The sequence below is a fragment of the Homo sapiens genome, chromosome 7 (genome assembly GCF_000001405.40).
Source record: "Homo sapiens chromosome 7, GRCh38.p14 Primary Assembly".
NCBI classification, from domain to species: domain Eukaryota; kingdom Metazoa; phylum Chordata; class Mammalia; order Primates; family Hominidae; genus Homo; species Homo sapiens.
The window spans coordinates 56,031-192,789 of NC_000007.14; the positions used below are offsets into that span (position 1 = coordinate 56,031).

General features: G+C 53.0%; 2 protein-coding genes and 8 long non-coding RNA genes across 17 annotated transcripts in view, besides 16 other annotated features; 5 read left to right on the forward strand and 5 right to left on the reverse strand.

Annotated features, from left to right (window-relative positions):
* Positions 1-14,386: 14,386 nt before the first annotated feature.
* Positions 14,387-39,582, reverse strand: LOC105375113 (uncharacterized). 3 transcript variants are annotated; one of them, NR_187845.1, is made up of 4 exons: positions 39,534-39,582; positions 19,502-19,666; positions 15,647-15,803; positions 14,387-15,541 (listed from the first exon to the last, which is right to left on the reverse strand). It is a non-coding gene; the product is annotated as an uncharacterized LOC105375113 (long non-coding RNA). The 3 variants fall into 3 exon arrangements; NR_187846.1 differs by lacking the exon at positions 19,502-19,666; NR_187847.1 differs by lacking the exon at positions 15,647-15,803.
* Positions 20,936-27,319, forward strand: LOC101929756 (uncharacterized). Its single transcript, NR_187733.1, has 3 exons — positions 20,936-21,323; positions 24,100-25,264; positions 26,885-27,319. It is a non-coding gene; the product is annotated as an uncharacterized LOC101929756 (long non-coding RNA).
* Positions 25,500-26,272: an enhancer, noted in NCBI's record as "H3K27ac-H3K4me1 hESC enhancer chr7:81530-82302 (GRCh37/hg19 assembly coordinates)". NCBI's record gives its function as "activates a minimal SCP1, AML or CMV promoter by ChIP-STARR-seq in naive and primed H9 embryonic stem cells {active_cell/tissue: H9 hESC(naive and primed)}" and the evidence as "EXISTENCE:reporter gene assay evidence [ECO:0000049][PMID:30033119]".
* Positions 26,273-27,043: an enhancer, noted in NCBI's record as "H3K27ac-H3K4me1 hESC enhancer chr7:82303-83073 (GRCh37/hg19 assembly coordinates)". NCBI's record gives its function as "activates a minimal SCP1, AML or CMV promoter by ChIP-STARR-seq in primed H9 embryonic stem cells {active_cell/tissue: H9 hESC(primed)}" and the evidence as "EXISTENCE:reporter gene assay evidence [ECO:0000049][PMID:30033119]".
* Positions 28,337-29,060: an enhancer, noted in NCBI's record as "H3K4me1 hESC enhancer chr7:84367-85090 (GRCh37/hg19 assembly coordinates)". NCBI's record gives its function as "activates a minimal SCP1, AML or CMV promoter by ChIP-STARR-seq in primed H9 embryonic stem cells {active_cell/tissue: H9 hESC(primed)}" and the evidence as "EXISTENCE:reporter gene assay evidence [ECO:0000049][PMID:30033119]".
* Positions 29,061-29,784: an enhancer, noted in NCBI's record as "H3K4me1 hESC enhancer chr7:85091-85814 (GRCh37/hg19 assembly coordinates)". NCBI's record gives its function as "activates a minimal SCP1, AML or CMV promoter by ChIP-STARR-seq in primed H9 embryonic stem cells {active_cell/tissue: H9 hESC(primed)}" and the evidence as "EXISTENCE:reporter gene assay evidence [ECO:0000049][PMID:30033119]".
* Positions 30,509-31,232: an enhancer, noted in NCBI's record as "H3K27ac-H3K4me1 hESC enhancer chr7:86539-87262 (GRCh37/hg19 assembly coordinates)". NCBI's record gives its function as "activates a minimal SCP1, AML or CMV promoter by ChIP-STARR-seq in naive H9 embryonic stem cells {active_cell/tissue: H9 hESC(naive)}" and the evidence as "EXISTENCE:reporter gene assay evidence [ECO:0000049][PMID:30033119]".
* Positions 33,513-34,161: an enhancer, noted in NCBI's record as "H3K27ac-H3K4me1 hESC enhancer chr7:89543-90191 (GRCh37/hg19 assembly coordinates)". NCBI's record gives its function as "activates a minimal SCP1, AML or CMV promoter by ChIP-STARR-seq in naive H9 embryonic stem cells {active_cell/tissue: H9 hESC(naive)}" and the evidence as "EXISTENCE:reporter gene assay evidence [ECO:0000049][PMID:30033119]".
* Positions 40,253-41,022: an enhancer, noted in NCBI's record as "OCT4-NANOG-H3K27ac hESC enhancer chr7:96283-97052 (GRCh37/hg19 assembly coordinates)". NCBI's record gives its function as "activates a minimal SCP1, AML or CMV promoter by ChIP-STARR-seq in naive and primed H9 embryonic stem cells {active_cell/tissue: H9 hESC(naive and primed)}" and the evidence as "EXISTENCE:reporter gene assay evidence [ECO:0000049][PMID:30033119]".
* Positions 41,023-41,793: an enhancer, noted in NCBI's record as "OCT4-NANOG-H3K27ac-H3K4me1 hESC enhancer chr7:97053-97823 (GRCh37/hg19 assembly coordinates)". NCBI's record gives its function as "activates a minimal SCP1, AML or CMV promoter by ChIP-STARR-seq in naive and primed H9 embryonic stem cells {active_cell/tissue: H9 hESC(naive and primed)}" and the evidence as "EXISTENCE:reporter gene assay evidence [ECO:0000049][PMID:30033119]".
* Positions 52,644-53,360: an enhancer, noted in NCBI's record as "H3K27ac-H3K4me1 hESC enhancer chr7:108674-109390 (GRCh37/hg19 assembly coordinates)". NCBI's record gives its function as "activates a minimal SCP1, AML or CMV promoter by ChIP-STARR-seq in naive and primed H9 embryonic stem cells {active_cell/tissue: H9 hESC(naive and primed)}" and the evidence as "EXISTENCE:reporter gene assay evidence [ECO:0000049][PMID:30033119]".
* Positions 56,626-63,401, reverse strand: LOC105375114 (uncharacterized). The gene is made up of 3 exons (XR_926959.3): positions 62,767-63,401; positions 61,878-62,031; positions 56,626-59,867 (listed from the first exon to the last, which is right to left on the reverse strand). It is a non-coding gene; the product is annotated as an uncharacterized LOC105375114 (long non-coding RNA).
* Positions 63,805-64,023: a silencer, noted in NCBI's record as "fragment chr7:119835-120053 (GRCh37/hg19 assembly coordinates)". NCBI's record gives its function as "represses an EF-1alpha promoter that drives an FKBP-Casp9 reporter gene in an ReSE screen in phorbol 12-myristate 13-acetate-treated (for megakaryocytic differentiation) K562 erythroleukemia cells {active_cell/tissue: K562(+PMA)}" and the evidence as "EXISTENCE:reporter gene assay evidence [ECO:0000049][PMID:32094911]".
* Positions 77,784-78,286: an enhancer, noted in NCBI's record as "H3K4me1 hESC enhancer chr7:133814-134316 (GRCh37/hg19 assembly coordinates)". NCBI's record gives its function as "activates a minimal SCP1, AML or CMV promoter by ChIP-STARR-seq in naive H9 embryonic stem cells {active_cell/tissue: H9 hESC(naive)}" and the evidence as "EXISTENCE:reporter gene assay evidence [ECO:0000049][PMID:30033119]".
* Positions 78,287-78,789: an enhancer, noted in NCBI's record as "H3K4me1 hESC enhancer chr7:134317-134819 (GRCh37/hg19 assembly coordinates)". NCBI's record gives its function as "activates a minimal SCP1, AML or CMV promoter by ChIP-STARR-seq in naive H9 embryonic stem cells {active_cell/tissue: H9 hESC(naive)}" and the evidence as "EXISTENCE:reporter gene assay evidence [ECO:0000049][PMID:30033119]".
* Positions 83,059-83,827: an enhancer, noted in NCBI's record as "H3K27ac-H3K4me1 hESC enhancer chr7:139089-139857 (GRCh37/hg19 assembly coordinates)". NCBI's record gives its function as "activates a minimal SCP1, AML or CMV promoter by ChIP-STARR-seq in naive H9 embryonic stem cells {active_cell/tissue: H9 hESC(naive)}" and the evidence as "EXISTENCE:reporter gene assay evidence [ECO:0000049][PMID:30033119]".
* Positions 88,414-93,408, reverse strand: LINC03015 (long intergenic non-protein coding RNA 3015). The gene is made up of 3 exons (NR_134325.1): positions 93,299-93,408; positions 92,502-92,588; positions 88,414-88,781 (listed from the first exon to the last, which is right to left on the reverse strand). It is a non-coding gene; the product is annotated as a long intergenic non-protein coding RNA 3015 (long non-coding RNA).
* Positions 93,139-93,433: an enhancer, noted in NCBI's record as "tiled region #13780; HepG2 Activating non-DNase unmatched - State 4:PromP, and K562 Activating DNase unmatched - State 1:Tss". NCBI's record gives its function as "activates a minimal TATA promoter and a strong SV40 promoter by Sharpr-MPRA in HepG2 and K562 cells {active_cell/tissue: HepG2 | K562}" and the evidence as "EXISTENCE:reporter gene assay evidence [ECO:0000049][PMID:27701403]".
* On the forward strand, positions 93,688-99,435 carry LINC03014 (long intergenic non-protein coding RNA 3014). Of its 2 annotated transcripts, NR_108064.1 has the most exons (3): positions 93,688-94,102; positions 96,411-96,517; positions 97,379-99,435. It is a non-coding gene; the product is annotated as a long intergenic non-protein coding RNA 3014 (long non-coding RNA). The 2 variants fall into 2 exon arrangements; NR_108065.1 differs by lacking the exon at positions 96,411-96,517.
* Positions 103,361-104,144: an enhancer, noted in NCBI's record as "H3K27ac-H3K4me1 hESC enhancer chr7:159391-160174 (GRCh37/hg19 assembly coordinates)". NCBI's record gives its function as "activates a minimal SCP1, AML or CMV promoter by ChIP-STARR-seq in primed H9 embryonic stem cells {active_cell/tissue: H9 hESC(primed)}" and the evidence as "EXISTENCE:reporter gene assay evidence [ECO:0000049][PMID:30033119]".
* Positions 117,141-124,696, forward strand: LOC105375116 (TRIO and F-actin-binding protein-like). Its single transcript, XM_017012903.3, has 4 exons — positions 117,141-119,742; positions 119,890-120,818; positions 121,390-122,282; positions 122,982-124,696. Exons 3-4 carry the CDS (start codon positions 121,542-121,544, stop codon positions 123,183-123,185), a joined length of 945 nt encoding a protein of 314 aa, XP_016868392.1. The 5' UTR covers positions 117,141-119,742; positions 119,890-120,818; positions 121,390-121,541; the 3' UTR covers positions 123,186-124,696.
* LOC105375115 (uncharacterized) lies at positions 118,890-119,983 on the forward strand. Its single transcript, NR_134324.1, has 3 exons — positions 118,890-119,254; positions 119,634-119,742; positions 119,890-119,983. It is a non-coding gene; the product is annotated as an uncharacterized LOC105375115 (long non-coding RNA).
* A 34-nt stretch (positions 124,697-124,730) lies between the features above and the next one.
* On the reverse strand, positions 124,731-126,303 carry LOC124901806 (uncharacterized). The gene is made up of 2 exons (XR_007060631.1): positions 126,096-126,303; positions 124,731-125,925 (listed from the first exon to the last, which is right to left on the reverse strand). It is a non-coding gene; the product is annotated as an uncharacterized LOC124901806 (long non-coding RNA).
* Positions 126,304-130,227: 3,924 nt separating this feature from the next.
* On the reverse strand, positions 130,228-134,088 carry LOC124901808 (uncharacterized). The gene is made up of 2 exons (XR_007060632.1): positions 130,868-134,088; positions 130,228-130,556 (listed from the first exon to the last, which is right to left on the reverse strand). It is a non-coding gene; the product is annotated as an uncharacterized LOC124901808 (long non-coding RNA).
* Positions 132,225-132,893: an enhancer, noted in NCBI's record as "H3K27ac-H3K4me1 hESC enhancer chr7:188255-188923 (GRCh37/hg19 assembly coordinates)". NCBI's record gives its function as "activates a minimal SCP1, AML or CMV promoter by ChIP-STARR-seq in naive H9 embryonic stem cells {active_cell/tissue: H9 hESC(naive)}" and the evidence as "EXISTENCE:reporter gene assay evidence [ECO:0000049][PMID:30033119]".
* The window catches only part of FAM20C (FAM20C golgi associated secretory pathway kinase), a 68,202-nt gene continuing 67,983 nt past the window's right edge, over positions 136,541-136,759 (forward strand). For all 5 annotated transcript variants that reach the window (XR_007060117.1, XR_007060116.1, XR_001744837.2 and 2 more), the window contains exon 1: positions 136,541-136,759. This exon is cut by the window's right edge and continues 1,015 nt beyond it. The gene's annotated coding sequence lies outside the window, so the exon portion shown is untranslated.

Genomic DNA, 136,759 nt, shown 5'->3' on the forward strand with positions numbered 1-136,759 from the left:
CTCTCCATCCAAGACTCAAACAGTGTCCCCCTGCCTTATGCCCGGTCACCCTGTTCTCTTCTGCGTCCAGCCTCAGTTGTTCCTCCTGACCCAGCCCCTGCTTCAGCCCAGGACCACCTGAAGCCTCCCCTCTGGGTTCCAGCACTTCCCTCCGTCATGATCTGCACTCCTGCTTTTTCTCGCATGATTTCCCCTCCTGCCACTCCTCACCATCTAAAACAGTGTTCACTTCTGTTTTGCTGTATTGTCTGGCTGTCCTGTATGTGTCTGAGCTCATGAGGGATATTGCATCCCTGTACCCAGGAGAGTGTCTGGCAGAGAGCAGGTGCTGCGCAAACAAGCAATACATGAGTAAGCAAGTGAGCCAGAGAGTACAGGCAGTACCCATATGCCACAGCTTCCCATGCGGCTCTACTAGGAATCACTCTGCTCCACGGCCAAGGCCTCCCCTCCCTGTGTCGGTGTCCCCGGCTCCATGGCCAAGGTGTTGCCTCCTACTGAACGATTCTGAGATGCCTGAACACCATGTGGTTAATCCCAGAGGAAAGTTTCACCGTTGGAATCCAGGCCCTGGCAGGAACTCAGAAGGGGGCCTTTGTCAGCTGCCCTCATCTCCCTTTGGTGAGAGAGCACATTAAAGGCCGAGAGTCCATCCATGAGAGCAGCGCCGGGCGACACACGTAACTGCTAAATGAATGAGTGAACAATGAACAAACTCTGGAGGCAGAGTCCTTAGGGGTTGGCCCGGTCTCCGAATTTCCCTGTGCCGTGAGTGCTGGCCCCCAAGAGGGTTCCGCTGGGCCTTCTCAGACCTCCTCAGGCTCAGCAGCGCCGGATCATGACATCACCACTCATTCCCAGCTCTCCCTGGGATAGTCTCTCAAATGATTAGTGCCAACAATCCTTGACTCCAGCTCTGTTTCTTGTGTAATTCAAAATAAGCACAAACCTTAAAGTATATCTGATTATTGTCCCCATTTTAACAGGAGGAAACAAGCACAGACAGGTTTAGTTACCTGTCCAGGAGCACACAGTGAGCATTGGCAGAGCCAACGTATTTTTCCCCAGTCTGACTCCAGAGCTGGGCCTCTACCCAGGGTGCCACACGCGGTGCAACGCGGTGGGGACAAGGGTCTCTTGTACAATGTGAGGATGGCTGGGGTGAGCCAGGCCCAACACACAGGCCACGTGGAGAGGCCCAATGCGAGGCCACAAGCTGGGGCATCTCCAAGGAAGATCAGCCCCAGACTCCATCCCTGTGCCTCCTGGTCTTCCCGGCCCTCCCCAGACACTCAAGGCATGGGAAGGCTGTGACTGACCATGGCAGGCTGGGTGCTGGGGGCCCAGGGCAGAGGTGGGGGCTGTACCTCCACACAGCCCCCATAGGCAGCAGCCTTGGAGATCTCTCCCTTAGCAGAGGCAGGGCTGTGTCCCTCCCTACACACCCACACTTCTCTCTGGGCACACAGTGACTGGGCAGGCAGAGGGTCTCTTCCTCTTGCTGGCCATTCCTGGTATTTCCCCAGTGCCACTCTCCAAGCCTCTCTGCCTGGGTTTCAGAAGGGAGGATGGTGTTACCGCAGTCTGGAGGCCCCTGTGCCAAGGTCTTTCAGGACCCATAGGATCATCTTGGAGAAGAATCGTCTGTGCACACACAGCCACATGGAGGCCAGATGACCCTGGGTTCAAGAGATGCCTCTAGGGATGCATCAATCTCCAACGATTTCCCAGTCGTTTCAGAGCCAGGATGAGAATCCAAATGCTTGTTTACTGCAGTGAGCTTTCAGTTTAGTTTCTTATTAAATATAACTATGCATAATAGGCAACCCCATTCCCACACCAAAGCTGCAAGCATATTGCAAGTACCAGTTTATCTGTTGGGTAGGCAGAGGCGTTTAGCAGCATCATTTCAGAAGCGGAAGGAGAGTTTCCCCACACTATCCTGCAGGAAGCTTGGCAGAAGCCCAGATGCACATCCTGGATGCTGCCCAGCATCATGGCAGGAAAACGGGTTCAGAGCCACAGGCTGAGGCCTGGGGGACTTCACAGACAACTAGGACAGTTCTGACATTTGCTTCCCTCTTGACCACCTGCTTTGCCTGCTTTGCAAGGATGGACAGAGAACAGCACTAACATGCATGAAAATGAACCACACCCTGTGGTGGTGTCCCACTTAGCTGGTGGGGTCTACGGTGAGAGAATCGGCATGTATGTGTCCTGGGCCAGCAGCTGTCCTCAGGATGGACACTGAGGTCAGGTCCAGAGCAACTAATTGATGTCAGATCTGTGAGTTGCCTCTGATCAGCCAATCTGAGTAGCATGTTTATTAGAACATTTTTGCATTTGGGGGAACCAGAAGTGAGCTGATCTGCATATAGGCCAGCCTTTCTGCATAGGGCACAGCGTATGTGCAGGCAGGCTAGCTTATGTACAAACAGCCCACTATGTGTGACGTGGAACAGTCACTCTGCAAATAGAGCAGCTGTCCCCACATGGGCTACTACTTAGACCAAGCTTCTCCAACCTGCAGTCTGCGGGCTGCGTGAAGCCAGACACAGCTTCGAATGGGACCCAACACAAAATCGTCACATTTCTTAAAACTATGAGAATTTCTTCACGATTTTTTTAGCTCATCATCAGCTATCATTAGTGTTAATGTATTTTATGTGTGGCTAAAGACACTTCTTCTTCCAATGTGGCTCAGGGAAGCCACAAGATTGGACACCCCTGATCTAGATGCAAGATGCTATTTTGGAAGATGGTGTTAGTGATAATTATTTCAATCCCTGGCAGGGGGGCCCTGAACAAGCTACTCCTCTCAGAGTTCCTGCAGTCTTCCTGGGGGTGGCACCTTCAGCTTGTTCTGTGCCCATCAGCGTTATCAGCCCAGTGCTTGGGCACCTGGAAGGCATCTCCTGTTCATTCCCGGCTGCCAGGGTGACAGAGGCTTGTGTTTTGCGATGTACCGATGGTTTATTTTAATTAGGTATGATAAGATGACAAACATGGAGACAGCTGTCTTGAAAGGAGAGTTTATTACTTAAGGTTCCCAAGAGGAGGGGGCATGGCATACCAGGCAAGGCCATGTGGGAAAGCACCAGCTCAGCCGGGAGGCAGCAGGAGTGAGGGGTGAGCAGGCCCAGAGCCCTTATCGTGGGAAGGAGCTGGGGAGGTGTGGTGACCAGCTGAGCAGGCCTAGGGCTGGCGTTTCAGCAATTTTGGAGGGCTCTGGGCTCTAGTTGTCTGGTTCCTGGCCCTGGGTGATTCAGGGTAGGGAAATACTGGCCTGGGAGTGCAGGAGCCCATGTAGGAGGTGGCTGGAGCCAAGGGCTTGGATTGGGCGGTTTGCACATGAAAGGCACACTCACCAGGGAGTCCCCAGGAATTAGCTACCCCTGGGAGAGGCAGTTCCTTCTCTGGTCAGTGAGGCCCCAGGATGTCAGAGCATCATAAAATACAGAAATTAAAAAAATAGGATTAATACAACTTGGAGGAAGCATATGGGGTTTTGGGGATGCCGTTCAGACCTCACACTGGTCCAAGCCTTCTGCCTTCCTGGGACTTCTCCACCTCTCCACGCGGTGACAATGGGCAACAGAGACTGGGCCAGGCGGCACGCTTCTTCCCCCGCCCCGCTGACCCCACCAGAAAACACCATTTGCCGTATGATCTCTGGGCAGTGGAGGTCGTACTGTGGGAGGGGCAGCTCTGTTCTTGAGCTCCTTCCACTGGGAGCCCTCAGGCTCAGAGCCCACGTCCCTCCCACCTCCCATCTCCATACCTTCTGTCATTATTTAAATGAGAGTATTATGCAAATGTAATGCAAAAATCGAGTTCAACAAATCTGTTCTTACCCACACAGGGGCAGCTAATTTATGGAGCTCAGACTCAGTCTAGGTCCCTTCTTCGGGGTAATGCTGTTTTTGGAACCCCAGACAAAGTAACAGCAACTCCAAGATTTTCACAGAAGCTTCCTTTGATGACTCCAAGCTCCCCCAGACCCGGTGGAAACGCAGACTCCTTGGCTAACACTGCCATGGGAGTAGAACCCACCACAAGCCCCCTACACTCCACATGGGGAGAGCTGGGACCCATGCCCTACTGGCTAGAAAGTGGTCCATCCTGAGGGACCTGAGTCAACAAGGATGCCGGGGCTGAGCCGGGCCCTGACGGGCACCCGGGACCTCATGGGGGAGCATCTGAGCAGGGCTGGGATGAATGAGGAGACACCAGCAAAGAGGATGTTGAGAACAATTCCTGGGGAGAAAATTGTGGTCTCATTACCTCATTCGAAGTGGCCTGATCTCAAGGAAGCAGGGAGCAGAGAAACATAATCGGAACATCTCTGTGCATCAGGTTTTCGTACTGACCGTGAAGCACCAAGTGGAAGCAAGCCTCGCGCTGGGAGGACAAGGCTCTCGGCGTTTCCTTGTGGATTTATTTGCTCAGCATGAGTGCCCTGTCAAGCCACCCAAGGGACAGAGCTTCTGGCTCAGGGACCACGGTTGGCTCAGCACAGGCAGCCTCTGGAGATGAGAGGGAACCAGTGGATACCCTTCTATCCCTGCTGGCCACGAGGGGTGGCAGTGTCCCAGGTAGAGGTACTTAATAAAGAGGTTGCTGGTTTTATTTTTCTCTAAATTATTTTTCGAGGAGCTTTTCCATAAGCCCAGGCCCTGGGTTCACACCATCACTGGGGCAGAAGCCTCTTCCCTGCCTTGTCTGATGGGGTCTTTACACCTTCCTCGGTCACTGATGCCAGGTGCTATTGTTCCTGCTCAGCCAATGTCTGGACTGAGTCCCGAGCCTCATTCCATGGGCAGTGGCTCTGTCTCCAGGTGGGGCACATGGAGGCCAAGTCCCAGGGCAGGGCCCACGGTGGGCCTGGTCTTACGGGTGGTGAGTCAGCTGGGCCGGCTGAGAGAGAAGAAAATGAGCGGAACCAGGAGCAAGACAGGTGGAGGATGGGCAGAAGACAGGGTGGCCTCCTCAGGTGGAGAGATCTTGAGGGCCATTTTTCATGCCACCTCCCTCCACAAATCTGCCCACGGCTCCCGATAGCCACGCTCTCCAGCACCTGCCCTTTCAAACTCCAGGGCAAGCTCCAGATATCACCACACTGACCATCTAAAGGGAGCTTGGTTAGCAGTGAATACGTGCCCGTGACCCTGTGGGCTCGGGAGACCCCCATGGGGCTTTCCTGCTCCCTTGGGTAGGGGAGGCTCACGCCTGTGGGTCGGCACCAGTCTGCTTCTCATGTCCCTCCTCACCTCCCAGGCCCCTGGCCCCGGACAGGATAGGTAGAGGCATTTCCTCTTTTCTGCCTTGACTCACTTCACAGAGAGGGGCCTCCCCCACGTGCCTGGCCCCACTGCCAACCCACCACGTGCCGGCCTTGGAGTATGGGGGAATGTGCTTTGCTGCCATTTCTGAACCTGAGGGAGCTTATCTTTCTTCTGAGAGCCCTGTTCTAGGTAGGCAAGCTCCTGTATACTTTACTGCCATTTGTTCAAGTTCCAATTATGGAAGGGACCCTTAGTGAAAAGAGCTTGGTGCTGAGGTGTAATTCTCTGAGCACACTGGGCCTGAGAGCAGCCTTGCAATGACAGGGTTTTCCGGCTCGAAGGAGCCGTCCCCGAGTCCTTTCCACTGGTCTTGGAAGGGAAGAGTCTGTGTCTCGGCGACAGAGGGTGTCTTTGTGGATAAATGAGGCCTCTTTGTGCATGGCCTGCCCAACAGAGGCCACAGGCCGGACACATGCTGACCTTGGACACCTTCCATCTCTGGGGTCAGGGCTGGGACCAGAGGAGATGCCGAGGCCAAGACTAAAGCCCCCCAAAGGTCTTCTGGGCAACTCCCCGTTCAGGGCTAAAAGTCTCCCTGTGATCCCTCCCAGAGGGTTCTGCTTGCACCCCCAGGGCCAGGCACAGCCCCCACACTCTCCTCCTCCCCACACCAGTTCCTCTGCCACCCTCATGGGGCCTGACCACTCCCTGCAGCTTGGGGAGTCCAAAGCACCCCCTTCCCTGAGGGACAGGAGGGGCCCCTGAGCCAGGGCCCTCTAACAGCCATCCCGGGGCCTGGGGTCTGTGGAGGGGTCACGTCCTTGCTCCTTCCTTTCTGTGTTCCCACTTCTACGAGGAGAGGGGTGGAGACTCTTTCCAGCTCTCCAGGTCTACCTCCACACAGCCTTGGAGGGGCGTCCTGGGGGTAGATTACGAACAGGATGGGGCGCTGCTGTCTTTGTGGAAGCCCAGGCCTCCTCCTCGAAGGCCCTATGATCCCGTGTCTGACTTGTAGGTGTCCGTGTCCCCTTCCCCACCAGGCTGTTCACTCCTCCAGGGTACAGGTCCCCCCTCCAGCTCCTTTCTGGGACCCAGAGCTCACTTCAGGGCTCAGCACAAAGTAGATGGCCTGAGATAAGCAGACAAGTAGATGGCACCGCTGCCAGGCCCACGGGGATCACAGGGCTGCCCACGTGCTCCACGAAACACACAGGCACTGACGTGATGGCAGAGCACCACCAGGGTCTTTCAGGAGGGGACTCAGAGTGCTGAACGACCCCACGCACGCAGTCGTGAGGAAAGAGCTGGGCCTGCTCAGCTCGTCCTACATGTGCAGAGAACACAGTGATCAGAGCTCCTGGCAGTGCCCACCTGTGGTCAGCCTGGGAGAAGGAGGCCTTGTCCTCGATGACAGTGGTTCATGTGCACTGCTGTTTCTGGAGTCAGCAGAAACAAATCCATTCTTTAAGTAACGAACAGAGGCGCCTCTGCTACTTGACACAGAGCAATGCTAGGTGTCGGGTAGTCAGGGGCCAGGGCCTGGGTCTGGGGACTGCGGTGCCCGGTCTAAGACAGAGGCCAGGCTGGCCATATCAGCGAGCAGCAGAAGGCCCCCCAGAAAGCTGTCTCTGGTCCAGCGGCGAGGAGCCCCCACAGGTAGGAGCCACCAAGCGCAGTGACCGCGTGCTCTGCTCTCCAGCCCGTGACAGATCCGAGGGGCACTTTGCAAACTCTCCGAGGCCAGGAGACCATGCATCCTCTTTACCTCCTGCCCTGGCCATGACTTCCATCATGCCCGATCTGACCCTCACCACTATCAGGCACCCTGAAAGGGAGCGTATTCGTGGATGGTAAATGCTAGCCCCATGGGCAGGGGCTTCCTGGCCTGTGCCATGTGACCCTCCCTGACACAGCTGCCTGGACCTCAGCCAGGACTTTGGACTCGGGGAGCAGGTCATCAGTCACACCCTTGGCAGGACCTGTCCTGGGAGCCCTCTGTGTGTGGGGAGCTGCCTCATTCCCCTGTGAACACAGTAGGGCATCATGGGGTACGACGGTGAGCACTGGAGCTACCCTGGGGGCTGGGCTCAGTCCTGAGGTCAGGCCCAACCTAAGCTGGGCAGCCTGGTGTCAGCTGCAAGAACCCTCTTCACCTTCCTCATTCCTACATGACTTTCCAGTGTAGGCCATCGGGTGGGATGGGGTAAAAAAACACAGGCCCCATTCTACCCCTCTGCTGATCCACACATGGACATGTGTACACCCAGGCCTCCCTGCTCACAACCATGGCCAGGAAGGCAGGCTCCGGCCAGGGCTCTGAAATGCCAGGAGGGTATAGAGAAGACAGGTGGCCCTCTGCCCCTGCAGTCAGGCAGCACCTGCCCACTCCGAATGCTGCAGCCAGCTGGTTACAGTGTCTGTTACTCAGCTAGTGCGTTTGCCAGTGCTCTTCAGTGTCACCATCGTGGCAGCCTCTGTCATTGAGAACAGTTTAACACAGGAGAAAGAAGTTGCAGGGCCCTGCCCCGGTAGAGGTCTGTCTTCCCTGCCAGCTTTACCCAGCGCGGCCGTGGGAACTGCAGGAACCAGGCTCCCAGGAGGATGCAGACTGACTGACCGCTGCTCCCCGGGGAAGAGCCGCTTTCTAGCACTTCCTTCCTCTTCCTGCAGCCCTCTCTTACCTTCCTGGGGTAGGGAAGGGATGCTGATGTGCTGAGATGGGGTTTTCTGCCTGTTAGAATTGCTGGGGAAAACAACTTACTGTTTTAGCAAGGAAACAACATGCTTCATGGCAGCAAATTGTGTTTTCAGGGGCTCCAGAAAGATATCAGTCTGTTATAAAATAATCAGGCCAATGCTCAGGACCCATCACTAAGGAATAAACCAGCAGCTCTCCACGAGGGGGCACAGCTAGCTTTCCTCTTCACCTCCAGAGGCTGAGGCATCTTGCTGGCTTGAGGCAGCCAGGCACCAGGTGGGAGCTGCAGTGCAGGGGCAGGCCTGGGGGCCTGATTATCGCAGGAGGAGAAATGCATAGTATGTTCATCCCCCCAGAGTGACGCTGGAGAAAAGAAGCCCCAGGTCTCTCCCTTGCCCCTCTATTCCCCACCAACCCAGCTGCCCCAGCAGAGGGACAAAGGCCTGGTGATGCCTCTGTCCTGGGGACAGTGAGTGATGGGAAGGGGGCCCAGCGGGTTTGTCACCACTGGGATCTGACACATGCAGACTCCCAGGTATCCAATAATAAGTCTCATGACCAGCAGGGGCTAAGGGGTGTTGGGTGTGCGTTTCTGTGCTTGTGTGTGTGAATTCCAAGAATCTTTCTTAAATTCTGGACATCTAGGGGCCAGGGCTGTCACTTTCCACCATTTCTGAGAGCACAGACATGTGCACTGCCCCCTCCTCTCAGCCCCCCTCCCTTCTTCTTGCTCAGTGCTCCATACTCCCAGTCCCTTCAGTTCAGGCCTGGAGGAGTCGCCCCTCCTGGAACTGCTGAAGGGTGGGGAGGCAGCTTTCTGGACAGAGGAGCAGGCAGGGAGGGTGCTCCCCCTTGCAGGCTGTTCTGAAGGGTGGATTCTTCTTGCTGCTTCTTGGGAGACTGCATGCCCAAGGGAGCACAGCCATGCCAGCCTCACGTGACTCATCTGAAGTCACAGCCAGCTCTGTAACCTGCTCCGTTGTCGTGAGGCTTTGTCCTTGCTTTGTCCCCACCACTCTGAGCCTGTATGTCCTGCATGTTGCACACAGCTCAGCCTCACTTGGGCCCCACTTCCCAGAGAAGCCAGGAGCAGACGTTCCTCTCAGAGCTCTCAGCGCCCGGTGGGGCAGGGCCCTTTAATCACGCCATGAAAGACAGCAAGGACATGAGTCTCTGCTTAGTTACTATCTAGGTCTCTGTGGTCCAGCCGGGGAAGGGGTGGAGGCAGCATGTTCCCTGCTGTGGCCAAACTAGGCCGCTGGGCCCCGGGTGCTGGCCTGCCAGGTGCTGTGGGGTCTGCCCCGTGCATCTTGTGCAGAGGCCCTCCCCAGGCCCCACTGGACCACGGCTAAGGCTGAGCTTTAACTCGTTTGTATAAAAGCAGATTTCAGGTGTACTAACTGAACAAGACGATGCTTTTAAAAATCAAGAGTGGCAACAAAAGAGCAAGGGGCCACGCCCCAAGGTCCCACCCGAACACCTCCCAGTAAGTGACGGCAACACAGGAGACTTAAGGGATTCAACGGACACGTCCTTTAGCCAAGATGTGGCATTTCTGTCTGTAATGTGAACACTTCCTTATATGATGGGGGTTAGTAAACATCCCCCATTCCTCAGGTGGGGACAGTCACATGCTTGCAGGAGGATTTTCCTATTACGGGGCTGAGACCAGTGAGGCAATGATCTTGGAAGCTGCCATTAGTCACCATCTGGGCAAGCAGCTGTTACAGTGTGCAGTGTTACCCTTCAGCTCTGGGGTTCTTTGAGCCCTGCCGGCGTGTCCTTGCTGACCGTCTCTGATTGGGGCCAGGCTGTGGGTGTTCCCGGCCATCAGAGCTGCCGGGGGACCCTGGAGAGCAGCTTTCCCAACTGTGTCATCATAGAGAAAAGGAAGCCGAGGCCACGGTCCACAGCTGGGGGCACAATCAGGTGAGAATTCTAATTCCTTGAGCCTTTCCCCACACTCTGGCCTGAACCAACCCTGCTGACTCGCTGGTGAAGTCCCCCCACCCTGACCGCCTCAGTTTCTCTCCCTGCTGTGCTGGTGCCCTGAGACGGGTCGCTGCTGCATTGAGTATAAGTGCTTCTGAGCACAGAGAGGACTTCCAAGCACTGTGCAGAATCACCAGCAACTTTCAGAAAACAGACAAATTGCTGGGGAAGCAGCATCATTCATGCCCTCTGGTTGAGGGAGGCTAGGGGCCATCCAGGGGTCTGGGGAGACTCGGGGATCCAGGCCCAGACAGAGCCTGTTCCCAGACAAAAACCATGGGTGGCACCCTTCACTCTCTCTTCCCATGGAAACTGCATCCAAAGCAAGAAACTTCCATTTGAGACCACACTGAACAAGAAAGGGCCATTACATTTTATTCTGAAATGGCCCCTGGAGAAAGAATGGAAGCAAATTGCACAAGTGGGCGTCCATCTCCTTCCACCCGGCCACGGTCACCGTGGTGCTCGGCCAGGCTCCTGGTGACGTGAGGCAAATCTCTCCGCTGGCAAACCAGCCCACACACTCCCTCCATTGCAGACGGTCACCCAGAGCTGGGAGAAGCACCAGGGCCCTGAGCCCGGCCTCTACAGGCACAATGAGTATCATTTTACATCTCTGACCACGTCTTATCTTCTCTCCAAGATGCGCTCTAACACTTGGTCAAATTAACAGTAAACAGCGTCTTCCAAGCTGAAAACAAATGCATCTCACTTGACATTCCGCATCAGCACCATCCCTCACCTCAGCTGTGTGGGGACTGGACTCTTCAGACAGCAGTGCTGCTCAGAAGAGAGCGAAGGCAGTGGCCAGCCCCTCTCCTGCCTGTGCACTCGGGGAATCTGCCGGTTGTGAACTGGCCTGGCCACAGAAGGCGCCTTCCTCTGCTCTGACCACGGTGGAGCGCGGGATCTCCTGGGATGGGCATTTCTCTTTTCCTGGGAGGTCATGGGGCATGAGCTGCACTGAGCAGCGGAGGGCCGGTGGGCTGAAGCCCTGCTCTTGATTTCACACACCTCTTCCAAGACTTTCAAAGTGCTCCTTTGAAACATCCTCCGAGCCCCACGCTGGCCTCAACCGGGGAAAGTGCTCTGCTACCCTCTCCAAGGACAATTGGTTCTTGGGAAGGTCTGCCCCACACTGGGCCAACCACGAACCTTCCTTGGGAATTTCTGAATTAGAACCAACAGCCAAGGCTCATCCACCCCTGGGGTGACCAATACACATTACAGACCAGGAGCCAGAGGACTGGTTGCTTTAAAACAGGAACAAAACTGAATCTGGACCAGCAGCTGCAACTAGAGTGACCCCGGTTAAGTTTATGATAATCCTCAGTCCTTCTCCAAGAGCTGTCTCCCTTCCGTGCGGGCCGAGTAGGTGAGCTGTACGGAGATGTGGTAGGAATCCCACCCCTGCCTCCTCAAGTCTGTGATGGTGGCCCTCATCTCTGCAATCCTCCAGGGATATGGTATTGCATTTAGTTTGCTATTTTCACAGGAAGACGCAGTTCCAGCGGCCTCTGTTTGGCCTTTCTGACCATAACAGCTCTCGCTCTGTGGCCCGGAGAGCCAATGTGAGGATTTTGCCCATTGTTGAATAGTCAGTTCAAGTCATGAATTTGGGAACTGGGGAAATAACCACAGGGTGGACGCAGTGGGCCCCACTATGCATCAAACCTGAGCCAAAACTCTGCTGACCCAAAAGTCCCCACCCTGACTGTGAACCACAGTGACATTTGGGGTTTCCAGGAGTTGGTGTCATTTCGGAGCCAGTGTCCAGTAACGCTTGCAGAGTCTGATCAGTTCCCTTCCACAGTAGAGACAGCGGCCACAGCGTCTTCAGGGAAGGCTGGGAGGAAGGTGAAGCCTCTATGGTTTCACCAGGTGGCAGTGTGGTGGGCCCTTCCTCCAGGGGCTCTGGGTCTGTAAACTGGTTTAAGTCTGAGAATTGAGATGCTGTGACTCTCTATTGTGGTGACATGTGTCAGACTTCTGTTCATCAGGCCTACAGCGTGGATCTGTGGCCAATACATTGGCCACAATGTTCCTGTTGAAACAGGTCGGGGAATGCCAGCTTTCTGCTCCAAACATCCAGGAACTTCTCCACGCCTCCAAGTGGCCTGCAAGGCCCCGCCGGCCCTGCCCCATTCCCTCTCAACTCCATCTTCCACAGCTCATGGTTCTCACTGGCCTCCCTGCTCCTGGAATGATCTGGGTGTGCTCCCACTTCTCCCAGGCCCAGCTCGCCTGGCCCTCGCCTGTCTCAGTCTCTGTGCAGGTGACAACCTCTTGGGAAGACCTTCCCTGGCCATACCTTTGAACTTGCTTCCTGCTTTCACATTGTCTACCCCTTTTCTGCTTTACTTTTCTTCAAAGCCCTTATCATTGCCTTGCACACTGCATGTTTTAATTATTTAGTTGTTTATTGCGTGTCTCCTCCCTCTAAAATTTTAATCTCCATTGGGTAGGACATTTCCTGGCACACACTCAGAATTTTTGTGTTATGATTGAAGGAATAACATCAGCAATGCTGTTCTTTCCCTCAATTACTATGTTTCGAGCTTGTGGCAATCTGTAGAAGTTAGTCAATGGGCCTTACAATCCTGATTTGGAGAAAAGGGGGCCATGAAAAGGAGGGACAAGGTGTCATATATCAATGCGGCCAAGCGCCGACGCTGCCTCCTCCTTCCCCAGATCACCAGGAAGAAGTCAGAGGAGGCTGCTGTTCGTCGACCCACATGCTCCCTTGGGAGCTTGAGAAGCTGCTCCCCCTGGTGCTGCCCCTGGGTGCTGCTTACCGGGAAACTCATGGCATCCGAGATGCTCCACTGCGCTGGGTCTGTCCCGGATCCTCCCCGCAGGTCAGATTCATGTCAGGAATGCTGGAGGGTATTGCGGTCTGGCAGGAGCTCACTGTAGGGAAGGAGAGGCTGGGCTGGATCCCGAGGCTGAGCCGTCCGGCTCTGCAGCCCTCCCGGTGCTCAGTTATCAGGCTCACTACCTCTCAGAGGCGTCTCTTCTCTCTGTGGACATTTGTCTGTCACAGCTGCAAGATTCTCACAATAAACTTGCTCTCCAAATTCCTAAAAGAATTGCTTGCTCCAGTTTAGCCAGCTAAGACTTTCTTGGATAATGGCATAATCTGGAAGGATATTTAACAAATTCGTTTAAACTGGAAATTATTGACTCTATGGTGAGTCAGGAAAAACCACATTCACAATATTCAACAGCAGCGCTGGGCCTTGATGCTCCAGGGCAGTGCAGGGATTAGAGATCTGAGAGGTTTCATGACGCTTCTCAGGGGAATACACGGGTTCTGGGTTCTTCTAAGGAAGCTCCCTCCATGCCAGCCACCACCTTGTCTCTGCTGGGGAAACAGTGGTCCAGGGGCCCTCAACTGCAGGGAAATTATTGAACCTCCCAATGTCACTGCATCTCCTCTGGGTCTTCTTTTATTCCTTCTTTCCCCTAGAAAACACCTTCTGACACACTCCCGCTCTGCCTGTCTGTCCCCGGCTGCGGCCAGACAGCGAGCAGGGAAGAAATCCAGTGTCTGGACTGTTTGCTGGTCTGCAGAACCTGTTCTCTCGCAGTATCTGTTTTCCAATGCAGATTTTCACAGTTCCCTAAACAAACTTAAATTTCCATTCCCAGAATGACTTCATTTCCTGATACCCAGCCCAAATTCACGTGTGTTTGCAGCCGATGTGGCAACATAGCCACTTGGGTGGGGGTGAACATCACAGCCCACAGTTCTGCAGTTCAGATTTGGGTTTATCTTAGCACTTAGTGCAACTTTGCATTTGGCAGAGGTCTTTCTCTTTTGTAGTCCTTGCCACCAACCTCATTACTTGTGAGAGTCTGCCTCATGCCTGTCTGCTCAGCAGATGAGAGACCTTGAGGCCTGGGAAGATCCCGCCCTCCTTGGCTCTGTATTCCTAGGTAGTGCATTGCCTAGTGGTTGGTTAATTTTAGGTGTCAACTTGACTAGGCTGAGGGAAACCCAGATAGCTGATAAAACATGCTTTCTAAGTGCGCCTGAGAGGGCGTTTCCAGAAGAGATCAGCATTTGAATCAGGGGAGTGAGTGGGAAAATCCACGCTCCCCGAAGCCTGAGGGCCCAGATAGAACAAAAAGGCAGAGGAAGGGTGAATTCTTTCCTTATTCTGGATCTGAGACATCCATCTTCTCCTGCCCCCAAACATCAGAACTCGGGGTTCTCAGGCCTTTGGACTCTGGGACGTACACCAGCAACTTCCCTGGTTCTCCAGCTTGTAGATGGCAGCAGGACTTCTCATCCTCCATAATCACATGAGCCAAGTCACATGAAAAATCCCTGCTCATCCCTCTCTCTGTGTACATCCTATTGGTTCTGTTTCTATGGAGAACTCTAATACAACTGGCACAGACTAGCTGCTCAACAAGTGTTTTATTTCTGAATGACTGAGATGTTTGAGCAGCTTCCAAGCTTACATACCTGTGTTTCCATTAAAGCCATTGTTTAGGAGGCCGATGGCAACAAAAGGTTGAAACATGGCAAAATCAGGGGCAGTTGATTTGAGTTATACCGTGATGTGTTTACATTTGTACTATGATAGGGATTTATTGCAAGGAGTTAGGAATGCTGGCCTCTAAAAGCTGGAAAAGTGTATTTTGTTGGGGAGGCCTGGGAGCCCCCATCTCACACACAGGAGGGAAGACACAAGGGGAAGCACTCGTGACGATGAACGAGATGTTGTTCCTGCCAGACGCAGGTCCTTGCCATGTGTGTGCATAACCTCATTTCATTCGATAGCAACTCAGGAGGAGGAAATCATTATTAACTGTATTCTTTTATGTACAGAAGCTGAGGCTTGAAAGTGAAAATGACACAGCTGTTCATGGTCTTGCTGGCATTGGAGCCAGGAGAGAAAAATCCCTTGGTAAAATCTCCCAGCTGAATGGGGAAATGGGAATATATCCCGCATGGCCCAAAGAGACCATGGCTGGAAGTGGTCACAGTCCTCGAGGGGGAGCTGTGTGGTGGCCAGGCTGTGGTCATGAAGACACAGCGGCGTGGGAGGCTGAGGGTCGCTGGGGATGCTGGCTGGAATGTTTCTGTTAATAGCTGGAGCTCCAGAGCCTGTCCTGGAAGAGGGATGGGGGCCTGGTCCTGGGAGGGTTTGTAAACCGGCATGAGCACATGTCAGGGTGGAGCTCTGACGTCAGGCCCCTGGCATGACTACAATAGACATCACACAAATGGGGCAAGAGGACCAAGCCTCCCCACGGTATAGCTGCTCAACTGTGTGGGGGGAGCTGTGGTGAAACACAGGACTCACTTAGAAAGATCCAGAGAGATAATCCACCCACAGAAAACCTGGAGAGCATTTTGAAACTTCCTACAGGAAATCCAGGAGAAAAGGAGTCCTATTCAGTGATGGGAGGGGGGGCAGGTCAGGGGCCGCATCGGAAGGCAGTCGTCTGAAGGGATGCACGGATTCACGACGGAGGTGCTGAGACAGCCACAGGAGATTGGGTGGGGAATCTAGAGCTGGGACACTCTGGTTTTGATGGAAGGAGCATCGCCCTAGGAAGCAAAGACACAGATTCGAGTCCAGGCCTGGAGCAAACTTCAATCACCCTTAAGCCCTCTGAGTTTCTGCGTCTGTGAAATAAGCATAATGATTCCCACCTCACAGGGGCAGGGGCAGGGGCAGGACACTGTGAGATTGTAAGGGTTGGTGTCCCTCTTCGCATGGAGTCAGCAGCCGGCTGGGCTGAGGGAGGTGTTTCTGTCCTTAGGTGTCGCAGGCTGGCTCTCGTGCGTCCTTCCTTCCACTTCTCCCCACCTGCATCCACACAGAGAATACACTACCTCCATAAAACGCTTGCAAGGGGCCACTGTTCTCAGCATTTCACCTGTCAACCTCACTTAAGCCTTAAACAGCCTATGATGAGGTTCTGATACTGTCTCCCTTGGCCTGCTGGAAGGCCCAGTGCTGAAGGACAACTGGGCACCCCGGCTCTTGGTATGGTCAAAGGCTCTCACCTGGACAGGGAGGACCCCCTCCTCTCCCTGGGCCTTCTGCTGCCCTGAGCCCCTACTGCTCTCTGCCACGGACTCGGGAGGGAGCATGAGCTGCATCCAACAGGCCGCAGCAGGTCCCGGCCTCTCAGCACCCAAGACCAGACAGAGGCAGTGCCTCGGCTGCAGTAAAGGCCTAGCGACCTGGGTGGGCATGGGGCACACGTTCTTACTCTGGCATTAGAGGTCATGCCACTGCTTGTCTTTACCATTCTACCCAGTGTCCTGCGAGGACTTGGTCCTCAGGTGGGTCACAAGTCTCAAGTCCATTAATTAACTGGTCGGAAGTGAGTCCTGGTCCATCCCTGTGAGGAGCAGGGGGACTGGCACCTCATTTCCTCGTGGACTCATGGCCCTACACAACGACACGCCTGGCCTTCCTGGACCCATGCACTCACTCCAGAAGGACATTTGCTTTGAGCTCGCCTGGTGGATGGGGTGCCCCTGAACATCTAACCATCAGTTGACATTTCCACCATCAGAAAGTTCCTCTAGGCAGCGCCCAGCTAGTGCTCCAAAGAGGTGCAGAATCTCTGAGAAATTATGTGGTCCACAGTCAACAGCTAACAACATTCATAGGACCTTATTAGCCGCCAGCTTGGAGAAGGCCAGTGTCCAGAATAAATCAAATCCTTCATAATTGTCAGACGGTGGTGACTCGGTCAAATCTCGGTCAAAAGATGCTCTGGCCAAAGTCAACAGAGAGCAGAAGCAACTTGCTTTTGCTGGTGCCTCAGCAAGACCACACAGGGAGATTTGCAGGCAATAAACAATGTTGCCTAAAACTTTCCCGTGAGGTGGGAATTGTTTTCATCCAGATAAGAAGGTGCCGGCCCAGGGGAGGTGTGGGTGGCCAAGCCAGGGATGGAGCCCTCACGTGGCCTCAAGAGATCAGCAGCCAGGAGTTAGCTCTCTCCACAGCACGCTGAAACGGCTCCACGCCTCTGCTGGTGTTTTTATAGGAACCCCTTTTGTGTGTTTGCTTCCTAGCTTGGACTTGAGTCAAATGGTCTATTAATTAGGGTAGATTTAGTCACTCCTGACATCAGCTTGTGTGGTTCGAGCAGCCCAAGGGGAAGAGACAGGGCCTCCTTTATGCAGACCCCGCAGTCTTCAGAGGACTGGACACAGCCCTGGCCCTGCTGCTGTCTGCCGTGCCTTTTGCTCCCTGGGTTTCATTCCTTGGTCTGTACCTTGAATATAAGGAGATCCGTTTGTACATTTTGCTCTCGTGCATTATACCAAAGGAAAAGAGAAGATAGTAGTTTAAAGCTCCCAACACTTTTCATGTTCTGAGCCTTTAGGTCTCCCATATGGTAGAGAATCCACAAATATCAGAGGACCCCAAACCTCGCCCGAGATGAAACAGCTTTGAGGCTTCCAGGGATCCCTCAGAAGGCTGCACCCAGGCCGGCCACACGTTAAAACGTGATGGCTCTTTTCTTCTCTGTTCACTGTGGTTTTATCAGACAGAGCTCTAAACCAGTTTATTCAATGACATGGAGTGATTCTCTCCTGTCTCTGCTTGTCCAGTGTGTGACAAGAGTTGAGAAGTGGGGAGACACAGGGGGCACATTGAATGCAGGTGGTCTTACCCGCCTCACTCAGGATGCACGTCTTGCCTGGCTAGGCTTGGCCTCCTCTGCACTGTGTGCCCCTCTAAATGAAGCGTGACCCTTCTTCCCCCACCTCATTGGTGGTTCTCTGCCCCCATGAGCTCAGCCAGCTGCTTCCCTGACACATGCAGGTCCTAGCCTGGACGAGACGGAGCAACAAGGCCGAGTGGGGACGAACACTGGCCTGGCTTTCAGGTCCACCTTTGCCTCATGCAGATGCTTCTCTACCCTTTATGATTGAGATCCTGGAGCAGGGGATCACCTTGTTGTAAGGACCATAAAGTGGAGAAGGAGCAGGGAGAGGTTAGGACCATTGCTGCAAGCTCCTGGTGTCCCTGACAGTGAGAGAGGCAGGACACTCGCCTGGGCTGGGCCTGAAGATGCTGCTTTCTCCTCTGCATGCCTGGGGTCCAACGAGGGTCATGGGACCCAGGAACGTCTCTGCAACTCTGTCTGTAAACATCCAGGAGCTAATTGTGACCTGGAAGTCATTCAGAACTCAGCACAGAGGCCTTCAGAAGTCCCTGCCTTCAGATAAGGGCAGGTGCTTACTCTCCCAGTGGCTAGCACTGTTAAAACAGACTTTTTTTTTTCTATAGCCAACATCATAACAAATGATGAAATACTCAATAACTCCCCCTAAAACGGGAAGAAAGGGAAGGGTTTCTGTTTTTGTTTTCATCTCTTCTTGTGAGCATTGGGCTGGGAGGTTCCAGCCAGTGCAAAGAGATGAGGAAAAGAAAAGTATAAATATTGGAAAGAAATAAGTAAAACTATCCTCATTTACAGGTGAAATGAGGTGGCAAATCCTAAGGGATCCACAAAAAATCAACTTGAACCAATAAGTGAATTCTGCAACATCACAAGACACCAAGTCAATATGTAAAGATCAGTTGTATTTCTATATACTACTGATGACTAATTTAAAACATCACAGGACACCAGGTCAACATATAAAGATAGGTTGTATTTCTATATACTGCTGATGACTAATTTAAAATGAAGTCAAAAATACTATCTATAATAGTAAAATCAAATACTTAGGGATAAATTTCACAATATATGTGAAAACCTCTACACCAAAAATTATCTGAGAGATATATCTCTAAATATACCATGTCTAATTCTTCACAAATTGATCTAATCATTCAATGAAATCTCAATTGGAGTCCCTGTGGACTTTTCCTCTAAATTAACAGGATGATTTAGAAGTTCATAGAGAAGTGAAGGTCTAAGGGCAGCCACAGCCATCTGGAAAGGAACGGCACCATCAGAAGAGTTGTCAAATCTTGCACCAGTAAGGCCATAAAGAAATAGCTCACTGGCATAGAGCAGAGATTACAGAAATAGGCTGACAGGCACCATCCCATGATTTTCAACAAGCAGGCCAAAACCACAGGGGGAAACATGGTACTGAAATAACTGGATATCAGGCCAGGCGTAGGGGGGCTCATGCCTGTAGTCCCAGGACTTTGGGATGCCAAGGTGGGAGGATTGCTTGGGTCCAGAAGTTTGAGACGAGTGTGGGCAACGTCATAAGACTCTGTGTCTCTACACAGAGATGTAGGCCAGGCACGGAGGTGCACACTGAGGCAGGAGGATCCCTTGAGCCCAGGGGTTTTAGGCTGCAGTAAGCTGTGATCGCAGCTTGGGCGATAGAGTGAGATCCTGTCTCTAAAATATAAAATATATAAATAAATAAAAGAAAACTGGATATCCACATGAAAAGAAAAAAGAATCTTGACTCCTCCCTCTCATACCTTCGAAACTGAGAGGTTAGGCAAGGGTTTCATAGAGAAGACACAAGCCATAAACTAGAAGATTGATAAACTAGAGTATAACTTACAAGGGAAACGAGAGTGACTTCATGCTGGAGAAACCTGGCCAGCACACTCTGCCAGGTAGCCGAGGTCAACATCAGCAGTGAGCCGGGCCGAGGCAGGACCCCTGATGTGGTGGGATGAGAAGCGCCTCACCTCTGCTCTTCCTCCAAGGAGCCCACAGCCGGAATCTGATCATGAAAAAAAGACTTCACACGAATCCCGGCAGACAGACACTCCCCCAGATGCCTGAGCCCAGCTTCTCAGAACTTTCAAGATCACAGAAAACAAGGAAGGTCTGAGAAACTGTCACGGCCCAGAGGACCCCAAGGAGATGTGACAAGCAAATGTCACACGGGATCCTGGATAGGATCCCGGCCCACAAAACGGCCACCCGAGAACAAACCAAATGAACCGTGGGCTTTAGTCAATGATTATGTAGCAACGTTTGTTCGCTAATTCTGACAAATGTACCATTATAATGTAAGGCATTAATAATAAGCAAACTGTGTGAAGTATATGGGAACCCGGCACTATCTTTATAACAATTCTGTAAACTCGAAATGGCTCTAAAATAAAAAAACTTCATTTTAAAAAACCAGCCACAGGGGAAGGAGGGAGATTGATAAATTGGACTTCAAGAAAATGGAAGTCATTGGGTGAAAATACACACAACAGGGACACCTGATGAAAGACCTCCGTGAAGAATGTGTAAGCAACTCTGGAGACCCAGCAATCAACAGACTACTGCCCAATTCTAAAAAACGGGCAAAGACTTGAGCAAACAGTTTGGAAGATACACAAATAGCTGATGAGTTTGAGAAAAGCTGCTCAGCCTCGTAGTGATCAGGAAGTGCAACTGAAAATCTCAGTGGGACGCCCTGCACGCCCGCCAGGATGCAGGCGGAAAGAGGCTGACAACACGACAGTGAGGCTTATGCCAAGCAACCGGATCCTCATCGCCTCTGGGGAGAGCCTGGAATGTGGCCACCACTTAGGACCATGGCTTGGAAATATCTTAAATCCAACGTATTTCTACATGCTAGTGATGCTGCTCATCAAGGGGGTGAGCACTCATGGGCTGGGGATGCTACAGGGTCCTCAGTGCCTGCCCATTTCACAGGACAGGAGACTGAGGTCTAGAGGGAGGCAACAGCCAAGCACGCCCTGGATCCAACGCCTCGCCCAAGCCACCACGGCTGCCTCCTCCTCTGGCCCCTCCATCTCCCCCACTCCTCCTTCTCCCCCTTGTCCCCCTTCTCCTTCTCCCACCCCTCCTCCTCCTACTCCCTCCTCCTCATCCATTGTCCTCCTTGTCCTCCTTATCCCCCTCCTTGTCATTCTCCTCTTCCTCCTAGTCCTCCTTCTCCTCCTCCTTCTCCTCCTCTTCGTTCTCTTCCTTGTCCTCCTCATTCTCCTCCTTCTCCCCGATTCCTCCTCCTTCTCCCCGACTCCTCCTCCTTCACCTCCTCCTTGTCCTCCTCCCTCTCCTCCTCCTCCTCCTTGTCTTCTTCTTCCTCCTCCTCATCCCCCTCTTCCTCTTCCTAATTCTCCTCCTCTGCCTCCTCCTTGTCCTCTCCCTCCCCCTTGTCCTCCTCGTCTTCCTTTTCTTCCTCCTCTTCTGTCCCAGGGCTTTCAAACTCTGGCTCTCCAACGACATGGAAGAGTTAAAAGGAGGAACGCCGGCTCAGCCAAGCCCCGGAGACTCCTACTTGATATGGGCAGTTTAAAGCCACTTTCCCTTTAAATTTTTCTGTGACAACTCTTTTCATGGAGAATGGAAAGACTCTCGTTAAGTGTTGCCGTTCAGAAGTGTTGGTGGTCGTTGCTAACATGAGATCCAACAAGGTAAATGCCAGAAGCCATCTGCAAGGGGTAATACCTTATTCTGCTTTTGCATAAGTGATGCTGCATCCCTTTATCTCTCTGCTGCGGCCTTCAGTGCTGATGGCCTGTGCCACCCAGTGACTGGTTAAATCAGCTTGAGGAAGAGCTCTTTTGAGCCTCTGTCCTGTTTAGCAGAGGAAACTTCAAAGTCCCAGCATCCTGGTCATGGAATGCTATGTTAACCCTTTCCAAAGTTTGAGACTGAGATGGGCAGACCATTTTAAAGACACACTGCATCCAGCCTCCCATGACAGAGCCTCATGGGAAGGGTGGTGAGCAGAGTCGTGGGGATATTCTATCCTGAGCCTTCCATGTTGGGGCTTCTCGGAGACAGGGGAGGACCACAGCCTCAGTGACTGGCCATTGGCCAAATACACTCATTAAAGTGCCCTCTTCTCCAGGGCTGGGGACCTGACTCTCTCAGTCTGTGGGGCCCAGCCCACCTGCTCCTCCCTAATGGCTCCTGCTGGATGGGGAACAGCCTGGCACCAGGTGAACCATCACTGACTCTCCCTGGGGAGAGACGAGGGAGGAGGGGGCATGTCCAAGAGGCCAAGGTACAAGCCCAGTGCCCTGCAGGTCTTCCAACATTTCCAGCCGTAATGGCCATGATCACCATGGTCTGGACTTTCTGAAGAAAGTCTTTTCACAGGCTCGGCCTGGCTGGAATCTGACCTGTGAAGCCTTTGGGTCAGTCGCAGGAATTATCAAGCATCTGCCATGCCTGGAAGAGTTGGACTGGGGAGGCACAGGGCCTGCCTGGCGTCAGGTGCTGAGGAAGGGATGATAAATGCACCCCCTCTGTTTTGTCCGTTTCTCACGGCCTCTCTGGCCACCCCGTCCGCCTGTGTCTGTCCTGCCCAGCCCTTCTCTGACGAGCGTGTCTTGGCGCTTTGTCTCTGCTCACCCTGGGCTCATCAGTGTAAACAGCAGGAGGTTCCACCCCAGGCGAGGTGTGCCATTGTGACCGAAGGTCTCAGGGAACAGAACTGAGTCTGGGTAGGTTGAGCTGGGAGTTTCATAGCTGTAGGAAGCTGCGATCGCAGCTTCATGATGCAGACAGAAGGCCTTGTCTCAGCTCAGTGGGGGAAGCCCCTTGTCGACTCTAGGCAGGGGGGATTGTACCGCTGCCTCTCCCAGTAGCAGCTCCCAGGAGGCAGTACAGTCACGGGGCCCCGCTGGTAGAAGCCTGAAAAGTCCATCGGGAAAACCTCAAAGGCCACCAGTCCTCGAGGTAGCTGCTGCTCCAGCTGTGCTCACCTGGAGTGGAGGGGCAAACGGCACCAGGGGTGGGAGAGGTCAAGGCAGAGCCTCTGCCCCATCCTAGACCAGCTGCACGAGACGACAGCTCACACCAGCTGCCCAGAGGCACAGCCCCTCTGCCAGGCTTCAGCAGGGCACGGCTTGATCTCAAGGCCCTCTCTTCTCGTCCCACCGCCCCTCCCTCCTGTGACAGGAGGACCAGCAGTTCCACTCTGAGCCCGGCTGAGGCCCGACCTCCTCCACCTCAGCCCTGAGAATCTTCTCCAGCTGGGATGGCTGTTGCCCTGTTGTCCTGTTGCCCTGTTGCCCTGTTGTTCTGTTGTCCTCTTGTCCTGTTGTCCTGTTGTCTTGCCCTCCCAGCTCCTGACCACACAGGGGCTTTGTTCCCGCGCCAGCCTCTTTGGGGAAAGTGGGGGAGGGGGGCCCTGCTCCAGGCTCTGGGACATTTGGCTTGGGCTGTAGCCTGTGTCCAAGGAGAAGAAACCCTGAAGGTGGGTTCCCACCAGATGTGGGCATGGTCAGCTACATCAGGCCCCCAAAGGTGTGCACATCCTAATCCCACGAACCCGTGGGCACGTTACCTTACATGCAAGAGGGGCTCTATGGATGGAGTCGGGATAAGTGTCTAGAGATTGGGAGGTTGTTCTGGGTCATCCAGATGACTTATGAGAGGGCCCTTATGAGAGGGAGACAGCAAGCTCACAGAGAGGGCCATGGAACAACAGCAGCTCAGACACAGCAGAGGCCGCACAGCTGTCCTGGGTGCCGAGTAGCTGCAGAGGTCGGAGGAGGTGCAGAGCAGGTGTTCTGCAGCCTCCAGAGGGACCAGCCCTGCTGACTCCCTGGCTTTGGCTCAGTGAAACTCATTTCGGACTTCTGAGCTCCAGCTCTGCAAGAGAAGAAATCTGTGCTATTTTAAACCACTAAATTTGTGGTTTCTGTTTCAGCAGCAGTGGGAGAGGGCGAAATGCTCTCCAGCTTGGCACCCGCAGCCCAGCTCAAAGGCAGGGACTGTGGTTGCTTTGCAAATGAGGGAGGCTGGGTCCCTGCCCTCACCGGGCTTACCATCTAGGTTTGGAGAGGAGTGACGTAAGGTGAAGTCAGAAAAGAATCATAAGAAAAGAGAGTCCACACCCTGGAAGGATCTGAGGCAGAAGGAAGCTCTTGCTGAACCACCTGAGAGGAGGCGGTCTGGCCTGAGCACCCTGGGGGGCCTGCGCCCCCACTTCGAGGCCCCTCTGGAAGGTGCTTGGCTCTCCGGATGACCCCAGCACTGGGGAGACCCGCTGTGCTTTCCAGGCAGCACAGACACCTCGGTGTAGGTGTTGTGGTGCCACAGGGAAGGGTGTTTCTTCCAGCCTGGTTCTCAGGACGGGCTGCTGGCTGGAACAAACCCCACCTCTATCTGAGCCACCAACCATCTGAACCGGTATTCTCTCTATCTGACAAATATTCCTCCTTCTTTACATCCCAGAAATGGTGAAAATGCACAATGCCTCAGGACGCCTTGAGGAAGGAGCAGCGTGTTGCTGCTGAGGGTGAACACACGTGGTCTCTGAGGAGAGGCGACAGATCTCCCTGGGCGTCAGTCATCCTGGGACTGGGTGTCGTGGAAGAAGGTGACACCAGGCAGAAACCAAGAGCAGGGGAGCTGCAGGCCGGTATCAGAGCCCGTATCAGAGCAGAGTGGCCCCTGAGCGGGGAGGCAGCTGGAGCTCACTGTTGGAGGAGGGCCCGGCACCTGCACCTGAGGACATGAGTCTGAGGCCTGCGGAGAAGCCAGGTGAGACACCGCTGTGCTTCTCTGGGCCACGGCCCCTCACGGCTGCATCCAGTCACCAGAGTTCCTCTGTGCCTCACCCACCCTTGATCATAGAAGACAGCCTGCATGTCCTCAGCTCTGTCCTCCAACCGGCTGCCCGGGAGGCCTCCCTGGCTGCTCCCCAAACTGCACGTGCCCTGAGTCAGCCCTGGGGCCTCATGGACTCCCCTGTTCACGCATCCCGGCAGCGCGCAAACCATCCCTGTCGGCTCCCAGTGAAATGCTACAGGATCTCAGGGCAGCTGCACCCCGCAGGTTCAGAAGGGATGGGATTCTGTGTCCTTTTCCTTCTTGCTTCAGACCTTCACCTGGGGCTCTAACACCGAAAGTCTGTGCCAGACAGAGGCATCCACAGCGACAGGAGCCTGGGCCAGGGCGGCCATCCCTGCTGCAGAGACAAATGTCAGTGTCCATGGAATCAGTTCGGTGCGGTGAGCGGCAGGTCTGATATGAAAGCTACTCGCACTTCCCGTCTGGGCAAGAGCAGGAACTCGGCAGGCAGAGAGCTGGTGGAGCTTTCCATGGGAAAACCAGAACCTTCAAAGAGCCCGGCCTCCCTCTGATCAGCCCCTTCTTTCTGATCAGATGCATTATTGACGAGGCAGCCTCCTCCACCTGCCTCTCATCAGAGCAGCTCGTTTCCCACCGTGGTAATTTATACTTGTGATTTTGGCCTTGATCAATAAAGGCAACGGAGAAGACGCACCCGTTCATTTCCTACAGGAGGGGCGGAAACACACAGGCCTCTGTGCAGAGCTTTCCTGGGCTCTTCTGAAGGCAAGCAAACCCATCAAAGGGAAGATCTGCACGCTGAAAGGTCAGCAGTTCCCTTTTCCCCATGGGATTTGTGTTAGCAACTTTGCGAGTGGAAGATGCATTTGGAACTGCCAGTCCCTTACAGCCCTCACATGGGAGGTGCAATGTTCATCCTGTCACTATTTTAAAACTCGTCTCAGGGTTGGGAGTAACTGAAACCGTTTTGGGCTTAATTTTGCATGAGGACGTAGCAGAGCATGACAGAAGGGAAAAAGAGAAAATGCTGGCAAAGGAGAAATGGCCCTAAGAGGGAAGCCGGATCCCTAGCTGGGTCGGAGTAGATGAGCGGGGAATGAGGGGCTGGAGGATGCAGCTCCGAGCGTGCAGGGGTGGTGTGCTCTCGGGAGGGAGCTGCTGTGGAGCTACTAAGGAGGGAGGCTGAGGGGTGGGAGAAAGCCCAGGGCTGTAATCGTAGCCCCTGGAGCCTGATTTAAAAGACTGGAGGAGGCAAAACCTTTCCTGGGTGACATCCATCCAGGGCATGACCCTGCGGCCTCCGTGTCTGCTGTGGGCGAGGCTGTCCCTGCAGCCAGCCCTGCCCCCATCCCTTCCCTTCTAGGGATGTTGGAGTGTGGGGCAGCCCAGCTTCTGCCCACAGCACAGATGAGGAACTGAGGATGCAGGGGCCCGTGGGGGACGGCACACGGTCAGCCCAGAATTAGGACCTAAGGTTGGCCCTATGGGTTCCTGCAGCACAGACGTGCAGCATGTGCACCCACATGTACACACAATCAGGCATAGCCACAGAGAATCACACCCTCCCACGCACACCCACACCCACACACCCTCCCACAGGCACACGCGCACCCTCACACTCATGGTCTCGCCCTCCCACAGGCACACCTACACTCACCCACGCCTACAGGCACACAAGCACACACTCCTTTCCCCCCACAATCCCTGCACACCCGTGGGCACCTATGCTCTCGTGTGGTCTGGATCTGCCCTCTGTGTGCACAGCCTGTGCCTGGCCCAGCGTGAGTGACTCGTGGATGCTCTGCAGGTGAGACCTGAGGTGAGTGTCCTGGCACCGCCCGGGCCTGGCTATCGGGAAGCTCCGCCCAGACGGCCGCCTCCTCCCTGGCGCGGGCCTCTTCCCTAGGAGGAGCTCGTTAGCTTGTTTTTCCATCGGTATTCTTTGTCCCCAGTCACCCGGACCTGGGGCTGGGCACTGCCAGGGGCAAATGTGCCATGTGGAGAGGCCAAGCGGGGGACAGGGGCGGCTTGTCCGCCAGGTGGCACCGAGGCGGCTGCGTGTGGGGCAGTGTTCCCACTCTCGTCACCAGCCCGCACTTCCCGCTGCCTCTGAGTATTCTGTGGGGGCTGCCCCGGCTGCAGCCCCAGGTGTAGCCTGCTGGAAATCTCACGGTGTCCAGGCCCCATCCCTAACCGGCCCGGGGCATCCCTGATTTCGTGCTCACCGAGAGGGGCCTCCCTCGGCCTGCCCAGCTAAGAGCCTTGCAGGAGCCCTTCTCCAGCCTCACACTGCCAGCCCCTTTGAATTGCAGCACTCAGGTCCCCAGGAAAGGTGTTTTTATCCAGTTAGCTGTTTTTTATACTTATGAAAAAGCTCCGTCGCTTGGAGCAAAGCAGAGTTGATTTTCAGATGTGATTTCTGCAGGCAGAGCAATGTCTGGTTCCTGCTGTTTCTTCTGATGGGCGCGGCGGTGACTGAGGGTGTCCTGCGAGCCGTCGGTGAGCGCTCAGCTGTCCTGGTCTGCAAGTTCCTACTGACATCACAACCTGCTGCTTCTCTCTGTCCTTAAGGGTCAGAAGATGGAGAAAAGGTTCATGTTTCCACCCCTGTATTCTGTTAGGTTCGGGTTTTTGAGAGAGGCTTGTGGGGAAGGGGCCGTGTCCCCACTCCTTCCTTTCTTCTTGTACACATATTTACATCCACTGATTGAGTGATTTACAATCACTCAACATGATTGACGGAACTTCTGGCACTGCGGAAGCTGTGCTAAGGCCTGGGCATTCATGGGACATGGAGCGTGCAAGAGCTGAAGTTTTAATGACTTGCTTGCAGAAAAAGATCAAGTTTTACAACAGAAAATTATGGGGCATAATTTCTATTGTGGCAAGGGACCAGGGCCGTCTCCTGGAGGAAATCTGGAGAGAACATGCCACAGCCAGGCCGGCGTAGAGAGAGGCTCTGGCAGGGGCCCCTCCCAACCCACCCCTGCATGCGTGGGGCTTCTGCTCAGCAACAGGGGCGCAGCTCCACTTTCAAAGTGTGAGGGGCAGGGGCTCAGGTCTCGGATGCCTTCACCACCTGCCTGAGTCGGGCATCGGGCAGGGAGCGTGCGGGGGCCTCTGCCTCTGCTGGCCCAGATGATTCCCTGGCCCTCCTCAAGTGCAGCTCCCATTAAATAGATAGAGCCGGGCTCTGAGCCACGAATTGGGCCAAGCATCCCAAGGGGGTGGAACCGAGTCAGGAGTCAAGACCAGAGGCCAGGAACTGCCCACGCCCATGTTCCTTCCACAGGGCCAGCCTGTCCGGTGGCAACACTAATACCATCCCATGAAGCCTGTGAAAATTAAAGGGAATGGTGCATGTTTAGAGGCCACACACAGCAAGTAACCAATGAACACCCACCCTTCATGCTTGGTTTTCATCACTGGGCCAGCAGGGGCGGAGGCCCCAGCACTCTCCCTGCCTGATGCCCGACTCAGGCAGGTGGGCTTGAGAGCCCCTCCCGGGGCTCCAGGGCTCTGAAGGCATCCAACACCTGGGCCCCTGCCCCTCACATTTTGGAAGTGGAGCTGTGCCCGTGCTGCTGAGCGAAAGCCCCATCCAGCTCTCCGAGAACCAGACGAGGGGCAAGGGAGATGAAGTCTTCCTGGAAACTTGGACTCCAGCTGGTGTGGGGGTCAGAGCAGCAGGCTGAGCCTTCAGGGGGCCTCCGGCAGGCTCCCAAGGCTGCGCTGTGCGTCTCTTCCACCACACGCACTGGGGCATGAGGCCAAGGGCATCGTCTGCAGAGCGAGAGGGAAACTGGGGTGGCAGGGCTTGCGGGCGCAGGACAGCGCCAAGGGGCTTTCGTCTCCCAGCATTAGGACGACCTTGTCCTCTGCCCCTGTCTGGGGGCCGCTGGGTCCCTCCTCACAGGAGCGAGGCAGGCAGCTCTGGTGCAGGGCCGGCCAACAGGCCTCAGATCTGGAGTCACAGACCCAAGGACGAGGACAAGGGCCCCACACACCTCCAAGCAGGCCCTGAGGTACTGACGGGCAGGCAGGACCCTCTGTGACCCTTCCTCACTCCTCACCCAGAGAAGCCAGGAGAGCGGGATGCCGAGGGACTGGAACAGAGAAGGCCTCTTGCAGGGGCTCATGGACAGGAAAACAGAGGAGCCTGCCAGGGCCATGGCCACTGGCAGGACAAGTGCCCACTGGAGCCAAGGCCTGGGCAGGGGAGAGGTCTGCAGAGCAGAGCCCGGCCCTGGGTTCCCACAGAGGCGGCTCGCACAGTGGCTGATTTGCCACTCGTTCACTCAGTTTAGTGAGCAGCACGTGAAATGCTAAATCCGTGTGGGCTCAGGAGCAGCCTCAGATGAGGAGAATCCCACAGTTCGTCGGTGAAGCCCCCACCCCAAATCTCCCACAGTCCTGCTCATGCCCAGGGCGGCAGGTGTCCTTTCTAATGGGTGAGAGCCAGGAGCTGGGGGCTGCGTGCGCTGTGGCCCCTCACCCATGGGGGCCTTCCAGGACCCCAGCAGATGCCTGAAACCGGGGAGTGCCCGACCCTGGAGAGTGTCTTTTCCTATACACACATATCCACCTGTGTGGGTGCGTAGCTGAGTGTGTATGTACACCTGTGTGTGAAAATATCTGTGTTTGCATTGGTGTGTGTGTCCATGAGTTTCTGTGTCTGTGTGGGTGTGTGTGCCCATGAGTGTGAGTGTGTGAATGTGTGTGGGTGTGTAGGTGAGTGTGGATGTGTGTGTGCGAGTGTGAATGTGTGCCCCGTGGGTGTATAGGAGAGTGTGTCTGTGTGCGTGTGCAAATATGTCTGTGTTTGTACTGATGTAAGTGTCCATGAGTGTGTGAGTGCTTCTGTGTAGGTGTGTGGTGTGAATGCATGTCTGTGTGTGCCTGTGTGTGTGTGTGTCCATGAGTGTGTGAATGTGTACCTGTGTCAGTGTGTGAGTGTGTCAATATGGGTGGGTGTGTCCTCCGTGAGTGTGTGCGTGAGTGAATGGTGTCTGTGTGCAGGTCCTCACCATGGGCCGTGTCTCGAGCACATGTGCCCCTGCCTCGGTGGACCGCACGGCCGGCTGGGAGACACAGCCCAGGTGCAGGGCACTCCACCTTTCAGGGCAGGCCTTGCTCGCAGCAGGTTTTCTCCCAAATCTTTGTCTCTCATCTTATCTGGGCGGAAGGTTTTACCAATGAGAAGCAGAAAGGCATTCTTTTCCTCCTTGCTGCCTGCTGACAAGAGGCAGCCAGCCGACCACTTGAAAGGGAGCCGGTACAGTTAGGCTGGGAGGGAAACTTGGATCACAGCCTGGAGATGGTGCGGTGTCCAGCCACTCTGCCGGGAGCTGGGCACTGTGTCTGACACACCGTTGCTGCTGGCCACTTCTAGTATTATTATTTCTGCTCTTTCCTTTCCTTCATCATATGCTCCTGGAAGGGGCTCAGAGGTGTCCCCACCTTGCCTGTCCTGGAAAGTTGTCTCAGAAGGCCCTGTCCCGGTGGAAAGTGCTGGTGGCTCTGGGTGTCTGGGCCTGAATGGTGGGGTGTGGTCCGCTTGGCTCTGAGCAGAGCGCCTCCATGACAACGCCACAGTGTGCAGGGAAATGGGGGTGGGTGTGGGGGAAGCTGGGGGGTACCCCCACTCCTACTACCTTGAGCTCAGACCACCCTCTGCAACTTCCCTGGGGACCCCCACGGCCACGGGCCCTGGTCCAGTGGTGGGCTCTGCTCAGCCCAAGGGCTTTTGGATTAGAGTGTTACCAGCTTCCTGAGCCCATCCCCACCGCCTGACCTCGGCCTTGGCCTCCTGAACTCATTCTCAGCCTCCTGAGCTCGTCCTCAGCCCCCTGAGCCCATCCTCATCCTCCTGAGCTCCTCCCCAGCCTCCTGAGCTCCTCCTCAGCCCCCTGAGCCTGTCCCCGGCTTCCTGAGCTCCTCCCCAGCATCCAGAGCCTGTCCCCAGGCCCTGAGCCCATCCTCAATCTCCTGAGCTCTTCTTCAGCCTCCTGAGCGGGTCCTCAGCCTCCTGAGCGAGTCCTCAGCCTCCCAAGCCTGTCCTCGGCCTTCTGAGCTCCTCCCTGCCCTCCTGACCTTGTTCCTGGCCTCCTAAGTTCATCTTAGCTCAAGGAGAAGGTCTTGGCTCCTCCTGCCTCCAGCAGCCCCTGGACTAGATGCCTAGTTTATCAGCAACCCAGATCTGAGCCTCCTATCTCAGACCCTGGACCATGGAGCTGTGGGCACCAGGGAAAGCTCTGGGGCCTGCTTGGCTTAGATAGGACCATCGGCCCCAGTGCTGAGCCTGGCTTAGGGCCACCCAGGGACGTGTGCTCTTCATCACTTCCTTCAAGCCAGTATCGCAGTGTCAGGAAGACCCGCTCTGTCCTGGTCACAGCGGTTCCCTCCTGCAGGACCCTCAGAGCCACAGGGCAGCAGAGAGACCTGAGCAGATGGTCCTGGTTCCACGGGGCTCCCCTATGTCACCCTGGACCCAGTAATTAGACTCTTCGGGTAGAAAGCTCCAAGGATCAGTGAGGTCTTGGGGGGTAAAGAGGCGCACACAATGATTGCTTTATCTCCCTCAAATATGCAGAAAATGAACTCCATCAGCACACACGGGCCGCAGGGCTTTGTGGGTCCCCAGGGCCCCCTCTGAATTACACTTTTGTTTTCCTGTGGGAGCAGCTTGTGCTCATTAGGGGAAGGCCAGGTGCCCGTTCATCTGGTCAGCCCCCATGCAGCCTGTTGGAGCAATGGGCAGGTGGCCAGGAGTTTGCCCCACATGTTTCTTTCTGAGTCTTTTGTCCAGCTGAGAACTTTCTACTTGATCTGTGCAGGATATCTGAGCAAGGCTGACCACTGCCCAGGCCCTGCATCTGGGCCCACAGAGGCCCCGAGCTCCACCCGTGGTGTCCCTTTTAGCTTAAAGCTGTGATCCCTCCCCTCTGCCATTGCTGGCAGATTTCCAGCCAAGGCCCAGACAAATTTCTATCAGGGGGTTTGAATGGGGTGTGCCTGGAGCAGAGTTTTGAGCAGGACCTGAGGAAGAACAGGGTCCCCCACAACACGGGTGCTGGGAGATGCTTCCTCTAGGCTGCATCCTGATGGGGCCCCACTGGGGATGCTCCAGCCAGCGGGCACTTCAAAAGGTCCCTCCGCTGCTCTGCTGAGGACAGTGATGATTCCTCAGCGTGACCACTCAGGTCCTTCCTTTTCCCCAGTGCCCAGAGCCATGTGCTGCCTGGGGATTCTGCTCTGTTACTTGGGACCCACCAGTGCCCATGGCAAGAGCTGCAGGCTCAGTGCAGCATCGGCCTTGGGACCTCGAGGGAGTGCTCAGCCACCCACCAGGTGACCCACCTGCCCCAGGGCCATCAGGCCACCAATGGTGGGGAGAGAAGGTGACAGAGGATGCAGGTGGCTGTCTGGGCCGTGTCTGCCTGGGGTGTGGAAGATGTCAGGGAACACAGGCCCCAGTCGGATGGAGACTCAGCTCCTAGTTGCTTTCGTGCTGATGGAGTGGTGGCCATGGACGGCACTGACACCCAGAACAGGATGTGTGGCCCGTGCCTGGGGCACACAGACCCCAGCATCTGAGCCCGCCTGTCGCTGGTGGGGGAGAGGGTACCGCAGGTGTCTAACGGGGGCAGAGGGTAGACAACAGCTCCCTCCAGAAGTCACTGCCCATCCAAGTCACGAAGCTTCCCATCAGTCCCCTGCTGCCATTATAACGGGCTTTGCTCAAAACAATGCCTTCGCCCTCTCCCAGCTCTGGAGGTGAGCGGTCTGGAACAGGCCTCACTGGGCTAAAACCAAGGTATCAGCCAGGCCTGGCCTCCTGGAGGCTCCAGCAGCGTCCCCTGTTCCACTCCTAGAGGCCCCCACGTTCAGCCAGTGTTCCTGGACCCTCCAGCGGCTGCCTTCCTAGTCACGTGGGCTCCCCCTGCCGTCAGATCCCTCTCGGGACATGTCATTGCCCCGGCCTCACTCAATACTGCAGGATGCTCTCCCCATCCCCAAGCCCTTAATTTATCCACATCTGCACAGATCCCAAGGATTCTGATGTGGACATCTCCAGGGCCATCAACCTCCTACCACAGCATTCCCTGGCCTCAAGGGCGGACCAGCTCAGCATTGGAAACGCCAGGGTCCGGGCCGGCCTCATGGCCTCCAGGCACCCTCTCCCATCCACTCTCCATCAGGCACCAGGCAAATCTCAATCCCCAAATCCCTCTGGCGCCATGGCCGTAAAGAGAAAACCCAGCCTGGGTGTGGCCCCCACCTCCGCGGCTGCAGCCCTGCCCTCCCCGAAGGCCGCTCCCCCTCCTGCTGCCGAGCCCAGGTCATGGCCTCAGCTCCAGCTTCTCACCGTTCCCAGGTTTTGCAAACTCTCTTGGGCCCTGTGTCTCACCTGCTTCTCCTAATTCTTACGTGGAGTCATGGAGGGTCCCCATATTGGGTTTTAGGGTTCAGAAGCAAACCCAACCCAGCAGGCTCCTCTCCTAGGAAGACCCCATCAGGGACCCCTCCCTTTCCACTGCTCTGTGAGCCTGCAGGGCCCAAGGTGGCCCTGATCTGACAGCATCTCTGTGTGGTAGGGAGGGAGCTGCGGGTGAGCAGCCAGTAGCACTCGTCTCACGCCCTCCCCAAGGCCATGTGTGTCTATGTCCACGTGTGTCTGTAGGTGTGAGCGTGTCTGCACATGTACATCTGGGTGTAGATATGTGTGTGTCCGTGTGTCTGTGTGTGTCTATGTCCCTGTGTGTCTGTCTGCATGTGTATATGCGTGTCTACATATGTGTCTCCATGTCAGTGTGTGTCTCTATGCATATGTACATGTGCTTCTGTGTGCATGTCCATGTGTTTCTATGTGTCTGTCTGCATGTGTCTAAGGCTCACAGGACAGAAGCCACAGCCCCACTTCTGTCAGGGCCATGGGGAGGTCAGTGTTCTGGAAAACACGTCCCCCAGGGGTCTCTGACTCACAGAACCACTTCCTCATGCCCTCTCTGCCCCCACAGTTGGGGAGCACAGGCGCCCACAGCTCAGACCCACAGCTGTGACTCACCCACCTGCTGGTCTCCAGCTGGGCCACTGCCCAGGAAGGGTAGCTGAGGACAGAGAAGGAGCCCACAAGCAGGCAGGGTCCCAGGCAGGGTCTCTCTGGGCCTGCACACAGCCTGCTGACTGGCCCTGGGCAGCCCTTTTCTCACAGGACAGGAGGCCTCCAAAACCCTTTGTGCCCAAGGCCCAAGAGCACTGGGAAAGGCCTGTGAGGCTGGGCGGCCACGCAGGCCTCTCACCCCCGGCCAGTGCTGGCCAACAAGTGAGCCAGATGGCATTTCACTGGGTCTTGATCTCCACATGTCCAAGTCTGCAAACACTGCTTCACATCTGCTTCTCCTGAGGGAGATGCCCCTTCATGTCTCGGGGTCTTTTTCTCATTCTTACTGATTTATAGAAATTCCTTACACATTCCTGAGGCCTACCCTTCGTTAGTTATGTCCCCGGTGAGTATCCTCTCATTTTTAGCTTCTCTTTCATTTTCTTTGAGGTTATTTTTGACCAATAGTTTTTTAAATGTACTCACATTTTATCAGACTCCTATTTTATAGCCAGGGCTTCTTACAATGTATTTAAGAAATCCTTCCCTACAGCCAAGGTCATAAATTGTCCACCTACATTTTCCAGACAAACTTTTAAAGGAAAACTCTTACATAAGTTCTTGCCCCATGTGGGGCTTTGTGTATGTTGGGAAACAGGGATCTTATTTCTTTTTCCATATGGAAAATCATTTTCCCACACCCAGTGATTGCTCTGTTCTTGCGGGAAGGGAAACTCCACAGGAGAACAGGGCAGCAGGGCCCCAAGGAAGGACGAGTGAGGCCCAGCCCAGCTGCCTGCCCCAGGAGTTGTGAAACTCCAGGATGAATTCAGCATGGAACAACTTTAATCCATTCTAATCTGAGGATAAAACTCAGAGAAGTCTTTGCTCCAGGTGAGGGTGCAGTTTGCACAATTAGCTAAATGCTGTCAGTACCAGGCTTTGGGATTTTCTGTTCTCCTTTCAGAGAAAAGGGCAGGGCAGGAAATGCGGGCACCAAACTGAAGTGGGTGTGCACGTGTGTGCTTCGCTATGGGTGTGACTGTATGTGTCTCCATATGTGTGTCTGTGTGGACATTCAAGCATGTGTATGTGTCTTTCTGTGTCTGCATGTGCACACGTGTGTCTACGTGTGTGTGCATGTGTGCCTGTGTATATCTGTATAGCTGTGTGTGCATGTGTGTCTCTGTATGTGTGCCTGTATGTCTATATGCATCTCTGTGTGCACATGCATCTCTATACATGTGTGCCCGTGTGCATGTGCACGTGTGTTCATATGTGTATGTGTGTGCACATGCATGTCTGTATGTGTGTGCGTGTGTTTCTGCATGTACATGTGCACATGCCTTCATATGCATATGTAGCTGTACCTGTGCATGTCCGTGTCTATATGTGCACATACATGCATGTATGTGTGCACGTGTGTCTCTGCATGTGTGTGTATGTGTCTGTGTATAAGTACGTGTCTACATGTCTGTATGTAGGTGCCTGTGTGTACATGAGTGTATGTGTCTCTGGGTGTGTGTGGTACATGAGCAGGTATAGGTTTGTGCATGTGTATGAGTGTCTGCATGTCTGTATGTGTGTGCCTGTGTGTGTGTGTGTATGTGTCTGTGTGTCTGTGGTTGTGTGATGGGCTGACTTGGTGCTGTGAGGATAAAGATGTGCTTCTCCAGGCCCTATGAGGCCCAACCCCCTGAGCATAGGGAGACCTGCCCTCACATTTTGTGTGGAGAACAGCAGGTGAGGGTGGGCACTGGAGTGCAGATGGCGGGAGGGCGGCCTCAGCCTGTGGAGTCTGCAGAGGGGATGGGGGTGTGTGCTCCCAGAGCTGTGCTCTTTTCCTTTTGGAGGCAGATTCCGTATCCTAAGCTGGAGTTCAGTTCTGAGGCTTTGGGTCCAAAACCTCAGTTGTAGGGTCAGGAGCAGGGGCACCAGGTCTGGGGACAGAACGTCGGCAGGTGGCTCCTGTCTCGTGCAGATGTGGTGCCTGCCTCACCCCATTCTCTGCCAGGACCCTGCAGGTTCGGATGCACATCAGGGACTGTGGCTCCCACCTTCCCTGCTCCTAACTCTTCTGTCCTCCCAGGCACGCCCCACCTCCAGCCCTGGGCTCACCCCAACCATCACTTCAGGCAGGAGAGTCCCCATTTGTGGCTACTAGTTCATTCATTCATTCAGAAGGGCCCTGGCCATCAGCCACCCTCAGAGCGGAGTGCAGCTCCACCACTTCGGCCAGGTGACCCTAGTCATGTTCATGAATCTCCCAGCCTCTGATCCCACCTCTCTCAGTGGGGCAACAGCACCCGGTGTGCAGGGTGGCGGCCCAGGGTGGCCGTGGAGTGAGTCACTGGGGAGGGTTCCTGGGTCCTGGGCATCTGAACTGGCTGCACTCGGAAACCCCAGTGCAAATGGGGCAGAGCAACAGTGCGTCTGTGGCAATGGTCCTGGGAGCAACGGTACGTCTGTGGCAACGGTCCTGGGCCCACAGCACGGTCCCAGGCATTCACTGAGTTCTCAATTAAATCAAAACCCCCTTCCACAGAAAGCCCCTCTCCACACTCAGAGGAGGCGGAGAGGCTGGAAGTGTCTCTTAATGAACTGTTTACTGCGAAATGCCTTTCACCTTCCAAGCTGCAGTCTTAGAATTAAACCTGGCATTTGAATGCAATCATGAAGAGAGGGGAGCTCCTCTGTCAGCCAGCAGGACACGATGAAAATCCAATTAAGTTGTGCATGTTAATTCCCCTGCCTGCCTGGGCTCATTGCTGGATGAGGGAGGGGGAGCACGCAGTTTTCTATAGTTTATCTGCACAGCCCAGAGGCAGGTGTTTTACCCGCTGACAATAAAACCCAACAGAGCTGTGACCAAGTGGGTGAAAATAGCAAGTCATTAAAAACGAGCATCTTGAATGCCCATCTTTCAATAACGTAGACGGAAAGTGCTGGAATGAAGAGATTAGGGAATTAATTGTATTGAGGATCCTCTCACTAGCAGACCCCAGGGCAGGAAAAGTGTCTGGCCACCTGCCAGGACCATACAATGGGATTATGTGGGCCCCAAGAGAAGGAACCTGGCTGGACACCCCTGTTGGTTCAGCAAGGAACCAGCCCAGATTTTTGGAACCTGAAAGCACTGAGGTCTTAAATCATGAAACTGGGCTTGAAAGAAAAGCACAAAAATAAGAAAATAAAAGAGAAAGAAAGAAAAGAGAAGGGAAGAAAGCCAGGGCCCTCGTAAGGTTCTTGGTCTTCCGGGGAGAACAGGAAAATCCACCTCGGTTCATTTCTTGGAACTCGATGAGAAAACAGAGGTACTGTCTTCACTTGAATTAATTTTTACATTTAAAATCTGATAGTAAGAAGGAAAGGGTACGTTAGAACTGCAAGAAAATATATGCAGTAACTACAGATTTTATCATCCAGTAACCTGGGACTCTGAGGGCAGGACATGCCTAGGACAGCAGGGTACGAGCACCCTGCAGAGCGGGCTGCCTCCTGAAGGGCCACCCACACCAGGCACGGCGGGGGTGGTCAGGATCCTGTGCCCTCACTCCTTCTCATTCCCTGGGAACTGGCAGGAACATCGCTGCTCTGGGCCAGTGCTGGCCTGGCTCCTCACGAACGCAACACTGCCAGCTCTGCGCCCCTCAGACTGCTGGAAGCATCCCGTAGATCAGAGGATTCTGATCCCTGCCTCCAGGGATGGGGTGTCCACGGCACGTCTCCAGGTATGAACACACACAATTTGGCATGAACACATGCCTTTGGCGTTCTCTGGGACTAGACTGGGCAGATTAACAAGGTACCTTTAAACAGGGGTGCCCAACCCCAAGTGTGGACAGGTACTGGTCCGTGGCCTGTCAGGAACTGGGCCGCACAGCCTCCCGTCGGATCGGCGGCGGCATTCGATCTCATAGGAGCATGAACCCTGTCGTGAGCTGTGCGTGTGAGAGGGATCCAGGTTGCGTGCTCCTTATGAGAATCTAACTAATGCCTGAGCATACGAGGTGGAACAGTTTCATCCCAAAACCATCCCCCCAACCCCACCCTCATCCCACAGTACGTGGGAAAATTGTCTCCCATGAAACTGGTACCAAAATGGTTGGGGACGGCTGCCTTAAAACACAAGGTTGATTTATAGTAAAGGAGCAACAGGCACCGAAATTCACACTCAGGAGAGGAGCCGTGCGAGCTAAAGGAACACAGTCCGTTCCCGTCCTGCAGGAAGCCATCAGCGCTTCTCAAACGTGACGCGGTTCTCACCTAGTCCAGCGGCTATTTCTCCTCCCACTTTCCTGGAGGAACACCGCTGCTAGGCCCTAGGTTTCTGACAGCTCAGCCACTTAAAAGTAGGAAATCCAGCTGCCTAGGACCCATCTTGGTCTGTCCTTCACTCAGTGTGACCTGGAGATTCCTTCGCCTTGTTATGTGAATGTTACGATCTCACACCCAGAATGCAGCAAACATGAAAACCTGTCATTATGAATGTGGATTCCTCCACAGAATAGACGCCTAAATCATGGTATACGGTCTAATTAAATGGAATATTAAAATGAATGAGCTAGAATTTATAAATCAACATAGATAATCTAAGAACAAATTAAATACAGGGACACCAGCAAGATGGAGAACTAGGAAGCCCCAGGGAGTCCTCGTTCCCCCACCGAGACACTGGTTAGCAATAATCTATGGACAGAACAGCCAGTGTGAGAACCCCAGAATCCGATTAGGAGGTTGCAGCACCCCCTGTGAGTGCAAAGCCCAGAAGGGCCACATCTGAGCAGATAAGAAAAAAAGTCACAGCATTTTGTGCCCTGGTGCCTACTGCTCCCTGGCATGATAGGAGCCCTCAATGCCCTCAATGCTTGGCTGCTCTCTAGAGAGGGAGAGTGAAGAGTGGAACATGCATCCAATGTTCTCGCTTTTCAGGGGGCTGCCCATGGGACTGGTATCTGCCTCACCTGACTCAGAGCACTGAGGGAAACTTGCAGAGCTTGAATGTCAGGTAAGGGGCTGCTGAGAGCAAAGACGAGCATCTTCGCTCAGCACAAAGGATCCTGCGGAGCCACAGACACCAGAGGACAGAGGCCTCCTGAAAAACATGGGCAAAACTCTAACTGGGAAACTACTTACACAAGCCCAAAGAAGATGCATCCCCAGAAAAGGCTGAGAAGTTCCAGAATCTCTACCTGGGCTGATTAGTGAAAGTACAAAGCAAGTTAACAAAGACTGCGGGAAGCACAATGTATTTGAAATGCCCAAATATCAATACAAGGTCACAAGGCATACAAAGAAACAGGAAACCAAGGCCCAGTCAAAGGAACAAAATATATCTCAGGAAATGACCGTAAAGACACAGAGATGAATTAACTGATCATTCAAGGTAACCTTCTTAAAGATGCCCAGTGAGCTAAACAAGAACAGAGACAACTGAACGAATTCAGAATACGACTTATGAACAAAATGAGATAACAACAGAGATAGAAATTATAAAAACTGAACAAAACAGAAATTCGGAAACTGAAGAATAACTGAATTTTAAGATCAATAGAGGAGTTCAACAGCAGACTTGATCATGGAGAAAGAACCATCAAATTTGAAGAAAAATTATCTGAAATTATTGAGTGAGAGGAGGGAAAAAAAGCATAAAGAAAGTAATGAGAGCCTGTGAGACTTACGGGAAAACATCAGGCAGAACAATGGAGGTTTTTTACCCCAGAGACGCTGTGGGTTTGATCCCAGGCCACTGCCATAATGTGAATACCACAGCAAGGTGAGTCACAAAATATTTTGGTTTCCCGGCGCATATAAAAGTAATGATTATACTATACTGTAGCCTGTTAATTGTGCAATAGCATTATGTATAAAAAAGTATATACCTTAATGAAAATACTTTCTTTGGCTAAAAATGCTAATGATCATCTAAGCCTTCAACAAGTCATAATTTTTTCATGATGGGGGCTCTTACCTCAGTGTTGATGTCTGCTAACTGATCAGCGTGGCAGTTGCTGAAGACTGGGGTAACCGTGACAATTTCTTAAGACAACAATGAATTTTGCTCTTCAATGGACTCTTTCCTTCACAAAAGACTTATCTGCGGTATGTAATGTCGTTTCACAGCATTTTACTCACAGTAGAACCTCTTTCAAATTTGGAGCCAGTCCTCTCAAACCCTGCTGCTGCTTTATGTAATATTCTGAATACCTTGTTGTCACTTCAAGAATGTTTGTCTCTACCAGGAGTAGATTCCATCTCAAAAAACAACTTTCTTTGCTCATTCGTAAGGAGAAACTCCTCATTCATTAAAGTTTTACCCTGAGATTGCAGCAATTCAGCCACATCGTCAGGCTCCTCTTCTCATTCCAGTTGTCTCACCGTTTCCACCATCTGCAGTTCCTGCCTCCATTAAAGTCTTGAACCACTCAGAGTCACCTGTGAGGGCTGGGATTAAATCCCTGCAGACTCCTGTTCATGTTGATATTTTGCCTCCTCCCATGAAACAGGAACGTTCTTAATGGCATGTAGAGTGGTGAACTACTTCCAGAAGGCATTCCATTCGCTTTGTTCGGATCCAGCAGAGCAATCACTATCTACGGCAGCTATAGCCTTAAGAAATGTATTTCTTTCTTTTTTTTTGAGACGGAGTCTTGCTCTGTCACCCAGGCTGGAGTGCAGTGGAGCAATCTCCACTCACTGCAAGCTCTGCCTCCTGGGTTCACGCCATTCTCCTGCCTCAGCCTCCCGAGTAGCTGGGACTACAGGCGCCCGCCATCACGCCCGGCTAATATTTTGTATTTTTAGTAGAGACGGGGTTTCACCGTGTGAGCCAGGATGGTCTCGATCTCCTGACCTCGTGATCCACCCGCCTCGGCCTCCCAAAGTGCTGGGATTACAGGCGTGAGCCACTGTGCCCAGCCAGAAATGTACTTCTTAAATAATAAGATGAAAGTCAAAATTACTCCTTGATCTATGGGCTGCAAATGGATATTGTGTTAGCAGGCATGAAAACAATATTAATTTAGTACATCTTCATCAGAGCTCTTGGGTGACCAGCTGCATTATAAATAACCAGTAATATTTTGAAAGACATTTTTTTCCTGTGCATAGTTCTCAACAGGGGGCTTAAAATATTCAGTAAACCGTGCTATAACAAATGTGCTGTCATCAAAGCTTTATGTGCCATTTATAGAGTGCAAACAGAGTAGATGCGGCATAATTCTTAAGGGCCTTAGAATGTTCAATATGGTAAATAAGCATTGGCTTCGACTTAAAATCACCAACTGCGTTAGTAATTAACAAGACAGTCAGTCTGTCCTTTGCAGAATTGATGCCAGGTATTAACGTCTCCTCTTCAGCTCTAAAAGTTCGAGATGGCATCTTATTTCAATAGAATGCTGTTTCATCTACATTGCAAATCTGTTGTTTAGTGTAGCCGCCTTCATCAAGCAGCTCAGCTAGATCTTCCGGAGAACTTGCTGAAGCCTCTACATTAGCATTTGCTGCTTCACCTTGTGCTTTTATGTTATGGAAATGGCTTCTTTTCTTAAGCATCATGAACAGCTAACTTCAAACTTTTCTCCTGTGGTTTCCTTACCTCTCTCAGCCTTCACAGAATTGAAGAGCGTTAAGACCTTGCTCTGGATTGGGCTTTGGCTTAATGGAATATTGTGGTTGATTAGATCTTCTACACAGACCACTACAACTATCTTCGTATCAGCAACAAGGCTGTTTTACTTTCTTATTTATGTGTCCACTAGAAGAGCACTTTTAATTTTCTTAAATAACTTTTCCTTTGCATTTATAACATGGCTAACTACTTGGAGCAAGAGGCCTAGCTTTCAGCCTATCTTGGTTATTGACACACCTTCCTCACTAAGCTCACTAACGTCACTTCCAGCTTTTGACCTAAAGTGAGAGATGTGTGACTCTTGCTTTCACTTGAACACTTAGGTCATTGTAGGGCTATTAACCTAATTTCAATATTATTGTGTCTCAGGTAATAGGGAGGCTCAAGGAGAGGGAGAAAGGTGAAGGAATGGCCAGCTGGTGGAGCAGTCAGAACATACATAACATTTATCGATTCAGTTCACCATCTGATATGGTATGGGCAAGGCGCATGGCACTCCAAAACAATTGTAATAGTAACATTAAAGATCACCAATCACAGGTCACTATAACATATATAACAATAAAGAAAATTAAAATTATTATTATAAATTGTACTAAAATGTGACACAGAGACAAGAAGTGAGCACATGCTGTTGGAAAAATGGCACTGGTGGACTTGCTGGATGCAGAGTTGCCGCAGACTTTCCATTTGCAAAACAAAAACACAATGTCAGTTGTGCACGGTGGCTCATGCCTGTAATCCCAGCACTTTGGGAGGCCGAGGCAGGCAGATTGTGTGAGTCCGGGAGTTTGAGACCGGCCTGGGCAACATGGCAAAACACTGTCTCTACAAAAAATAAAAAAAAATCAGCCAAGCGTGGTGGTGCACACCTGCAGTCCCAGCTACTTGGGAGGCTGAGGTGGGAGGATTTCCGGAGCCTGGTAGGTGGAGGTTACAGTGAGCCAAGATCATGCCACTGCACGCCAGCCTGGGAGACAGAGCAAGACCTCATCTCAAAAAAACAAACAAACAAAAAAACCCACAATGTCTGTGAAGTGCAATAAAGCAAAGCACAATAATAAAAGATATGCCTGTGCACACATTATGGGAGTTCCAGAATAGAGAGAGAAAGAGGTGAAGGCCTATTTGAAGAAATCATGGCTGAAAACTTCCCAAATTTGAGCAAAAGAATGGACATAAGAGTTCAAGAAATTCAACTAGAATAAATCCAAAGAGACCCATTATCATCAAACTGTCAGAAGTCAAAGACAAAATAAGAATCTTGAAAACAGCAAGAGAAAAGCAACTCATCAGTGCAAGGGAGCTCCCATAAGATTATAAGTGGGTTTCTGAGCAGAAACTTTGTAGGCCAGAAGGGAGTAGAATGATATATTCAAAGTGCTATCAGAGTAAAAACAGTCAGCCAAGAACACTATATCCAGCAAAATTATCCTTCAAAAATCATCCCAAATAAACAAAAGCTGAGAGAATTCAACACCACGAGATATTTCCTACAAGAAATGCTAAAAGGAGTTCTTCGAGTTGAAATAAAAGGACACTAGACAGCAATCCCAAACTACATGAAAATATGAAACTCTCTAGAAAAGGTAAATATATAGACAAATGTAGAATCCTGTACTATCATAATGTTAGTATATAAATCACTTTTAATTCTTGTATAGAATTTAAAAGATGAAAACATTTAAAAATAATCATAGAACTCTGTTAATGGTTACACAATATAAAAGAGATAATTTGCGACGTCAATAGCCAAGTGTAGGGGAGTGAAGGTGTAAAAGAGTACAGTTTTTGAGTGCAATTGAGGTTAAACTGCTATCAGTTTAAAATGGATCATTATAACTTTAAGATATTTTATGTAATCCCAAGGTGAATATAAAGAAAATATTTATAGAAGACATACAAAAGGAAATAAGAAATCAAAGCATGTCACTATAATTTTTTTTTTTTTTTGAGACAGAGTCTTGCTCTGTCACCCAGGCTGGAGCGCAGTGGTGCAATCTCGGCTCACTGCAACCTCTGCTTCCCAGGTTCAAGTGATTCTCCTGCCTCAGCCTCCTGAGTAGCTGGGATTACAGGTGTGCACCACCATGCCCGGCTAATTTTTGTATTTTTAGTAGAGATGGGTTTTCACCATGTTGGTCAGGCTGGTCTCAAACTCCTGACCTCGTGATCTGCCTGCCTCAGCCTCCCAAAGTGCTGGGATTACAGGTGTGAGCCACCACACCTGGCCTATAAAAAATTTTGAAAGTACAAAGGAAAGGAGTAAGGAGGAAAAATGGAGACAAAATAGCCATAAAACATACAGTAAACAATTAACAAATTGGCAGTAGTAAGTCTTCCTTACCAGTAATTTCTTCAAATGTAAATTAATTAAACTCCCTAATCAAAAGACAGATTGAGTTGATTAAAAATGAAAAGAAAAAAAAAAAGAAGATCCAACTATATGCTGTCTACAAGAAATAAACAGGAACACAACAATGGTAAGAGACCTCAATACTCGCCTTTCAACAATGGATAGAAGAAACAGATAGAAGACCAGTAAGGAAGCAAAGGACTTGAACAGCACTATAGACCAATTGGACCTAACGGACGTATATAGAACACTCTACACAACAACAGCAGAATATATAATACATTCTTCCCAAGGGCACGTGGAATATCTTCCAAGAGAGACCATATGATCGGCCACGAAACAAGTCTTAACAAATGTAAGAGTTTGAAATTATAGAAAATATATGTTCTGATCACAAAGGAATGAAACTAGAAATCAACAGCAGAAGGAAAACGGGAAACTTCACAATTAGTGAATATTTAAAAACAGACTCTTAAGAAACCAAAGGATCAAGGAAGATACCACAGGGAAAAATAGAGAATATCTCAAGACAAATGAAAACAAAAACGCAACATACCAAAACTTATAGGATGCAATGAGAGCAGTATTAAGAGGGAAATTCATAGAGGTGAAAACTTACATTTAAAAAGAAGATGGATCTCAAATAAACAACCTAACTTTACATCTCAAGGAACTAGAAAAAGAAGAACAAGTTAAACATGAATTAGCAGAAAGAAGGAAATGGTAATGATTAGAACAGAGATAAACACAATAATAGAAAACAATAGAAAAATCAACAAACTGAAGAGCTGGATTTTTGAAAAGATCAACAAAATTAACAGAAACTCTTAGCTAGATTAGCTAAGAAAAAAAGAGGGAAGACTCAATTAAATCAGAAATGAAAGAGGCCCCTTACAACTGATGCCACATAAATAAAAAATATTGTAAGAGAATGTCATGAACAATGGCTATATACCAACAAATTGGGTAATCTGGAAGAAATTGAAAAATTCCTAGAAATATACAACCTACCAAGATTGAATCATGAACAAATAATTATCTGAAAAGACCTATAACTAGTAAAAGATTGAATTAGTCATCAAAAATCTCCCAAAAAAGAAAAGCCCAGGACCAGATGGCTTTACCGGAGAATTCTACCAAGGATTTAAATAATTAACAGCAATCCTCCTCACATTCTTCTGAAAAGCTAAACAAGAGGAACACTTCCAACCTCAATGTATAAGGCCAGCATTATCCTGATACCAAGCCCAGACAAGAAAGCTACAGGAAAAGAAAACTACAGACCGATTTTCCCGATAACTGCTGATGCCAAATCCCCAACAAAATACTAGCAAACTGTATTCCGTAGCACATTAAAGGATTATACTCCCTGACCAAGTGGGATTTACTCCTGGAATGGAAGGATGGCTCAAAATATGAACATCAATCAAGATAATCTGCCACACTGTCATAATGAAGGACAAAAACTACACGACTGTCTCAATTGATAGAGAAAAAGGACTTGAGAAAATCCAACACCCTGTTATGAGAAAAACTGTAACTCTGCATGGTTGCGTCCTGTTTGCACCCTGAAGTTCTCCAGACCTACTTTCCCAAAGGACCCAACAGATTCAAGCCTCATCTGCAGGAGAATCGAGTCTCTTCCATCTCCGCGGGCCTGGGCAGGTCTGTTTCCTCTCTGGGTCTGCCATTCCCTTCTGACCAGGGATAGAGATCAGCCTGGAAAGCTGTAAGCTGCACCTGCCTGAGGAACCTAGGTGTGCCCTTTCCCTGTGACCCTTCCCTGAGGGTGTTCCAAAGGCACATGGCAAGGCTGCTTCACCCCAGTCATTCACGGGACCCTGGGCCCTAGGAAGCCAGCTCCAGGCCTCTCCCTAGCATCACTGATCCAACAGGCTTGAACACACACCCTCCTTAACTTCCCTCCTTTCTCTGCATTGGAAACTAGGGGAGAGTTATTTGCCTAATTATGCACGTTGTTTAGTGCCTTTGAGCATCAACATTTAGTGTTATGCTCCTGAGAGGCCAAGTGCTTTACAGCATTTTCTTCAGTATTATATTCCATGTTAATTGCAAGCAGGCCTATTAAAGGCAGGGCTGACTTCACAAACAGCCAGCAAAAGCACAGAGGGGCCGCACTTGCAGGCAGCAGGCCTCAGGCTCATTAAGGAGACCCAGAAAGCTGAGGACTCCTTGCCCTTGAAAGGCCCTGTGTACAGCCAGCATGCCGGAAAGAGCCTCGGAGCTCCGTGGATTTCAAGGCAAAAGGGAGCCAAACATGCACGGATGCCTCTTTCCTGTGCCTGGGGGTTTGTTTCTTCAGGAAATTCCAAATGGGTCTCATTCCCTGGAATTTCAATTGCACCATTGCTTAGTCACTCAACAGTCATCTGTCACTCACCAAAGCCACAGAGTGGGGCCTGAGGGTCACTGGTGTCATGGATACACTTGCTGATTTGTGACCCAAGTCAGGTCTGGATTACAAAGGGCTTTGAATGAATGACTGAGGTTTTGAGGCCAGATGATAGAGAAAGGCAGCCATGGGGGATTTTGGAGAGAGGCCAGGGTGAGCGGTGGGAAGACCAGGCAGGAGAGTCCAAGGGCATCCGTGGAAGCGCACCTGGGGTGGAGAGGACTCGTGGTCCAGATGAGGCACCACTGAGCCGCGTTGGGAGAAGCCTGCAGATGGGAGGTCACTTGGCTGTGAGCAGATCCACGCCTGGGAGGTGGCAGAAGCCAGATGGGATACCATAAAAATCCACATTTAATTTTTCCACTGGTGTGTGCGCTTCTGGAACTCCCCACACAGCAGCCCACACAGCAGCTTAGGAGTGGGTCCATATTCCGACTACTTCATCTCTGGTGTAATCATGACACTCTCTGGCTACCCCAGGAGGGCATGCACCAACATGGCGCTGGGCATAAATTTGAGACTGAGCTGCCTTAGGTTCGAGTCCAGCTCTGAGCCAGCCAGCTGTCCTCAGCAGTGCTCTGGACCCCTCTGCCCTTCAGTTCCTCATTTATAAGGTGGGAGTAATGGAAGCATATCTGAAGCGTGAAGCCGGGGCCTTGTCTGCTCTGAGCTCCCTCAGGATGTTCCAGGCATGTAATGGGGAGAGCAGAGGCTGAGACCTGAGAGCCAATCACATGTTTCCCATCAAGAAGTTTCGACACAGATTCTAAGTCTGAGGAAAAAGGCAAGACTACGGTTCAGCAACAAACTGGGGACTTCAATAACACACTTTCGTTATGAGTAGAACAAGTAGGCAAAAGATCAACAAAGAAATGTCAGATTGGATCAGTTGGCCGGCATCTGCAGAGCATGAGAGCACGCCACCAGCAACCACAGAGCACGCCACCCCGCAACCGCAGAGCACTCCACCCAGCAACCGCATCCGCAGAGCACTCCACCCAGCAACCGCAGAGCACTCCACCCAGCAACTGCATCCGCAGAGCACTCCACCCAGCAACCACAGAGCAGTCCACCCAGCAACCGCATCTGCAGAGCACTCCACCCAGCAACCGCAGAGCACTCCACCCAGCAACCGCATCTGCAGAGCACTCCACCCAGCAACCGCAGAGCACTCCACCCAGCAACCACAGAGCAGTCCATCCAGCAACCGCATCTGCAGAGCACTCCACCCAGCAACCGCAGAGCACTCCACCCAGCAACCGCAGAGCACTCCACCCAGCAACCGCATCCGCAGAGCACTCCACCCAGCAACCGCATCCGCAGAGCACTCCACCCAGCAACCGCATCCGCAGAGCACTCCACCCAGCAACCGCATCCGCAGAGCACTCCACCCAGCAACCGCAGAGCACTCCACCCAGCAACCGCAGAGCACTCCACCCAGCAACCGCATCCGCAGAGCACTCCACCCAGCAACCGCATCCGCAGAGCACTCCACCCAGCAACCGCATCCGCAGAGCACTCCACCCAGCAACCGCATCCGCAGAGCACTCCACCCAGCAACCGCATCCGCAGAGCACTCCACCCAGCAACCGCATCCGCAGAGCACTCCACCCAGCAACCGCATCCGCAGAGCACTCCACCCAGCAACCGCATCCGCAGAGCACTCCACCCAGCAACCGCATCCGCAGAGCACTCCACCCAGCAACCGCATCCGCAGAGCACTCCACCCAGCAACCGCATCCGCAGAGCACTCCACCCAGCAACCGCATCCGCAGAGCACTCCACCCAGCAACCGCATCCGCAGAGCACTCCACCCAGCAACCGCATCCGCAGAGCACTCCACCCAGCAACCGCATCCGCAGAGCACTCCACCCAGCAACCGCATCCGCAGAGCACTCCACCCAGCAACCGCATCCGCAGAGCACTCCACCCAGCAACCGCATCCGCAGAGCACTCCACCCAGCAACCGCATCCGCAGAGCACTCCACCCAGCAACCGCATCCGCAGAGCACTCCACCCAGCAACCGCATCCGCAGAGCACTCCACCCAGCAACCGCATCCGCAGAGCACTCCACCCAGCAACCGCAGAGCACTCCACCCAGCAACCGCATCTGCAGAACACTCCACCCAGCAACCACATCCGCAGAGCACTCCACCCAGCAACCGCAGAGCACACACACTTCTCAAGTGTGCTGGAGCTTGCTCCAGGAAGAACCACATGTTGGGCCACAGAGAAAGTCTCAATAAATTTCAAAGGACTGAAATCATACAAAGTGGGCTCCATAACCACAATGGAATTAAGTTAGAAATCAATAACAGAAGGAAATTTGAGAAATTCACCAAAATGTGTAAAATAAACAACACACTGTTATATAACCAACAGATCAAAGAAGAAATCACAACGGAAATTAGAAAATACTTTGAGATGAAAGGCATTACAAGAAAACCACAGACCAATATCCTTAAGAATATAAATGCAAAAATCCTCCACAAAATACTAGCAAATCAAATCCAGCAACATATAAAAAGAATTATGTGCAAAACCAGATGAGATTTATCCCAGGAACACAAGGTTGATTTGATATCCAAAAGCCAATCAATGTAATACAGCATATTAATGGATTCATACAAAACCACTCTTAGAAGAAAACATAGGAGGAAATCCTTATGGCCTGAGTTTGGCAATGATTTCTTCAATATGGCACCAAAAGCACAAGTGATAAAAGAAAAGAGAGATAAATGACACTTCACTAAAATTAAAAACTTCTGTGCTACAACCAATGCCATTAAGAAAGTGCAAAGATAACCCACATAAAAGGAGAAAATATTAGGAAATCTTCTAGAGTAATCCCCTCTTATCTGCAGGCAATACATCTCAAGGCCCCCAGTAGATGGCTGAGACCACAGAGATTACCAAACACTGTATATACTGTTTTTTCCCATATATGTATACCTGTGATAAAGTTTAATTTATAAATTAGGCACAGGAAGAGATTATCAAGGATAACTATAATAAAATTGAACAATGATAAAAATATGCCGTAATAAGACTTATGTGAATGTGACCTCTCTATCGCTCTCTCTCTCAATACCTTAATGTACTGTACTCACCCCTCTAAATACCTTATTGTACTGTTCTCACCCCTCTTTGTTGTCATCATGTGAGATGACGGAATTGCCTCCGGGAGGAGGTGAGGTGAGGTGAGGTGAATCACGCAGGCATTGTGACATTGTCTTAGGATGCTGTTGACCTTCCGATGAATGATCGGAAGGAGGATCACCAAGCCATGATGAGCAATGGCTGGATGTCAGGAGCAGACAGTGTAACGACTAAGGAAGGAGCAGTCTATACAGTGTGGATACAGTGGACAAAGGGATGGTTCACAGCTGGGAGGGATAGCTTGGGCTGGAGCAAGGTCTCACTGTGCTACTCAGAACAATGCACAGTTCCATGTCGTATTTTCAAGCCATGGCTGACCACAGGTAACTGAAACTGTGGAAACCAGGACACCAGGTAAATGGGACCTGCTGTATCTGATAAGGGACTCATATCCAGAATATGTAAGGAACACTTAAAACTCAAATAAAATAAGGGTTATTAACCCCATTTTAAAATGGGCAAAGGATTTGAATAGGCACTTCTCAAAAGAAGATGTACGAATGGCCAGTAAGTGCAAGAAAAGATGCTCAACATCATTAGTTATTAGGAAGAAGCAAATCAAGACCACAGGGCGATGCTACCTCATACACTAGGAGGGTGATCCTCAAAAAGACAGAAAATAGTCTTGACAAGGACTTAAGAAACAGGAACCTTCTTTGGGAAAGAAAATAGTGCAGACAAAAACAATGAAAAGGCGCTGAAAATGAGTTCAACATAGAGTGACCACATGGCCCAGCAATCCCCCCCTAGGTGTGCGTCCCAGATAATTAAAACCATACATCCAGCCAGGCTAAGGGGCTCATGCCTGTAATCCCAGCACTTTTGGAGGCCGAGGCAGGCAGATCACGAGGTCAGGAGTTCGAGACCAGCCTGACCAACATGAAGAAACCCCATCTCTACTAAAAATACTAAATTATCTGGGCGTGATGGCACATGCCTGCAGTCCCAGCTACTCGGGAGGCTGAGGCAGAAGAATCGCTTGAACCCAGGAGGCAGGGGTTGCAGTGAGCCGAAATCGCACCACTGCATTCCAGCCTGGGCGACAGAGCGAGACTGTCTCAAAACAAACAAACAAACAACAAAAAAGTACATCCAAATAAAAACTTGAACACAAACGTTTGTAGCAGCACCACTCATAAAGCCAAACAATGGAAACAGCCCCGATACACGTGACTGGCGAATGGCTACAGAAGATGTGGTGTATCCGTACAACAGGATGTTATTTGGCCATGAAAAAGAATGAAGTACTTATAAAAAAAAAGAAAAAGAAAAAAGAAATGAAGTGCTGACACAGGCTACAAGGTGGATGAGCCTGAAAACATTATGCGAAGTGAAAGAAGCCAGTCGCAAAAGACCACGCACTATATGTTTACATTTTGAGAAACGTGCAGAACCCATAGATACAGAAAGAGGATTTGTGGTTCTTTAGGGCTGGGGGTGGGGGCAGGGCTGGTGGCTGAGAGTAGCTAAAGGGTGTGGAGTTTCTTTTTGAGGTGGTGAAAATTTTCTAAAATTGACTGTAGTAATGGCTGTAGAACTCTGTGAATATACTGAAAACCATTGTACACTTTAAATGGGTGAATTGCATGGTATGTGAATTATAACCCAGTAAAGCTGTTTAAAAAATAGTGGGGGGCGGGTGGAGGGAATGAAGAGAAGGTGGTTAATGGGTACGAATAAACGGTTTGGTAGGAGGGGTGAGTTCTAGTGTTGATAACACAGTGAGGGGATTATAGTTAACAACAACATACTGTATATTTTGAAATAGCGAGAAGAAAAGATTTGAAATGTTCCCAACATGAAGAAAGGATAGACGTTCGAGGTGATGAACGTCCTAAATACCCCAATTCCATCATTACACATGGCATGCGCGTATCCAAATATCTCATGCACCCCATAAATATGTAAAATGTTATGCATCAATAAACAATTAAAGGTATAAGCGTTGCAGAGTGTCTTCCTTCCAAATAATACAGTATGAAAAGGGAAAAAGAGCAACTTTACAGTGGAGAAAACTGGAAACCTCTGCCTCAGCCACATCGCCGAGGTTGACATCACCGGTGACAAGTCACGCAGACAGCAAGGACGTTGGTGTGATGCTGTGGGAAGGTCACTTTCCATCCTCCCCACAACCCGTGACCCCAAACTAATCACAGGAAAAAGATCAGACAAGTCCCAAATGAGGGACATTCCACAAAATACCCAACCAGTCCTCCTCAAAACTGTCAGGATCACTAAAAATAAGGAAAGTCTGAGAATCTGTCACAGCTGCGAGGGCCCTAAGGAGACATGAGGGCCAACTGTAACATCATACTTTGGATTCTGAGGTAGAAAATGGATATTAAGGGAAAACTGAGGGAATGTGAATAAAGTATGGACTTTAGTTCCTACTACTGTATCGACATGGGCTAATTCACTGTGACAAAGGTACAGTATAATGTGACAGGGTAAGAGTAGGGGAACCTGGGTGTGGAGTATACAGGAACTCTGTGCTATCATCACAATTTTTCTTTATATCTAACAATGTTCTAAAATGAAGTTTATTTTAAAAATAAAAAATAAAGACAGGGGTCCTTGATATCAATAAACCCCATGAAAATACATTCATTAATAATCAGGGAAGCACCTCCCCCAGCACATGTGCATATGACACCCATGCACACACTCAAGCACACGTGCACATGACACCCAGGCACACACTCAACCCAAGCACATGTGCACATGCACACCTGTGCACACACACTCAACCCAAGCATGCATGCATGTGTGCATCTGTGCCCACAGTCAACCCAAACACGTGTGCACCTTACACCCATGACACACCCAACCTGAGCACATGCACACATGCTCAACACAAGCACGTGCACACATGCATACCCATGCACACACAATGCAAGCACATGCACTTCTGTGCACACACATGATGCAAACACATATGCATTGCATGCCCATGCCCATGCAGTCAACCCAAACACGTGTGCACATGCACATACTCAACCTGAGCACATGCACCCATGTACACATGTGCACACACACTCAACCCAAGCACACATGCACATGATACCCATGCACACACACTATGCAAGCACTTCTGCACATATGTGCATGTACACATGCACTCCATCCAAGCACATGTGCACATAGACACCCATGCATGCTCAACTAGAGCACATAAGCAGATACATACATGTGCACACACACACAACCCAGGTATGCATGCACATGCACGTCCATCTGCACACTCAACCCAAGCATGTGCACACACACACACTTGTACACACACACTCAACCCAAGCACATGTGCAGTTGCACGAATGTGCATACACAACCCAAGCACACACTCAACCCAAGCACAGCTCACCAGGGACAGAGGCCCAGGAACAGACTCTGACAAAACAATGAAGAGAATCCAAAAAGCAATTACACTGCCAAGTATTACGCAAACACAATTATTGGAATTGCTAGTCAAAAACGGTTAATAGAATAATTAAGATAGATTGACCTAAAAGCTGATTTTAAATTAACCTGACATGTGCATATACTATCTAAATAATACTCTTTCCTCTGATTTAGTCTCTCATTAAAATCAGATTTCATTGGGAGAAATTATACATTTGCACCATCATTGGGAAGAAGAAGCCATGTTCACTCACCCACTGATGAAAATAGGAGATTATTAGAGGAAGTAAAATGGGAATATATTTTCCTGGCCTTCCCTGGCACAGTGTGATCTGTCCCTGTAATAAACCACCGCTTCCTCCTAGCCTGCCACTCGGGAGGTGAGGGAAGCCAGTTAAGATGGCCTCAACTAAGGACCCCAAACCACTAGTGTCTGTGTGTGTCTGTGAAGCTCGCTCACGGGGGAAGGGCCCGTGGGGTGGGCAAGAGCAAGGAAGAGAAATGAGCACTTGGAGACGCCAGGCAACCAGGAAGACCCAGAGGAAACTCGGTACGTCTGCATTGAACACGTCTTCATGGGTGAGAAAACTGCAGCCAAGGAAGGAGAGGGATTGTTTCCAGGCAAACAGCAAGCGCTGGCAGAGAGGCAGGGACAGAGGCTGTTTTCGGCATCCAGCATCTCTGTTCAGCTCATGATTCCCTGCCACACCCCAGATAAAATGAACCCCTGTGGGGGTTTGTCTGTGCACGCGTCCAGGGCCTATCCTGGTCTGTGTGAACAGACTGGCCCTGCATCCCAGCACAGAAGCCTGGGCTGAGCACCAAAGGCCCCCAACTGCGGGAGGCAGGTCCTGGTCACTGCTCCCTCCACGGCCATGGCTCCAGTGTGCAGATCTCAGCTAGTGTCTAAAACACGAAGGCACTGGGTCACTACAGCTATGGGCCTCCTTGTTCATTGAAACCCTTGGAGTTACCTCGTTAACACTTTTTAAATGGATAGCCACTTCACATTTTTTAAGATAAAGAATTTCCCCATTAAAATTATTGAGATTCAGTAATAACACATTATTAGGATAAGCAGGACATGTAAGATGCTACAAAATGATCTATTACTTGGAGGATTTTAAAACCCTAATGAGAAAAACGCTCACTACCATTTATTCGTTCTCTTAGCCTTCAGCACCATTAGTCTGAGGAGCAGCATAGGGCTGGGGCTGGCTGCATCCACACTCACCCCTCTGATTGCTCCAGAACCTTTTCTTCAAAGAGAAATCTCTGCACTCTGCAGGGACGGTAAGTGGCGACCCTTAGGTAGCTGAAAGCACGGGGAAAAGAGCAGGAAGAGGTGGGAACATGGAGATGGAGAACACAGGGAGCGGCACGCTCAACGCAGGTGGAGTCTGTGTCCCCTCCAGCGATAGCCAGAACCAGGACCACCAGGGATCCGACATCACTGGCCCCATCCCGTAGGGTGGGCTGTGGGCAGGGAACAGCTGAATCGCCAGGCCACTCTCAGACCCTTGGCAGACACAAGGAATAACAGCTGTGGCCGCCGCTGTGGCCGCAGTCCCAAAGTTTGGAGAGAAATAGCAGCAAGTAGCAGCACCACTGTCCGTCAGCTTGAGTGCTTCTCGGACAAAGGAAGACAGTTCTCCTGTTTCCCAAAGACTTGCAAAGGCTGTGTGTTCCTCAGGCAGCTACTGCGCCATCGGCCTCTGAGTGATAAGGAAAGGAACCAGGGCTCAAACCTACTCCTGAGTGAGTCAAAGCAACTCCGCACTCCCTGCCAGCACTGAGGGTGACCCCCGAGCCCTGCTCAGGAGCTGTGGGGCCCGAGATCTCCCCTCCGCCCCGTGGGCAGGGGAAGGGCAGCAAAGGCTCTCTGCCACGCCTGTGTTCGGGCTCCAGAACTCTTGGCCTGGTGTCTGGAAGATGGGATTGCTGCCTTGGACAAGCCTCTCCTCCTTGCTTTTCCCTTTTTCTCACAGTGGGGTTTAAGCTAAGGTCCTATTCCTAGATCACTAATAATGATAGCAGGTGCCATTTATGAACACCTACTGTATCCCAGTGCTGCTCTCAGTGCTGTACCTGTATTCTCTCATCTCATTCTCTCAAGGGCCCAGTAAGGTAGCCACTTCATTAGCCATCTTTTACTAAAGAGCAGACTAGGCACAGAGACGGTAGGTCACTTTCTGAAGGTCACACAGCGAATGCAGGTGAGAACCAGGCTGTCCACGAAGGAAGTCTGACCCCTGATTGGGCTGTAATCACTGTGCTGTGCAGACACCCTCTCCATCAAGACCCTTCTGTGTTGCACCCCCCACCCCCACCCCCTTCTCTGCTTGGAAATGAAGTAGCTTTCAGGGGACTCTTATGAGGCTCCCGCCTCCCCAGGCTGGCCCCACACAGCCCCAAGACAGGAGCCCCCAGTGGCGCCTTGGTGGGCTTCTTGAGGGTTGCCTTAATCTTCCCCAGCCACCCACGGGAGACACCTGAGGTTTGTGGCTTGTGCCACGCGGCTCCAGGGCCTCCAGCACCCACCTGCAGACACGGCTTCAGCCGGCCCATGCTCCTTCTGTTTCTTTCGCTAGCTTGTTTAGGTTTCATTCACAAACAGTAAAGCCCATTCATGTGACAGTTGTATACAGTCATGTAACATCTACCACAGTCAAGATGTGGAACATTTCATTCTCCTAAAAAGTGTTCTCCTGCCCCTTTAGATTCCCTCCTCCAGCTCCCAGCCCCAGGCAGACAGTGATCTGATTCCTGTCCCTGTAACTTTGCCTTTCCTGGAAGCTCATAGACATGGAACAGTACTCTATCTCTTCCACTTAACTTGATGATTTCAAGACTTATCCATGTCGTGTAGGCTTAATATTTTGTTCATTTTTTATTAATGGGTAGTATCTCATAATATGCATGCACCGTAGGTTACCAACTTGCCTGTTGATGGGCATTTGGGCTGTTTGCAGTTTGGATGTATTACAAATAACATTGGTGTGAGCACTTGTGTCCACGTCTTTGTGTGGACATATGTTTTCATTTTCCTGGGGTAAATATTTAGGATTGGAATTGCTGGGTCATGTGGTAAGTGAATGTTTTACCTCTTAGATAGTGTCAGTCCATTTTCCAAAGTATTTCCATTTAAAATTCCAACCAAATTTCATGCATTCCAATTTAAATTGTATGTAAATTCCCATTGTTCTATATCCTTGTCAACACTTAGTATTGTCAATCTTTTTAACTTTAGACTGCTTTTAATGTGTACTCCTCTGATGGCAAGTGACGTTGATCATTTTTTCATGTGCCTATGGGTCATATATCTTTTTTGTCATGTATTTGTCCAAGTCCTTTTCAATTTTTAACTGCAGTTTTCAAATTATTGATTTATAAGATATCTTCATATATTCTGAGTACAAGCCCATTGTCAGATGTGGATTTTGTAAAATTATTCTGCCAGTTTGTAGTCTGCTTTTGCATTCCCTTAACTCTGTTTAATTTTGAGCAACCTTTTCAATTTTGCTGAATTTGTTTTATCATTTTTTATCATCTGTGCTTTCACATCTTGTTTCTAAAAAATGTTTATTCTAGCCCAAGTCATAAAAATTCTTCTGTATGTTTTCTTCTAGAACTTTAAAAGTTCTAATAATTTTCAGTCCATGATCCATCTCAAGATAATTTTGCATGTGGTGGGAGGTAAGGCTTGAAGGTTATTTTGTTTTTCCATGTAGATATCAACTTATCCTGGCACCATTTATTGAAACAGCTAGTTCTGAAAGAATTAAATTTTTACCTTTACCAGCAATCAAGGGACTATATAAATGTGGGTCTTTCTGACTTCCCCTTCGGCTCAGTTGGCCTCTGTGTCTTTCCTGATGCCAAAACCACACTGTCGTGATTACCATACCTGTATAGTAATTTTTGAAATCAAGTAGCGTGGGCCCCACAACCTTGTTCTTATTTTTCAAAGTTGTTTCTGGATATTTTAACCCTTTTGTCTTTCCATGTAAATCTTAGCATCAGCTGTCTCATTTCTTCAAAAGGACCATAAGTGGCACGGTAGTATATTGATGAGCAAAGACATACAATCGATTTTTCTATGAAAGTTAAATGCTGCAACTTGGCTAAACTAATTTTATTTGTACTAATAGTTTGGTTTTTATGGTGGTAAAATTCACATATTATAAAATTCACTATTTTCACAATTTTGAAGTGCACAATTCAGTGGCATCCAGTGCGTTCACCACGTTGTCGGCCCCAGGACATTCGCATCACCAAGAAAGGAGACACCACATCAATCGAGGTGTCACTCTCTGTTCCTCCCTTCCCCCAGCTCCTGTCACCACTAACCTGCGTTCTGCCTCTTTAGATCTGCCCATTTCGTATAACTGGAATCATATAACATGCGGCCCTTTGTGTCCGTCTTCTTTCACTCATCATGTTTTCAGTTTCAAGGTTCATCCATATTGTGGCATGTTAGGGCTTCATTCCTGTTTGTGGTTGATGAGTAGACCACGCTTTCTCAGTGCCTATGCTAGTTGTTTGTAAGTTTCTTAAGATACTTCCTCATACATGATTCATGATATCTGCATAAAGAGGCAGTTCTTCTTCTCCCTTTCCAGTGTTTATGCTTTAACTTTAATGTCATTTAAAGCTACCTGTGTCTCTGTTCTTCAAGTGCAATTTTGGAAGACAGCATGTGTGTGGGTCTTGTTTTCATATCTATTCTGACAACCTCTGCGTTTTACCTGAAATCTTTGGTCCACTCATATTTAAATAAGTATTGACATGGTTATGTCTGGGTCTGTAATTTTATGCCTCGCTCTCTATACATACCCTCCAGTTCCCCCCTTTGTTTCTCATTTCTTAACTTTTTTTAGGGTTACGTGAATATTTACTGATTGATTTTTCTCCTCATTATATTTTGTGAATATACGTGAATATTTATTGATTGATCTTTCTCCTTATTAAGCTTTTTCAGCATGGTATCACCTCAGTAGTAGAGCATAATCAGTCCTAGACTAATTTAGGCCCCACCCAAAAAAGCTTAAAATCAAGCCTCAAATATATCAAATTGTTTCCAAGTAAAGTAACTTCATCCCTGAAAAGTTTTAAAATAATTTTAGGAGTGCAAAACTATCCAGGATCTAACAAGGAAAAGTACATGATGTCTAGCATACAGTAAAAAATCACCAAGTATGCAAAGAGGCAGGAAAACACATCATGTAATGAGGAATATCAACAAATTGAAACTAATTCACAAATGGCACAGATGAGGGCATTCCTAGACACAGATGAACTGTAGTTATTATCACTCTATTCCACATGATAACGTTAAGCAGAGATATGAAAAACATTAAAAAGTCCCAATTCTAACTTTTAGAGATGAAACCATTTCTGAGATAAAGAAAATTCACTGGATGAGATGATGAGATTAGACAGACACTACAAAAGGAAAGATTAATGAACTTAAAGGTATATAATAGAAACCATCCAAAGTGAAACACAGACAGAAAATAGACCCCTTCAAAAGGAGCAGAAAGCTAATTGGGGGGCAACTTCAATTGGCCTAAAATTCATACATTTAGAGTCCCAGAAAGAAAACAAAGAAAAAAAAACAGAAAAAAAAGGAGGACATAATGACTGAAATCTTTTGAAATTTGCTTTTTAAAAGCTACATATCCCAGTCCAAAAAGTATGAAGTACGAAGAAGGCACATCTTAACCAAACTGCTTAAACTGGGTAAGAACGAGACAATCTTAACAGCAGGCAGAAGAAAAGAGACGTGCTGGGTACAGAGGAACAAAGACAAGGATGACGACAGGTTTCTCCTTGAAAATGAGGCGAGCTAGAGGACAGTGGAACAAGCTCTGCAAAGTACTGCCGGGAAAAGCCTGTTGATTTGTGATTCTGTACCTGGCAACAAAGGTAGAAACAGGGTGAGATATCAAGTTTTTCAGACATATAAAAGCTAAAATATTAATCATACCAGCAGATAAGCACTAAGAGATATTAAAGAAAGTCCTTTGGACAAGAGGAAAATGACATTATAGGAGACCCGATAGAAGCACAGGAAGGAAAAGCATGTTTTGCTGGGTATAGAACATGTAGAGAAATAAAATATGTGCCCACAAGGACATGAAGGAGGGCAGGGAATGGAAGTGTGCTGCTGTAAGGTTATTAAACCATCATGATGTAGTGTAATATTATTTGAAGATAGATTATGATAAGTTGAAGGTGCACACTATAAACCCTAAAATGTATACACACACACGCACACATACATATGTACAGACAGAGTTATGGGGAATAAGCCAACAGAAGTGATTAAATGGGATGATTAAAAAATACCCAGTCCAGAAGAAGGCTGGCTAAGAGGAACAGGAAACAAAAAGTAGACAGGATAAATAAAATGCAAATAGCAAGATGGTGGTTTAAGTCCAACCATTATCAACAGTGATGGTAGATGAAAATGATCTATAACCATTGGTCTAATTCAGTGGCAGTTTGTCAGACTTAATAACAAAGCAAGACCCAACTAATTGCTGCCTACCCAAAACCCACTTTAAATATAAATTCACAAATACATGAAAACTAATGGGATTTTAAAAGATACACTGTACTAACACTAGTCAAAAAAAAAAAAAGCGGGAACAGCTATATTAATATTGAACAATGAACACAACCAGCATTATAAAGAAGGTCATTTTGTACCAGCCTTTAGCTGGGCTTCTTTTATCTGCTTTGAGTGTGTGCAGTTCAGGGCCAGTCGGAAACATGAGTAGAGTCCGCCAAGTTTCCCCTTCTGGACGCTCCCCCCCTCCACTGGCCACAGCTTCCCCAATTTCGTCCTGCTCCTGTTCCAGGCCATGAAGACTGTGGTCTTCCCTGAGGACCCCCAGCTCCTCATGCCCTAACTACATAGTGCTCAGGCTAACAGCCACGGTCAAAGAGAACGTGCTTCCTGCAACTCCTTTATCCCCCGTGTACACCCCAGGTCCGTCTTGCTGTTCACTCTCCAACGCCCACAAGCAGCCTGTTTGCATTGTGTACAGATTTTGAAGCTGTTTTCTGTAAGGGAGTGGGTTTGGTGTGATCTTACAAAATCCTTACAGGAAGCAGAACCAGCAATTACCCATCCACTTTTAGAACTGCCTTGTGCATGAACCTTTTGTCCTTTGAGTCACACTTGGAAAAAGTGTAGGCTTCGTCTGTTGCAAAGGTCATGGTGGCTTCACTCCAAGAAACTTGAGAAACAGTTATTGTTTTAAACAGGGCACAACTGCAGTGTCCTGAGGAGCCCTGCATGGCCATGGAGTTTGCTGGATGAGGGATATGGACGGGCTCCTGCAGCGAGAACAGAGACAGAGAGGGAGAGGGAGAGACAAAGAGGAGACAGAGAGGGAGAGGGAGAGACAAAGAGGAGACAGAGAGGGAGAGGGAGAGACAAAGAGGAGACAGAGATACAGGCAGAGAGAAGTGGGAGAGACAGAGGAGAGAGAATATCTGGCAAACACATTCCACTTTCGGATTCCTGCTCTGGACATGGAGGCCTGCTCTTCTCCATAAGCCCTCTCCCTTCCTTCAACGTCCTCGGGAAAAAGCGAAGCAGACCCTTTTCCCTCCCTCGCCCTCCTTGCCCTCCACAGGGGCTCTTTCCCATAACCTGCTGGCTGGTCTCTGTGGCTGAGTTCTGCCCATCCAGGAATGGACTCACCAGTGTCCCGGTCCAGCCCCATCTCCCCTCCACACTCAGGAGCTCCTCGGGTGAACTCGGTGCTAGCCAGGCACTCAGCACCAGGCTCGCAGGCTTCTTCCCAACACCTCCAGCCTGTGCCCCACCTGCACCCACACCCATCATTCTGCTCCGGGCTCTGCCCCGAGGCCCCCAGTTCCCTGAGCTCGCCCATTCTCTGGCCTTCACCCACACTATGGCCTCTGCCTGGCCTCCCTCAGCCGTGTGGACGCCTCCTCTCAGCATCTAGGATCTAGGCCCATCTCCACGCCGTCTCAAAGACGCTGGGCTGCTGCCCACTGTGAGACAGGAGCCCCCTCTCTGTTCCACACCACCCTTGACAGGCACTTACCAGGCCCGTCCACCTCATCTGGTGGGTCGTGTCCGTCCTTTCATCAGATAGCAAGTCCCTCAAGGCCCAACTCCCTGAGCCCCCATCCCCCTCTTTGTCTCTCCTCCAGGGATTAGTGTCACCCCTGATCCCACTCCGGCTTGGCCTCACCCACAACAGCTGGCACCCACCTTGGCCCTCCTGGCTGTGGCCTTGACCCCTGGTGTTCATCCTGGCTCAACCCCTGGCCCTGGTTCTCTTGGTGCCACCTAAACAGTCTACACTGTCTTGTGTTCACCTTTTCTTTAATTATTTGTTTAGCAGAGCAGAGCTGATTTTACAAATATAAATCCGCCGGGCGTGCTGGCTCACCCCTGTAATCCCAGCACTTCCGGAGGCCGAGATGGGTGGATCATGAGGTCAGGAGTTCGAGACCAGCCTGACCAACATGGTGAAACACTGTCTCTACTAAAATTACAAAAATTAGCCAGGCGTGGTGGCGCGCGCCTATAATCCCAGCTACTCAGGAGGCTGAGGCAGGAGAATCACTTGAATCCAGGAGGCGGAGGTTGCAGTGAGCTGAGATCACGCCATTGTACTCCAGCCTGGGCCACAGAGCAAGACTCTGTGTTAAAAAAAAAAAAATATATATATATATATATATATAATTGTTTGACCAAATGCAGTGATTTCTCCCAGTTTGAGAAATAACTCTTCTTTATAAAGTCATGTTTTGGTGAAGCAGGGCTGGGTAAACCTGCGCCACAATGGGTGGGAGCCCGCAGGAGACAGGCCCTCGTCCAGCAGTGTCCAGACAGCTGCATGGAGCAGAACACGCAGCCCTCACCCTAGAGCCCCGACTTGGGTCATGGGGGCTTAGAAAGAAAGAAAGGAAGAGACAAGACTGGATAAGAACCGGGTTTGGTCAAGGAAAGGAGGGGTGGACGTGCAAAGCCCTCCCGTGCGGGAGCCCTGGGACGGGGGCACCATCCCACAGCCCCCCGGCAGCCGCCGATCCCCCCGACACAGCCCCCCGGGAGCCGCCGATCCCCCCGACACAGCCCCCCGGGAGCCGCCGATCCCCCCGACACAGCCCCCCGGGAGCCGCCGATCCCCCCGACACAGCCCCCCGGGAGCCGCCGATCCCCCCGACACAGCCCCCCGGGAGCCGCCGATCCCCCCGAGACTGGCCTGCACCTGCACATCTGGGGGGCGGGGCCCCGAATTGTCCTGCCACAGTGGCCCCGCCGGCAGGGAGATCAGAGGAAGAAATAAAACCCTCAGGCCTCACCTGGGATCCAGATTCGAGGCCGGAAGAGCAGACTTTGCCGGGGGCACTCACGCAGATCCCCACGTCTCAGGGCACCGCAGTCCTATTACCATAAGCGATCATGCAAAGGTGTGGTAAAAGCCATCTGTCATTCATAAAATGTGATGATGCCTTTCTGCAAAGACATAAGCCATCCCAGGGCTCAGCCAAGAAATGGCCATAAAATCTGGCATAATGACCTCAAAGCACACTTTCCAATATAAAGGTTATTCTAGGCAGCTGTTTCCTGATTATTTACGTGCAATAATTTTACACCCCCCAGACTCTGACACGCTCACAGCCTGACGCCCTCTCTCATCAGCAGCACTGAAGCGTCTGTGCGGAATTCTTACGATGTCGTGTTCCCTCAGCACCCATTTGGGGCTTTGTCCTCCCAGAATCGGGGCTCAGTCACCCTTGACACAGTTTCCAGTTCTCTGCCTTCCCCCAGTATCTCAGGGTGGTCCCTCCAGACACCTGCCTTACTCAGACGTCTCCTGGTGACCACCCCGCTATGGGACAGCCCACAGGACTCGCCCAGACCCCACACCCTGCAAGGACTGTGTAGCTGTCCCACAGCAGACCCCTCCCAGTTCCAGTGTGACCTCGTGGGGCTGTGGCCCACTGGCTGAGTGCACCCACCAGAGCTTCCTGTGGGAACCTGCTTGGGCAATACCCTGGACCCCAGTGAAGGCTTTGACCACAGCCCCTGTCCCTCTGGCTGTGTGCGTCCAAGACAGCGCCCCGTTCCCACCACCAGCCCTGCGAGGGGGCTGCCCTCTTCTCTCTGGATCTGTGAGTCACGCTGTTAACTCCAGCATTTTGTGGAGTTGCCACCTGAGTCTCACCTGACTGGCACACCTCAACCCACCTCTCCTCCCGTCGGCGTGGTCCTTTGGCGTGGCTGTCTTGGCTGGAATAAACTGCATGCAGGTGTCAGCCAGTCTCCTGTGACAGGGACACTCGGTCCCGGGTCGGACACCTCGGCCTTAGGCCGTCCACCAGGACAAAGAAGGGCCGACCTCTGGAACCCCAGGTTAGTCGCCTGGAAAAGGGAGGAACGGTCACCACGACACTGCCCCTGCCCGCAGCTTAGGGACGTTTCTGAGGTAAACGAGATAATGGTTGGAGTGTTGAGCACAGTCTGGCCACAGAGAACGTGAGAAGCCATTGCCAGTGTCATCATGTGGTAATTGGGAAGTTTCCGTGAACCGCTGCAGCAGGGAGTTTAAAGAAGATCAGCAGAGGCCAAAGACTCCTTAGCGGCAGGGAGGGGAGGGCAGAGAAGAAATCAGGTGGGGGAGGTCGAAGGGAAGTGGGAACGGCGGGCACAGACGTCCCTGAGCCCGGATCCTGGTGCCCTCACCCTAAGCCAGCAGCCCACGACCACCCAGAGGCCAGGAGGCCCCCAGAGCCCCCAGCACCCACGGCTCCCTCCAGTGGGAAGAGTAGGATCAGCCCAGAGCCCCTGCTGAGCCTGGACAAGGGGAAGGAAGGGGAAGCTCAGCGTGGTCACCCGGCAGTTTCTCCACTCTGAACCGCGTGCTGGGGGTCACGGGGCTCCCGCTGCTGACGAGGAAGCAGGGCCCACCCTGTCCAGCCTCGGCCTCTGCAGACCTGAGCGCAGCCCCACGTATCCCCACGATGGTTGCCGTCCCTGCGTGGGTTTTATTTTCTCCACTCAGCGTCCTGTGACCACAGAGATGGCGTGAGGTAGGAAGCTGTACAGCCCCAGCACGGGGCCCACGAGAGGAAGTCTCCAGCAGCAGCTAATCCTGGGCGGAGATGACAGCCCGGAGCCTTGGGCTGTTTAAACTCCAGCTGCACGGAAAGCCTCCAGCTGAGAGAGTTTCCCAGAGTCTGTCCCCGGGGTCGAGCCTTCGGGGGCCAGGCCATGGGAGCTGGGTCTTCCTGTGCCTGGAGCCTTGTCCCCTGCGGACCTGCAGTGTGGCCAGATGATGAGTCTTGCACTGAGCAGAACTCCTTGGGCCTTAGGGGGTTCTGCCACCACCCAGCCATCATTGGCAGGGCAGGGAAGGCCGGCCCACACCCAGGTCTCGCTGCCTGGACCCTCTGGGGGAGCAAGCTTTGAGCAGGAGAGGGGCCAGGAGCCCCTGAGGAGCAGGAGCGAGGGCTCAGAGCCACAGAGAATTCCTCAGCCAGGCCTGTGACAAACACAGCTGCCACTCCTCTTCCAGCCCCACTGCCCCAGCCACATCACATTGGTCCTGGTCACTCGCAGGGAAGGGCACTCACTGTCCAGGGAGAAAACCCATTCCTTTCCTCTGGTTCTCTTCCCCAAAGACATGCAAATACTTTTTCCAGGAATTTTCTAACAGCAATGATGCACGGACCCTTAACTTTAAACTGACCTAGAGGCCCAGGAGAGCCCAATTATTTCTGGCACAGGCACCTGGGCACAGGGTCTGGCCTGGTTCACTCTGGAGTGCCTGAGTCATGGTGGAAATTCAATATTTGTTAAGGAAATTGGCAAAAGGATGAATGAAGAAAGAGAACATTGCACGGTGTGTTCAAAATGTCCGCAGCTATATTCCGCTGTGAATTCAGGAGCTTGTTCCACAGTGTGTTCAAAACGTCCGCAGCGACATTCCGCTGTGAATCCATGAGCTTGTTCCCCGGTGTGTTCAAAACGTCCGCAGCTACATTCTGCTGCAAGTTCAGGAGCTTGTTCCTAGGTGACTCCGGCACATAGGCTGGAAACACTACACTCACCGGGGGCTCAGCCCCGCACACCTGTGTGGGGAGGGAGCGGGGAGCGTCGGGGAAGAAGGAGGGGCCCGCCCCGTGAGACTGCGGCCAGGTCCTGCCCACGTGCCTGCTCTGCTGGGCTTGCAGCCAGGCCACCTCCCTGGCCCGGACCCCTCAGGGCCTCTGGACAGGGGCTGCAGGCTGCCTCTGGACTCTGCTCCTGGACTGGCCTCTGCTGGACGGCGGCGCCCTGCACCTCAACAGCCAGCCACACCAGGCATGGCCGTCACCTACAGGTGAAGCTACAAATTTAACCTCATATAAGGGAATATAACCATGGCCAAGGAGCGAGGCAAGGCTTTTTAAACAACATGTCAACAGCACAAATCAGAGGCAAGTGAGAACCAAGTTTTAAAAAGATGAATGTGGTATAATCAGCATTAAAGTTTCCTGTTCGGTCTGGGACTCCTTGGACCAAGCATTACTGGGAGGCAACCTGAATGCCCTCGGTGTGAGCGTGGAAAGATGGCAGCTTCAAGGCTGGGCTCCGCAGTGGGGCAGGCCCCGCCCTGGACGAGCACGCGGCCACACAGAGGGTCCTCTTGAGCACGGTGACTCCCGTACCCGTAACAGTCAGGCCGATTCTTCAAGAAAACATACAAACTAAAAGATGTCAAACACAGCAAATTGGCTGCCCATGGAGAAGGGTGGGAACCAAGAGAGGCACTGGCAGGAAAGGGGACCAGTCGGTGAGTGGAGAGAACCTGAGGGTCTGTGGGGCCAGCTTTCCCAGGTGCTAAGGAACAGGACCTCAGATCTCTGAAGCTAAGGGCTGGGGGAGCAGAGGAGGGAAGATGGGAAAGAGGGAGGGAGGAGTAGGGAGGGAGTGGGAGGTGGAGAGGAAGGGAGGAGGGAGGAGGGAAGGAGAGAAACGGAGGGAGGGAAGAGGGCGGAAAAGACAGGGAGGAGGGAAGGAGAGGCAGGAGGGAAGGAGGGGGGAGGAAATGCAGGAAGGAAGGAGAAGGAGCAGGGAAGGAGAGAGGACGGAGTAAAAGGGAGGAGAAAAGGAGAAGGAGGGAGGGAAAGGGGTGGAGAGGGGCAGGGGAAGGGCAGGGAAAGGCGGTGATAAGAAAGGGCATGCGAACCTGATAAAGCCAGACCAGGGTGTCCGATGTGCATCCATTTCCTCTGATAATAGGCTCCTCCCCAATAGCACAAACAATAAAGAGGAAAAACACGATACTATTTTAGGAATGGAGGTAAGTACGTGAGTGGAGATTCCAGCATCATTTGAAGATGACCAGGCAGCCCGCAGCAGTGGGGACCTCAGCGGCCCTCTGTGAACCCAGGGTCCCAAACACGCATCGGGAGACCCAGCAGTGGATCCTGACAGGTACATCACACCTGGAGTGGGAAATGCCTCTCTCTTCAAGAAGCCGTGAAACCTCTTCTTTAACTTGAACTTATGTCAAATCCCAAGAACACTTAGACCATATTCTCCAGCCAAAATCCACAAAAGGAAGAAAATAATAGCAATTGTAGAAGCAGAAACCCTAACATCCTGAATAACAAGTAAGCAAACAAAATGCCTCTTGAACAATTCTTGGGTCAAGTGGGACAACAGAGTCCAAATTTCAGAACCACCACAAATAACAATTATGGAATATGATCTATCAGAACCCGAACAATGTGACTAAAACTGTCTCAGAGAAAAATTCACAGCGATAACAATTACGTTAGCAACAACCAAATACAAACAAGTAAATTATTCATTCAACTGACAAAATTAGACTCAAGAAAATAAAAAGAACAGGATAAATGTAAGAACCAAGAAGAAGAAAATAAGATGGTAAAAGTGTGTGATTTGAAGCAGGAGACTCAAAAGCGTGCTCGTGTGGTGGGCCTTTGAAATTCACCAGTGAATAAGCCTGTGTCTACCCTAATTCAGGAACTGTGAGGACGGCATGGACACACACGTGCACACGAGTCTAACGACATGGGAAACAGTTACGACAGAAGCACACACAAGTGCATAATTTACAGATTCCATGCAAATACTTTAAATTCTAAATAATATGGGTGATTATCCCAGGCAAATATGAATTGCCCCAACTAACCAAAAGGAAACAGAAAAGTAAGCAGACTATTATTAACCGCAGAAGAAATTGAGAAATCTATTAAAACCCAGCCCACTCACCTCCGAAATTCTACGCCCAGATAAATCACAAATTCACTAATTCAAAATGCTGGTGCACCAATCTTTACAATATGATTAAAATTTCCTATTCATGAGCATAAAGAAAGAAAACCCTGTGTTCTTCTTAGGATTCCAGCATAATATTTGCACCAAAACATTGAAAAGTTGCACATACACATGAAATGAAACATACCAGCTATGGTAATAACGTCCTCACACATTACTTCATGTGGCAGATTAAAGACTCACACGTGTAACGACCACCTCTCGGCTTCAGTTGAGGTTTCCAAGCACTTTAAAACAAGTTCAGTATTAGGAAATCTACCAATATAATTCAATGAAATAATACATCACAAAACAACCACTTCACCAGGGCAGGAAAGGCAGACAGCGTGAGCCACAGAGCAGCCAGCCATGACGGAACCATGTGCCATCACACTTCTGCCCCTGGGGGACCCCGGAACCCCAGAAATCAACCCTAAACCAGGCCCACCCATCCCAGCAGCACCCAGGGAGGCCTGGACGGTCACCACACACCCACAGCCACCATGGCAGCAGCCAGCATTCCCCTGCTGGGGGCAGGCAGTATCCGCTCCTTGGAGGGTGAGATGCCTCAGACCTGGGTGGGCCTCATCCATACACTTCCCAGCAACCGTGCATCTCGGCTGGCAGCCTTCACTCCCGGAGGGGTGGGTACCGGGGTGGAGGGACGGCATAGGGTGATCCGCAGCTGCCCTGAGGGTGCCCCAGCCTGGCTGTTTACCTGAGCCTGTTCCTTTCCCCAGAAGACCAAAAAATCATGAAATAAGAGCTACAAAGATGGGAAAGAGGCAAAATTCCCATATTTTGCAGATGGTTTGAGATTGATCTGGAAAACACAGAGGATCAACTGCAAGGCTGTAAGAAACAGGAGCACTTAGCATAACAAAATGAACACTAGTCAATAGTCACCGATATCCACTTAGAAAACAGGAAAATAAAGGGGGAAAATCTCATTCACAATAGCAGAAAGACACATAAAATCCTGATGGTGGGGAATTCAGTGAGAAAGGTAGAGTTGTTGAAGGAAACGGCAAAACTCTCCTGAGGAGCATTTTAGAAGCAATAAATGGAGACTTAGATTTTAGACTAGAAAACGCACATTGCAGAGTTGGGAAGACTGGATTTTTTTTTTTTCATTGAGCATCTGTATTTCTATACATGGAAAAGGACCATAAAGTTATTTTCAATGAGTTACTATTATTATCATTATTACTGTCATGAGAGGCGAAATCTTACAGCTGATGATTTCAGGCAGACTCTAGTGCCGGGCCTCAAGTCACAGGATCCTTCTCCCCCACCTCCTGGCCTGATCCTTTTCCCATCTCTGAGCCTCAGTCTCCTCCTCTGTGAAATGGACACAGTGACGGTAACTCCTTGGTGGCCTGAGGACAGGTGCACACGCAGGAAGAGCCCCACCTGGCGGGCGCCAGGAAACCGCAGCTCAGCTCCCACTGTCAGGTGTGTCCTCCGGTGGGAAGGGGCAGGCGCAGGCGGGAACAGCCCCTGCTAGCTGGGGTTCAGCAGGGCCATGCTGTGCAGGGATGGGGACTCCTGGCTCAGGGACCTGCTTCCCGGGTCCTACACGGGCTTTATGCTAGTTTATAATATGACTTGGGGCAGCCGCCCCCCCGAGGCTGGGAGGAGGCCTCAGGAGATGGGGATCACTGGTGATGCCCGGAGGAGGCAGCTTGCAAGAGAGTGGGCTCAGCAGCGTGGGAAAAGAGGGGCCAGGGTGTCCTTCAGCTAAATGAGCTGCTTTTTCCCAGGGCAGCAATGGTGCAGCCTTTGGCACCCAGCTTCTCACTGTTGGCACCAAGAGAGCCTCTGGGCAGTGCGGGCTGGTCCAGTAAAGACAGGGGCCTCAGCTCTGGGGCTCAGCAGGCCTCTGCTCTTAGCCCCACGCCTGGAATATGAGCTTCCCATGCCTGCCCCTTGAGGTCCAAGGTCAAAGTCAAGGTCAGCCTGCAGACGGTTGGGCTCGGGCTTGCTGGTGATCCTTTCTCACTGGCCACAGGGGAAATAAACGCTGAGGATAGGGCTGCTGTTCCCACTCACACACCGGGGCCATCAGGCCTCCCAGGGGAGACACTGGCAAGAGCGGATGTGATTCTGGGAGAAATCCCTCTGATATCCAGTTCTCGCCTTGCACAAAATAAGGGAAATTAAAGGTTTCAATAGTACTGATTAGACGAGAGTTCTGCACGGCTGACTGTGGTGAGAACATTCCCATGTAAGCTGGCTGCTCTGTTTTCCAGGCCTGATGCGATCATTTGTGCAGAACCGCCTTTAATATTAATGCTGGCGGTGGGCCCCGTGGCCTCTCTGACTCTGCCTCCCTGGCCCCTCCACCCTGTGCTGGCATCCACCGAGGTCTGCATCCTGCATGTGTGGGCCACTGTCCCAGGGGTGGGCTTCGAAGAGACCCTGCTCCCCTCCAGGCTCCTGGCAGAGTGCATTGGTAACCCCTCTTAAAGAGACACGGTGGAAAGAGGGCCTCCACCCTCCTGGACATCAGGACGAGACGTAAAGTCTCCGTGCTCCTTCAGCTGCACGCAGATCGTCACTTTGCAGATGTGAAAACTGAGGCCCAGAGGGAGAAGGGGGCTGTCAAAGATCACATGAGGAGCCTCACGCAGGGCCAGGACTGCAACCCTTTTCTCTAAACATACTTTTAAATTAAAGTGTGTGGCATACCCAGGGATTATAAAACACAGATATTATAAATGTAGAGCTTCATAAACTGAAAACACTGGTGTAAGCCATACTCAGATCAAGAAATAAAAAGCTACAGGCCCCTGGAAGTCCCTCAAGTGCCTCTTCTCATCAACATTCCCCAAAGAATAACCACTGTCCCCACTTCTGAGAACATGACATCATGAATTCTGACATCAGGGCTCTGGCATCATGGCTCTTGACCTCATGACATCGTAACTTCCTACATCACGACATCATAACTTCCTACATAACGACATTGTAACTTCCTACATCATAACTTCTGACATCACGACATCGTAACTTCTGACATCATGACTTCTGACATCAGGTCTTGAGGCATCATGGCTTCTGGCACCATAACCTCTGAGATCAGAGCTTTGGCATTATGACATTATAACATCTTTTTTTTTTTTTTTTTTTTTTTTGAGACAGAATCTGGCTCTGTCGCCCAGGCTGGAGTGCAGTGGCGCGATCTCGGCTCACTGCAAGCTCCGCCTCCCAGATTCACGCCATTCTCCTGCCTCAGCCTCCCGAGTAGCTGGGACTACAGGCGCCCGCCACTGTGCCCGGCTGATTTTTTTGTATTTTTAGTAGAGATGGGGTTTCACTGTGTTAGCCAGGATGGTCTTGATCTCCTGACCTCGTGATCCGCCCGTCTCGGCCTCCCAAAGTGCTGGGATTACAGGCGTGAGCCGCCACGCCCGGCCTCCATGATCTGTTTTTAATGGAATCACTTGGTGTGCATTCTTTGGCGTCTGATTTCTTTCACTCAACATTGTGTTTGTGAGATTCATTCATTCTTCTCATTTACTCCCATTGTTGTATTTGATGGTGTGACCAGACCACGGTTTATCCATTGGTGGACATGTGGGTTGTTTCCAGTTTGGAGACTGTCATGAATAGTGTCACTCTGCGTATTGCACATGCCTTTTGGTGAACTTGTTTGTGGATTTTTCTTGGGTATATACCTAGGAGCAGAATTGTTGAGTCATAGGCTAGGCGTACATTTAGCTTTAACAGATATGAAGAGACAATTTTCCCAAATCATTCTACAGCCTCACAGTTCACATCCACTCTGACCAACAGAAGCAGTTTTGGTTGATCCACATCTCTGCCACCACCTGCTATTCTCAATCTTCTACCTGTAGTCATTCCATTCATTGTGCATTATATTAATTTTCCTAGTTATTATCTGATTCACAGCAAATGCTTAGCTTACTAATTATTAGGTTTTCTGACATTCTAATTTTTGCATTGAAGTCACAAATTTCCATCCAGTTACGTCCTTACCTGTATCCCTTCTGTACCCCTGAGTGCAAGCTCTGGGCCGGGCTCTGCCTGGGAGAGCTTCCCTGGGTGCCTGGAGACCCTTGTCCCCCCAGAAACTGGGTCTTAGATCTGACAAGGAAGTGTGTCCCTCCCTGGGCCCAGCTCCCACTATAAAAGACGCAGGTGCCCATTCTGCCAGGGGCAGAGGGTTCCTCCCCGAGCCTGGGCTCCTGTGGGAGCCTGGGGACCCCTCTAACCTGCCACCATCCAGGGACACATCCCAACTCCACTGCCTGGCTCATGTGTCTGAGGAAGGGAAACACTCTCGTTTCGAGGATCGCAGGGTCCACCCTGTTCTTGCTCTAGACTGGGAGTGGGTGAACTGCCGAGACACCGGCCCCAGCTCTGCTCCTCAGCTAATCCACCCTCCCTGGACGTGTCCACCCTCTGCTGCCAAAACGCACAATAGCAGCACAGCCTCTCTGTGGCACAGGGCTGACAAGATCCAGTGATGGGGACTCCCCCCAAGAGGAGTGGGCACCTGGGTGTGTGCCGCTGCAGGTCGTCCGTCTGGGTGGGCGACTGGGTCTCCTCACCCAGCCCTGCTGAATCTGTGGATGTTGATCCTTTAGAAAGTGGCCGGTCCAAAGGGTAGTTGGTGACACAGCTCCAGACCCAGAGTCCCTCACACGACCCACACAGAGTGGCCCTGGGCAGAGAGCTCTTCCCTGGGGCCACCCAAGGGCACTGCCTTCATCTGGGGCTGGGGGAGACCATTCATTGGAGTTGTTTTCTGGGCACCTCCGGAGTTTGTCATATTTTAAGATGATATGAGAAGATCTAATTTATTGTACATATTTTATTTTTATCACAGATCACTGGTTGAACACATCTTTCTCTAGAGATATGTGATACCATTAACCCCTGCTGCAAACACATACAATTATTTCATAAATTCCAATTCTTTCAAGAGTAATTTATGTTTTCCCTGATATAATTGATGATTGCAGTTGTGCCACATGTTTTCAGTGATCATAGCTTCACACTGTGGTTTAATTTCTGACAGGGAATGCCCCTCCTAATATTCTTCTCTTAAAATGGCTCGTGCTTCTTCAAGCTCAGTTGCTTTCCAGATAAGCTTTTGAATCCCATTAGCATGTTTTAAGAGGGCCAAATATAATTTTGTTTCGACTTTATAAGTTCTTAAGTCAGGGGAGGATTAGTCTATTTGCTCATCAGCCTTTGTCTCCAGGGTGATGACATGTCTCTACACAGGTAAATTGTCTTAACCTCAGCAAGCCTGGGACCTTTCCCCACATGAAGCCTCTGCTTTAATACTGTTCTTAATACAGTTCCCGGCTAAGTTCATGTGTGGGTTGTTAGTATTGAGAACAGAACTAAGTTTGTCCGTATTACATTTTCTAATTTGTTACTGACTTTGTAGAGGAAATGTGTTCACTTTATGCATTTATGTTGTCATTGTTTTTACCGTGTATTTCCTCTTCCTGTCGTATTGCAGTGCGACCCGCTGGGTGCATCACTGAAGGAGATGAGACCAGCCTAGTCCTAGTGACTGCACAAGGCAAGAGGCTCCCCTCGATGTAACAGCAGGTGTTGGGAGGGTCTCCTCTCAGTCCCATTTGGGAGGACTAGGGCTGACCAACTGTGTACGTTTGTGCAGTCCAAGCTGTATTTCCAGCACTGCGCAGATTCACTGGGGTCGAAGGGCACGTCCCACCTCTCTGCCTAACCTCCTGGCTGTGTGGCCTTGTGGGAGGCAGGCATGGGTCTTTTCCAGCCACAGACACCACTCCCACTGCCCTTCTAGCCTGGCCCTGAATCCTAGGAATTTCACTCACAGCCAAGCATCTGGGATCCTTGGTCCAGGGTGAGTGCAGCAAGATGGGAAAGGGCACAGCCTGGCAGCCTCGGGAGAGAGCTGACCCGGAAAACCTGCCGGTGGCCTCGGAGGAGGGTGTTCCTCGGAGGGCAGGGTCGTCCTCTGATGCCGTGCTCAGCCCTGACCCTCCCATGACCCACCTGCTCTGTGCTCACTGGAAATTCCCCAAAATGCATCTCCGTGGGGCTCAACTCAGTTAAAAGGGAGCAAGTGAGCATCATGCAGATGGAAGCCTGACACAAACACCTCCCTCCGTTGGCCGTGCTTGGCCGGGGTGAGGACAGTGCTGAAAGCTCAGGGAAGGCAGAGCCCTGGACGACCACCCTTGCTCCTGTCTCAGGACACAGAGCCCTGGACGACCACCCTTGCTCCTGTCTCAGGACACAGAGCCCTGGACGACCACCCTTGCTCCTGTCTCAGGACACAGAGCCATGGACGACCACCCTTGCTCCTGTCTCAGGACACAGAGCCATGGACGACCACCCTTGCTCCTGTCTCAGGACACAGAGCCCTGGACGACCACCCTTGCTCCTGTCTCAGGACACAGAGCCCTGGACGACCACCCTTGCTCCTGTCTCAGGACACAGAGCCCTGGACGACCACCCTTGCTCCTGTCTCAGGACACAGAGCCCTGGATTGTCTTAGCCAGTGGTCTTTCCTTGCACAGGAAACAGGCCATGCAGAGACCCTGGCAGGCCACTGCTCCTCCCTGGCCTGGGTTGCAAGGGACAGGGGCCCTTGAGGATGGCATTCCTCCTATGGCCCTCGGCCTCGGACCCCCAGGGAGCTGTCTCCTGGCACTTCTTGGCAAGTCCACCCCATGGCCATCTGTGTTGGCTCAAGGCTTTCTTTCCCGTCGTTCTTCACATCTGGTGGCCAGGAGTTCTTCCCTGAAGATCTGGACCTGCCCATAGACCTGGGCTGGATTACAAAAAAAGAGGAAGCTGGCAAAATCCGCAGTGTGTCTTTTCCTCCAAGGACATTTAAAAAATACATGTGGGAAAAATCAGAGTTTCAAAAATGGCAAGTGTTATGAAATAAAGTGCACACGTCCTCTTTTCTGCACGAAACAGAAAGCACGCGGTTATTTTCAGCTCCCGGAGCTCCACTGGGAATAGGGTGGTAGAGTTGCCAATGTGTACACAGAAGGGTTCTTTTTTTATCAGCTGCTGAAGGCTCCAAGGATGGAGTGCGATTCTAAAGGGTGCATTAAGGCAAACATTGAGCTAACAGAGCGAAGGCTGCCAGCCAGCGGCGGAGATGGGCGTCCCTGGAACGCCTCCGCTTCCCCGGCTGCCCCGCCGCACTCCCAGGCTCCGCTGCCTCATGCACAAGGTCAGGATGCTGATGGGAAGACCCTGGGTTCCTAAGGAGGATTTGATGAGAAAACGCACAGGAGGTGCCAGCACACTGCCTGCCACACTCAACAAAGGCCATTGTTATTATTGTTGCTGCTATCATTAGTGTTCGTCTGCAGATTCCAGGGTGACATCACTTGACTCATTTTTTAACTGTGTATTTTGAGATAATTTTAGGCTTACAGAAAAGTTACAAAAGTTGCAAAAGTTACTTCTCCAGGGACCAACAGCCTGGAGGAGACCCTGTTCCTTGTGGAAACTGGCCGCACACCTCCTGCCTTGCACAAGATGTCAGGGAAGGGCGGTGGCTTTGGAGGCTTCAGGGAGTGAATGTCGACGGGGTCTGCAAGAGCTCCCAATGCCCAAGCTGGAGAAATTCTAGGAACAAAATAAATAATCGTAGCCCAGATGCTCCTGGACTGGTGGGGCCACATCCTGACAACCCATCGTAAGTTTAATATACCCCAGGGACATGGATGAAGCTGGAAACCATCATTCTGAGCAAACTATCGCAAGGACAGAAAACCAAACACCGCATGTTCTCACTCATAGGTGGGAACTGAACAATGAGAACACTTGGACACAGGAAGGGGAACATCATACACCAGGGCCTGTTGTGGGGTGGGGAGAGGGGAGGGATAGCATTAGGAGATATACCTAATGTAAATGATGAGTTAACGGGTGCAGCACACCAACATGGCACATGTATACATATGTAACAAACCTGCACGTTGTGCACATGTACCCTAGAACTTAAAAGTATAATAATAGAAAAAAAATACCCCAGGTCAAAATGCATTTAATGCACCTCATCTTCCGGGCATCATAGCTGAGCCCTCTCACCTCAGACATGCTCAGAGCGTGGATATGAGGCTGGCATTGGTAAAATCATCTCACACAGCTCACAGCTGCCTGAAGATGCTCACTCACCAGCTGCCAGCATTTCTGGGGCGGTCCTGAGAGGGTCTGCAGCTGGCGCACGAGGTGAACACAATGCTAAGGACAAAATTACACAAGGAATGTGCAAGAGTTCCACTGTTCACAGTGGGAATCACCTAATTCACACACAACCAGCTTCACAAAATGAGCTCCAGGCGGCCGGCTGGAGGGACGCGGAGGCCAGCAGGTGGAAGCCAGTGTTTAAAGCCACAGGTAGACGCGGCCTCAGCACCTTCCCGTTTGTGCCGGCCCAGAGGCACTGCCTGAGCACACCACCTGGGGAGGCTGCAGGTCTAAGCAGCCTGAAAGTGACCCTCACCAGGCCCTGAAGCCACCACTGGGTCGGGGGCCCAGCCTTCCTTCCAGTGCAGGGGCCCCACCCCAGCCGACTGCAGACTCAGGGTGCAAGCTTCCTCTGCTTGGGTACTCCTCGAGGTCCTCCTGGGCGTCCTGAGCTCCTCTGTGTGCATTTCCTATGCTGTTCACAGTCCTACTGCATGGCCCAGGAGGGAAAGGGAGGGGAGGGGAGGAGGAGAAGGGACTCTCCTTGCTCCCAAACTGCTGAACACTCAGCATCTGCCTCCTTTCTCAGCCAAAGGAAGGCCCTCGCCAAACACTCCTGACTATTGCAGTTGCTGGTCACCTACTCCTGTCCCACTCAATGGCTGCCCCCCGTCAGCCACCTGTGGCCCAGTGATCAGCTCACCTCCTGCACACACCATGTGGGCAGCTCACCAAGCCACCCTCCCCACCATTTCCAGGAAGGGCCAGGACTCACAGAAAACAGGCTTGTTTGTGAGCCACGCGGTCACTTACACTTTGCAAAGCGGCGTGGGCGCTTCTATTCTGAAGCATCCGCCGAGGCTTGGAACACACCCAGCCGGCAGCTGTCTGCTCCACTCGCTCCTCTGTTTTGGGGAAGGGCCTCTGGCAGAGGGAGTATGAGGCCTGTGGTTCTGACGGGAGGAACAAGGGTGTCTGAGGGACCAGGGAGGAGGGTGGGAGACTGTCAGGGGGACTTGCAGACCACAGTATTCATTTCTTACAGCCCCCGGACAATGTGGCAGCTTGAACAACACCCATGTATTATCACAGTCGGAGAGGGTTGGCTCAGCGGGGTACTCTGCTCTCATAGGCCAAAGTCAAGGTGCCAGTGGGCCGTGCTCTTGTCTGGGGCTCGAGGAAAGAACATGCTTCAGGCTCACTGGGGGCTAGAGGACTTCTCCCTGTGGCTGAGGGACAGAGGCCCCACTCCCCTGTGGGCTGTCAGCTCAAGGCTGGCTGCATCCGCCTTCTCAAAGCCAGCAAGGGCACCCTGAGTCCTCCTCACGCCGAGTCCTCTCTGCCACCCTCTTCCGCCTGCATCCAGAGGACGCTCTCTGCTGTCAGGGCTCCCCCAGAAACCAGGATAACCTCCCTCGTTTAAGGCCAACTGTCCAGAGAACAATGTGCCTCAGGGCGGCCTCTCATCACACTCAAGCTTCTGGGGGTGAGTGCGGGACATCCTTGGGGGCCTCCATAGCCATCGTGAAGGTGGCTTTTCCTGACCTAGCTGGATGGGGACCTGCTGGAGAGACGGGAGCTGAGAGGGGTCTGAGCTGACATGTATTTTTGGAAGAAACCTCTGGCTGCTGTGTTGAGACTAGACTGGATATAGATACAGCTCATGTATATTGTTCATTCACAGAGCACTTTCACCAAACACCCACATTCCAGCATTCCTGAGTGTGGCCTGCTACCTCAGAACAGAAAGCGGGAGAAGGAGAGCTATATCATCATCTTTCTGTCTATCTATCCATCTATCATCTATCTATCATCTATCATCTATCATCTATCTATCTACCTATCTACCTATCATCTATCACCTATCTATCTATCTAACCTATCTACCTATCATCTATCATCTATCTGTCTCTGTCTCTATCATCTATCATCTATCTATCTATCATCTATCTATCTGTCTCTATCTATCTATCATCTATCTGTCTCTATCTGTCTCTATCATCTATCTATCTGTCGCTATCTATCATCTATCTATCTATCATCTATCACCTATCCTCTATCATCTATCATCCATCTATCTATCATCTATCTGTCTCTATCATCTATCATATCTATCTATCTATCTATCTATCTATCTATCTATCTATCTATCATCTATCTATGTGTCTCTGTCTATCTATCTATCCTTCTGTCTATCTATCCACGTGCCTTTCTGTCTGTAGACTGGAGGTGGGTGGGAGGGGCATGGCAGCCATACAAAACAGGTACAGAAGTCACAGGTGACAGTGGCTCCATCAGAGTGGTGATGGTGGAGGTAAGAAATGGTTGTGTCTGGAAAGATTTTTAGACCAGCGCTTCCCAAAAGCCCTCTCCCCGCATCCCCCACCCCCACCACCTCTGACACCTAGCTTTTTCTTCCATAAGAGTCTGGCTTAGCTTAAACTTCAGGGTCATTCTGATTTACAATACGGCAAAATCCTGTAAGCAAAGATGCACAAAGACTGCAGGCCTGAAATCAGTGTGAAAAGAGAGTATAAAGGGAACACGTGCAGTAAAGTATTTCAACACATTTACTCTGTGCACACGTCTGCAGCCTCAGCCGCGCTTCTGACCTCAGGTCCAGCCACACATCCCGCCCCCGAGGGAAGGATTCAGACCTGGAGCCCTTTTTCTTGAGGAGCTGGGCAGTGGTGGGCTGGACAGCAGAAGGAAGTCCAGAAGCCAGATCTGCACAACGGGTGGGGGTCGGGGGTTAGGGGTGGGGGTGAGGGTGGGGGTCGGGGGTTAGGGGTGGGGGTGAGGGTGGGGGTCGGGGGTTAGGGGTGGGGGTGAGGGTGGGGGTGGGGGTGGGGGGTGGTCCGCAAGCCCAGGGAAGCAGGAGTGGGGTTAGGCACGGAGATAGGGAAGAAACGGGACAAATTCAGAGTGATGCTCTGTTTATGTGTTATTTATTTATGTATTTATTTTGAGCTACCACAGATCACAAAGAAAACAGCCGATGATGGCTCATGAGGGTGTCTCAGGGAGGCCGTCGGGGCCCCTGCACCTTGAGTTGTTCTAAGGTAGGGAGGAGGGAAAGCGATCAGCCTGCTGGTCCCTTTCCATTGCTCAAGACCCTGCCAAGCAGCCCCTGGCCTTTGCCCAAAGTGGAGACGATGGAGGGCTCAGGACGACGGGGCGAGGTGCTCAGTGCAGAGGAGGGAGCCTGCACCCACTGGGGTAGAGCTGATGGCCTGAGCATATGCGGCACCCACGGGACAGAATGCTCTTCCCCCATCCTTGCCCAGGTTGCTGGAGCTGACACCCAGGTGAACGCGGCTGGGACGAAACAGTGGTGAGCGGCCACTAAGCTTCTGTCCCAGTCTCCGTCAGCTGACCCCACCGAGAGCACACACTTACCCAGGAGAGAATCACACCCGGCCCTTCTGAGTGCTGTGGCGCCTTCAGACTTTATTCGTAGCAGATGCCGTGAGGACTCTGCCCACATTTCTCTGTATCCACTGACCATTTTTATGCCCCCGAGCCCCAGGTCTCTCAGTCCCAGCATCCGGCTTCTGAATCTTGCAGGCCCCCGAGCCCCAGGTCTCTCAGTCCCAGCATCCGGCTTCTGAATCTTGCAGGGGCTGCCCTCTGGCCACAGGAACCTCTTCCCTGGGGTTCGCTGAGCTCCTGGAGGGCTACGCTGTCTGGGAATTTATAACCCTCAGACAGTGAATGACAGATAAGACATAGAGCACCTGAGCACCCCCCAAACCAAAGGGCACACCTGTGAGCAGTGACAAGCAGCCTCCCAGTTCCTCCATGAGATGGAGCCGGAGTGACCCCCACAGCGTGCGGCCTCCTCCCCACCCAGTACCACCCCCCATTCCCACAAAGGGGTCTTCCAGGGAACACATCATTTATTTATACTGCTTCCACACAAATCCTCGTCTTGGGTTTGCTTCTAGAACCCCAGACTGAGATACCAACCCACAATCACGCCAGTGTTCAAATTCCATTCCCACCCAGGTGCCGAGGACGGCCAGGTGAGCAGCAGAGGACGATGACAGGAATTCTGAGTCCGCCTCAGTGAACAAAGCGGCGTGTGGCACACGGTCATGCCACGAGCCTGAGAGCAGATTGCAAAGCAAAGCGTGTAGTGCAATCCAACTTTTGGAAAGAAAAATAAATCCTTTATATATGACGGTGTAATAAAGAATTGAACCTTGCCCAGAGAGACCTGGCCTCTTCCCCCAGCTTCTGAGAGGTGGTCTCTAAGCCACATGGGACGGTCTTGGTTTGCCTGGGCCTTTGGACCACACCAGGAGGCCTAAAGTGTGATTCAGGTAGGGGTTGCGATGAGCTCACCCTCGAGTGAGCTGGAGACCTCCATCCGCATGGGCAGTCAACCATGGGGCCCCAGCAAAGGCTCTGGGACACTAAGCTCGGGGGATCCCACCTGGATGCCCCAAGTGACACTGCCCACAGCTCTGTGGGGAAGGACCCTCTGCAGGTGGGAACTTCCTGGACTCCGGCCTGAGCGCCTTTCCCTGGGTTGATAGTCATCTGTGTCCTACCCTTGTGCTAAGTCATGACCATGAGTATATCAGCTTTCAGTGAGTTTTTCTAGCGAATTATCAAAACTGAGGGTGGTCTTGGAGACCCCTACCCTTGTAACTGGTGAAGAATTGAGGACAGTTTTGTAGATTATGGTTCCCTCTAGCCCTGCAATGATGTTGACTGTAAGTACATTAAAGTATTTGTTAGACACTGGAAAACGATATGCAAAATGTAGGAAGTGGATGCCTCTGGGCTGTAGGATCATGCATAAGAGTGTATTCTTGTGTTTTCTATTTATTTTGTGCAAGACACGGTGATTACATACAGTGGGAGCTCCCTCAACCAACCTCTGCTCCAGCAACTCACATAATCTTGGTCAAAATGGGCTGGATGACTCAGTGAGCACAGGGGGCAAGGAGGCTGCTCTCTGCTGGTCGTGGATTTCGTCAGTTGAGATGTGACCAACCGGGAGACACTCAGGTTTGCTCCAAACCTGTTGATGCCACCTGTGATCCTTACTAGTGTCAGAGGCATTTGAACCAGAGCGACTCCATCTTGAATAGGGGCTGGATGAAATGAGGCTGAGACCTGTGGGCTGTAACCCCAGGAAGTTCAGTGTTCTTAGTCACAGGATGAGTAGGAGGTCCGCACAAGGTACAAGTCACAAAGACCCTGCTGATAAAACAGAATATGGTAACGAAGCTGGCTGAAACCAAGACGGCAACGAAAGTGACCTCTGGTCACCCTCACTCCTCGCTATACACTAATTATAATGCACTAGCATGCTAAGAGACACTCCCACCAGTGCATGACAGTTTACAGATGCCATGGCAATGTCAGGAAGCTACCCCATGTGGTCTAAAAAGGGGAGGAACCCTCAGTTACAGGAATTGCCCACCCCTTTCCCAGCAAAATCTTGAATGATCCACCCCTTGTTTAGCATATCATCAAGAAATAACCATAAGTATATTCAGTTGAGCAGCGGACATCACTGCTTTTCCTACAGAGTAGCCATTCTTTCATTCCTTTACTTTCTTAACAAACTTGCTTTCACTTTATGGACTAGCCCCGAATTCTTTCTTGCACGAGGTTTAAGATCCCCTTCTTGGGGTCTGGATTGAGACCCTGTTCCAGTAACACCATGAAACTTAATTCAACATTATGTAACCTATTACATATCAGTGCAAAATGACAGAAAGTTGTTTCTACATAAACCTAGATAAGTGATTTGGGAAAACAAGGTCAAGGTAACTTGAGGCTGCTTTAAAAATTGCTTTTGAATTAGGTATAGACAAGATGACTCTTAAAAATGAAAACTAATTGGTGAACGTTTGGAGAAATTCTGGTCTTAGATTGTCTTAAAATGTGCCCAACTTCTTGGTCCACTTTAAAAAATATGAAATTGGGTGGCTAGGAAGGAGAGTTAAGCCTGGGGTTTACACTAAAGAAGAAGAAGAACTTCAATCAGCAGACCAATGCTAAATACAAGCTTGTCCCTATATGGAAATATCTAGATTCATGAATGGAGCCAGAAGTGGCCAGATGGTGATGACGACCAGAGGGAGGGTTGGAGGCCTGGGACTGGGGCGTTGGCTAGGAAGGGGTGGGAATATTCATGAATGGAGAAGTGGCCAGATGGTGATGACGACCAGAGGGAGGGTTGGAGGTCCAAGACTGGGGCGTTGGCTAGGAAGGGGTGGGAGGGCCTCTCTGGAGTCACAGAAGCCTCATGCATCTTGACCAGGACGGTGGATGCATGGCTTACATTGGTCACAACTTGTCAACTTGTATGACTGAAAACTGAACATCACATTGAATTGGACTCAAAGGCAAGACCTGAGGCAAAATTCATGTAAGGAGGGAGTTTGGGCGAAGCTTGAGGACTGCTGCCCGGAAGCGTAGATTCAAGTTGCCCTGAATACACCTCCTATTAGCAGCTGTTACAGGTGGGTTTTTCAAGGGAAAGAAGAGGCTGTTCCAAGTTGTTGACCAAGGATTTATGTTAAAGTAACATAATCTATTGCTTGGCTCTATATTGTTAAGCCGTAGGGTGTGAGTTGCAGTGTCTGCTGCTGCACTAGGAGGTTAACCTGAGGCAACAGCCAGCGTTTCAAGAGACGAATACACAGCTCCAAGGCGGGGAGTGGGAAGTCACTGCCGCCTCACTTGACTGCCTCTCTGGGCCTGATCGTTTAAAAGGACTTGCATCATCCCTCAGCACAATTTCTTTCCTTTTCTCAATTGTATGAAAATTATACCTCAATAAGTTTACTATAGAAATTAATGAGTAAATATGTATAAGTTTTCAAGTTAAAAATATATGTAAAATATGTTTGCTCACTTTTTTAACCTATCTTCATTGGTTTTAAAAATTAACAAACCATGATGGCTTTGGAAACATGTTCTTCCATTTGTTACTTTCATAATGAAAGAAGAAATGTATTTTAAATAACATTTAAATTTAATTTTTTCATTATCATCTGGGAAGCCCCAGCCCTTTATGAAAGGAAAACAATGTCCACTTTAGAGTTAAACTTGCTGATGGAAAAACCAGACTCCGTAGAATATTTTAAAGAGGTTATTTCTGAGCCAACAGGGGCAACCACAGCCTGGGAGACAGGCTCCAAGGAGTCCTGAGAAAGGACCTGAGGTCGGGTTGCAGTTTTTTTTTAATTTTTTGAGATGGAGTCTCGCTGTGTCACCAGGCTGGAGTGCAGTGGCGCGATCTCGGCTCACTGCAACCTCCGCCTCCCGGGTTCAAGAGATTCTCCTGCCTCAGTCTCCCGAGTAGCTGGGACTACAGGTGCCCGCCACCACGCCCGGCTAATTTTTGTATTTTTAGTAGAGACAGGGTTTCACCGTGTTGGCCAGGATGGTCTCGATCTCTTGACCTGGTGATCCACCTGCCTCGGCCTCCCAAAGTGCTGGGATTACAGGCGTGAGTCACCGCGCCCGGCCGCAGTTTGGTTTTAACATTTCAGGGAGGCAGGAGTTACAGGCAAAGACATACAGCCGTGCACAGAAGGTCGGCATTGGTTTGACCTGAAAGGGAGGGACATCTCAGAGCTGGGGCTTACAGGACATCGGTGGATTCAGAGATTCTTTAATTTGCATTTGGTTGGAGGAGGAAGGTTCTGTCTAAAATTTGGAAGCTGTGTAGCAAGATGATGACCTGCAGGTGTGACTTTACCCTTGCCTGCATGGGTCCTGTTTATAATTTGGTATCTTATTGCCACAAAGAGTCTGTCTGTCAGTCCTAAGATCTCCATGACCTCTAATGCTGGTCCGTGGTTGCATCTAAGCTGCAAAAGGGAAGGAGTATAATGAAGCGTGGCGGGCCTCCCTTCCCATCGAGGCTGGGAACTCAGCTTTTCAGGTTTCTCTGGGGCCCCTTTCAGTTGTTTAGGGGGCTTAGGGTTTTGTTTAGCTTACCAACTTTTCCTATTAGAAATTTAGCTGAAGTTGAGGTCACATAAGTCTTCTGGAGCATTCCCTAACACAGAAAATGCCCCGCCCTTTAGAATTCTAACAGGACAGAGAAAGTGGAGGCGAGGAGCCCACCCTCTCCAACTCCTGCTCTTACCGGGGCCCCAAGACCCAGAGGAGGGGCCTGCCTGGGCCCTGGGGAGGGCACCCAGCCTGTGCTCCCTGGAAGGGTGGGTTACTCCAGGCAGGCCACTCCTGCTGGCATGGCGATGATTCAGTTTCAGCCCTGCACCTGCAGCCTCTGGTTGCAGCCGGTCTGCAGTGTTTCTCTTTGTTCCCCCTTCCATCTTCCTCCCACCTTATGTTCCCATGCTTCCCAGCAGGAGCGGAGGCCCAATTTGCGTTTCCTTTTCTGTAATAAAGCCTGCTGATGGGTGATTGCAGCTTTCTCTCACTGCCAGGGAGGAACTGGGGTAGGCTCCAGGCAGCCAGAGGCACCACTGTGCTTCCGTGGGTTTCCCCGGGGCACCTTCAAGTTCCAGTGTGAGTGCTGTTGAGATTCCGGGCGTCCAGTGCACACACGGGAGACGGCCATTGCCTCCCCTCCAGCCCCAGCCGCGGTGCACAGGGCGAAGGCTGTCTGGGTGAAGGCTATTTGTGAGTGAGGCCGGGGAATGAGGGGCAGTTGGCTGCTGCTCTGGAGGCCTGGGCGGCCTTGGTGTCTGGGAGCCTCGGCCAGGACACTGGCCGGTGGGGCCCTCGTGGCCCTAGCTGACCTTGACTTACTGCAGCTGGAGCGAAGTCTCCCACAGGTCCTCCATCCTGCAGGGATTCGGGCATGACTAGGGGTCAGGTGAATCTGATGGACAGCCCTGCTGCATGAGTTCAGGCTGGGGCACTCCTGCAGGAGACTGAGCGCCCAGCACTGTCCATGAGGAGGGGGATTCTGAGCACTCACTGTGGCTGTGCCCCCGACTCAGCTGCAGCCTGGAGGGAGTGTCCAGCCCCAGGGAAGGCAGAAAGCCCTTGACAAACCCTGGTGCTCTGGCAGCCTGGTGGGCTGACAGGCAGCCCTGTCCCCATCCCTCCGCACGTCTCAGGCATGGCCTGCACGGGTCTCCTCGCAGGTGCCCCCACACCCCACCGTGCACGCCTGGCCATCTCCTAGAGAAAGGCCTCCCAGGCTGCTCAGGAGTGGCCAGGCTCCTCCTGCCCTCCTTCTCTTTGAGTGCTGAGCATGGGAGGCAGGTGGGGGGCCAAGGTCTTTGAGTGCTGAGCATGGGAGGCAGGTGGGGGGCCAAGGTCTTTGAGTGCTGAGCATGGGAGGCAGGTGGGGGGCCAAGGTCTTTGGGTGCTGAGCATGGGAAGCAGGTGGGGGGCCAAGGTCTTTGAGTGCTGAGCATGGGAGGCAGGTGGGGGGCCAAGGTCTTTGAGTGCTGAGCATGGGAGGCAGGTGGGGGGCCAAGGTCTTTGAGTGCTGAGCATGGGAAGCAGGTGGGGGGGCCAAGGTCTTTGAGTGCTGAGCATGGGAGGCAGGTTGGGGGCCAAGGTCTGAGCCTTTTGGAAGCACCCATCATCTGGTTCTCAAGTCAACTCTGATTTTCACGTCACTGGTGATTACTTCATTTTAAAAGGTAGCCTCCTGTTTTGGAGGTGTGAACTAAAAGCATAACCCTGAATCCCCCCCTCCACTGACTGAATGACCCTTCTCGGTCAAGGGGACCCAGAGAAACCTGAAAAGCTGAGTTCCAGGCCCTGACAGGAAGGGGGTCAGACATGCCTCGTCATACTCCCTCCCTTTGGGAGTTTAGACACAACTGACCAGCAGTAATGTTAAAACGGAGATCTTAAGACTGACAAAGCAGACTCTTGGTGGCAATAGGATACCGAATTATAACAGGACCCGAGGCCGCACAAGGCAGGGGTGGGTCCCACCTGCAGGCTGAGCAGGACCTGAGGCTGCACCTGTAGGCTACAGATCCTGTAGCAGGATCTTAACTTAAACGTTCCAAGTTTTAGACAGAGCCTTGCTCCTCTCACCAACAGGAACTCAAAGAATCTCTGGATCCATCTATATCCTGTAAGCCCCCTTCAAGGTGTCCCACCTCCAAAGGCCGAGCCAGTGTGGACCTGCCATGCATGGCTGTATGTCTTTGCCTATAACTCCTGCCTCCCTGAGATGTCAAAACCAAACTGCAATCCGATCTCCTCAGGCACACGTTCTCAGGACTCGCTGGGACCGTGTCTGTCTGGCTGTGTCACTCACTGGCTCAGAAGAAACCTCTTTAAAATATTTTACAGAGTTTGGTTTTTCCATCAACAGAGAAAAGACTTGGAATATGCAGGAAAGACTTGATCAATTTCAGGTGGTGGGCAGAATGCTTGTCACAGACGCACCCACTGCAAGTCTGCACAGCTGAGTGGAAGGAGCTGGTGCCTGACACTGTGACCCGAACTCAAAGGGCCACTCAGGCAGCACAGGCTGGTTATCAAGGGCGTCACTCCACCACCTCCAAAGCAAAAGGGACGTGTGGAGGACTGTGCTGCATTTTGTCTCAGTATTCATCAGCCTGGAGATAGAAATGTGTTCCTGTCGGGGGCGAGCCTTCCCTGTTGGACGTGGGTTTCTGAGGTTGTGTTCCCATTGGGGGTCAGCCTTCCATGTTGGAAGTGGGTTTCTGAAGTTGTGTTCCCGTTGGGGGTGAGCCTTCCATGTTGGAAGTGGGTTTCTGAGGTTGTGTTCCTGTCGGGGGTGAGCCTTCCATGTTGGAAGTGGGTTTCTGAAGTTGTGTTCCCGTTGGGGGTGAGCCTTCCATGTTGGAAGTGGGTTTCTGAGGTTGTGTTCCTGTCGGGGGTGAGCCTTCCCCGTTGGAGGTGGGTTTCCGAGGTTGTGTTCCTGTCGGGGATGAGCCTTCCCTATTGGACATATGGGTTTCTGAGGTTGTCTTCCTGTCGGGGGTGAGCCTTCCCCGTTGGAAGTGGGTTTCTGAGGTTGTGTTCCTGTCGGGGGCGAGCCTTCCCCATTGGAAGTGTGTTTCTGAGATTGTGTTCCTGTCGGGGATGAGCCTTCCCCATTGGACGTGGGTTTCTGAGGTTGTCTTCCTGTTGGGGGTGAGCCTTCCCCATTGGAAGTGGGTTTCTGAGGTTGTGTTCCTGTCGGGGGCGAGCCTTCCCTGTTGGAAGTGGGTTTCTGAAGTTTGCTGTTGGAAGCAGAGCTTGCGTCCATGCTCACAGCAGCACCAGCCGCAATCAGTCACTGAGGTCTGTGCTGGGTGTGGAAGATGAGAGTGGTACCACATGTTCCTCAATCTGGACTAGAGGTTTGTCTGTGATTAGCGGAGACTGGCCTGCCAAGAGCCAAGGGCGCTGTGTTTGCATGTACAGCAGGCGTCTGATACGGTTCTGGGGCAGACGCCAGCCAGGCCGAGCAGGCAGCCTCCACTGCTCCGTGCATGGGGTCAGAGTCCACAGCATGGGACCTGGTCCCTGGGCAGGCCTGACAGACATCTGTGAACCAGGAATGGGCATATTCCAGGAGGTCTGGCACAAAGCAAAGTCATTGTAGACTTTGGCAATTGCATTTGTTCCAGATAATACATTTTCTTAGGACCTAAGGCCTCAGAACTTAAAATGAATGTTGTAAAGTTTGAAGCCAAAACAAAATGCAGACAGGCTGTACCCAGCAATTCCTGACTCTGCAATCTGGGCCTAATTCAAGTACTCATCTCCATGGCCTGCCAAAACCCTCCCACCGGAGCTCACCCTGTGGTCCAGTGCTCAGCACCATTCATACCTATGTTCGGGGACAGAAGCCACTCTGGGGACTAGGAAGAAAACACGTAAAGGAATTGAGCTTAAAATAAAAAGAAATTCGGTATATTTCATACCCACTAGCAATATGCCTTTAGAAAGAGACAGGCTGGCAACTGCACGTTGGGAAGGACGCACAGTGACTAGAACTCTCGTTCCCTACTGCTGGGAGTGCAAAACGGAACAGCCACTCTCCCGACTGCCCAGCGACCACACTCCCGGGTGTTTACCCAAGAGAAATAAAAATCGTGTCTGTAAAAGAATGTCTATCAGCCTTATTGATAACGTCTCCAAACCCTGATTACATCAAGTGTCCGACCGCAGGAGGACGGACGAGAACGGGTGGCCCTTCACAGAACAGGCTAATTCTCAGCATGTGGGAGCACTCGTGCGTGGAAGGCCAGGCGTGTGACACGTGTGAGCATAGCGTGGGCAGGACGCACGTGAGGGCAGTGGCGGCTTCAAGCACAAATCCTAGGGACTGGGTGGGTCCTTGGAGCAGCAGGCCTGGGTGAGCCTTAGTGGACTCCTCTGTGGCCTGTAGGGGGGTCTCTGCCCTCATCACACCCAAGGAGACCAGGAGACCCGCACAGATGCAGGTTCTCCTCAGTTGTCTAGTGGAGGACTTCAGATTGGAAAGAAACTCTCAGCCTGGCAGCCTCACAGTACTGAGGAGGCCACAGGCCCAGGAAGGGCCTCACTATTGGGCCCCACGCTGCCGGCTCCTGGTGACCTGCGTCCCAGTACCTGGTCTGGTTTCTTTTCCCAGACTTTGGAAGGTCCCCGTTGTCTGCAGGGGGTCCCAGCCCTGCCAGGGGAAACCCCCCAAATCCGAAGGCAAGGGAACGCCCAGGAGAGGGAACCTGCTGTCCACGCTGCAGAAAGGCCCGCAGTTCTCCTGTCTTCACAAGATGCCTGACCCCGGCTGAGTCACCTGAAATCTTTCCAAAGCACCCTCAGCACACATTAGGGCACTTCTCCCTGTATTTTGGTATCAACCTATTTCCCCTACCCTGCCTCAGTCCTATTGCTTCTTTGTGAACTTTGCTTAGAGAATCTTCTCCTGAAGTCTGCAGAGGAAACTGGGGCGCCCTCAGATGCTGTGTTCACACTGTGTGTGGACACACAAGCATCCCCTTGGCCACCCCCAGGCAGGCCCTGCAAGTCGGAGGCCTGAGGGGAGAACCAGTGTCCCCGAGACACTCTTGCTGGTCGGAGACGCCTGAGTGCTGTGACCAGGCCACACACAGAGACTGGCGCTGCAGCCCCTGGAGGGGAGGCTTCAATCTTCACCCAAAGCAGCCATCAGTGGGACTCACCCTGGGCTGGCCTGACCCAGCACAAAACTATAGTGTCGAAGAAATACAGGAAATGAAAAGAAACCTAGAATGAACTGAAACCAAAATGGGGGGAAGATGGAAATATTAACTACCCAGTATGTAAAACTGGTTTTCACACTTTTTAACGTTTTATACATGGCACTGCCTGTTACCCAGGCCCCGACTCGGCCCCTCCCTGGCCTGCTGCCTGCGTTGCTCCTGCCCGTCATTCCCTCCCCTCAGCCTGCTTTTCCTCCAAAGCTCTAGCTAATACCTGAAATGACAGCATGGATTTGCTTATTTATTTATTGGGCTGCCCCTCATACATACGAGCTGCAAGAGGGCAGGGTCGAAGCCTGTCTTGTTACAGGGCCCGTGGTGGAGCTGTACAAGTCACACCCTGCCGAGGGGAGCACTCTGCTCACCAGCCGCCTGGAGGGGCACACGTTTCCCACCCCATTCACCCAGGGGAGACCTTTTTCCGTTGCGTGCAGAGGTTCTGTGTGAGCTGGAGGCGGCCACGGGCCAGTCACACGGATGGTGGCTCCGGCTGGTGCCCATCCCTTCATATTCAGGAGAGACGGACTGTCTGTGAGACATTCTCACAGGTGCTCTGGGATACACGCCATGGCTGTACCTGGCCTCAAGTGGCTCATCGTGCTTCAGGGGATACAAAATGGATACACAGATAACTCTAATACAAAATAAGGTCTGAGGGCAGGAATTTTGGAATATTGTCATATTTGTTTCTAGAGTTATTTTAGAAAAGCTCATATTGTGGGATTTGGATGAAAATTCATCATTACATTCTTAATAGACCGATTTGGGGGGCAAACTGGAGTCCTTTTGTAACACTGGTTTGGATAAGGGAATTTGAAATTACCTCAAAGAATAAGCAACAGTTCTAATTTTCATTCCATTTAGGTTCAGAAAAAGGATGGAGGTAGAAAGTCCTCTCTCCCAAACACTATGATTGACACTGCAGAGTTCTGCAACTCTCGTACGAGGGAGATTTCATGATGATCTCAGTAACCGATCAGAGAATCAACGACTGACTTCGCTGAGGCACGGTGATGAAAAGGTCAAGGTGGTCTGGTCTGAGTGAAGTCACAGCAAGAACCCTTGTCCAGGGCCATTCTCACCTTTGGGGACAGCTCCTTCCCTGTATGGTCCTCATGTCACTGCACTTTCCTGCCTTGTTTCTTGCTGAAGCCATTATTTCTTAATTCCTTAGTAGATATGCAGAGCGGACATCCCAAAGAAGCTAGAAAAATTGATGAGCAGGGAACAGATCAAATCCTCTCCATCAGTGGAAGGCAATTCACGAGGGAAGAAGGCAAGACCATGGGGTAATTTTTCTGAGACTTGACAATGTTTGCCAAGTAAATAAATCTGCCATTTAACACTACGATAAAAGCTGTCATAGCCAGGGTATTAGTGACTACTTGAGGTTTGAGGACAATGAAGACAGAGTAAGATAAACATCCTTACTATCCAGAAAAAAAAAACGGAACCAGAAGACAGCGCTTCTTACTATCCACAAAAGAAATGGAACCGCAAGACAGCCCTTCTTATTTTTCTCCATCTTCGATGGTGAGGAAGAATAAAAAAAAAGTTGCTTTTAAAGTATATTCATTAAAATCAAATTCTATTATCATACACACAAAATATTTACGTGAAACCAGCCACAAAAGAATGACAAGGAACGCTACTGATTTGTCCATTCTGGGGGATAAGAACACAGATTCTTATCTCACTCTTGTTAAAAGAAAACTTCAGCTGAATTAAATTTAAAGGAGTTTAATTGAGCAATGAATGATTTGCACATCGGGCAGCCCCCAGAATTACAGCAGATTCAGAGAGACTCCAGTGCAGCCACGTGGTGGAAGATTTATAGACAAAAAAAGGGAAGTGAGGTAGAGAAACACCTGGATTAGTTACAGGTTGGCATTTGCCTTATTTACACACAGTTTGAACATTCAGCAGTGTATGAGTGATTGAAGTACGGCTGCTGGGACTGGCCGAGACTCAGCAATTGTGACAGGTACATACTCCTAATTTAGGTTTTCAATCTTGTCTACCTATTAAGTTAGGCTCAGTTTGTTCACAGGGACTCCAATACAGAAGTACGGAGTCCTTCTCAGGCCATATTTAGTTCGCTTTAACAATTCCCCCTTTTTGGTCATTTTATCAGTTTTGAGAGATTGATCGAAACTTGAGTTATTGATGTCACTGTCACCATTGGTCTTGAAACCCACTAGGAAGCAGAACAGTGAGTTTTGCAAAGGTAGGAACAAGGACTGAGTTGAGGATACCACCTTATGCTGGAAAGTCCTGTTTGCAAGAGAAAAACAAAACCTGGTCTATTCTAGGACCCATGTGTTTCCTTAAAGTCTTAATTCGATTATGTCACATTTAGCACGAATGATGCCATTTTGGTTCGGTTTGGTCTGTTGGGACCTAGTGCTCAGTCCAAAACAATGGCCTCCCATCATTTTGTTTAAAAAATTCCCCCTTTGTCAGGTTGTCACTTAGGCAAGAGTGTGACCAAAACTTAGGATGTTAGCGCCACTCTCCGTTACTATCATTTTGGATTTCCAGTCTCAGCATGTCACTCATCGGTTTCGGTGTCCTCGTGGTCACACATTTCTTTCAGCTCTTGTCATTCCAGTTGAAGAGAGACCATCTGACGTTCTAAAGATGGCTTCATGCAAACATTTAAAACCTTTGAGAGAATACAGTGCACCAGGGAGACTATTCTTATGACTACTGAGAGGGTTAACACCAAGAATTTGGAGTATGCTCCTTAGCCAGGGTCCCCATAAACCAGACCACCTAAACTCAAATAGACCATTCTTTGACTTAACTCAGTGGTCTTTTCGTTAATTCCCTACAACAGACTCTCTATAACACCTGATGTTTTCTCCATAGGCCTTAAGTGCCAGCATCTGCACAGGTACTTTCCTGTTTAGCCAATTCTATTTTTTAGCATAACTTTCACAAGAGAATTTAACATCTGTTGTGTAGCCTTTACAGTAGAATCTGCTACAGAGTCTACCATGAGGGATATGTTTCTAGTCATTGCCTTTTTAATTCCAAACCATGGAAAAAGGACCTAACAAATGATGCCCTTCTAGAAGAGGGAAGGCCTCTTGGCAATGGTCTCTTTAACCCATGCTGTGGGTTAAGAGGAGTGAACCAATGTTCTGCTTCTGAATGATTATGAGGCACCATATGTACCATTGAAGTTTCTCACCTATGATACACTGGGCCTTCATCTTTATCTATCAAGTTATAAGATTATCCATGTATAAAGCTGGCTGCAAAGCCCTTCACAAATAAAAGTATACCCCATAAGTGCACAAAACAGACCCCCTTCTCACTTCTGTTGTTCACAGAGGCGGAAGCAACGGAAAAACATTCAAAGATAAGAGTCTCATGATAGTAAGAAGTCTTGATCCATGATCTTCAGAAAGAGCTGCTCACATCAAGGATGCCATCTTCTTCTGGGGAGAAACTTCCCTGATTAGCTTTACCTTAAGGGTTTCAATGGATGTAGAGTTCCAAGAGTGACCCTGCTCAGTTGTGAGATTATGACCCCAAGGTTCAAGATCCTGATGTTTTGTTGCAGTGATGATGCCAAGGGCAGCGTTTCTCTGATGTTCTCAGAAGATCCCATCTTTGGGTTCTAGATTGTGAAGGGGTTGATTGTCCTCAGTGAACCATAAAAAGCTCTTTACCTGGTGAAAATACACTGATACATAGTAATCTACTGTTATAACATTAGCCCTCCTGCATGGGAAAGCTTTAGTACAACCAGAACACATACATTGAAAATGACAACTGAATGAAACCCCTTTATAAATGTTTAAATGCCTCATCAGGTAGCCAAATGTACATGAAGCTTTGATTGACTTCCCAGGAGTATGGGTTTGACAAACTAAACATTGTTTATAAACTATTTTAACAATCTGTAAGTCACCACACCAACATATTTAATTTGGATCATTTTATCTTTTCCAGGATGAGTCATGGAATGCATAACTTTTAATAACAAAAGCTTTAAGGACTCACGAAGGACAAGGCAGCCATCTTGGTTCTCCATGAGTCCATGCTTAACATCGGACTTATGTCCTCTTGGGTGCCAGTTGTTTCTCCAAATTGGGCACATAGCATGGATAACTGATGGGTTATCACAGGTAATTTGACTTAGACCATGGAGTTCATTCAAATTGTATATCTAAACAATTTCAGTATAGGCTGATTAAGTATGCAAACCTGGTGAAGCATTTCCTCGGTATTCAATTAATTTTTATTCTATTTGGGTTAGCAGTTTTATAAGCCAGTCAGTCTTTTCATTAAAGTTTCAGCAATTCTTACCCAGTCCAAATGATGTGATTTTGAAGTTACTAGAAACCTGTATTCCACAGTGCTTTTCAGGGTCCTCCCCATCCGTTCACGAACCTCCTAAAAGACACCATGTTCTAGGATTTTTGTGTGCTTGTGAAGTTTTCAGAAACTACATCAGCATGAAGCAATTAACTGCGGAAATGACTTTAAATACTCAAAAAGACACAATTGACAAAGAAATTTGGTTATAACAACAACATAACCATAATTATGATCGGTAGCATATACTCAGAAAAATTAGAATTTTAGAAATCCCATACAACTTTGGAACATATATTAATATCATTCACTAAAATATAACCTGAAGAAGGTTAAATTTTTTTTTTGACACTATTCTGTATCGAAAAGTCCAAAATGTTTCTTAAAAAGTAACTAAAAAAACACTGGAGTAATTAAAGGACACTTCCTGTGCAGGGGATGGAAAAATCTCAACAAAAAAGGAGCGCAGAAGAGCCTGGCTAGGCGGGAGAACACGGTCAGGCCCGCAGGAGACGCCGCGGCACCTGCCAGAAAGAGAGCCGCAGGCCAAGACCAGGAGACGCGAGAGAGGTGGGCAGGGCTGCCCGAGAGACCCAGGCGGCCATTGCCCGCCCTGCGTCTGCGCCTGCGCCGGAGCCTCCTCCACACTGCGCCAGCGCCGAGTCCGGCCGCCTCCTCATTGCGCCGGCGCCGGGGCTTCCTCCACACCGCGCCTGCGCCGATGACAACCCGCCTCTACAGGACGCCTGCGCAACGCCATAGTCACCTCATCAGCTCCGTGCACTTACGAGTCTCTCTCTGATCGACCACGTGTTCCTGTCGGCTCACAGAGGCCGCCTCAGGGTCCTCCCCCATTGTCTTCCTCGCACCCTCCACTGTTCCCGGCCCTTCACTCTGCGCTTGCGCAGGAGTCGCTCGCTCCTCTCTGCGCCTGCGCAGAGGCCACCTCCTCCCCGCCCGTCCGCTCCCTTGGCGTCGTCTTGGGCCGCGCCCCGACCCCTTCTGTTTACGCATGCGCAGGAGCCGCCCTGCGCGGGTGGGGGGCTGAGCCCCTGTGGCTTCAGGTTTAAAGGCGCGAGCGCCACCCACGCAGGCACAAGGGCTCCTAGTCGTTTTATTTTTAGCGTAAGGTTTTCCTCTTTAACAAGGAAGTAAAAAAAAAAGTTGTGCAATAAATATTAATCGTCCTTATATGTACTCGGGAACGTTCGTCCTTTAGGTTTTCTCCTGGCGCATGGGCGCCGCCAATCATTTCGGGGCTTATTTTGGTTCTAAAGCCCGGGGCAGCCAGGCCTCCCTGCCTGGCCTCGGCGGGGACGCGGGACCTGGGGCCCCGGACCGGGCCTAACCGCCCTGGCCGGTCCCCACTGATGGTGGCGGTCGGTCCTGATCGTCCTGATGGCAGCGACCAGGCTGGACTCGGGCTGTGCAGGGGCGAGGGGAGCAGGGCGGGGTGACGCCCGGAGAGCGGCCTGGAGAGCGCGTGCTTCAGAAGGCGTGGGCACCCTGTCCCCTTTGCAGATGGGGATGCAGGCCCTGGTGGCGGTGGAGGGGAGATGGGGGCAGGGACGTTGCCGGGCAGAGGAAGCTGGGTGAGTGTGCACTTGGTCCCCTTTGCTCCTCCCTGGGACTTTGGGCTCTATAGGGCAGCCTCCGAGGCCCACGTGCACACTCGGTGAACCACAGTCCAGACACAGGCAGGGCGGCAGGCCAGGGAAGGAGAGGCCAGGTGTTGGTGCATGGAGAGGCCAGGTGTTGGCCTGGGGGTGCTAAGTGAACCCCCAAGGTCGCGGAGACAGTAGGGCAACAGCAAAACGAGCTCTGCCGTCCAGGGCGAGGGCCCGGAGTCCTCCCCAGGGGTGGGCTGCAGAGAAGCCCCTGTCCAGGCCCTGCTCACCTGCAAAGTGCTCCCGAGCTCCTGTGCCCCCAGCAGCAATCCCAGCCCCGCTGACACCCAAGCTTGTCACCCGCTGGGTTTCTTGAGGTCTGAGGACCGTGGCTGAGGGTGCATGGGCGCTGGGATGGAGGGGGATGTCCTGTCCCAGTCTGTGCTTATTAATTGTTAAAGAGGGCAAGGCTGCTTTTATTCAAGGTGGGGGGGCTGCTAAAGCGAGATGTTGGGTTAGGGGAGGCAGATCCGGCTCAACTCCAGATAGAAAAAGTGGGAATTGACAGCCCAGGCGTAGGGTCGGGAGTGGAGAGAAAATTACTAAGAGGAAGGGTCAGGGGCAAGGCGGGTTCTAGCTGCATAGACAGGATTTTTGCTGAAAAGGCAGGCAGTGTGGTCACAGACCGAGGGTGGGAGTTGAGGACTTTGATCAGGGACCAAGAGTAGACGATTTTCACTAAACCGACTCAGCAGGATTCTTGCTAAATCGGCCGAAACCGGCCAAGGTCAGGGACTGGTCACAGGGAGGGCTCAGAGGAGCCTGACTCGAGTGTGGTCAAAGGAGAGAGTCTTTGTCATCTTTTAAGAGGCGAGAGTGACGTATTAGTGAGAAACGGTGAAGGGATCAAGCTCAGGCCAGCAGCCCCGAGTTTGAGATGAGGACAGGCTGGGTCCAGGAAGGGCTGCAGGAATAGGGGGCACCTGAGCCTGCAGAAAGCGGGGAGCCCAGCCGCCAGAGCAGGCACCCCCAGGCAGACCTCAGTGTGTCCTGCCCTGTGGGAGTGGCAAGGCCAGACCAAGCTGGATGTGAACCAGTCCCAGAACACCGCCTAGAATTTGGATTGTAATTTGTTATCGATGATATTGCTGCTTGGTCTCTCTCCTCTTCCTCCCCACCCCCACCCAAGATGGAGTCTGGCTTTGTCCCCCAGGCTGGAGTGCGATGGCAGGATCTCGGCTCACTGCAACCTCCGCCTCCTGGGTTCAAACAATTCTCCTGCCTCAGCCTCCCAAATAGCGGGGATTACTGGTGCGTGCCACCACACCCAGCTAATTTTTGTATTTTTGGTAGAGACGGGGTTTCATCATGTTGGCCAGGCTAGTCTCAAACTCCTGACGTCGTGATCCGCCCACCTCAGCCTCCCGAAATGCTTTGGGATTACGGGTGTGAGCCGCCGCGCCGAGCATGGCCATCGTGGCTACATCAGTCCCGGCTAATAGAGATTTTAGCACACTCAGATTCTATTGGCTAATAAGATTTAATTATAATTCTGGGGTATTTAACAATGTCGTTATACAGTCTTCATTGTTGCAAATGGAGAATGAAATCGGGTGCATGTGACACTAATATGACCTGTTCATGCTCTGTCACTTAAACGGAGTTAAGTAACATAGCCCTGAGCAGGAAGACTCCTTCCCCACTTCTGTCCAGGAGCTCCTTACTCGATTCTGGGGAACAGAAAGGCTTTCAGCGGCCAAGGGGAGTGACAACAGCCAGACATGAGACACCTCCTAGAGCCCTTTGGTGTTACCCTTTCCGGTCCATCAGCCACAGTGTCCACCCCAGGTAGCTGGGTCCTGAGTTCACCGTCTCAGGACATTTTTCGACCTGGTTTGTCTGAATTATTATTATTATTGATCATTGAGACAGGGTCTCAGTCCATCGCCAAGACTGGAGTGCAGTGGTGTGATCCTGGCTTACTCAGCCTCCCAGGCTCAGGTGATCCTCCCAGCTCAGCCTCCTGCGTAGCTGGGACCACAGGCAGGCACCACCATGCCTGGCTAAATTTTTTGTATTTTTTGTAGAGACCAGCTCTCGCTATGTTGTCCAGGTTGGTCTCAAACTGCTGCCTCAGCCTCCCAAGGTGCTGGGATTACAGGCATGAGGGACCAAGCTCAGCAATCTGAATTATTTATGCAGAATTTTTTTTTCTCTAGCTGGAAGAGCTGTTTATATGCACGTTTCTTTGGGGGCAACTCTTCTCCATTGTCACAGATTTTTTTTTTCCAAGCCATTCCTGGGGGATTCCTGGGAGCCATGTGGGAGAGGCGTGAGGAAGTGAGACCTTCACCCCGAGACAGGTCCTGACACACCCTCTGGTGCCTCTACTCAAGTGAGGTGAGAGGGGAAACTGGTGTATTTTTAGATGAAGTTTCCTTGGGAAATTGTTTCTATTTTATATTTTATCAGTAATCCCCTGGCTAATGTTTTAAACCAATATTTATAACACTGCCTCAGAGCTTTGGAATAAACAGATTTCCATAAAGAAAAGCTGCTTTAGAGTGCTACACTGTAAGAGGGGCCGGGCAAACAAGAAGGGACGGAGGAAAGACCACCAAGTGAGAGGCACAGGTGTCAGGACACACAGAGAGCCCGAAAACGAGGCAGAGGTGAGCGGGGACCAGCAGCACAGCGGCACTGACGCGCCAGGGACTTGGGCTCTGCTGGCCTCCTCCCTCGCGGCCAGCAGTGGCAGTGGTGGGAGTAGGCCTGGCTTGTCTGTGGTTGCCTTTGTTGCTTTAATTGAAAGTACTCAAGGCTATTTCTTGTCGCGTCATTTCTGACAGTGTCCGGTGGTCCCTACCCTGTAATGCCAGGAGGTTCCAGCCCCACCCTTCCCTCCCCACTCCCTCTTTCATCTCCCGGATCCTATTAGAGGATTGCTTTTATAGCTGATGAGCTGATGAAGTATGCATTTAGCCCTTTAACCGTAACTGAATTTCCCCTGGTGCACATCTGTATGAAGGGTGTGCACCAGGGCTGAGCCGTCTGCTGGGCGAATATGTCCCTCCCTGAGGCCCAGGACCACAACCCCTGAGTCACTCAAAGGAATCGTTCCCAGCCTTAAGGTCAGATGCGCTTTCTCCTTGTCCTCCATTATTTCTTTAAATTCCTGCCACATTTAAGTTTCTTTATATTTAAACTAAGACCTTTTATTTCTTAAACTTCTAATTGCTGTTCTTTTATTATTTTTGATAGAAGTTTGGCTGCTGTAACTGACTGGGAAGCTTAAAATAACAGACAATCATCTCTCACATTTATGGGGACTGGGAAGTCCAAGACCAAGTTGCCATCTGGGGAGGGCCTGTTCCTCACAGCGCCTTCCAGCTCAGGCCTCGTTTATAAGGGCACTCAAGCCTTCCACGACAACGGGTCCTCATGACTTACTCACCTCGGAAAGCCCCACCCCCAAGACCATCACATTGTGGGTGATGGCAGAGCATAAGGTGCCTTCCCCACATGCTCGGGTTGGCCCAGCGTCTCACGCTAGCAGCTACGTGGAATAGTTATTTTTTCTGGAGAACTCTGGGACCCCTCTGATGTCTTGGAGCACCCACACAGGCCGTTCACTGTGCACGCTGTGAGGCTGTCGTCTTGGAGCACCCACACAGGCCGTTCACTGTGCACGTGGTGAGGCTGTCCTCTGGGGAGTTCTGCTGTTGTATGGGTTCTGTCTGTGTCAATGTCCCAGCGGGAACGCAGGGCACACTAGCGTCATCCCCAGAGGGCTTGGTAAGGGGACTGTTTGCAGAGACATAGGCAGAGGGCTGGAAAACTACCAAAAAAGTGCAGTGTTCTGGACCTAATAATAGCAGAGCTATTCTCACCCTGGTCTGAAGGCAGGAGGGGAGGAGCAGTTAATGGATTCTGGAAGTCAGGTTGCACAGAGTCACCTTGAAAGATGCCATGACCTTCACCGAGGGCCAGACAGAGACTAAGATGACCCCATAGGAGAATAAGACCTAGACCTCATCCTCCTGCCTCCTGCCAGTCCCTGCCAGGGGTCGCCAATGGCAAAACAGGACTGGAAGCCAGAGGCCATGGAAGCCCATGGATGAAGTCCACAGGCCAGCCTCCCCGAGAGCAGCCTGGACGGTCCGCAGGAGACGTCTCCTGTCTTAGGCGTCCCACGCCGCGTGCTCCTGTTCAGCCCTGCCGAGGTGGAAGCTTGGAGTGGCTCACGGTGGATGCATTGACGCTGCAGACGCCAGCAAGTGCTACAAACCAGAGCTGGCCTTTAACTCAGACTGATGGAGAAGGTGTTAATAATGCAGATTAGACTTAAAAGTGTTGAAGCCATTGCACTGTGAACAGCAAAAAAATTGAAGAACTCTTCTGGCATTTAAAAACAATTACTCAGTTCAGCAGAGAAGTCACTGACAAACGAGATCACACTGACTGCTTTGTCGTTTTGGTTTTGTCTTACTCATTAATGCAAATAAGAACATTCACTAGCATCTGTGTCGGGCCTACCCTCCCTGGTCAAATACAGCTACAGTCTCCCTGCAGAAACGAGTTTTCCAGAAATGAGCCGATGTTTTCTGCGAGAATCAATTGGTCATATACAATTTACAAAAATGAGTACTGTATACTATATTTGTAAACTGTACACTGCAGATGCTTTATTTCACTGAAATTTATAATACACTTATCCATGTATATGCATGCATGCATTTTTGTTCCTGAGATCCAGCTGTGAAATGTTTACCAGCACATAAATTACCAGCACATGCTCTTTTTTGTTAACCTACTAGGTAAAATCTTCATTTATTACATCAAATTCTTGTAGTTTTTGTATTGCAATTATGCAGATATTGATTATCGCAGTATTACTGCAATTATACAGATACCACAATTTCAGATATTGATCAGCGTGTTCAGTTGGTTTCTAAGGAGGTTTACTTACCTCATGGTACACCTAGTTTGCATAGTTTGATTATATTTAACTCTTATGCTAATTGGGGGAAGTCATTGATTTATTGGACAGATGCACCTGTGGTCTTCCCTGAGCACATCCTGGCCAAGGATGCTGCCCCCAGGAGATTTGAGAAGTCCTGTAAGGATCATATCAGTATTTTCAAATACTTATAGAAAAGCCAGAGGGATTGACCCAGAATTACCAATATAAGCTTGACCCTGAGATAACAATGCCATTTTATGTTTGCATGCATAAAACCAATGCAAGAGGCTGATGACTCCAGATCCCTTATATAAGCCAATAAAAAGTAGTTTCATTTTTTATTTCATTTAAAAAAGTGTACCATTAACCTAAAGCCTGCTTGTAAAACCAGTTTGTTTCTGAAGCATTAGCTCAAAGCTCACTTGCATTTGGTGAGAAGTCCCTCACGTGTGGCTGCCCTGGCTGGGAGCTCTGAGCTCTGGGAGCCATTGGAACTGCTAATCCCACCAGTGCCGTCTGATTCCCTCTGCTCTAATGGAGGTCTTTTGCCGGGTATCCAGTGGCATTTTCTGGGCTTGGGAGTCAGTAATTCCCAGTGATCAAGTGTCTCTGCTCTGAAAATGCCTTTCTTTGTGATATGAAGCTGTCAGTGATGGAGACTGACCTTTTCATAAGTCAGTGAATTTTCTTTCTCTGAGTCATTTTAGAGAGTGAATCTGAACTCTCCAGTCTGTCCTAAGAAGACATTAATTGGAGCAGGCATGGAACCTTCAGCTTTCCCAGTCACCTGCCGGGTTACTTGGCTTAACCTGGGAATTAACCAGTTAATAAGGTTGTTGAAATGGAAAGAATCCAGGAGGCTGCAGTGTGAGGCTGATTTGCTGTCTTTATTAAGTGAGGAAATGAGAAATGGGAAGAATCCAGGAGGCTGCAGTGTGAGGCTGATTTGCTGTCTTTATTAAGTGAGGAAACGACAGCAAAGCACTTCTAGGCTTCTCACAGCTGAGCACACGAAGACTAAGCCCTCTTCCCGCCGTAGCCAGTGAGGAGAGGATCCCTCTTCCCAAGCCCCCTCAAGCAGTGGCTCCCGCTCACTGGAGGCTGGAGTTTCTAGGGCTTGTCCCTGTCCAGAGCTGCTGCCTCAGGTGTGAGGGTGACTGCCCAGCCCCCGCGCCACAGGCCCTCCTCTCACCCGGACCTCAGGACCAGTTGGTAGGCCCCAGGCTTCCACCTTCAGGGGCATGGGGACGCTGGCCCCTGTGTCCGCCGAGGACGTCCTGGCTCCTTTTGGGGGTCTCTCCTGTCAGGACAGGTTCCGTGGGGTTGGAGGGACTCAGCCTGTTTCTGTGCCATCCGCCTTTAACGGCCCAGAAACGTTAGTGACTGAGAGTAAAATAAGGTCGACTTCACAGTTTCTTTCTCCTCAGCAGTGTCTGGGGGCTGGTCCTCAGCCATGACCGCCGGCCCTGGTCTGTCATCATCCTGATAATTTTCCAGAACTCCACCTGCAGCCGTCATCCTGGGCGGCCCTGCTCCATCTGTACCCTCTGCCCTGCCCTGGTCCTGGACCTGCTCCGCTCTGCATTGCGCTCTGCGGGACCTGAGAGGTTTCTCAGCAGGAGCTGAATAGTGTTGAAAAGGCTTCCAGCCCGCACCTCAGTGGGGCACTTTTCTTCATGGGACATGCGGGGTTGTCTGGGCTGGAGAACACAGATTTGGGGGCACTCCGGAAGGTGGCAGAAGGTTGGCCCTACACGGGACCCAGTGGTCATCTCTGCAAATGCCGGGGCTGGGCTGTTCCTGCCTCAGAGGCCTCCCTCCTCCAGAGCAGGGGTGGAGAAATCAGCCTGGAGAGCCTCACGGCGCAGGAGGGATTTGCCGGGGCTGCCTCTGCATAGAGCCCCCTGCAAACAGAGGAGCTGTTTTATAGCACTGGATTTAGCTTGCAGGGTCCTGGAACACCTAGAGACACCAGAGGGGGAGACCGCAGATGAAGACCTCCTGGACGGCCGGGCAACCAGTGGCAGTCCCACGAGCCACGGGGCCGTGGCCAGCCTCCTTTCGGGACACAGTCCAGCCTGGAGGGAAGGAGGGGACAGGGGACCTTTCTGATTCTTCTTTTTCCTTTTCCTTTGGAATGAGAAAACAGCCTCTACGTTCTCCCATTCACGTCTGTCATCAGCTGAAGGAGCTCTTCCCCTTTTCCCCACTGACTCTGCACCCTCCACGGGGACAGCCTTGCTTTCGGGGCACAATGAAAGAAACATGACTGGAGACATTACCAAGACCTGTCACTTGCTACCTTCTCTTTCTGAAGCCGTAAACATGAGGAAAGACTCATCGTTAGGTTATTATGAATGATGGACCAGCTTATGTGTTTCAATGAAAGCTAGGCTATCACTGAGCTTGCTGGCTTAAAGCTGTGTGAGCCCACTGCTTAATTTTTGGGACACAAAAGGTCTAGAAATGTCGCCTGGCCTTTTCCAGTAGAGGTTGGCCCAAGAGCATGAATTTTCTGGCCAGCATTTCGTTTCTTTTTCCTTCACGTATGTTGCCAGCACTCAGGGCCTGTGGACCTGCCTTCTGTGCAGGGTGTCTTGTCTTTCGGGGCCGTGGCTGCTTCCGTAGGAGGCATGGCAGGTGCCAGCCTGGGGCTGAGCTCTCCCCACGTGGAGCTCAGGGCCTCAGAGGCCAAAGGCACATCCCTCAGAGGGCCTGGAAATGGAAGGCCGGGCTGGGTTTACGGCACACCCAGGCCGGGCTCTAGTGGCTCATGGTCACAGCCTGTCCACACAGCATGGCGCTCCAGAGAATGCTCAGAGGCTTAGGCTCAGACAGACATGAATTCACGTCTGATGGGCGGAGCACCCGTGTGACCATGGCAGGTTGCCTCCTTTTTATCTGCAAAGCTGTGGCAATGATCCCCACCTCCAAGGACTCCAGCGAGGCACATGTGAGACGCTGCATGGGAAGAGCGTCCTGCAAACCCGGCCAGATGGCAGCTGCACCGTCCCTCTGCCAGGTGTCCCTGGAGATGCCTGCCTACCCAGCTCTGTTTCTGTTCACATCTCAGTGTGACAAGCAGCCTGGAAGGGCCATGCTCGAAAGGCTTGGGCCAGGAGCTCTTACCTGGTGAGCACAGACTGCGGCTTCCCAGACACCAACAGGGGAGGGGACAGATGTTGCGCCATGCTACGCCATTGACTTTTCTGCAACTGATACGATGGGAATAATACTCCACTTCAGTTCACAGGGTGGGGGCAATAGTGAGTGAGAGCTGGACAAGCCAGGGAATATTGAGAGACCAAAGACACCTGTTGTGGATTTCCTGGGCCATGAGAGCCGCCTCTTGGACGTGCAGGGTTGACGTAGTCAGCCACTCTTCTGAAACAGCGGCCTGGGGACCAGGCAGCCACGGTGAACCCTGGTACATCACAGAGGGTGCTGACATGGGCTGTACTGTGGGAGCTGCTGTGTAATCATTGCACACTGGGCAGTGGTGTTTGGCATTCCCTGTGATTACGTTCAGCCACCTAGACAGAACCCCAAATCACGGTGGGTGAAACAAGATGGAGCGCATTTTCTTCCATGCACAGGAAGCATGGCAGCTGGCACTTACAGCCAGCGTGAAGCTCCCAGGGGCTCCAGAGCCAGGAGCTCTCTGCTCCTGGGCCTCACATCCCTGCTCATGGCTTCCATGCTCCCTGCCAGCGTGGCTGCTGGAACTCCAGCCTTCTCATCACAATGCGTACAGGGAGGCTTCCAGAAGCTCTGGGTCAGTATTCCGGCGTGCATGTCCTCCACCCTAACGCACTCACCCACATGCGCCGAGCAAAGTTGGAGCGGGTGGAGAAGGGCCTGGCGGTGCAGAGGCCCCAGGATTTCTGGACAGGGCAGCTGTGGCTGCAGCAGGGAGGTGCAGTGCTGCGGGGAGGCGGTTGACAGCTGTCGCCTTTTGCCACTTCTGAGCCCAGCCACCAAATTGGTCCACGTCTCTTAGAAAATTCTGTGACATGGCAGATTCATTGACACTCCTGGTCATAACTGCTTCCCTTCTCCCACTAGACCACCTTCCCTCCCCAGCCCCCTTTTGGTAGCACAAATACAGCTGCTGTGTGTATTGGATCCAGCAGGCGTGGATCCAATTAAACCTACACTATTTGTTTCACTTTTCTTCAGAAAGAGCCTATGAAATATGAGTTTCGGGGGCAAAGTTTTTATCATCAGAGCTGTTCCTTTCCAGCAGACCTTTCAGTTCTCAGCAGCAGCCCTTCTTTCTGGGGTAGGAACTGAGCTGGTCTGTGGGATGCCCCGCCTCGTTCCAAATGGGGTCCATCCCTGAGACAAAGGCACATGATACAAAGCAAAGCCGCACAAACCTGCGGGAATCAGAGTGAGGGAGATGGAGGTGGAACAGCCACGCGGCCCGAGGAAGCAGCTACAGAATGAAGTCTGTTAGTTCCCATTCAGGCACCAGAGTGGGCCACACATTTGCTGGTAGCTTCTATCGACCAGTGCAAAAAGGCGACCGAGGTCTGTGATGTCCCAGAGTGAACATGACAGAGCGCAGGGGACACTCGGGCCTGAGCCCCCTGCCACCAAGGAAGAGGACCTTGAGGAAGGCATGGGTGCCACCTGTCCACTGCACACACAGCCCTTCTAACGAACACGGACCCTCACGGGGCCCGGCGGGGCTCAGACACCGATTCTAACACAGACCCTCACGGGCCCCCGCGGGGCTCAGACACCGATTCCAACACGGACCCTCACGGGCCCCGCGGGGCTCAGACACCGATTCCAACACGGACCCTCACGGGGCCCGGCGGGGCTCAGACACCGATTCTAACACAGACCCTCACGGGGCCCGGCGGGGCTCAGACACCGATTCTCACACGGACCCTCACGGGCCCCGGCGGGGCTCAGACACCGAGGCTGACACACTGCCCTGTGCACACCTGCCTGGAGCCGGTGGCGGGACCCAGGGAGAGACAGCGTGTCCTCCAGCGTCTCCCCAGCTCCTCCGTGGTCAGTGGAGAGTCCATGGGAACGTTTGAGGCTTTGATCCTTGGCAAGAATATTTTTTTTTTGAGATGGAGTCTCACTCTGTCGCCCAGGCTGGAGTGCAGAGTGGTGTGATCTCGGCTCACTGCAAGCTCCGCCTCCCAGGTTCACGCCATTCTCCTGCCTCAGCCTCCCGAGTAGCAGGGACTACAGGCGCCCGCCACCACGCCTGGCTAATTTTTTGTATTTTTAGTACAGACAGGGTTTCACTGTGTTAGCCAGGATGGTCTCAATCTCCTGACCTCGTGATCCACCCTCCTCGGCCTCCCAAAGTGCTGGGATTACAGGCGTGAGCCCCCGCGCCCGGCCGGCAAGAATCCTGCGTGCGGATGTTAAACCAGGGGCCAAATGCAGCCAGGCTTGCACAGTGGGCTTGTCTTCAGCAAGATGGGGGCTGCCTCAGAATCACCAGGAACGTTCGATAAAAATGGAGACTTCCGGAACCTGCCCTAACCTACTGAACAGTATCGTTGCTGGTGGGTGCCCTGCAGTCTGCATTTGGCAAACTGGCATAGCGAGTCCCATGCCGTGTCGAGCCTGAGCCCCACGTTTCATAAGGGATTAGGGTCACTGGAGCTCACGAGGCCGCACCTGTTCCTGGCTGGGTGCGCTTGGGCACTTTGCCCGTCTACGCCTGGAACTTCTCTGGTGTAAACTGGAATAATATCTCCTTTACATGGCACAGAACTAAAGATTCTTTGAGTTCCAGGTAATAAAAACCAAGGCCAGACTAAATCAGACAAAATGACATTTAAAACATAATAAAGACAGGATTGCAGCTGACAGTGGATCTAGAGATCCACAGTTCACTGGGCCCCCACCCTGCCTGTCGCTCAGAAGTCTCCCCTCTGTGTGGCTTCACTCGCAGGCCGCTCCTCTGCACGGAGCAGCAGGGTGGCCGCCATCAGCCTGGTCTCATCTGCCCTCAGGGCTGATGGTCCTGGACAAACAGCTGTCTCTCTGTTCATCAAACTTGAGTTCATAGCCTTCCAGAGGTGGCTGCAAAGCAGGCGGTGTGCTCACCTGGGCCGATCACACCTCTGAGGGACCGAGCGCTCTGAGGACGGTGCCCCAGGTCACACCCGTGAGGGGCACACATCCCCTGGGCTTCAGAGCAACGCAGCTGTGTCCTCTCCACAAGGTGAGTTTGAGGAATCTGTGCACATGGGAAACACAGCCTGCGTTTCTGAGAACAAGGGCTTTTCAGGTTCCCTCCCTCTAGGCCCTCCAGGCCTGGGGGGACAGGTCCTGGTGCCACATTCATAGAACTACACGGCCCTGGCTCCTTCCAGGACCCAGAGGCCTGGACAGGAAGTGCTGGAGCAAAAGCGCTCCCATTCACACCAGATTCCACCAGCTCCTCAGGGGCTTCCGTCCCAGCCGGGGCGGGGGGCGGACACCTGAGAGGAGAGGCAGAGACCTCCCAGGAGGGTGGTGCGTGGCCCCTCCCTACAGCCCATGGGACGACCGCACGGGAAGCCGCTGGAGAGCCGCCACTGAGCAACGTGTTTTCCGTGAAATAAAACTAAAAGGCTCCTGGTCTCTGTTTACCAGGTAGATAAAGAAATCATAGTCATCAAAAGTAGCAAAGTGTTCATTAAACTTGATACAAAGTATATATTTAGGTGTCTGAATGTTTCCTGATGGAAGCATTTTCAAGGGCATTTGCCTCAGCTATGGGAACCAAACATTTACATGAAGGAAGGTTTAGAGGTGAACGTCCACTGCGGAGGTCGGAGAAGCACTCAGGTCAGCGGGCAGAGCGGCTAGTCGGTGGGCCGAGCTCTCTGCTACCCCCGCAGGAGTGTCCCGACGCCATCCCAGAAGCAGCACCTGTGGGCCACGGCGTTTGCTTAGAGCCTGGACTGAGGCTGCCTGGACGGGGCCCCTCACCCGGCCAGAGTTAGGGGTGCCGCTGCCACCCCCATGGACCCGCTTCGGGCTGCTCAGTCCTTGTTCATTTGCATCCATCTTGGTTTTTAGGAAGGCAAGTTTCTCAGGAGCTCAGAAAATTAATTTCGTAGTGATTAGGCTATCCCCAGAGTAACACGTTCCAACTGTCACCAGCACGGACTTCTCATGAAGCCTGGGACCATTTGCAAGGACTCCCGGGTGTGTGTGTGTGTGTGTGTGTGTGTGTGTGTGTGTGTGTGTTTTCCTGTGTCCTCTGAGTAGACACCGCTATGAATGTAGACTTGAGGTTTCTTGGCAAACATGTGTCCTCACTTATGTGGCTGAGGATTCTTCCCCGACTCAGGATGCAAGTGCCAGGGGACCCGAGTCTCCGGGGAAAGCTGGGTGCATGCACGGTTCTTTGATCCGTCATTTGAATAATTAGCTCTTAATTAGCTGTCTGAGTATGATCATCAGCTTGAATGTAAGTTTCTTTAGAGGACACTGTGCTTTCCCATCCTGGTAAGTGGCGATGATGGGTTTCTGGGTATGAGGTTAATTTGAGGAGGAATTCTCACCTCCTAGAGCCTGGCAGACAGCAGTCATGTGGCGCGTTAGCCAATTACCGGGAAAGCTTCCTGTGCCCGGACGGAATCTGCTTCCAGGAGCTGGGGGAGAGGAGGCTGCACATTGCTCCTGGTCACTGCCGGCGCCTTCTGTATCCTCTGACCCACCCTCCTACGGGAGGGAACGTCTCCGCTGGGGAAGACGACCGTGTGGGCTCATCTCCAGCCACTGTGGTGACTATTGTCGTCCCCTTCACTCCGGATGCTCTTTCCCCCATGGCCAGATGCCAGCAGGGTTTGTCCCCAGGACCCTGCAGGAGATCCCCTCTTCATCATCCTGGGAGTGTGACGTGGTCTGCTAAGCAAAGCTCCTTCCCTGCAGCAGGTGAGTCCTAGCTCAGAGGACACGGACGGTGATTTTCCAACTGTCGTGCTCAGAACAAACTTTCACATCCAAGAAATGTTGCAGACATCCTAGAAAGGATGAATCAAACCCACAGGCCCTCAGGCCCCCATGCAACACTGTGCTGCCTTGGCACAGAAATATTTACAGCAGAGTTCCCGTGTGAGCCTGCAGACACAGCAACCATTTTTTATAACAGTTCTCCAAAGTCTCTCCTCTTGAAAACAGAGCAAGTTGCACCCTGGTCTCCGTATCACATCGGCCTGCAGTTTCACACGATCTGCTTGGTTCGGAGTGCTGTCTTTCAGACCTGGCTGTGGCCACATGCTCCTCACAGCTTGCACATCCCTCAGTCTCGGCACCACGCCACACGGGAGGGGTTCCACCACGTCTCTGAGCTTAGGGTGGCCGGTGGTGCCCAGGGGAGGGGGAAGCCCGTGGCAGGCGTGGGATGGATTTGCTGAGTGACTCTAACCACTCCTTATGGAATGAGCACCACCTCGCCAGGGGCCTTGTCCTTGCCATCCTGGGGCCACACGTGTGGCTGCAAGGTCCCTCTGGCAAACCTCCTTTCCCTCTGGGGCTGGTTGAGGACTCCAGGGGGCCAGCCTGGAGACCAAGGCCGTGCTGTGTGGTCAGCAGACCAGTGAGGAGTCAGCAGACCAGTGAGGGGTCAGCGTTCTGCTGTGGCTGCCTGGACTCCTCTTCCTCTCAAGACAGCAGTGTCTGGGGACTGCCAAAACCTCTGCAGGGACCAGCAGCACAGGATCACAGAATTCCACACTTCCTGCTAAATCGGGGTCTCCTTTTCATCCGTCACATCTCCCTTCCCGACTGCACCATCAACATCAGTTCCTCATCTCCACAGCCACCAAGGGCAGCTCAGCTCAAGCTCTAGGACTGGCCACCCCTCTTCCTGGACTGTGATGATGGAGAGAGGCCCCAGTCCCAGGCAGCCACGAGGACGGCGCCTGTCCAGACACACAAAGCAAGGGCCCCGCAGGAGAAGCAAGCCTCCCTCACTCCAGATGCCTCGCCATGAAGCCGTACACCCACCCAGCCGACCTGCACGCGAGAGCTGCTCATTCGTTTTTCGGCTCGGCAGCTGCACGACCTTGTGGGTTCCTGAGCTGCTGGCTGGGAAGCTGAGGTTGGACTCAGACAGGCAGGAGGCACGCAGGCCCCGGAGTGAGGCGCCACCGTGGCTCAGGGCAGAGAATGCTGATCTGAGGAGGGAACATCTAAACTAAGGCTTGGAGGGTGGGTGGTCGGGGGCGAGGGAGGAGTGTGCCCCAGCCTCCTATCTGACCTGAACGTGCCCATTTCCATCTTGGCAGGTGCTGAGGCAGTGATGCTGCCGGGCGGTTCCACGGCCTCTCTCCCCAGGGCTCTGAGTGTCAGGTGGGGGTCCAGGCTGAGGCTCAAGTCAGGTCTGCTCTGTGTGCCCCTCACTCTGCTGAGCTCCAGGCATGTTTTTCCTGAAGCCGATTCCCTGGAACACATTGCAGGGCCTGCGGACATCCACCAGCGTCCACGTGGTCAAAGCCCACCTTAGTGGGGTGGAGAAAAATGTTCCTTCCATGGCCATCAGGAGCAGGGCTGACCATCGCAGGGAGGGCTCACATCTGCCCAGTCTCTGCCAGCGAGTCTCCTCTCAGATCCCACGTGGGCACTCCCTCCCCACCCCTTCGTCTCTAAGATTAAATCCAGGTGCCTTGAGCCCCAGTCCCCATGTTCCCCTCAAACCCCTGTTCCTCCCCACAGAGACACATGGCTCCAGCTCCACACCCGAGCACCTGCTGTTTACGGTTTGTGCTGACCGGATGCTGTTTCTCCTTCCATCTCCACCTGCAAATGTTCTGCTGACCCTCAGGCCGGTTTGAAGACCAGCACAGCCCATGTGAGCAGGGCACAGGGCCCCATCCTGAGTGGCTGGCCTGTCCGGGGGAGGAAGTTCCACCCCACACCCACCCCACCACCACAGGATGTGCCCAGAAGGCGGAGGGACTGGCCACTGTGGGGGCTCCCATGTCCAGGCCGGGCCTCCTCAGCATAAAATCAGCTGACAGCAGCCTCAACGCGCCACTGCCTGAGAGGACACCGCCTCTCCAAACCTGGGAAGAAGGCAGCCACGCCCTGGGGAGGGAACAGGTGGAGGTGGGTGCCAGGACTAGCCAGGACTTCCTCCCAAATATTTAGAAACTTGATTGCAATGAAAAGATAGCATCACTGAATTAAAGACGTCATTTATTATGGAGCTGAGATTTGGTTTGCCCAGCAGCTTAAAACAATGTCACTCACAGCCTTGTGGCACCTTGGGACGGGCAGGTGCCTACACAATTATTTACTTAAGAACATACCTTCCTTTAAAATAACCAATGTTGTACTTAGATAAATGTATTTACATGGGAGACTTTCTGTCACAGATTTGATGTCTCGTGATCATTTCTCTTAGTATACATTAAAAGTTAATTATTGTCAGAAAAAGTTATCTGAAACCTGGAACTAAGTCCCTAAAGTGGGCAGGGCTGGGGGGAAGGTTCCCGAGACCTGGGCTGGTTCCCAAGACCTGGGCTGCGGGGGACTTAGTTCACCTCCCAGTTTGCTGTTCAAAGGTTCCAGACTCAGAGACGTGTCCCATTATCTGGATTTTAGCCGAAGGCAGATGCAGTGATCTCTGTCCAGGGAGACAGATAATCCACAGATTTCAGGCCGGCTGGACATTAACCAGTCCATAACCCAGAGGTCTTATCTCAGCCTTTCTTGTCAAATTGCCTGTAAACACCTCTTCTGTGAAGTGTGCTCAGCAGCCAGTCACAGCGTCTGCCATAACATCGCCCCTCATTTGTTAATGAATTCAATGAAATCTTCGACGTGTGCCCATTTTCCATTTGCTGGAGAATCACGATTTTACCCTTTTGAAAATTATACGTTAGCAACCATAAACTGTTCTCTAAGTACATACAGGCAGCAGCTTAAAATCCTCCTGTGGGCTAAAGGCTGGGCAGTCCTATCAGGGCTGTGATGGGGGGAGGTGGCTGGTTTGTGGAGGAACTTCCCCTCCCTCCCTCCCTCCTTCCTTCTTTCCTTCCCTCTCTTCTTCCCCCTTCCCTCCCTCCTTCCCTCCCTCCCTCCTTCCCTCCCTCCCTCCTTCCCTCCCTTCCTCCTTCCCTCCCTCCCTCCTCCCTTCCTCCTTCCTATTCTCTGTCCCTCCGTCCTTCCCTCCCTCCCTCCTTCCCTCCCTTCCTCCCTCTCTCCCTCTTTCCCTCCTTCCTTATGTGAGACATGTGAGAGTCTCACCCCAGCCTTGGGGGACACAGCAGGACGCAGGCAGTGGGTGTAGTGGCCACTGGGTGGGCTGGAGGGGGCTGCTCAGAGGAAGTCTCTCTGAGTGCTTGGGGAATGAAAGGCCTTTAATGAGTAGAGACCGGAAAGGAGCAAATGCTTGTGTGTTTCTCAAGAAAACAGTGTGAGGGAAGGCACAGAAGCAGCTGGAGGAACAGGAACAGCTGGGGAAAGGGCACGCGTGGCCAGACAAGGAGGTCTAGAAGAGGCAGTGCCCTCACTCTCTGCACAGACCTCGTGCTGGGGATGGATGGAGACCAAGAGTCTGACCTTCTAGTGGGGGGTGTTTGAAAGCCCCTTAGGGCCCTGCCACCTGTGGTTTGGTGTTGACAACACCTGCTCTTCCCTGGGGGATCCGTGGACCTCCCTGCATGGTGCATGTGGCAGGGCCCTGTGGCTCCAGAAAATTCCTGGCCACCGTTGGGGTGCGGGGCAGGGTCAGTGTGCCCGGGTCCATGCCAGGCCACCGCTGCCCCCCAGGCTCACGACAGGACGGCGAGTGCTCCACACAGGTGGGGTGCCCTAGTTCTGTGCAGGTGCACGTCCGAGTGTGGCCTCTGAATCAATTCCCTGAATCAGCCCCACAATGGGGATGTCTGTGTAGACACAGCCCCTCGTTCCCAGCCCTACCAGCAACCTGAAAGGAGCCGTGTTCCTCGAGCCTATAAAATTAACCCCTTCAGCTGGCTGCTTACCCTACAGTGTCTCTGGTGAACCCACAAGGCCCAGCCCTTCCCAACTGGCCAGGACCTGACCCAGGAGCTGGTCTGCGGGAAGGCGTGGGCTTAGAAGGAAGTGGGGTGTGGGGCTCACGGCCCCTTCCTGAGGCTGCAGCTGCCCTGGGGAGGCCCCTGTGCTGAGACATCTTGGAGTGAGGGTGTCCGCTGAGAAGAGGGCTTAGCCGAGGCCCCTGGGTGGAGGTTCCTGGTGTTCACCCACCCTCCCTTCCTCCCGAGACCTGGCCGGCTGGCGTCCCCTTTGGTGCCGGTTGGAGGCTCTGCCTGCAGGCTGGGCTCCTCCCCAGTGGGAGCTGGTGTTCCTGGTATCACAAGAGCGTCTCCTGCTTCCTCTTCTTGCACAGGCAGGACCGTCAGGCCAGCCTCAGAGCCCTTTTCTTCTCCCAGCTCCCCCAGAAGTTGCCCCCTAATCACCCCTTCCAAGGACATTTCCCTTATTTTCCACTCAAGACAGCGCGAGGCCATCCCTCCTGCCCCCGTGTCAGAGCCCCCGAGGCCCCCAAGGCAGACACGAAGCTCATCCCGAGAGGGACCTCGTGAGGGCTGCGGTGGCCCAGCGGGAGGTGCTGCGTCCTGACCACACACATCACAAGCTCCAAGTCAGCACCTGTGTGAGGAACAGGCTCTATTCACGTCTCTCAACGTGGAGAATGAGCTTCTACCGTGCTAGGAGCTTCCTTGCCTGCTGTGCACTTTCGTCTGATCAGCAGCCAGATGCTTTTACAGTGTTCCCACAAGGACAGCGAGCACCAGGACCCCACCTCTCGATTGTATTGTGTCCAGTTCTACTGCGACTCCAGGATAGCCCCTGAGAAAGGAGAACACAAACACACAGAAAGGGAACATCAGCTCTGCCCTCCCTGAGCGCCTTGTCTAAGTCTGAGGGTGGTGCCACCTCTGATGGATGCTGAGGTATGGAGCCTCTGTCATCTATGACCAGACATATGGGGCAGGCAGAGATACACAAAGGCCTGCAATGGGAGCAAACACAGGCTCTGCACAGGAGCCTCCGGTGGCCTCGGGGCCAAACGTCACTGTGTCCAGCGGGTGGGGGAGCTCCAGGCTGCCGGCAGCCGGCCGTCCTACACGTCAGGCTAGAGGAGCACCCGTGGCTTCTCTGGCTGGGCCTGAGGTGGGAGTGATGTGGGGAGGGTGGTGGTAAACAATCAGAGAAACTGGCAGTGTGGACCAAGTCCTGACCTCGGGGCAGCTGCTGCAGAGGCCCTGGCCAGAGTCCCATGGGCATCCTCAGTCCGGCTGGGGTTGGGGTGTCCCTGGAGGGTCCGTGTCCCTGGAGGGTCCGTGTCCCTGGTGGATCCGTCTCCTGGAGGGTCCATGTCCCTGGAGGGTCCATGTCCCTGGTGGATCCGTCTCCTGGAGGGTCCGTGTCCCTGGTGGATCCGTGTCCCTAGTAGATCCGTCTCCTGGAGGGTCCGTGTCCCTGGCGGATCCGTCTCTGACCGCGCGTGCTCTTCACCATGGAAGGAGGTGCTGGTAGCCAAGCCGCCCTCCCCAAGTGGGCGTCCACTTTGAGGAAACGCGTGTGTGAGTCCCCTTGTTGGCTGGGTGTCTCCGTCTAAAGGGACAGCTGGAACTCCCCACAGTACAAGGTCTCACCAGGGCCCCTCAGATCCCACACAGCTGCAGGGATGTCCCTGCTGCCCGAGGTCTGGTGAGAGGCTTGATGGAGGATTCTGCCAACCCCCACCTCAAAACCCTCACAGCAGCTGCATTTTGAGGTTTTGTTCAATTTTATTTGCAGGTCTTCAAAATGAAAAAAATTTATATGTACCAGGCCAGGTGTGGTGGTGGCTCATGCCTGTAATCCCGGCAGTTTTGGAGGTCAAGGTGGGCAGATTGTTGAACCCAGGTCTTTATGGCCAGCCTGGGCAGCGTAGTGAGACCTCACCTGTACAAAAAATTAAAACGTAGCGAGACACGGTGGCAGGATCGCTTGCGCCCGAGAGGTCAAGGCCGCAGTGAGATGTGATCGCACCACTGCACTCCAGCCTGGGTGACAAAGTGAGTCATTTCTCTCTCTCTCTATCTATATATATAATCCAGTGAATCTAAAGCATTTCCACGTTAAAAGTCACAAGGATCATTTCAAAGGAAAAATGGACCTGAGCTACTCTCTGCCTCAGCTCAAGACCCTGCTGGGGAAATCGTTAGGTGGAGCCTTTGCTGGAAACAGCACCATCAGGTCCGCCTGTGCCCCAGCGCCCGGGGAACACAGGCATCCCTCCCCTCCGGAGGGCCTCCCCAGGCGGTAGAGACCAGTGCATTAGGCAGAGGCCTCGGTCCTGCCCGGATCTGCCATCTCCTCGTTGTGTGGGTTCCAACCTTGCTTTAATAGCTCCCACACCATTACCAGGAAATGGATCCACTTACTCTGTGCGGATGAGAATTCCATTAATGTTCGCTCTGACCTTTGCTAATCCCAGCGTCATTCGCAGTGCCTCCATCTCAAAATCTCCTTAATGCCAAAGGCGGTAATGGGTGTCTGCTGTGCCTGCCTAATGAGCTGTAAAATGAACCAGTGGGTGATTTGTTTCTTGCCGTCAAGACCCTGGTTAAGTGACGGCCAGGACGGTGGAAGGAAGGCCGGGGGTCCTGTCCCCCAGACGGCACTCCAGACATCAGGCTCTCGGATCACAATTGATTCAAAGGTAAAAACACGTTCATGCACACACCTGGTTTTCCATTCTCTTAACATTTTTTTCTCCATAATTAGTTTCTCCAGCATCATCTTGGGAGAATGTTGACGTCACTGATCTTGGTTTCTCGGATGGTGATGAATCTGGGCAGGGGGCTGGAGTGGAACCTGCCAGCCCCTCCTCAGCCCGGGCGCCCGACCTCAGCTCCCTCCAGCCCTGGACTCTGTTTTCTTCCAAGACTGGGCCCTGCTTCCCTGCACCACGGTCCGCCTGGATCCTGCACACCCAGCCCGGTGGCTCCTGCCCACTCAGCGGGGCCCTGACGCCCTACATCTCCTCTGTGAGCAAAAGCTCTCTTGTTGTTAGAGAGACTTGCGGAAGCCACACACCCATAGACCGTTACTTCTACACATTCTTTTTATTTCACACAGATCTGCATCCCTTGAAGTACTCACGGGGACGTATTCCGCATGGTTTCCATCTTAGTGCACATAGAACACGGTTTTAACTTACAATCGGCACTGTCTTCTCAAGATCTGTCACTTTGAAAACGTCATTGCCAATAATTGTACATATTGCGTTAATTTCCTAAATCACTATTCACCATCCATCCTTCAAATGCTGAAAACACTCTCTTGATTCCCAATTTAAATACTTTTACAGGCAATACCACAAATGCCTTTAGAAATGGAAGTTTGTCTTCTTCTTGTTATTTTTGTCTCTTGTTTCTTCCATCGAATAATGGCCTTGTCGAGTTGGTGAGAGTGAATCACTTGTGAGTCTTGATTTCCAAAGAGGCTGAGCAGATTTACAAGGCCACAAACACCTACTTCAGATGAGACCTTTGGGGTCTCTCAGGAGGGGCGAGAGACAGAGCCGGTGACTCGCTGGGCGCTGACAGGACCCGCAAGGGTTGGTTCGTCAGTATCCACCACCCCCTTCCTCTCGCTGATGCTGCTCTGAATCTGACACTGTGGATTGGTTCGGCTGCTGTAGGATTTTCTACAAACGGAACATGGACAGGTCCTCTTTGGGTCCGCCCTTTGGTCTCAGCATCATGGCTGAGACAAGTCCTGTCGTAGCTATGTCAGAGTGGCGGGGTCCTCACTTCTCACTCCTGTCCAGATTCTCCTGTGTGTACCCCACAGGCTGTGCACCCGCTCTGCCATCAGTGGGCATCTGGGGCGCATGGCAGACCATGTGCATGTCGGCCATGTGAGCCCATGTCCTGGTGTCCACCCCATGCAGCCTGTCCCGGGGGTGGCCTGAGGCTGCCTTGCCTCCCCTGGGCTGAGGCTGGGACACCTGTGGCCTGTCTTACCCTTTTGCTGGCGTCCTCTGGGGAGTATCCAGAAGTGAGGGGCCCCACGGAGAGGCGCATGCAGCAGGAACCCCAGGCAGTGCCGGCAGCCCCAGGAGAGAATCCCACCAGCCGCCATGCGAGTGAGCTTGGAGACCACGCAGTCGGGAGAGGCCGCCCGGCCACAGAAAAAAGTCGTCCTGTTGTTCAGGATCCAGGCCAGGGTCATCTGCTGAGCAGCAACAGACAAGGAAAACCGCCGTTACGGGCACTGCTGCCATCTCGCAATTTACATAAAGTCTCAGCTCTGTGCGTGGGACAGCAGCGTTTGAAGCTGTCCCCATCAAGGGCCTGTACAACCACCTCCTTCACAGTTAGGGGTTGGCCGTCCTGAGGCTGCCCGACCCCCTCCCGGCTCCCCGACCCCCTCCCGGCTCCCCGACCCCCTCCCGGCTCCCCGACCCCCCTCCCGGCTCCCCTTGTCTGGGAAGCAGCTCTCTCCAGTGTAGCCACTCAACACGGCTGGTTTCATTGCAGCAGCGCACGCCCACCTGTGGCCACCCCGGCCTCCTCCCCGACACCCACACGGAAGGCCGTGTCCCCTCCCCTCCGTGTCCTGGGCGCAAAGGGCGCCCGGAGTGCCTGCGTGTGGACGCACAAGCCCAGGGCCACGGCGCTGCAGGGCAGCCCTTTTCTCACTGCAAGCCTGCACCCTTCTCTCACTGCTTTCCAGGGGGAGCTCTCTCAGGTCCAGAGCCCCACGGCTCACACCTCCTCTCCTGCCTCTGGCTTCCTGTCTTCAGGAGGATATTTCAAGTTCCAAGAAGGTACTCAGTAACTTCTTTGACTAATATTATGTTGAGAAATGATCATTTTACTTTCAGGTGCTTTTTAAAAGCTACATTCACAGAAATTTTAAAAAATCTCAATATGCGGTCATCTGCGTTTTCTGCTGGGGCACGCTTCAGTTCTGTGTTGGACACTGCGGAGAGTAGAGGGCTGGGCACAGCATCTGCACGGAGCCGGGCGCAGCACCTGCACGTGCAGACAGGGGAGGGCCCCTGGAGGGCTCAGCTCCCGCGTGAGGGTCCAGCCTGGACACAAGGTTGAGACGCACATGGGGACAAGTGGGAGGTATTGGGTGGGGCACAGGGGCTAGGAGGCCAAGGGCTTGCTCCTGGAATTCTATACAGGCCTGCAAACCCTGCTCAGTGGAACACCACACCAGACACAGTTCTGGGGCTGGAGGAGCCGCAGCCACCCCGGGACCCCCACCATCCTGGCATCAAGGGCCTCAGACTCTGCTCTCTGTAAGCTCCCTCTGGAGGGAGCAGAGCCAGTGAGATCTGGAGAACAGAGGGTACCTGGGCCCTTCCTGGAGAGTGGGGGACACTTCGTGTTCGTGGGAACGTCCAGCTGCCATGAGGGTCCCTGGGGCAAGCTGGAGGTACGTGCGGAGAAGGGGGCCAGCTCCTCTCAGGCAGCCCACTCCAGCCTATCTGTGACACTGGCTTCACGAGGGGAGTGAGGAGAGGGATGCGGGCCCTTAGCAAACCAGGAAGCCTGAAAAACACCTATTGACAAGAGCGGGTCAGAGGAGCTGGGGAGACGGCCCAGGTCAGCCCAGTTCAGAGGGAGAGGGCCCAGGTCAGCCCAGTTCGGGGGGAGAGGGCCCAGGTCAGCCCAGTGCGGGGGGAGAGGGCCCAGGTCAGCCCAGTGCGGGGGGAGAGGGCCCAGGTCAGCCCAGTGCGGGGGGAGAGGGCCCAGGTCAGCCCAGTCCGGGGGGAGAGGGCCCAGGTCAGCCCAGTGCGGGGGGAGAGGGCCCAGGTCAGCCCAGTGCGGGGGGAGAGGGCCCAGGTCAGCCCAGTGCGGGGGGAGAGGGCCCAGGTCAGCCCAGTGCGGGGGGAGAGGGCCCAGGTCAGCCCAGTCCGGGGGGAGAGGGCCCAGGTCAGCCCAGTCCGGGGGGAGAGGGCCCAGGTCAGCCCAGTCCGGGGAGAGAGGGCCCAGGTCAGCCCAGTCCGGGGGGAGAGGGCCCAGGTCAGCCCAGTGCGGAGGGAGAGGGCCCAGGTCAGCCCAGTGCGGAGGGAGAGGGCCCAGGTCAGCCCAGTCCAGCTGAGGCTCTCGGAGGACAGGACCCGCCCCGCGCTGCCAGTGCCGAAGCTTGGGTTCTCTGAGGACTGCGAGGGGGTCTCAGCACTGTGTCCACAGATGGGGCAGGGACCTCCGCAGGGAACCTTCTCTCGGCTGGGCCAGCCCACCCCAGGGGCTGTAGACGAGGGAGTTAATGAACACGGGATGGGTTGAGCCGCCTGGTTTGCCCACAGAGGGGCGAGGAAGGGAGTGGGGAGTCTGCTGTGAGCGGAGAGAGGACAGCCTGAGGCCTCAGGAACGCTGGCTGCCTGCCTGCAGCGGGAGCTAACGGGGCGTCTGTCGGGAAGGGGCACGGCCACAGGATTTAGGGGCAGTTTGGACACACTGGTCCGGTGAGCTTGATTTCAGATTCCGGGATCTGGTTTCGGAGTGGAGTTGTGGACTCTCCAGGACCCATCGCTGAGGAGCAGGAGGTTCTCCAGGGGCCATGGGGCCCGGGGCTCTGAGGGAGGCTCTGCACTCCCAGCATGAGGTCACCACAGGGCTAGGCCAGGGCCCAGACACAGCAAGCCACCAAGAGGAGGCCGGCCGGCGTGGAAGCCTCGCAGAGGGTGAATTCCAAAGAGGGCCCCTCCTGCTCTGAGACCCACACTCCCGAGCCACACTCAGCAGGTGACGTGCAACAAGACCCTTAGGGTTAGGGTTAGGGTTAGGGTTAGGGACCCCAGGCTCCATGCATGCCAGGGAGAGGCAGCGGTGTGCGAGGGCCTCCTGGTGCCTGGCAGACCAGGAGTGAATTTTGGCTGTCACCTTCTCTGAGTTACTCCAGTGTAGAGAGGCAAGGCCTGGGTCCAGGGTTGTCTCAGTCTCAGTGCAGCCCCTCAGAATGGGGGGCCCATGCCTAGCACCCTGGGTGGGGAGGAGCAGGCAGCTAGCTGGAGCTTCTGGCCCTTTTAAAAGAGGCCCCATTCCCTGGGCCTCGAGGGAGTGGCTGTGCACATTCAGACATGCACTGACCCATGTACACACACACATACACGCACACGTGTATGCACACTCACACGTATATTTGTACATACACATGTGCATACATCCACATGTACAGGTACACACAGGTATGCACGAAGGAGGTTCCCAAACCCTTTCTGCACCCCTTAGCTGCCTTCCAAAGGGACACGTCCTGATTTCCCTGTGGTGGGACACTGAGCATGCCCAGCTTCTGCGGGGCCAGGTGACGCACACGAACTCAGGGTCTGCTGAGGCAGGTGCATTGGCGACGGTGGACAGCAGAGAAGTGGGATGCCTAGCGGCAGGGGCTCTGCCCTCACAGCTCCTCTGCCAGGCAGGGACCAGGTCCCGCTGTCAACCAAGGGAAGCCAGGCCCTGGCCACCCGGCCCTGCATTTCAGAGGGGGCAGCACCCAGTGTTCTGGGGTCTCAGTTACTGAATGAGCCTGGGCACCTGCCTGCCCTCTCTGGCCTCAGTTTACCCCCTGTACTGCTGGGCGAGGGATCAGGGCATAGCGAAGGACCATTTCAGCTCCGCTGGTGCCACACTGCTGAAGTCCTGGCCGCTTTTTCCTGCATCCTGGGGTTTTCTGACAAAAGGGGAGCATGTTAGTGCTTGAAATGGCCTCACCTCTTGCTATTTTTGCAGGAAGCCTGAACGCAGTTGTTAAAAATAGAAATAATGAAGGAAAGCAGCAGCTTCTGCCCTTGAGTCCTGAGGCCAGGACAGGACTCCCAGGATCCTCTCCAGGCTTGTGATGATAAATGATCATTGGGCTGCATTTGTCCTTAGCTAATTTATCCTTGGCCTAGAGAGAAAGTTTCTGCCTTTTTTTTTTTTTAAGAGGAAAGCTGGAAAGGTGCTTGAGGCCTAATAACTTTGCTTGGTCTTTTTTGGGCACTGGGCCCTGCATTTTCCACCTGGCAATGCTGTGTGGGGCTTCTTCCAGGCACTCTGTGGGCCTCATGCCGCCTGTGCTGGCCGGAGCCAGCGTGGCGATCAGACGTCTGGGTGTGCCCGGCACGACCCCACCTCGCCGCTCCCCTGAGCTGTCCTTCCCCTGCAGAGGGGCCAAGAAGCACCCCTGGGAGGCCATTAGTGTCAGCAAGAAAGGTACGGCAGGGCGGGGCCAGGACAGGGTGAACAGGACCCCAGCGCTTGGTGGCCACGAGTCCCAGCTCTGGGAGGAACAGGCCTTGAGGATGCAGAGAGGTTTGCATTGGCAAAAGTCTCGGCATCTCTCATTTTTCCCGTACATGCACCACCACCGCTGCTTCCTGCTGTAGCCCCTCTCCGCCAAGAGGCATTCCCAGCCCCCAGGACCATAGAGAGGGGCAGGGGTCTTCAGCGTGGCTGAGGGCCACCGCCTGCGGCACGTGGGAGGAAGCTGCCAACTACCCCCATCCCCTGAGCTGAAGTCTCCTTGCATCTGGGCCTTGATTTTTTAATGCGAGATGCAGCTCAAGGCTTGCGGTCATACTTCTGTCTTCAGGTGCGAAAACTGCGTTTTCTTCTTGAGTTCCGTGTTTCAGGGAGAGAATCGTGAAGAAACAGACTAAAGGACTTTGTTGCAAGCTACAGTCATGAAGAAGGACACGTGGGTGAGGCTGGGAGCCCGGGGAGCCTGGTGTCAGCCCCAGTCCGAACAGCGGAGCCAGCAGGAAGACCCTGCCTCTGTGAGTGTGTGGGGTGCTTTGGAGATGGGGGTGTGTTTAGATTTTGTCTCTTCCATGTTATTCCCATGGCAGGCTCTGCACCAGTCCCCGGCGCTGCCTGCGGCATCTGATTCTGCCGGCGCTGCCCGCTTAGCTTATGGGTATGCAGAAGATCTGCATCATGGTTCCTGCTGAAGAAGGGAGTGTGTGGCTGTGTGTGTGTGGCTGTGTGTGTGTGCGTGTGCACAGGCATGCACACACCTGTGTTTACATGAACACATATGAATACAGTGTATGTGTACACACACAAACACGTGTGTGCATGTGAGGTACATGCATGTGCACATTTGCTTACATGTACGTGTGTGTGTGCACGTGCATACACATGTGCGATTGGCAAGTGTGTGCATGCATATGTATATGGGCACATATATGTACAGGCATGTATGCACGTTTGTGTGTTTGGTGTGTCTATATATGTACGTGTATATGGCCACACACGGATACAGGTATGTATACACCTGTGCATGCACGCTTGCCCAGACACACAACTGCACACCTCCCTGCCCTGCACCCTGCCTTTGGGCTCTCCATCGTTGCTGCTGGCTGATAGGTCTTGAAAGGCCCAGGCTGGTGAGTAAGTCCTGCCCCTCAGGTGGGCAAGACTGGGAACAGCCTATCTGGCCTTCTTCAGGTTTCCTCTCTCAGCCTGGAGGAGGGCAATAATGATGCAATTTCTTACAATAATGATACCTTACATTGCATAATCGTTCGGGTCACTCAAAATATTGAAAACAGTAGCACAGAAAGGTTAAAGGGTTCCACAGCAACTCAGCAGCACAGCCAGCACCACGAAGTCGGCCACCGCCCCACACTTTAGTCAGTTGGGTGACCTGGCCGGCCCTGGGAGGACGCCTCATTCAGCTGAAGCTCATCCACATCCACGTCAGGGGGCTCCTTGGTGTCCCGGAGATGCTGCCAGCTCCCAGCCCCAGGACGGGTGTGAGGCTGTGGCCCACGGGGTAGGTCCCACCAGGGTCTGAAACAGTTCCCTGAGGTGCAGGGAGGTGGGAGGCAGTGAATCCTGCTTTGAAAACTGACTTCAGCTGTTCAGGGTGGGTGGGGCGTGGGCTCAGGGGTGCAGCTGACGCGTAGGTTGGCTCCAGCTATCACCCCAGATCTGGTCCATCCGCAACAGCAGCCTTGCGTGTGGGCTGAGCAGTTGGTTGGCCACATCCAAGCTCTGTTGGGAAAAGAAATCCACTGGTGCCTGTGGTAGGAAACCAGTGCCTCATCCTTGGGCCGGATCAGGTGATCTGAGGGGTGGGAACTGCTGCCCCCGGCTTGGCTGTTCTCCATAAGCCGGACAGGCCGACCCATATGCGCGTGTGTGTGAGCTCGTGGTGAGCAGAGCCCTCCCCCTTCAGCGGAGGTCTGTGACCACCTCCCCGAGCTCCTTCCCTCCCCAGGGCACCGCCGAGGCCTGGCTGACATCACGGGGTGTCCTGCCCAAGGCCCTGTGGTTACTGGACACACTCAACCTGCTGCCTCTGGCCTTTTCCTCACTTTCTAAACCTTCTCTCCACTTCCCAGGGAACTCCTCCTGCACAAGGCGTCTTGGCTCCTGCCCTGCTACACCGACCACGTCCCTCCCTCAGCCGGTCCCCGATACTGAGCACCTTAGAGGCAGCCACTCTTCGCAGGCCTGGTTACCTGTCTTGCACCATGTGCATCTCCTCCTGTGCATGGAGGAGGAAACCAAGGCTTCCAGCCCCAGAGCTCGCAAAGGCAGAGACCCCAGGCTCCCTGTGTGCTCCTGTGCATGGAGGAGGAAACCAAGGCTTCCAGCCCCGGAGCTCGCAAAGGCAGAGACCCCAGGCTCCCTGTGTGCTCCTGTGCATGGAGGAGGAAACCAAGGCTTCCAGCCCCGGAGCTCGCAAAGGCAGAGACCCCAGGCTCCCTGTGTGCTCCTGTGCATGGAGGAGGAAACCAAGGCTTCCAGCCCCGGAGCTCACAAACGCAGAGACCCCAGGCTCCCTCTGTGCTCCTGTGCATGGAGGAGGAAACCAAGGCTTCCAGCCCCGGAGCTCGCAAACGCAGAGACCCCAGGCTCCCTGTGTGCTCCTGTGCATGGAGGAGGAAACCAAGGCTTCCAGCCCCGGAGCTCGCAAAGGCAGAGACCCCAGGCTCCCTGTGTGCTCCTGTGCATGGAGGAGGAAACCAAGGCTTCCAGCCCCAGAGCTCGCAAAGGCAGAGACCCCAGGCTCCCTGTGTGCTCCTGTGCATGGAGGAGGAAACCAAGGCTTCCAGCCCCAGAGCTCGCAAAGGCAGAGACCCCAGGCTCCCCGTGGGCCAGGACCACTGGCCTTTCCCTCCGCTGCTTGGGGCGTCCTGCAGTACCGGGCTCAGGGATGGAACCCTCACGCGGAGCCAGGACGAGCAGGCCACACAGAGGGAATGCCGACCACGTCCCTGAAGCCACAGTGGTGAGGAGGGGACTGTGCACTTCAGTGTGAGGTCGGGAAGGCAGCGTCCTGCTCGGATTGTAGAAACGGGCAGAAACCCCGACGTGGTCTCTCCTCGGTTTAACCGAGAAGATGCTGAGGCCTGGTATCCACTGTCCTCCCTCCCGAAGGCCAGACTCAAAAGGAGGAAGTACAGGAGGATGGTGCAGCTGGGCTTGTCCCCTCACGGCCCCAGATGCGGCCTCCGCCACGGTGTGGTCTCTGCATGCAGGCCCCTCCATGCTGCAAGAGGTGGCGGGCTCTGGGGCCGCATCGCACCCCCGATTCGTGTCCTCCAGCCTGTTTCCTCGCCTTAGGTGGGACGCGATCACCCGCCTGCGGGGAGTCTTGCTGCCGTGCGACAGTGAGTAGAGGCCGGGCACAGGCCCACAGCAGGCGCTCAGCAAACGCTCACTCCCAGGTCCCCGTGTGCCCGTCTAAGAACCGCGAGGCTTCAGGCCTCCAGGAGGTGTCTTGCGGGGGCAGCCGCTCTGACGTCGCCTCTGCCCACTGTGTCTGGATCCCTCGTGAGGGGCCCCCAGACCAGAGGCAGCCGAAAGGTAGAGTCCAGATGCGGAGGGAAAGACGTGATCTCCGAATTCCGTGATGACAGGTGGGCAGCGGCAGCTGGAATTACACACCAGTCCCACAGCTGTGGTTTTAAGCACTAATATTTTACAGGTAAGAAGCTCCATCTCCCACGGCAGATTGCAACCGTCAGGGTTGTTAGATTCGTGCGGACCGGACGATGCGTCTAAAGGAAAACGGACCCAGGCAGGAACAGCAGCGGCCGCCCGAGTGTTGGCAGAAGCAGGCCTGTTGCTGAATTGTGACGTTTGTAGAAATCGCTGTTTTAGCCGCTGTTGGCTCCTCTCAAGCTCCTGACAGTGATCCCAAGATCTGCTGGGAAGCACCTTCCCCGGCGACTCCTCGGGGACACCGGCTCCAGCTGCAGCCTCAAGTGACCCCTTTGCCGGAGTCCAAGAAAAGAGAAGCTGCTTCCGTGGACTCTTCTGTCCCAGATGAAGCCGCAGCGGCAGGAAGTGGTAGCTGGCTGCTCTCAGGGTTTATTTGGTTGGGACAAGAGGTCCCAAAGCTGTCCTTGGGAAGGAGCTTAGGCGGGGCTGAGCTGATGTGTGCCTCGAGGAGCGGAGGGAGAGACAGGGCAGGAGACAGGGAGAACACGGTCCAGAGGCAGCGGGGAACAGTGGGAGGGAGAGCCGGGCCCTCTGCAACGCCGGCTGTGGGCTGGGACAACAGGGGAGGGTGAGGCAGTCCCAGCTCTCAAGGCCTCTGGCCCAGGATGAGGTGTGAGATGGCCAAGCTGCCGTGGGGCCGCCCGGGAGGAGGAGAAGCAAACCCATCAAGGAGGGCTCACAGGCGTGGTGATATCTGACGAGGCTCCTGAAGGGTGGGTAAGAGTTTTCCAGGAAGGGTGGTTGGAGGGAGCACTAGGCGAGTGGCCGGCACGAACCAAGGCCTCGGGTCCCCAGAGCCCTGTATGGGTCGCAGTTGGGTCTTCCCAGGTTAGGGTTGAGGTTCGGGTTATGTCTCTTCCACAGCCCTTGAGAGCAATAGGATTTCAGCAAATGTAGCTTGTGTGGTTTCTGATGGTCAGAAATAATCCACATTTTAGGATTTCTGTAATCCTGTACTTTAAAACTGGCATCACAGACCATTGCCCCTGCAGACAGCAGCCTGGGCCTCCAAATGGAGGGGCCTGCGGGGGGATGAGCTGTCCGGAGGGTCCACACTGGAGGAGGGGGCAGGCCACGGCCCGGCTGGAGAGCCTCTGTGCCTAGTGGGCCCCGGAGCCCCAGGTCCCTGGTGCAGGGGGTGGAGGTCAGGCAGGCCCTGGGCAGCTGATTGCTGCCTGAAGCCCACCCTGAGGAGGGAGGGAGGCAGGGGAGGAGACAGAACAGATCCCTTGGGGGAAGCAAACCCACATTCCCAGACCCAGGAGCGCCCACGTCAGGGGGACCCCAGGGAGGGCCAGCCCTGCGTGTACACCCCTCCTGCCAGGACCCTGCTTCGGAGGTCACACCAGCTCCTTGTGGAATGGTCTGTTGGAGCGGACCTGACCTGGAGAATCCACGCCTCTCACACATGGAGCTGGGCAACAGCTGGCACCCGCCCCCTCGGCCTCAGCCTCCCTGGGGGCTCCCCCGCCACAAGAGGGGCCGTCCCGGGTGCTTTGAGTGGAGTGAGCTAGAGAGTCGGATATTAGGGCCACCTAGGAGAGCCGGCCTTGTCCATCGCCTGGCCGGGGCTGGACTGACGTGAGCTGTCTCCAAGTCCAGGAGGAAACTCACAAACTCTGAGCTACACAGCAGGTATGAGTCCTGCTGCAACACAGTGCGCTTTAAAAAGTGTGAATAAATTGAAACTTCATGAAATAGCCTATATTTACAATATCCAGACAAAATTACCTCTTTTTGTCTTTTATTTATTTAGTTACTGAGAGAGGGTCTCGCTCTGTCACCCAGGCTGGGTGCAGTCACGGCTGACTACAGCCTCGAACTCTCAGACCCAGAGGTCCTCGTGCCTCAGCCTCCTGAGTAGCTGGGACCACAGGTGGGAACCACCAGGCCCAGCTAGAATGCTTTAAAAAGAGTCATCTAAGGCAGAGGTAGAAGTTACAGCTCTAGGGCCCAAGTCAGCCTCTGTTTTTGTCCAACAGAGGGCTAAAAATGATGTTTATATCTTTAAATAGTTGGAAAATCAAGAGACTATTTTGTGACATGTGAAACTTATAGGAAATTCAAATTTTAGCATCCATAAACAAGGAGATGTGGGGACACAGCCACACACACTCATCACGTGGGTCGAAGGCTGCTCTGGGCCACAGCGGCAGAGGTGAGCGTTTGCACCAGAGGCAGAGTGACCTCGAGGCCTGAAGCACACCGTCCAGCCCTTCACAGAGCGGCGTGCCAGCCCAGCTCTCGGGCTCCCTGGCAAGGCTGGAGCCGCAAGGGGCTCGAGTTTCCCCTGCCCGCAGCCCCCATAACTGGAAGCTGGCTCGCCCAGTGCCCTGATCCCACCCGCCGGCCCCTTCCTGTCCACACATCCCCGCTTTTCCCTGGAAGCCTTTGGTGACAAGTGCAGACACTCTGCCCCTCATCGTCTGGGGTCCTTGGCCGCCTCTCACCTGTCCCCCAGGTGGCAGGTGAGGCCCTCGGGTCCACTCTGAAGGTGATGGGCTGATGCTCCAGGCCGGACATCAGGCTCCGTGACAGCTGGTTCTACACCGTCTTCTCCGGCTGTCCCTGGGGTCACGCCCCTCTCCTGCTGCAGAAACTTGGGTTTCCTCCGTGAGGCTTAAATGAGAGCAGCCTCAGGACAGATGTCCAGGAAAGGCCAAGAGAACTCAAGCTTGACTGTTCCTCAAGCCTGCTCTTGACAGACAGAAGTGGGTTGGGTGAATCTGAGGAAGAGGGGAGAGGGCCTCGCCCCATGGGGCAGGCTTGTTACCGTCAGGACGGGGCTGCTTTGGGTGCTGAGTCCTGGAAGCCGCTCGGACCCATCCATGACTTCTTATGTGTGCTGTCGGCAGCTGACCAGCGGCCACGCTATCCTGGACGCGTGGGGATGGAGCTACGGGGAGGGTGCGGTGGTGACTGCTCCACTGCAGAGCCAGGTATCGCCAGGGGCGCCAGGTGAGACCCAGCAGAGACACAGGTGGAAAGGAGTGAGTCCTCCAGGGTCCCCTGAACAGTCAAGTTCCACCCATTCAGTAGCTTCAAAAACAGGCTCACGATTTGGTGTGGGCCCTGGTCTCCAGCTGGGTTCCCTCACCTTACGGCTCCCCATGGTCACCGGCAACCCAGCATCCCACACTCTGGATGGGGGTCAGGAGTGGAGGCGACAGGAGGCGAGGAGGCGAGTGGGCGGCACAGACAAGGAGGGAGCCCACCCCTGCTCTAGACAGAGTTTAGGAGTGGAGGGGACCGAACAAAAGGAATCGTCTTCATTTCACCTTCTGGTAAGAACAGGCTTTAGCCAAGGAAAGGAGGGGTGGACGTGCAAAGCCCTCCCGTGCGGGAGCCCTGGGACAGAGGAACCATCCCACAGCCCCCCGGGAGCCGCCGATCCCCCCGACACAGCCCCCCGGGAGCCGCCGATCCCCCCGAGACTGGCCTGCACCTGCACATCTGGGGGGCGGGGCCCCGAATTGTCCTGCCACAGTGGCCCCGCCGGCAGGGAGATCAGAGGAAGAAATAAAATCCTCAGGCCTCACCTGGGATCCAGATTCGAGGCCGGAAGAGCAGACTTTGCCGGGGGCACTCACGCAGATCCCCACGTCTCAGGGCACCGCAGTCCTATTACCATAAGCGATCATGCAAAGGTGTGGTAAAAGCCATCTGTCATTCATAAAATGTGATGATGCCTTTCTGCAAAGACATAAGCCATCCCGGGGCTCAGCCAAGAAATGGCCATAAAATCCGGCATAATGACCTCAAAGCACACTTTCCAATATAAAGAACTTTCTAGGCAGCTGTTTCCAGAATTTATCTGTGTGCAATAATTTTACACCTAAAACTATCACTGTGTTCTGTGTCTGGTGGCCTCTTTAGCAGTTCCTCCCCTGTAACAGCAAGAAAGTGCCTTCAACATGCTGATGGGCCCCGGGTCAACATGCTGATGGGCTCCGGGTGACCAGTGACAGCATCAGGTTCGCTTGACAATGGCTTTGCCGTCGGACACAGGCGCAGGTGCCTGGGGAGGTGCCGTCTGTCTTTGTGATCCCCCAGGTTGCCAGGAAGGAGGAGCTCATGCCTCTGTTGAGAAGAGCAGGTTTTGTCTTGGTTGGACTCAGAGACCCTGAGAGCAGGATTTTCCCTCCCAAGCGCTCCCCAGGGGGAGACCCCTCGGGCCAGGACTCCCAGGGCCCACACAGAGCCTGGTGTTCGGAGGACAGAGCCTGTGGGGACCAAGGGCAGGCACAGCTGGGCTCGCACCGACAGCTGGGGAGGGAGGGGGAGCTGGAGCCTGAACTGACCCCTTTGGTGGTGGGGTTGGTGGGGTACAGGGAGTCAATGGCCCAGCCCCAGCGACAGCACAGCAGCTTCCCCAGGAGGAAGGGGAGGCTGAATAGGAGAGAGAACCCCACCTCCTCCACACCTGAGGCCGTAGCCCGAGGCTTTCACTCCAGACCCAGGCATGTACGGGCTCTGATAAGAGGTTCCCTGTAATTTATCCTCACTTGAATCTCAAATTTGCTTCTAAATATCCAATCTTTTTTGTCTAATGTATGCGTTTTCATCCCTAATCACCAAACCTGTAGATTACACTCATGCATGAAATATTTGGTGAATACCTTTTAATTTTACAAAATGTCTCCTTCTGAAATTACTCCTCCGCACCCAGGAAAAAACAGAATGATGTCACTGCCAACTTCGAGGTAAAAGTATTTCGCAAATCTTAACAATTTTAGCTTCTACATGCACGTTAGGAAGTGTTGATGGACACAGGATCATACTCTACCTATTGGAGGAAGGAGACGATTTAATTGATCATGTCTTCAATTCCTGTCCCCACCCTCCCCGGGCCCCTCTGTCCTGGGGGGCCGTGGCCTCGCGATGATCTAGGCTGTGACAGAGGAGCACCCAAATCCTCTTCAGATTCCTTTCAACTCGGCTGTGACGTCTGCGTCTTCATAAGAAAGGACGTGTTTCCGAGCGGCCACTGAGAACTACAGGCAGGCCGACCGGCAAACCACCCACAGCCAGCACCGGGAGCTGCAGAAGCCACGGGGCCCTCACAGGGGTTCTCTGTCTCCTCCATGGAGGTGCTCCCTGTCTATCTGCTGGGCCCGCTCACAGGGCCCCTCCACGGATGGTGCCCGGCCTCCCTCACGTCCTCGAGGCGTCCCTCGGTCAGGTACTTAGAATCTGCGTCTCCCACCTGCTTTTCCCAAGGCTGCAGCTTCCCCTGGACAAGAGCGGAGCCTGGGCTCCCAGTGCCAGGTTACTAGCCCAGGACCTGGCCCCTGGCAGATGCTGGGCATAGGCTTATGAGAGGACTGAAGTGGCTGTGTCTCCACGCAGCCGACAGCTTCACGAGAGAGAAGGGGAGGTCAAGGCCAAGATCCAGTGACAAGAGGACCAGAGCCCCATGACTAGCAGGCCACAGATGGCAGCTAGTTTAGTCCTCACAACAAGGTGAGAGCCAGCAGCTCCCTCCCACAGCAGGAAACTGAGCTCTGAGAGATTCCCTGACATGCCCAGTGCCGTCTGGCTGGTGAGGGACAAGCCGGACCTAGCCCCCATGTGCTGGCTCCAAGCCCACCCTCAGCCCAGCCCCTCCCACAGCGCTGGCCTTTCCTTCCCACACCCCAACTGCTGCCTCCAGCACGGGGACCCCCAGGGAAGGGCAGGACCCTGGGAAGCAGATGTGGGCTTCTTGTTCCTAAGTGTCCAGAATTCCAAGATGGCTTAAACCCAGCATAGGGCTGAATGGGTGAGGCTGGCGAAGAGGTCAAGTTTCTCTGTAAAAATAGTGACCACAATAATAGCAACGTGTGCTTTGTAGCAAAGACTCACTGAGACTCTGCGTGCAAAGTGCTAAGGCCGGCCCAGCTTGCGGCCACGCCAAGTGCCGTCTGCTGTGGGGCCAGCTCCTCCCTCCTCCTCCAGTTCCTCGGGCTGTCTGGTCTGGGGATGTGGCTTTGGGGCTCGGTGGCCTGCAGCCCATCCCCTTGCCTTCAAGGGCCCCTTAGGGCACAGAGCACCCCGTCAGGTAGCATCCCCAGGACGCGGGGCCGGCTGAATCCCTGGGTGCTGTGCCCTCTGCTCTGCCTTCTCCGGGGCCCCCGGCAGGATTGGCCTCCCCGACTCCGGCAGGAACTTGGTGCGGCTGTCCCAGCCCTGGGCATCTTCTCCCTCAGGCTGCGGCCTCACAGGGCCCACGAGGGTCAGAAAGCAGAGGTCTGGCTGTTTTGATTTTTGGGTTTTTATTGAGACAGGGTCCAGCTGTTGCTCGGGCCGGGCTGCGGTGGTGTGATCACCGCTCACTGCAGCCTCGGTTTCCTGGGCTCAGGAGATCCTCCCACCTCAGCCCCCTGAGAAGCTGGGACTACAGGCACGCACCACCACGCCCGGCTCATGTTTTTATTTTTTGTAGAGATGGGGTCTCCCTCTGTTTCCTCAGCTGCTCTCGAACTCCTAGCTCAATCAGTCCACCCACCTAGGCCTCTGAAAGTGCTGGGATGACAGGTGTGAGCCCCTGTGAGCCCAGCCCCTGGACTTTTTTTGGACTCTTTCATATAACTAATATGTAGGCCTGGAAGTCTGGTCATTGCTTTAAGTAGTTTCTTGGTAGAGAACTAAGAATTCTATGTTTGAGAGGCCGTAGGGGCCACATCTGACCCACTTCCTTCTAACTAATTTTTGTTTTTTTTGAGACAGAGTTTCTCTCTTGTTGCCCAGGCTGGAGTGCAGTGGCGTGATCTTGGCTCACTGCAACCTCCACCTACCAGGTTCAAGCGATTCTCCCACCTCTGCCTCCCGAGTAGCTGGGATTACAGGCATGCGCCACCATACCCGGCTAATTTTTGTATTTTTAGTAGAGACGGGATTTCTCCATGTTGGTCAGGCTGGTCTCGAACTCCTGACCTCTGGTGATCCACCCGCCTCGGCCTCCCAAAGCGCTGGGATTACAGGCGTGAGCCACCGCACCGGGCCCAGGTAGAACTATTTTTAAAGCCAGCTTTTGTTCATTATACCACACTGTGTCTACGAACAATCTGTAGACTGTGTGCTCGTGTGCCTGTGCACCGGTGTGTGTGTGTGGATGCCGTGAACAGACTCTAGATTATCTGCCTTTTGGAATTTCCCGACATTGTGTGACCATCAGAACATGATCAGTGTTGCGAATGCTCCATGTGTAACGGACTGTGAGTCCTGTGTTTGACGGATACAAAATAAAGTCAAGCTTTTACATTGTTTTATTCTTGTGTTTTCGGCTTCTTGATCGGTTGCTTTTAATGAAAACGAATGAGTTCTATTTTCAAAGACCCTCAGACGGTGGGTGGGGAACGGATAGCCCAGGAGTCCAGCGTTGGGGCGGACTGGCCGGCGGGCCAGCGACAGCAGCCGGAGGGACGAGCACGACCCTCCCCAGCCACCCCGCGTCCCCCGAACCCAGCCCAGCAGATGCAGAGCTCACATTTTCTCCTGCTAGCGGCTCTCCCGGCTCCCCTGTGAGCCCCGATAGCCAGGCCCATTGCCCGTCAGCACCCACAGCCAAGCGGGAGGCCTGGGGAGGAAGGAATATTGTCCCGTTCTGGCTTTGCCGGCCAGGATTAGAATTGCACGCGGCGCAGCATCTGGCGCCCGCTGGACGCTCAGTAAGGACAAGACGGCTCTCCTCCTCCTGCCACCCAGAGCCCCAGCCTCCTCCCAGCACCCCCAGGCTCCCAGAATAGGCTACGGCCAGAGCTGGCCTGTGGTAAACAGCTCGGAGCCTCCGGGCAGGTCTTGGATGAGTAACCCTCAGCAAAACATCGTGGGATCCAGAAAGGTGCAGGTGCCAGGCCTGAGCTGGGTGGGCCCCTCCAGCACCCCCACCTGGACCCTCCGCTGGGCCACTCCAGGCCAACGCATGGGTGGAGGTGCAGGGGGAAAGCCAGCTCTTGGGCTGCGGTGCCCGCCTCTGCCCCACCTCAGGAGGCTGGGACGTCCCCGATCTGTGTGGGAAAGAAAACCCGTCATCCTGTTGCTGATGGGGCCTCAGCGAGTCGTGGGGGGCCCCTGGGAGGAGGTGGGAGGCACATAAAGCTCCATCTGCTCGTGGACTGCACACTCCCTGGCCACAGCTCCCAGGAGGGCTTTCTCCTCCACACCATCACGCACCCCAAACTTTATGGCCCAGCATCCCTTTCCCACCCTTGTCCATACATCGCGGTGCCCCCTTCACAGAGAAGCGTTGCATGAGTTCCTTCAGTTCTGTTCCAATATCCCCTGCGCAGCCATGCAGACAGGCTTCCTTCTTTCCCCTTCTTGCGCGAGCGACACGGCTCTACACGTCCTCTTATACCTCGCTACTTACGCACGGCGGCCTCTTTCTCCTGGGAAGATCAGTGGCGGCTCCAGCCAGGCCAGCTGGCAGCTCAGGGCTCAGGCGCTGGCTCATCTGAGGAGCCCTGGGCTCCAACCAGCTGCTGGGCAACGCTGGGACGACAACCTCTCCTGTCCTAAAGGGCAGGAGGTACTGCGGCTTCTTCCCCTGCCACAGTCCCAGGGACCTGACGGGGACACTCAGAGACTCTGTCTCTGCCTCCTGTGCGGGGTCATGCTCTGCCTGGAAAGCGCCTCCTTCCTTCCTGGCCCATTGGGAAATCGCAGTGTCCTCTGGCCGGTCCCAGCACCCCCGGGTGGGACCCCAGCGACCCTGCACCCCCCCACTGCAGCCGTCTCCCTCCTCCTGGCAGGGCAGCTGCCAAGCCTTGCCCAGTCCAGGTCTCCCCAGGCAGGATCCCTTGGGGGAAACCTGAGGAGGCAGCTGTTCCCCCACTCCCAGAGTGTCCTCAGAGAACCCCTTCCAGACCCCAAGCTCCAGAGCTCGGCCTCAGGTTCCCTTGCTCGGGTCTGGGAACTGGAAGTCGGTCCCGCTCCCCTCCCTGGCCTCTGCCCCATTTTTCTGTCCGCTTCCACGTAGAGCAGACCAGAATATGCCACCCCAAAATATGCCTCTTTGGCATAAGCATTATTTTGAGCTGCTTATTTTGAGAAACTGCAACCACAGGAGAAATTCTGAAAACAAGAGTGGAAGCTGCTGTTCTATGAGAGAAAGTCACATCCGTACAGGCATCTGCGCTCACCAGGGTGCCCCCTCTCTGGGCCAGAAGGCCGCCTGTAAGTCACCGGAGACGCTCATCCATGGAGAAGGCCTGACCCCAGTTTGGGGTAATTTCTTGGGCCCCTCCCCACACACTCTTTCTCTTTGTTTCCGTCGAACATGGTCTTTAAGGCTGAGCTCCAAGCCACGCCTTTGCGACATAGCCTGTCCCGAGTCCGTCCCTTGCAGACCAAGGTATACATGCTATTAAGCTTCTGTTTTTCTCTTGTTATCTGTCTTTTCCACCTTGCAGCACGAAGCTTCCCCCAGGAATCCTCCACGCCCTCACCTGCACCAAGACTTTCAATTAAGAGCAGCAGTGCCCTCCTGGTGTCTGGTGGTGCCAGGGGGCAGGCCTGGTCCTCAGGCCTGGGGTCTTCTGTCCCCCCTTATCCTGGGGAGCCCATCTGTCCCCCTCATTCCTGGGAAGCCCGTCTGCCCCCCTCATTCCTGGGGAGCCCGTCTGCCCCCCTCATTCCTGGGGAGCCTGTCTGCCCCCCCCATTCCTGGGGGACCCATCTGTCCCCCCTCATTCCTGGGGATCCCATCTGTCCCCCTCATTCCTGGGGAGCCCGTCTGCCCCCCTCATTCCTGGGGAGCCCGTCTGCCCCCCTCATTCCTGGGGGGCCCGTCTGTCCCAGGGCTTTGCATACTGAGGCCTCGCAATCCACAAGCTTTCCTAATTCCCAGCTCATCCACATGACAACAGCCCTTCCCCGGGGGCTCTGGCCGACCTCCCTTCGTCCTCACCACACAGCTGCTCTCCCTGCCCCGCCCTTAGCCCTCCTTAGACCCATCCACCCGGCCCCTAGGTGAGCCTCTCCCGACCCAAGACCCAGCGTCGTCCCTCTGTCCCCAGCCTTCCCACGGCCCCCTCACTCAGGACGCAGCCCACAGCCTGGCCCCACCTGCAGACCTTACAGAGGCCACTTGGCCCCTCACACAATGCCCACCTCACAGGCCTTCTCTCCCCGCAGAGGGTCAGACATGCCCCTGCCCCAGCCTTGGCATTTCCACCCCGCAGGCCTCCACGGGGCTGAGCCCTCAGGTACCAGCTTCTGTGCAAAGCCATGCCTGGAGGCCTTCCTGGGCCACGTGGTCTAAGACAGCAATCCCCTCACACCCAGAGCAGGCAGCCCTCCCTGCCCGGGCCGTCTTATTTTCCTATGTCATTCCTGTCACCACCTGGCGCTCACCTTGGCTAACTGGAGCTCCAGCCCCTTTGGACGAAAAGAGCTCCCAGAGCCACTCCCTGGTCTCTGATGGGGCTGTGTGTCCTCTCCAGGTGCCCTCCCCGACAGCCAGCCCCTCCGCCTCTGCACAAGGGAGGGCCCAGGGAGGCTCAGGGCCTGTGTGGCTGTGTGTGTGTCTCTATGTGTCTGTGTGTCTGTGTGTTTCTGTGTATCTATGTGTGTATGTGAATGTGTATCTGTCCATGTATCTGTGTATATCTGTGTCTGTGTGTGTGTGTATGTCTGTGTCTGTGTGTATATCTGCGTCTGTATGTATATATGCGTGTCTGTGTGTATACGTGTCTGTGTACCTGTGTCTTCGTATGTCTATGTGTGTATTGGTGTGTGTCTGTGTGTGTCCATGTGTGATGACATGTGTATCTGTGTCTATGTGTGCATCTATGTATATCTGTGTGTATGTCTTTGTGTATCTATAGATCTGTGTCTATGTGTATATTATCTCTGTGTTCATCTGAGTATTGTATGTCCATGTGTGTCTACATGTGCCTGTGTCTGTATCTGTGTCTGTCTATGTGTCTATGTGTGTATCTGTGTGTCCGTGTGTGTGTGTCCATATATCTGTCTATGCATGTATCATCTGTGTGTCTGTGTATTGTGTATCCATGCATATATCCGTAACTATGGGTATGTCTGTGTGTGTTTGTGTCCACGTGTGTGTATCTGTGTGTGTCTATATATCTGTGTCTATGTGTGTGTCTGTGTCCACGTGTGTGTATCTGTGTGTGTCTATATATCCGTGTCTGTGTGTATCTGTGTGTATCTATGTGTGCATCTGTGTGTGTCTGTTTTCTCTTTGTTTTTATGGTGTCCACGGATGGGCCGACTGAACCACCAAATTCCTCCTCAGAGCCCAGTAAAGGCACCAGGCGGAAGGGTCTGGCGGAGGGTTGGCCGCTGTCTCCTCACTCCTCAGCGGGGTCCTGTCTTCCGACTTTTGTCTCGCGCCGCCGCAGCCTGTGGACTCCTGGGCCCTCCTCTGAGAGCCTGCGCTGTGCCTGGCCCCGGGCGGAACTTTGAACGAGGCTCCTGTCTTAACTCGACTGCTTGTGCTTGGGGGAGATAAACAATAAACAGGAGCAGAAGAAAGTGTCCTCAGACCACGGCGGGTGCTGTTGGGAAAACAGTGGCGGGGCAGGGAGGGGGGCGCTTCTGAAGGACCTGGCGAGGTAGAGGCCACTGTTCTAAGAGGCAACAGACGAGATGAACCAGGACCCTCTGCGAGGGAGGGAGGCGTCCAGGGGTGCACACGGGTCCAGATAGCTGCCGGGCTCCCAAAAACCACTCTGGGGGTGAGGATGGGAGGGGAGAGGAGTTGGGGGCAGGAGGCAAGTGAAAGTAAGTGCCCAGGGAACCTCCATGAGGCCCCCCACACCGGATAATAGTGTTCCATGGGGTCTGCTCAGCCCCATGTCTGCCCCAAGACACTAGCCACAGCTCTGCGTCGAGGTCCTGTAGACCACGGGAGAGATGGGGGGGCCAGGAGCCTATAGAACTCCAAGTCCAAGGGGACCCTTGCTGGGAGAACACAGGCCAAGACCTTCCTTCCTGCCACAGGCTTCTGTCCCTGCTGTCTGCTCCCCCAGGACTCCCCCCACACCCGGGATCTTCCTCCTCACCCTCCTTGGCCTCTCTCAGTGACCCTGTCTACACACAGATGTGCTGTCCATGTGAGTGGAAGGAAGGAAGGATGAGGTCCACTCACAGGGGTGAAGCTGTCTCCTGAGGGGGCAGCCCACCTCCAGGTCACACCGCCCCACCCAACACAGCCTCCAGTCCAGCTCCAGGTGGGCCGCACCCAGCCCTTCACTCACTTCAAATGGCCCAAGACGCATGGATTCCACTGGCCAGCCGGACTGGAACAACTTCTCCCCTTATAAGTATCTAGTGGGTGCCCACGGAATGCCAGGCAATGGGCCAGGCTCAGAGATGAGTGATTCCTCAGGAACAATGGGCTCAACGCCCTTAATTCACATCAGAGGAAACTGAGGCTCAGAGAGGGCGGAGAGGGCCCTGGTAACACAGCCAGCCGGTGAAAGTAAGAGGGGGGGCCCAGGCCCTGCTCCCGGCCCACCCGCCTGGGCTTGCTGGCGAGGCTGCTGGCCCAGGCAGTCTGGGCACTGTGGAAGCAGCCGGCTTGAGGCACAGGGGATGTGGCCTCCTCCCACACACTTACCTCCCTGACTACATCTTAGGCTGACATCCAGATTAACTCATATTCCCTACAGGGAGCTGCACGGCCAGAAGCTGCTGGTTGCAGAAGCCACCAGCTGGTTGTACAAGCACCGCTCCCCTGGTTGTGGGTGACAGATGAGATGCACTCACGTGAACACACATGCATGTGCACACACACATGCACACAGACGCACACACAAACACACACAGGCATACACACGCACACGCACATCCACACACACACATGCGCACACACACGCACACGCCTGCACTCACACACCCCCGTCGGCCCCAAGCAGGAAGGCGCCCCCGGCACACCAGCCCCTCTCAGCGCCCCCAGCGGGCCCGGCGCCTGGAGGGTTAAGGCGGGCGCGTCCCGCGGGTGGGCGGGGGGGGGGGGACGGGACCGGTGCCGGGAGCTCCGCTGCCCTGGCGTCCCCTGGGTCCAGGCCCAGTCGCTCCTTGGGCCTCTCTCGCGGGGCCGCCTCCGCCTCCTCCTTGCCGAGACGGGCGTGGGGCACGGGGTCGCCGCCCGGCGGGGAGCTCATCCGGCGGCGCAGACGCCCCGCGGCTCCGGGGAGGGACTTGGCCTGGGCCCCGGCCCCGCGCTCCTCTGGGGAGGAGCCGAGAGGCTGCAGCTGGCGGCGGCGGCCCCGGGCGGGAGGGGGTCCCAGGAAGCGGCCAGGCCGGAGCCCCCCACTCGGCCGCAGCTGCTGGCCTGGCCAGAACCGAGCGCGCCCTCCCGGTCTCCGCCGCTTCCCTCTGCAAACCGCGGGCAGGAGGAGCCCTCTCCTTAGCGGGCCCGGAGCTCAGAGGCGTCGCGGGGCGCGGCCGAGGGGAGGAGGAAGGAGAGCGGGAGCGCAGCCGGCCCGGGCCCAGCCGTGACTCGTGGGGCGGCGGCTCCGCCAATCTGTGGGCGCTGACGCGGGGGGCGGCTCCGCGGCGCTCGATATCTGCCCGCCCGGGACGCGGGGCGCCGAGAGGCTCGGCCAGGCGGGAGCTGCGCTCGGGGCGGCCGCTGCACCTGCCCGGGACCCCGCCGGCCGCTCCCCGCGCCCACCCCTTCCGCCCTTCGCCCCCCCCTTCCCCCCAGCCCCGGTCTCCCGGGCGCGGCGTGAGAGCAGAGCCCGGCCCGGAGGAGCCGCCCCTTCCCCGCCCGCCCGCCCGGCGCCTGGAGAGGAGCGCGCTGAGGATCGG

Excerpts from the sequence above, each read along its gene's own strand:
- LOC105375116 (XM_017012903.3), top strand. The coding sequence starts at position 121,542 with ATGGAGGAGGAAACCAAGGCTTCCAGCCCCAGAGCTCGCAAAGGCAGA. Across the intron at positions 122,283-122,981 it reads ACGTCCCTGAAGCCACAGTG|GTAAGAAGCTCCATCTCCCA; the intron begins GTGAGGAGGGGA and ends AATATTTTACAG.